The 144,179-nt window shown below is 43.4% G+C and overlaps 3 protein-coding genes, 1 long non-coding RNA gene and 1 other non-coding gene across 5 annotated transcripts; 2 read left to right on the plus strand and 3 right to left on the minus strand.

Annotated features, from left to right (window-relative positions):
• Nucleotides 1–21,129: 21,129 nt before the first annotated feature.
• LOC106603982 (protein phosphatase Slingshot homolog 2) lies at nt 21,130–86,573 on the minus strand. Its single transcript, XM_045713871.1, is given in 19 exon segments — nt 21,130–21,364; nt 21,498–21,573; nt 21,663–21,770; nt 26,643–26,711; nt 31,771–31,922; nt 31,924–31,971; nt 32,643–32,793; nt 32,925–32,971; nt 33,691–33,819; nt 34,206–34,299; nt 37,329–37,523; nt 38,126–38,191; nt 60,048–60,113; nt 60,413–60,534; nt 60,976–61,040; nt 62,516–62,578; nt 62,581–62,627; nt 68,271–68,314; nt 86,336–86,573. Coding segments are annotated over 19 exon segments (1,755 nt in total). The 5' UTR covers nt 86,393–86,573; the 3' UTR covers nt 21,130–21,208.
• On the plus strand, nt 84,959–85,032 carry trnat-ugu (transfer RNA threonine (anticodon UGU)). Its single transcript has one exon. It is a non-coding gene; the product is annotated as a tRNA-Thr (tRNA).
• An 8,859-nt stretch (nt 86,574–95,432) lies between the features above and the next one.
• LOC106603986 (uncharacterized) lies at nt 95,433–101,480 on the minus strand. Its single transcript, XM_014198302.2, has 2 exons — nt 101,177–101,480; nt 95,433–100,192 (listed from the first exon to the last, which is right to left on the minus strand). Exon 2 carries the CDS (start codon nt 100,187–100,189, stop codon nt 98,597–98,599), a length of 1,593 nt encoding a protein of 530 aa, XP_014053777.2. The 5' UTR covers nt 100,190–100,192; nt 101,177–101,480; the 3' UTR covers nt 95,433–98,596.
• Nucleotides 101,481–102,586: 1,106 nt separating this feature from the next.
• Nucleotides 102,587–104,028, plus strand: LOC123739538 (uncharacterized). The gene is made up of 2 exons (XR_006767742.1): nt 102,587–102,777; nt 103,016–104,028. It is a non-coding gene; the product is annotated as an uncharacterized lncRNA (long non-coding RNA).
• Nucleotides 104,029–114,071: 10,043 nt separating this feature from the next.
• Nucleotides 114,072–126,623, minus strand: LOC106603984 (uncharacterized). The gene is made up of 3 exons (XM_014198300.2): nt 126,478–126,623; nt 119,491–119,595; nt 114,072–118,225 (listed from the first exon to the last, which is right to left on the minus strand). The coding sequence occupies exons 2-3, from the start codon at nt 119,582–119,584 to the stop codon at nt 114,504–114,506; spliced, it is 3,816 nt and encodes a 1,271-aa protein (XP_014053775.2). The 5' UTR covers nt 119,585–119,595; nt 126,478–126,623; the 3' UTR covers nt 114,072–114,503.
• Nucleotides 126,624–144,179: the final 17,556 nt, after the last annotated feature.

Genomic DNA, 144,179 nt, shown 5'->3' on the forward strand with positions numbered 1-144,179 from the left:
TAGGGCGGGGAAACAAACCAGTAATGGGAGTGGAAACTGACAGATAGTGGCGAAATGCGAAAAAGGTGTTGGTCATTTGCATAAAGAGAAGTACTTTGTGTGACAAGTCTGAATGAAACTGTATAAAAAGACGATGCCGAGGCTGAGAGTCAAGCAGTTGTTCCGCGGACCAGCTCGGCTTTGTTACTTTGTAATAAAGTCTATTGAGATCACAAGCTCCTGAGAGGATACTTTGTTTAGTTAGCTGTTGTTGTAGAATTCTTGCTATGAGAACTGTTCCAAAACAATGATAAGAGTCTGAAGACGCTATTTAGAGACTACAAACCTTCTGCAATGAGGAGACATAAGAGGCACCAGCCTCCAGGTTCTTTTGGTGTATTTTTCCCTGGGTATGAAGTTGCATGTGCCCTAGACAAAATTTGAGATATCTCTAAACACGTAGAGAAAATTAGCAATGCTACTCTAAATGCCCTGGAACAATTGAATGGGGAAATAAAATAATAGCATAATTTTGCTCTGCAAAACAGAGGCTCTTGACTATCTTTTGGCAGGTCAAGGGGGGCATTTGTGCAATAATTGGAAATGAGTGTTGCACCTTTGTCCCAGATCAGTACTCTAAATGTTACTGATCTTTCAGAATACATTGCCACTGTGGCTAAGAACAATTCCCCAAAGCCAGAGTGGACACTTGCAACTTGGTTGAAATCCCTGTTTGGAAGTTGGGGATCCCAAATTGCCCAATGGGCTGCAGTGTTTTGTTGTTGTTGTTGTTGCTTAGTCTGCCTAATTGTATTACTAACATGCTGTAAGGCTATCTGTAGCTCCCTGGCTGATAAGGTCTCAGCAGCCATCATGTTTAATGCTCCTCCATAGGATTGTGAGACTGATGAGCTGCCGACGCTGGATGATAGTCCCTTCCCCCTGTAGATGAGTAATAATTGTATTCTACTGTATCTTAGCCTGTCGCTCTGACATTACTCGTCCATATATTTACAGTTGAAGTCGGAAGATTACATACACTTTAGCCAGATACATTTAAACTCAGCTTTTCACAATTTCTGACATTTAATCCTAATAACAATTCCCTGTTTTAGGTCAGTTAGGATCACCACTTTATTTTAAGAATGTGAAATGTCAGAATAATCGCAGAAAGAATGGTTTATTTCAGCTTTTATTTCTTTCATCACATTCCCAGTGGGTCAGAAGTTTACATACACTCAATTAGTATTTGGTAGCATTGCCTTTATATTGTTTAACTTGGGTCAAACGTTTTGGGTAGCCTTCCACAAGCTTCCCACAATAGGTTGGGTACATTTTGGCCCATTCCTCCTGACAGAGCTGGTGTAACTGAGTCAGGTTTGTAGGCCTCCTTGCTCGCACACGCTTTTTCAGTTCTGCCCACACATTTTCTATAGGATTGAGGTCAGGGCTTTGTGATGGCCACTCCAATACCTTGACTTTTTTGTCCTTAAGCCATTTTTCCACAAATTTGGAAGTATGCTTGGGGTTATGGTCATTATGGCCAAACAGTCCTATTTTTGTTTCATCAGACCAGAGGACATTTCTCCAAAAAGTACGACCTTGTCCCCATGTGCAGTTGCAAACCGGCTTTTTTGATGGCGGTTTTGGAGCAGTGGCTTCTTCCTTGCTGAGCGGCCTTTCAGGTTATGTTGATATAGGACTCGTTTTACTGTGGATATAGGTAGCTTCGTACCCATTTCCTCCAGCAGCTTCACAGGGTCCTTTGCTGTTGTTCTGGGATTGATTTGCACTTTTAGCACCAAAGTACGTTCATCTTTAGGAGGCAGAACGCGTCTCCTTCCTGAGCAGTATGATGGCTGCGTGGTCCCATGGTGTTTATACTTGCGTACTATTGTTTGTACAGATGAACGTGGTACATTCAGGTGTTTGGAAATTGCTCCCAAGGATGAACCAGACTTGTGGAGGTCTACAGTTTTTTTCTGAGGTCTTGGCTGATTTCTTTTGATTTTCCCATGATGTCAAGCAAAGATGCACTGAGTTTGAAGGTAGGCCTTGAAATACGTCCACAGGTACACCTCCTATTGACTCAAATTATGTCAATTAGCCTATCAGAAGCTTTAAAGCCATGACATAATTTTCTGGAATTTTCCAAGCTGCTTAAAGGCACAGTCAACTTAGTGTATGTAAACGTCTGACCCACTGGAATTGTGATACAGTGAATTATAAGTGAAATAATCTGTCTGTAAACAATTGTTGGAAAAATGACTTGTGTCATGCAAAGTAGATGTCCTAACCGACTTGCCAAAACTATAGTTTGTTAACAAGAAATGTGTGTAATGGTTGAAAAACAAGTTTTAATGACTCCAACCTAAGTGTATGTAAACTTCTGACTTCAACTGTATATATTCATAATTACATTCCTTTACTTAGATGTGTGTGTGTGTATTGTTAGATATTACTGCACTGTTGGAGCTAGAAACACAAGCATTTCACTACACCCGCAATAACATCTGCTAAACACGTTGTTTTTGTTTTACAAGTTTAGAAGGTAACCCTCTAAGTCAGCACCAGTATTTTCACGGCCGGATGAAAAACGTACCCAATTTAAACAGGTTACTACTCTGGCCCAGAAAATGTAATATGCATATTATTAGTATTTGAATTTTCTAAACCTGTTTGAATGGTGTCTGTGAGTATAACAGAACTCATATGGCAGGCAAAAAAAACGGAGAAAAATTGAATCAGGAAGTGGGAGAATTTAGAAATGTAGTTTTTGTTAGGAATCCCTTGGAAAACTACAGTGACATAGGATTTACGTTACACCTCCTAACTCTTCCATTGGCTGTCAACAATCTTTATGAACAGGTTTCAATCGTCATCTGTTACCGGGCAGATCATTTTGGCTCAGTCAATCACAGGCCAGTCTGAGGAGAGGTGTCTTATGATGCGCGTGACGTCATCGTCTTTTATATTTTTCCTCTGGGATGAATAGCTATTGCCCGGTTGTAAAATTATCGCAATTTTACGTTAAAAAATACCCTAAAGGATTGATTGTAAACATCGTTTGACGTGTTTCTACAAATGGTAATGGAACTTTGAACATTTCGTCTATGGATTTGCGTCCACGCCACATGGCATTGTAAGGTGTTCTGGATGGGTCAACAAAACGGACGTATTTGGACATAAATGATGGACTTTGCAGAACAAATTAACATTTCTTGTGGAAGTGGGTGCCCATCCGAGTGCATCCCGCCGAAGATCAGCAAAGGTAAGTAAATATTTCGAACATATTGTTAGAGATTTGTCGACGCCGTGGTTGTAGGCTAACTGTATAGCTTAGCATTGAAGGCTAACTGTATAGCTTAGCATTGAAGGCTAACTGTATAGCTTAGCATTGTAGGCTAACTGTATAGCTTAGCATTGAAGGCTAAGTTCTGTACTCAGAATATTGAACAATGTTGCTTTTTCCGTAACGTTATTTTTTAAATCTGACAAAGTGGTTGCATAAAGGAGTAGACTATCTCTAATTCTTTAAATAATTGTTGTAACATTTTTCAACGTTTATGAGTTCTTCCGTAAATTAAATGTGCCTATTCACCGGGTGTTATGGGGAGAAAACATTTTCTGAATGCCACGCGCCAATGTAAAAATTGGGTTTTTGGATATAAATAAAAACTTGATCGAAGAAAAAATGCATGTATTGTCTAACATGATGTTCTAGGAGTGTCATCTGATGAAGATTGTCAAAGGTTAGTGCTTAATTTTAGCTGTATATCTGGTTTTGTGATGGCTATCGTGCTTGGAAAATTGCTTTTTTTTTTTCTTTGCTGAGGTGCTATGCTAAAACAATCTCATGTTTTTCTTTTACCGTAAAGCCTTTTTGAAATAAGACAATGTGATTGGATTAACGAGTTGAGTATCTTTAAAATGCCGTATAATACTTGAATTTTAATTTTGAGATTATTTTGTTTTGAATATCCGTGCTATCTCACTGGTTGTTGTCCAACCAATCCCATTAGCGGGATTGTAGCCTCAAGACGTTTAAACAACAGGTTTTATATTTTGACTAGTTGATGTCCCAGGGACAGTTAGCCTCTATGGGCTAGGTGGGACGCTTGCGTCCCACCTACGTAACAGCCACTTGCAGCCTGTGGCGCGATTTTCAAAACCTTAAAAATCCTATTACTTCAATTTCTCAAACATATGACTATTTTACAGCTATTTAACCTGTCTGGGCTAGGTGGGACGATTTCGTCACTTGGCCTAACATCCGGTGAAAATGCATAGCTTCACAATTCTAAATCCACTATCGTTATATTAAACATTTATGTAAATACATGTAGGTTACAGTTTTTAAAAGCTTAACATCTTGTTAATCCAGCCAGTATGTCAGATATCAAAAATGTTTTAGCGAAAGCATACATTATAATAATCCGAGGACAGCTCCGCACACACAAGCATTACTGGCATTTTCCAACAAGCATTAGTGTCACTAAAGTCAGAAATGGCAATAAAATAATCAATTACCTTTGAAGATCTTCTTCTGGTGGCAATGCCAAGTGTCCTAACTACTTAGTGAATGTCAATTATGTTTGATCAAATCCATTTTATAGCCTAACACGAAACATTTGTAAAACGCTTGCGTCGTGATTTCCGTCTCCTTCAACTTTGGACGTGACATTCGTGGTAATTACACTCACAAAACAAACGTGTATCTAGTCAAGGTTGGCTTCAATGCAATCCTCTGATTGTTAGTGACACATCAACCTTGATGGTTTTTTTTCCTGGGACGTATTGACCGAAAGAAGCCGATTTGAAGACAGCGATCAATGACAGCTTTACGCACCAGTGGAAGGAGCGGTCTATCGTTGATTGACTGTATTTTGGCCCAATGACCACTGATCATCTTGAAATCTAGCTTGGAAGATAGCCAATGAGCTAAGGTAAATGACGGTGTATAATGGTTATAGGTTTGAAGACCAGCCTTCGTCGTAAACTCTGGCGTAAAAGAGGTTCTCCAGTCATTGCGAATTCTACTTGACGGAGCCACGAGTGTTACGCATAGCGGTACATAATCAATAGCGTTTTCAGCAAGTTTATTTTGTGAAATTATGGCGAATAAATCAGGAAAGTCTAAAACAAAGTCTAGGTATCAGATTTGACCGAGATTTTAGACGAAATTGATAGGAGAAAGCGAGACAGAATTTCTAGAGGAAGATGATTCTTTCAGTGAAGATAGCTTTGACTCCAGGACTGAAGATATGTTTCACATGGCGAAGACGCCGTGCTGGATAAGTAAGTGGTCATGTTATTGTTTGAAATGAATAATATGAAAATATATATTTTTTTTTATTGAGATTTTTTTTATTTTATTTGCAATATATAAAAATTCCATCAGTAACGCAATGTCTTCCTGTGGCTCAGTCGTAGCGCATGGTGTGTATAATGCCATGGCTATGGGTTCAATTCTCACGGGGGACCAATACAAAAAAATAATAATGCGTGAAATGTATACATTCGCTACTGTACGTCGCTCTGGATAAGCGCATCTGCTAAATGACTAAAATGTAAATGTATAAAGTACACCTTGGCTGTATCTGTGTGTTTATATATATATTTTTTTTAATTGAATTTACATAAACGTGGAATGGAACAGCAATTCACCATAATGTTCCCTGTACTTTATAATACACATATGTTTATTTTACATGTTGATACAGGGCTCATAGTGAAAGTATTCTTACTGAGTTTTGCCTTTCATTCACAGTGGGAGTGATTCTGATTATGAGCCACCAGTGGCTAGGTGCCCATCCCCTCTGAAGCTGGTTCATCAGACGGACCCCTGCTGTCTCTGGCTCCATCACCTACCGGCCATCTAGAGGTGTGGGAAGTCAGTAACAAAGAAACGGAGGTGGGGCAGAGAGAACCCTTCAAACAAAGGGACTCTGTGTCAGAAGAAGATGTGGAACCAATTCCACCAGTTTTCAGACCCAAAAGGCAGCCAGGCCCTCAACTTGACATGACTGCAAAGTAGCAGCCCCCCTTCAACTTTTTCCAACTGTTTTTCACCTCGTCAGTTGTAGATTCCTGGTGTCAAACACCAATAAGTATGGGGCTAAGAAGCAGTCAGGAAAGAAAGAGGCATGGAAGCCCATTTCCATTCAGACCTTTCTGCTTTCTTTCACTGGTCATTTACATGGGGCTGGTGAAGTTTGAAAACTCTGAAGGACTACTGGAAGACGTCAGCCCTCTACCAACTGCCTTTCCCCTCGACTGTGATGTCTTGCAAACGGTTTCTGTCTATCTCCACGGGCACTTCCATCAGTGACCCAGAAGTTGATGGGGAGAATGACAAAGCAGAGAGGCACACCAAGGTTTGATAGACTATGTAAGATCAAACCCTCTACCCCAACATCGTTGAGGCCTGCAAGACCTATTTTCAGCCTGCCCAGAACCTGTCCATTGATGAGAGGATGGAAGCCTCAAAGGCCAGAATCAGCCTAAAACAATACATGCGTAACAAACCGACCAAGTGGGGATACAAACTGTTTGTTTTGGCTGATTCTGTGTGTGCCTACACCTGTAATTTTTTGTTTATGAGGGAAGAGCAGTTTTGCAACCGGTAATGGACTGAGTTATGATTCCGTATGGAATTACTGGATTTTCAACTGCTGGGGAAGGGCTACAAACTATTTGTAGACAACTTCTACACAAGCCCTACCCTGTTCAGAGACCTGAGGCAGCGTGATGTGTGGGCTTGTGGGACCATTCGGACCAACAGGGTGGGCTTTCCGAAAACCAAGGAAAACGACATGCCTAAGCGGGCTGAGCGGGGGTAGCATGCGATGGATCCGTGAAGATGGCCTGCTGTTTGAGCGGATGGATACCAGGGAGGTGGTCATGTGCTCCACTATCCACAAGTCCTTCAGTGGAGATCAGGTCATCAGGCGTGTCAAGGACGGTAGCGGGGCATGGAACACCAAAAATGTCCCCATTCCAGTAGCTGTCAAAGACTACAACAAGAGCATGGGGGTGTGGACCTGTCAGATGCACTGATAGGGTACTACAATGTGCTACACAAGACCATGAAATGGTACAAACATTTTTTATCATTTTATTGATATTGGTGTGGTTAATTCTTTCATTCTACAGAAGGAAATGGCCAAGAGCTGTGGACAGCCCCATCTCTCAGCTTGCATTCAGAGAGGTGCTCATCCAGGAGCTTGCTGCCTATAGCAAGTCCACTGAAGCACCTTCTGTCCCCTCTACCTCTGTCTCTTCTGCTCCCAAACTGTGGTGTTCACCGCCCAGATACATCTCTGCAGGCATGGATGTGCCTCCGGGCAAAAAGGCCACAGTGGGGAGACGTCGCTGTGCCCTTTGTCACAGAAAATGTGCCATCACCTACACCACCTGCGCAGTAAGCCTCTGCTTTACTGCAGAAAGAAACTACTATGTGCCATGGACCATCAGACAATATTGTGGACTGAGGGTCTTCACGGTATTGTAAATATAAAGTGTAAATAGTTCCCAATGTTAATTTTTTACTTTTTGTGGGGGGAGTGTTAGAATGACATTTGTATTTTGTATATAGTTGTTTCTTTCAATATGTATCACTGTACCAATTTGGCCACTTGGGTACATTTGGGTACATTGGTGTGGGACCCTCATGATCAATGGCATGTGGCTCGCTCATTTTTGGAGTTAATTTTCCAAAACTTTGCTCAGCTATTGTTGCCATCTTATTTTCTGCAATCAAACCATCCCCAGCATCCCATCTGTATGTTTGTCTGTTTCTTCTTTATTTGAAAGATGATACAGCAACATAAAAACAGAAAACATATGTTTGTTTCCTTGTATTTTCTTCTACCAGATCTATTGTGTTATATTCTCCTACATTCAATTCACATTTCCACAAACTTCAGAGTCTTTCCTTTCAAATGAAACCAAGAACATGCATATCCTTGCTACTGGGCCTGAGCTACAGACAGTTAGATTTGGGTATGTCTTTAGGCGGAAATTAAGAGAAGTGGGGGGCCCTAACAGGCTAACCTGTTAGGGCTAGGGGCAGTATTGACACGGCTGGATAAAAAACATACCCGATTTAATCTGGTTACCACTCCTACCCAGCAACTAGAATATGCATATACTTATTACATATGAATAGAAAACACCCTAAAGTTTCTAAAACTGTTTGAATGGTGTCTGTGGTATAACAGAACTCAAATGGCAGGTCAAAACCTGAGAGATTTTTACAGGAAGTGGCCTGTCTGACCATTTCTTGAACTTCTTTTCCATCTCTATCTTTTACTAAGGATCTCTGCTCTAACGTGACACTTCCTACGTCTTCCACAGGCTCTCAGAGCCCGGGAAAACAGAATGTCGTCATTCCAGCCCCAGGCTGAAACACATTATCGCCTTTCTCAAGTGGCCGATCAAGGGACTCTGGGCTTATGCCGTGACCCGACCGCCCCGCTTGTGATTTTTTCCTCTGTTTGAAAAGGAGATTCCCTGTCAGAATATTATCGCTTTTCTACGCCGAAAAATGGCGTTAAAAATTGATTTTAAACAGCGGTTGACATGCTTAAGTACGGGTAATGGAATATTTAGAATTTTATTGTCATCGCGAATTGCGCCATGCGCGCGACACTTCTTTACCATTTCGGATAGTGTCTGGAACGCATTACGAACAAACGCCGTATTCGGATATAACGATGGATTATTTTGGACCAAACCAACATTTGTTATTGAAGTAGCAGTCCTGGGAGTGCATTCTGACGAAGACAACAAAAGGTAATCAAACTTTTATAATAGTAAGTATGATTATGGTGAGTGCTAAACTTGCCGGGTGTCTAAATAGCGAGCCCGTGATGCCTGGGCTATGTACTTAGAATATTGCAAAATGTGCTTTCACCAAAAGCTATTTTAAAATCGGACATACTCGAGTGCATAGAGGGGAGGTCTGTATCTATAATTCTTAAAATAATTGTTATGCTTTTTGTGAACGTTTATCGTGAGTAATTTAGTAAAATGTTAGCGAATCCCCGGACAGTATGCTAGTTCTGAACGTCACATGCTAATGTAAAAAGCTGTTTTTTGATATAAATAGAACTTGATTGAACAAAACATGCATGTATTGTATAACATAATGTCTCTAGGGTTGTCATCTGATGAAGATCATCAAAGGTGAGTGCTGCATTTAGCTGTCTTCTGGGTTTTGGTGACATTATATGCTGGCTTGAAAAATGGGTGTCTGATTATTTCTGGCTTGGTACTCTGCTGACATAATCTAATGTTTTGCTTTCGTTGTAAAGCCTTTTTGAAATCGGACAGTGTGGTTAGATTAACGAGAGTCTTGTCTTTAGTACAGAACATGTCAATGCAACCCGATTATAGTAAGAGCTATGGAAACAATGATTAAACATTGGAGAGATTTATTTACCTCTGAGTCTCAGATCCTTTGTGTGTATTTGTTTGATAGATTCACTCCGGTTGACGAAGTATTACCTTGCCTGTAGATTTAGCTATATTATGATGATAGTATTTCCATAAATTAAATTGTGTAATGAAGCATGTGTGCAAATGTATGAAGCTAAGGTTTTAAGTACACTTGTAAAACCGTTGCGTAGAATGGTTAAGGGCTATGAAATAAGGATCCGAACTAGTCAGATTGAACAACCCAGAACAAAGGGTTTGAAAGTGTGTGGTTTTATGAGTTGATTTCACCTACTTTTAATATAAGCATTTTGATAGAACCTCCTTCGATAGTTTAAGCCATAATCTAATGATTATCTTAACCTCTCTAGGGTCGGAGGGATGAAATCGTCCCACCTACGTAACAGCCAGTGGAATCCGTGGCGGCGTTATTCAAATACCTTAGAAATGCTATTACTTCAATTTCTCAAACATATGACTATTTTACACCATTTTAAAGACAAGACTCTCGTTAATCTAACCACACTGTCCGATTTCAAAAGGCTTTACAACGAAAGCAAAACATTAGATTATGTCAGCAGAGTACCCAGCCAGGAAATAATCAGACACCCATTTTTCAAGCTAGCATATAATGTCACATAAACCCAAACCACAGCTAAATGCAGCACTAACCTTTGATGATCTTCATCAGATTGACACACCTAGGACATTATGTTATACAATACATGCATGTTTTATATTTATATCAAAAACCAGCTTTTACATTAGCATGTGACGTTCAGAACTAGCATACCCCGCAAACTTCTGGTGAATTTACTAAACATTTACTAAATTACTCACGATAAACGTTCACAAAAAGCATAACAATTATTTTAAGAATTATAGATACAGAACTCCTCTATGCACTCGATATGTCCGATTTAAAATAGCTTTTCGGTGAAAGCACATTTTGCAATATTCTGAGTAGATAGCCCGGCATCACAGGGCTAGCTATTTAGACACCCGCAAGTTTAGCACTCACCAAAGTCAGATTTACTATAAGAAAATGTTATTACCTTTGCTGTTCTTCGTCAGAATGCACTCCCAGGACTTCTACTTCAATAACAAATGTTGGTTTGGTCCCAAATAATCCATAGTTATATCCAAATAGCGGCGTTTTGTTTGTGCGTTCAAGACACTATCCGAAAGGGTAAAAGGTGTTACGCAGACGCATTTCGTGACAAAAAATTCTAAATATTCCATTACAGTACTTCAAGCATGTCAACCGCTGTTTAAAATCAATTTTTATGCCATTTTTTTCGTAAAGCGATAATATTCCTGACCGGGAATCTGTGTTTAGGTTCAGAGACGGGAGAAAATAAAAACATGGGGTCGACTGCACCGCCTAAGCCCATTATCCTCTGATAGAGCACTTGCCAAAAGCGCTAATGTGTTTCAGCCTGGGGCTGGAATTACATCATTCAGCTTTTTCCCCGCCTCTGAGCCTATGGGAGCCGTGAGGAAGTGTCACGTTACAGCAAAGATCCTCAGTCTTCAATAAACAGAGTCAAGAAGCTCAAGGAATGGTCAGACAGGCCACTTCCTGTAAGGAATCTTCTCAGGTTTTTGCCTGCCATATGAGTTCTGTTATACTCACAGACACCATTCAAACAGTTTTAGAAACTTTAGGGTGTTTTCTATCCAAAGCCAATAATTATATGCATATTCTAGTTACTGGGCAGGAGTAGTAACCAGATTAAATCGGGTACGTTTTTTATCCGGCCGTGCAAATACTGCCCCTATCCCCAACAGGTTAAATTGAAATCAGGTGTCCCTGGTGTTGAATTTCTACCACACCTCCACCTCCACTCCAAATAATATACTTTGAATTATGGTTGAAAATGAGTCACATCAACAAAACGTATTAGACATCATTTGTTGCAAAATCTAGTTTTAGAAACAGAGGACTGTATCAAAATGGCATCTCCCATTGCATGCCAACGACTTCCACATAGGATACATTACATATGGTTTCCTCTACAATTAATAATGCCTGTTAGTTCATGACCATATTTGTTCAAACAAGTCCTCAATTCAGACACATTTCTATTAGAAATATCCAAAACATAAAAAATCCATAACATTCTAAATGATCATAGAGAACTTACCAGGCTGAGGTGACTCATACACTTCCTCTTTCAGAACTCCGAGACAGTCAACACAGAAGACCAATAAAAGAACATGAAAACCTGTGGCTTCCATGAAACAAACACAATGCACTTATACCCAGGGGGCGGTTCTTTGGGGGGCCCTGTGTCAACAATTTTGGACCCCCTTGTGGCCCCCCCTAAATGTGGAGTGTGAAATCATTTTTAGATAACACATTTTTGCTATCATTCTTTTACATCCGTTATTAGACAGTGGCAACACGGAACACTAATGACACTATGAACATGGTCTTTTGCCTGCAATGCAGTGAAGAAAACGATATGACAACAATAACGTCTAATGTAACTGGCCCCTCTAACAGTACAACTGGCCCCAGCTTGGCCCCCGGTTGAAATGGTACAGAACTGCCAAAAATGGGGTTTGGGGGGTCGGAAGTGCTGTGACATCTTTTTGGCGCGATCAGCTCCTACAGTCAAAGATGAACCACAGATAGAACAATGAGACAGATATTCCACTGGATGTATAAAATGTGAAGCATCCGCTTGGCGTTTCCACTCACTACCAAATAAATACCAAATATCTCATCAATGAAACATTTGATCTTAATACAGTTTTCTGTACCCAAAACTAGAATCTGTGCTGAACAGAGTGGAAGAAGTTTTGTAGACTTTACCATTTGCCAAAGTAAAATGTTAAGTATACACACGCAATTTACAGAGTAGGCTTTCCTCCTAGGGAAATATGCAACATCTCACTAGATCACGCTAATCGAAACATGCAGGCTAGTTTGTGCTTGGCTCTGCCCACTTACTTGCTTGTTCTGCCCGCTCTTTGTTCCCATTGGAAATTAATACCTAGAATAAATGCTGTGCCGATTTTATCTTGAACCCCCGAAGGAACGGGGAAACCAGACTAGCCTCTCTAGCTCGAACCGAAGATATCGCAGCCTATATATTTCGGGGTAAGTACTACTTTATATATTTTGCAGGGTACGTACTACTTCCTACCTAATACGTTTCTTTGACTAGCTAGCTAACGTTACCTAGCATGCAACAACAATGAGAAACTGGGGTGTAATCATTAGTCCGAAACAGTTGCGTTTTTGCAATGAAAACGAGTTTCTATTGGACAAATTCAGGTAGGTCCCTCTCCGTTTCGTTCCGTTTGCGAAACGTTTTGCAACAGAATCAGCGTAATGAATACGCCCCTGCTATGCGGTAAATGTGTGCTAATCGAGGTGATCAGGTTTGGAGATTATTCTCTATACCAAGCGGATGTATATTATACCAAAACGGATATCATCCCTTCCAAAAGAATCAAAGACAATTGTGGCTGCAAGATATTAAGAAAGAGTGGACTGGGGGCACCGATGGTCTGAATGGTTATTATAGTTTATGTGGAGTAGAGCACATTTAATCTCGGGTAAATTTACTTGGGCTAGCTAACTAGATATTGTAATGACCTTTAACACCTATAGCGACCTCGTCAAGGGGTTCGGACCTCTTGGCATAACCACTAAAGGAAAGGCTCAGCCATTTTGAATGTTATATTGTTTTTGTGCATCTGAGTGATGTTCTATCGATTCCCTGGGTAATTTCATGTTTTCACCTTTAGAACAAAGTTCTACAGCATTAGTAAAAATATAATCAATACACGTGAATAATAAAGTTTTATTGTTTGTACACTTTTTTGGTAGGTTGACTGATAACATGAACCAGATTACAGGCACTGGTTACAGTGAGCAGGTTCATATTGAGTGGTGAAAACTTGATGAAAACCAGTGTATATTCAGGTCACCCAGATATCTCTCTTAACGTCACACACTATCAAGCCATTTAACACATATTATCCAGATACTGACTGCTAGCACTCGGTAGATAGCAGTACCCCAAAATAATAGGCTTTAGATGTGGCAGGTGAACCTGCAACCACAACACTTCAACAACCTTTTTGGCACGAGATCCTCTCTCAGCTTCACAGGAATTTGTCTGGGAAACATGTTCAGCAACACCTCCCCCCATATTTTTATGGGTGTTGAACAGTCAAACTAAATCTCTGAAAACAACCTCTAACCCTTTACACAGTCAGCACATCTGGGCCTACAACCACAAAGCATCTCAGAGTAGGAGTACTGATCTAGGATCTGTCCATATAATATTATTCATTATGATCTAAAATAAGGCAAAACTGATCCTAGATCTTACTCAGACGGTAACGGACTGACCACCGGGAGAATTCCCTGTGGGCTGGTCAACCTCTGGGCCGGTGGGCCGCCTGCGTATACATTAGAGGACACCAGTATCGATCACGGTCATTTCTTTTGGATGATAATACTACTGGGAATGTATGACGTCTGGTTGAAAGAACATCTCACCGAATGCATTGAGAAAAGCAAGAACCTACATCAGTCCTGGGGCAAGAGGCAGAGGTTCTCTAATCACACTCCTCTCAAAAAATACTGTCAACACCGTCATTCACACAATTCAGAGCATTATCCAAGAGAACATGTCAAGTGAAATTGAACAAGCTGGAATGTTCTCTGTCCAGATCGACACAACTCAGGACATAACTTCTCAAGACCAGTGCTCTGTCATTATGAGATATGTGACAGACGTCGTACAAGAGAGGCTCGTGGCTGTTGTGAAGTGTCAGGGATCTACTGGACAGTACTTTGTCCAGCTGTTGACAGATATTGTGGATAAACACAAATTAGACAAGTGCATTGGCAAAGCTACGGATGGAGCATCCAAAATGCAGGGCAAATATAAGGGCTTCTCTACTCTGTTATCCTCAAAGTCCCCCAATCAAGTGCATGTATGGCGCTATGCACGTGTCCTTAATCTGGTTTGGTCTGACAACAACTGAAATTGTCTTAGCGAGTGGGTCACTGTTTGCTCTCCTTAACGACATTGCTGTGTTACTCCGTGAATCCGACCAAAGGATGGATGTGTGGGAGAAGAAGAGCCAGGACACTTGACACAGACCCCTATCTCCAATCGGAGAAACACGCTGGTGGGCTTAAGGATAGAGCTTTGAAGAAGGTCTTTGGATCCTTTGAAAAACCAGACCAGGGTCTCTATGTTGAAGTACTCCTCATACTGTCAGCCATACAAGGACAGGCCAACACGAAGACAACTGTTTGGGTGAAGGCAAGAGGATTTACTGAGGTTCTTCTCCGGTATGAGACGATACTGACCGCTCAAATATTTCTTTGGATATTTGAGAACACGTCACCACTGTCCAAATACCTGCAGACAAGTGGGATGGACATCCTGTCTGCCCATCGAATGGTTGTGGCTACACAGGAAACCCTGAAAGGCATGGCAAGAGACCTTGACCCCATTAAGGCAGCTACAGACACATTTGTTCAGTTTACAAATAAGAAGATCAAAGAACAGGATGAGGACACAGAGCTGGAGGAGGTGGAAGCCACTCTGCCACAGAAAAAGGCAAGAAAGAAGAAAATCATGTCTGGAGAGACGGCTCAAGATGAAGCTTTGACAGAGGCAGAGAGTGCCTCTAAAGTTCCAAGTCCACAATCAAATTATGGATACAGTCACAGATAGTATCCACAGGTGATTTCTGTCTCGTGGCTCGCTCTATATGCTGACCTAGACCTTCTGGATCCTAGAAACTTCTCCCAGATAACATCCAATGGTCTTCCACAGACAACCCTTCAAAAGCTCAGCAAAATGTTTGCTTCAATTTGATAGCCGAGCAACTGTTGACAATTTGCAGTGTGAGCTGAGGAGCCTCGCTGTAACAGTGGAAAATACTGAAAAGTTCAGGATTGGAGGAATACATGACCAGGACAGTGGAGGACGGCCCTGATGGAAATGAAGAATACATGACCAGGACAGTGGAGGACGGCCCTGATGGAAATGAAGAATACATGACCAGGACAGTGGAGGACGGCCCTGATGGAAATGAAGAATACATGACCAGGACAGTGGAGGACGGCCCTGATGGAAATGAAGAATACATGACCAGGACAGTGGAGGACGGCCCTGATGGAAATGAAGAATACATGACCAGGACAGTGGAGGACTGCCCTGATGGAAATGAAGAATACATGACCAGGACAGTGGAGGACGGCCCTGATGGAAATGAAGAATACATGACCAGGACAGTGGAGGACTGCCCTGATGGAAATGAAGAATACACGACCAGGACAGTGGAGGACGGCCCTGATGGAAATGAAGAATGCATGACCAGGGACAGTGGAGGATGGCCCTGATGGAAATGAAGAATACATGACCAGGACAGTGGAGGACGGCCCTGACGGGAAATGGAAGATGTGGTGGAAATGAAGAATAAATGCTGCTCCATCCTACAAAGAATGTCCACTGTGTTGTTACCAGATGCTGAGACGGTACAACCTGCTGACTGATGCATACCATATCATCAGCCTTGGATACAAGTTCCTACTCACCCTCTCAGTTACCCAGGTAGATCCTACTCACCCTCTCAGTTACCCAGGTAGTTCCTACTCACCCTCAGTTACCCAGGTAGATCCTACTCACCCTCTCAGTTACCCAGGTAGATCCTACTCAGCCTCTCAGTTACCCAGGTAGATCCTACTCACCCTCTCTGTTACCCAGGTAGATCCTACTCACCCTCTCAGTTACCCAGGTAGATCCTACTCACCCTCTCAGTTACCCAGGTAGTTCCTACTCACCTTCTGTTACCCAGGTAGATCCTACTCACCCTCAGTTACCCAGGTAGTTCCTACTCACCCTCAGTTACCCAGGTAGTTCCTACTCACCCTCAGTTACCCAGGTAGATCCTACTCACCCTCTCTGTTACCCAGGTAGTTCCTACTCACCCTCTCAGTTACCCAGGTAGATCCTACTCACCCTCTCAGTTACCCAGGTAGATCCTGCTCACCCTCTGTTACCCAGGTAGTTCCTACTCACCCTCTCAGTTACCCAGCTAGATCCTACTCACCCTCTGTTACCCAAGTAGTTCCTACTCACCCTCTCAGTTACCCAGGTAGTTCCCACTCACCCTCTCAGTTACCCAGGTAGATCCTACTCACCCTCTCAGTTACCCAGGTAGCTTGTGAATGAAGTTTCTCTACCTTAAAGTATATCAAGAGCAGGGGCTGGTAGTGATGTAGCTAGGTGGTTGTATTAGGGTAGTGATGTAGCTAGGTGGTTATATTAGGGGTTGTGGTGTAGCTAGGTGGTTTTATTAGGGGCTGATAGTGATGTAGCTAGGTGGTTGTATTAGGGGTTGTGGTGTAGCTAGGTGGTTGTATTAGGGGTTGTGATGTAGCTAGGTGGTTATATTAGGGGTTGTGGTGTAGCTAGGTGGTTATATTAGGGGTTGTGGTGTAGATAGGTGGTTATATTAGGGGTTGTGGTGTAGCTAGGTGGTTGTATTAGGGGTTGTGGTGTAGCTAGGTGGTTGTATTAGGGGCTGGTTGTGATGTAGCTAGGTGGTTGTATTAGGGGTTGTGATGTAGCTAGGTGGTTATATTAGGGGTTGTGATGTAGCTAGGTGGTTGTATTAGGGGTTGTGGTGTAGCTAGGTGGTTGTATTAGGGTTGTGATGTAGCTAGGTGGTTGTATTAGGGGTTATGATGTAGCTAGGTGGTTGTATTAGGGGTTGTGGTGTAGCTAGGTGGTTGTATTAGGGGTTGTGGTGTAGCTAGGTGGTTGTATTAGGGGTTGTGATGTAGCTAGGTGGTTGTATTAGGGGTTGTGATGTAGCTAGGTGGTTGTATTAGGGGTTGTGGTGTAGCTAGGTGGTTTGTATTAGGGGTTGTGATGTAGCTAGGTGGTTGTATTAGGGGTTGTGGTGTAGCTAGGTGGTTGTATTAGGGGTTGTGATGTAGCTAGGTGGTTGTATTAGGGGGTTGTGATGTAGCTAGGTGGTTGTATTAGGGGTAGTGATGTAGCTAGGTGGTTGTATTAGGGGTAGTGATGTAGCTAGGTGGTTGTATTAGGGGCTGGTAGTGATGTAGCTAGGTGGTTGTATTAGGGGCTGGTAGTGATGTAGCTAGGTGGTTGTATTAGGGGCTGGTAGTGATGTAGCTAGGTGGTTGTATTAGGGGTTGTGATGTAGCTAGGTGGTTGTATTTGGGGTAGTGATGTAGCTAGGTGGTTTATATTAGGGGTTGTGATGTAGCTAGGTGGATGTATTAGGGGTTGTGATGTAGCTAGGTGGTTATATTAGGGGTTGTGATGTAGCTAGGTGGTTATATTAGGGGTTGTGGTGTAGCTAGGTGGTTATATTAGGGGTTGTGGTGTAGCTAGGTGGTTATATTAGGGGTTGTGGTGTAGCTAGGTAGTTGTATTAGGGGCTGGTTGTGATGTAGCTAGGTGGTTGTATTAGGGGTTGTGATGTAGCTAGGTGGTTGTATTAGGGGTTGTGATGTAGCTAGGTGGTTGTATTAGGGGTTGTGGTGTAGCTAGGTGGTTGTATTAGGGGGTTGTGATGTAGCTAGGTGGTTGTATTAGGGGTTGTGATGTAGCTAGGTGGTTGTATTAGGGGTTGTGATGTAGCTGGGTGGTTGTATTAGGGGTTGTGATGTAGCTAGGTGGTTGTATTAGGGGTAGTGATGTAGCTAGGTGGTTGTATTAGGGGCTGGTAGTGATGTAGCTAGGTGGTTGTATTAGGGGCTGGTAGTGATGTAGCTAGGTGGTTGTATTAGGGGTTGTGATGTAGCTAGGTGGTTGTATTTGGGGTAGTGATGTAGCTAGGTGGTTATATTAGGGTTGTGATGTAGCTAGGTGGATGTATTAGGGGTTGTGATGTAGCTAGGTGGTTATATTAGGGTTGTGATGTAGCTAGGTGGTTATATTAGGGTTGTGGTGTAGCTAGGTGGTTATATTAGGGGTTGTGGTGTAGCTAGGTGGTTATTATAGGGGTTGTGGTGTAGCTAGGTAGTTGTATTAGGGCTGGTTGTGATGTAGCTAGGTGGTTGTATTAGGGGTTGTGATGTAGCTAGGTGGTTGTATTAGGGGTTGTGGTGTAGCTAGGTGGTTGTATTAGGGGTAGTGATGTAGCTAGGTGGTTGTATTAGGGGTTGTGGTGTAGCTAGGTGGTTGTATTAGGGGTTGTGATGTAGCTAGGTGGTTGTATTAGGGGTTGTGATGTAGCTAGGTGGTTGTATTAGGGGTTGTGATGTAGCTAGGTGGTTGTATTAGGGGTTGTGATGTAGCTAGGTGGTTGTATTAGGGGTTGTGATGTAGCTAGGTGGTTGTATTAGGGGTTGTGATGTAGCTAGTGGTTGTATTAGGGTAGTGATGTATAGGTGGTTGTATTAGGGGCTGGTAGTGATGTAGCTAGGTGGTTGTATTAGGGCGCTGGTAGTGATGTAGCTAGGTGGTTGTATTAGGGGTTGTGATGTGCTAGGTGGTTGTATTAGGGGATGGATTTAGCTAGGTGGTTGTATTAGGGGTTGTGATGTAGCTAGGTGGTTGTATTAGGGGTTGTGATGTAGCTAGGTGGTTGTATTAGGGGTTGTGATGTAGCTAGGTGGTTGTATTAGGGTTGTGATGTAGCTAGGTGGTTGAATTAGGGGTTGTGATGTAGCTAGGTGGTTGTATTAGGGGTTGTGGTGTAGCTAGGTGGTTGTATTAGGGGTTGTGATGTAGCTAGGTGGTTGTATTAGGGGTTGTGATGTAGCTAGGTGGTTGTATTAGGGGTTGTGATGTAGCTAGGTGGTTGTATTAGGGGTTGTGATGTAGCTGGGTGGTTGTCTTAGGGGTTGTGATGTAGCTAGGTGGTTGTATTAGGGGCTGGTAGTGATGTAGCTGGAGGTTGTATTAGGGCTGGTGTGATGTAGCTAGGTGGTTGTATTAGGGGCTGGTGTGATGTAGCTAGGTGGTTGTATTAGGGGCTGGTAGTGATGTAGCTAGGTGGTTGTATTAGGGGTTGTGATGTAGCTAGGTGGTTGTATTAGGGGTTGTGATGTAGCTAGGTGGTTATATTAGGGGTTGTGGTGATGTAGCTAGGTGGTTGTATTAGGGGTTGTGGTGATGTAGCTAGGGGTTGTATTGAGGGTTGTGATGTAGCTAAGTGGTTGTATTAGGGGTTGTGATGATGTAGCTAGGGGTTGTATTAGGGGTTGTGATTGTAGCTAGGGGTTGTATTAGGGGTTGTAATGTAGCTAGGTGGTTGTATTAGGGGTTGTAATGTAGCTATGTGGTTGTATTAGGGTTGTGGTGGTGTAGCTAGGTGGTTGTATTAGGGGTTGTGGTGTAGCTAGGTGGTTGTATTAGGGGTTGTGGTGTAGCTAGGTGGTTGTATTAAGGGTTGTGGTGTAGCTAGGTGGTTGTATTAGGGGTAGTGATGTAGCTAGGTGGTTGTATTAGGGGCTGGTAGTGATGTAGCTAGGTGGTTGTATTAGGGGTTGTGGTGTAGCTAGGTGGTTGTATTAGGGGTTGTGATGTAGCTAGGTGGTTGTATTAGGGGTTGTGATGTAGCTAGGTGGTTGCATTAGGGGTTGTGATGTAGCTAGGTGGTTACATTAGGGGTTGTGATGTAGCTAGGTGGTTGTATTAGGGGTTGTGATGTAGCTAGGCTGGTTGTATTAGGGGTTGTGTGTAGCTAGGTGGTTGTATTAGGGGTGTGATGTAGCTAGGTGGTTGTATTAGGGGGTTGTGGTGTAGCTAGGTGGTTGTATTAAGGGTTGTGGTGTAGCTAGGTGGTTGTATTAGGGGTTGTGATGTAGCTAAGTGGTTATATTAGGGGTTGTGATGTAGCTAGGTGGTTGTATTAGGGGTTGTGGTGTAGCTAGGTGGTTGTATTAGGGGTTGTGGTGTAGCTAGGTGGTTGTATTAGGGGCTGGTAGTGATGTAGCTAGGTGGTTGTATTAGGGGTTGTGATGTAGCTAGGTGGTTGTATTAGGGGTTGTGGTGTAGCTAGGTGGTTGTATTAGGGGTTGTGATGCAGCTAGGTGGTTGTATTAGGGGGTTGTGATGTAGCTAGGGGGTTTGTATTAGGGGTTGTGATGTAGCTAGGTAGGTTGTATTAGGGGTTGTGATGTAGCTAGGTGGTTGTATTAGGGGTTGTGGTGTAGCTAGGTGGTTGTATTAGGGGTTGTGATGTAGCTAGGTGGTTGTATTAGGGGTTGTGATGTAGCTGGGGGGTTGTATTAGGGGTTTTGATGTAGCTAGGTGGTTGTATTAGGGGTTGTGATGTGGCTAGGTGGTTGTATTAGGGGTTGTGATGTAGCTAGGTGGTTGTATTAGGGGTTGTGGTGTAGCTAGGTGGTTATATTAGGGGCAGGTCATGTGTGTACATGCGAGCATTATCAGTCCGGCGTGGTGGAGGATACGGGGCCGGTTCTGGTGGGGCGGTCTGGATCAAAGTCCAGGGCCATTCCGCCCCTGCTCTGAGACACTTTGTGGATACGGGCCCTGAAGAGATAAGCTTTGTGTTAGCATTAAGCACAATAGTGATGGATCCACCTATTCATCCTATGTTCTTAGGGAAGGCAGCCATATTGTAGACCTATCAGAGTTTTGAATTAAAAAGGCAAGAAGGGAGGTAGAGGCTCAGGAAAGTGGCTGGGCTTGTTTTCACATAGATCCAGATAGAAATACGTAGAAATTAAACAGTTATGGCATACACACATTCATCACTTTCTGTGTCTCACGCTCACACACACATACAAAGAACAGTGTGAGGGTCACATAGTGTGGTAGAGGGTGCTGACAGTCCATTTTTTCAGCCTACGTGTGGGGGGGGGTGTCCTTCCATACTGCTGTCGTGTTGCCACGGACATCAGATAGGGGCATTGGCGAAGGGCGTGACTAGCGTCAGGAACTTTCCCCCTCTGCCAGCCCTGATTAGACGGAGGAGAATGCAAGTGTTCTGAGGGGTGTGTCCACACTTACAAGGCCCCTCCACTCCGGTCCTGAGGGACTCGGCCCTGCTGGTTGAGACAGAAGTAGTCAGACAGGGGGCAGGGATAGCACCCTCCGTTTCTTGGAGGACTCGTCAGCTGCTACCAAAGGAGGGGTTCCACGGTGGGCATCGCGGGAGCGGTAGGGGCTAAGATCCCAGCCACTCAGGTCATTGGCCGGCAACTCTAGACAGCCCAGTTTAGCCAATGAGGCAGAGCGCTTCATCCCAGGGAGGGCAGGGTCAGTCCAGCCTGGCGAATCCGGGCCTCTACCTCTTTGGCTCTCTGCCGGTCGCTGCCCTTCTGCCTCGCCTCCACACCTTCCCCCCACAGATGGCCCAGCACACTTGGGCACCATGGGTCCACTTTTCCTCGCTCTACTGGCGAAGGAACACCCCCATCTCCCGCGTCTCCTTCATGATGTCACCCGTCTGTCCCGGGAGGCTACCCCAGTCTGTGCCCGACTCGAACTCAGTCATCCCCTCCAGACAAAGGAGTCCATGGAGGACAGGGGGGCATAGCAGAGGGAAGTGTGGTGAGGGGTGATAGGGGTAGGGTGGTGGGAGGGGGGGTGAGTGGGTGAGTGGGAGGGACAGGGGAGTTGGGAGGGGAGTCATGCTCCTGCCTCATTCGCTGCTCAGGTGTCTGGTTACGTGGCGCACAGAGCCCATTGCCCAATCACCAGAGAGAGGGACGGGAGGAGAGTGGGAGACAGCTTCCATCTCTTTGCTTTGTCCTTCACTTCCTATTTGACAGCCTTCACTTCCTGCTGTGACTTTGCAACTTTCTCCTCTACTTCCTGGTTTGACTGACGCATGTCCTGGTCCTGGGGAGGCTTGTAGACTCTGGTTGGCTGGAGGACCCGGGAAGCTGGCCACAGTGTGCCTCAAGGACCCAGTTCTGTGACTATGAGGTGAACAGAGACAATGCTCTCCTGAGAAAAGAGAAGAAAAACAAAATAAGAATAAAATATAGAAGTAGTCTTCACATTGCAAAGTTGGTAACTAAAGTTAATTTACAAAGATCATTTTATTTTCAAAGTTCGCAAGTTAATTTTCTGTAAGCTGCAATATGTATCTTTTTGGGGCGACCTGACCAAATTCACATAGAAATGTGTGTTGTAGATCTGTCACTCATTGAAAGCAAGTCTAAGTGGTAGATCTGTTCTGTGCTCAATTTCTATGCTTCCCGTTCTTAAAGGTTAGTTTTTGCATCTTTTACTTTCAGTTTTGTACACTAGCTTCAAACAGCTGAAAATACAATATTTTACAACAGTTTAGATGGTACAATGACTCTACACTCCTGCTTGTTTTTGTCAAATATAATGCGAATTTTGAATTTTATCAACCATGGAAATGGCAGAGCGAATTCTGCATTTTGCAACTTTAAAAAGGTCCAATGCAGCCACTTTTATCTCAATATCAAATCATTTATGGGTAACAATTAGACATCCTCTGGTACTTTGGCGACCTAAGAAAGTATTTTTTCAAACTCACACTTTGGGCTGATGTGTAGGTCTGCTGCATAATCTATGAGCAGAATTACTGTCTTACCTCAATTAGCCACGAAATCCCTAGTTTGAAAGCGACTGTTTTCTCTTGAAGCTGTGCTCGCCATTTTCCTACATTTCTCCCCACGTAGGCCACCCCCAGCAATTAAAGTTCTAGCCATGAGCTCCAGCCCCTCCTTTTTTGATTGACAGCTTGCAAGAGGCCTGCTAGAGTTATCCAATGAGGTTGCAGGGTGGTTTAACGGCTCGTGTACACCACAGCGAGAGCGCATGGATGACATGGTGCACATACTGTATGTGACGTAGTATGCAATTGTCGGGGACCACTTTTGACTCGTGAGCGCTACTTTCAGAACAACTGGCTAAAAAGTATACAAAAATACCGGAAAAACCTTACTGTGATCATTTTCAATTAAATTATTAAAAATAAACAATTTGTTTCTTATCAAAGGGAAATGATCAGACTGTCTGGGAGTGGAGGGGAAACCCTGAAAATGTGCTGTTATTGGTCTATTAACTGATGGACTGCCTGGTGATGTCGGAATGAAACCACGGCAAGATGACCGGGAATATGAGCTGCAGTGTAGCTATTCCCTCCGTAAGGCAATCAAACAGGCAAAACGTCAGTACAGAGACAAAGTGGAGTCGCAATTCAACGGCTCAGACACGAGACGTATGTGCCTCTTGGGTAATTCAGACAGCTGATTGAGGACCTTATTACTGATGAATATGTTCATTTTTTTATGACCGTGTTTTTCTTTCTGCTTGACTTTTGGATTTATATTTTTGATGTTTGTATTTTTAATTTCTGTAATTCAGGGCTGATCTGTAAAAAAAGAGACCTGGTTTCAGAATGACTCCATGATAAAATAAAGGTTACATGAAATTAAAATAATTTCCCGAAGAACTGGGTAAAAAGCGTTCCAGTTCCCCTCCGCTCAACAAACTATAAAAAGGGGACATGGAATTGCAGGAGCTTGTCTCCTTGAATGAGTTCAAAGCTAAAGTCTAAACTATGGTGGACAAAGTGGGGTGCTGTTTTCACCCCAGAATGCATCACACCTCCCCAAATAATTATTGCCTGTTCAATGTGTAAATGGATGTTTTTAAACTGCTTTGATTTTAATGTTGTCTGAAACTTGGTGTGCTGCTATTTTGGCCAGGTCTCTCTTGGAAAATAGATTGTTAATCTCTTTGAGACTAACCTTGTAAAATAAATACAAATAGTGTCACCCTCTTCCTCTTCTCGACCTCCTCCTCCGTCGCTCAGCAGAGGGTCCTCCTCCTCCTGTCCTGGAGCCCTTGGAATGGGCTGAGGAGTCTGCTGCAGTGCCTGATCAGAAAAGCAGAGGGTCCTCCCATCCTGGAGTCAGGCCCTGGAACTTCTCTCTGGCGCTGAAGAAGTTGATGTGGTCTGTGCTGAGAGCCAGGGACCCCTCTGCGACAGAGTCCTGAGGGCACTGGGCTGGCTGATGAGCACCTCACTACTGGAGGTTGTTGGGGTCCTGAACTGTCCACGGTCTAGTTTCTCATAAGGCACTGGTCGCGTACTGCTCTTGGGATCCTGCTGTTTGTGTGCTTATTACCGGGGTCCTCAACAACAACTCAGGCACCTGTGACTGCGGGACTTTGGCATCAGGAGTTGGAGCGGCTCCTTGGCTTTTGGAGTCTCATCTGCGCTGGAGGGGGTAGGGGAAGGAGGTGGTGAGGGAAGGGGGCAGGTCAGGCGCCCGACCGCCACATCTCTGCCACGGTGGAAACACTAGGCACTGGTGGCTGCCGCAGCCAGGGTAGAGACTGGGTCAGGGGTCTCAGAGTCGCACAGGCGTTGGAGAGGGGACGGAAGACACACAGACCCAGCCAGGGAGCACTGTCTCCGGGGATCCAACCCTCGGGACTCCCCCTGAGAACCAGTGGAGGGACTAGTACTAGCTGTTGCTGAAGGCTTCTGGTCAACAGTATGGGAGGACTGGACCCACTGCCTACTGACTGGACCCTACTGACTGGACCCCACTGACTGGACCCTACTGACTGGACCCTACTGACTGGACCCTACTGACTGAGCCCACTGACTGGACCCCACTGCCTACTGACTGGACCCTACAGACTGGACCCTACGGATGACCCCACTCTGGGACCCTACTGCAGACCACCGACTGACCCACTGCTTACTGACTGGACCCTACTGACTGGACCCCACTGCCTACTGACTGGACCTACTGACTGGACCCTACTGACTGGACCCACTGCCTACGACTGGACCCCTACTGACTGACCCCCTGCCTCTGACTGGACCCTACGGACCGGACCACTGACTAGACCCTACTGACTGGACCCCACTGCCTACTGACTGGACTACTGACTGGACTCACTGCCTACTGACTAGACCCTACTGACTGGACCCCACCGACTGGACCCACTGACTGGACCCTACTGACTGGACCCCACTGCTTACTGAGCTGGACCCACAGACTGGACCCCACTGACTGGACCCTACGACTGGACCCCACTGCCTACTGACTGGACCCTACTGACTGGACCCTACCGACTGGACCCACTGCCACGACTGGACCCTACTGACTGACCCCACTGCTACTGACTGACCCTACTGACTGGACCCCACTGGCTGACCCCACTGACGACCCCACTGCTTACTGACTGGACCCTACTGACTGGACCCACGACTGGACCCTACCGACTGGACCCTACTGACTGGACACTGACTGGACCCCACGACTGGACCCCACTGCCCTACTTGCTGGACCCTACTGACTGGACCCCACGACTGGACCCCACTGACTGGACCCCACTGCCTACAGACTGGACCCTACTGACTGGACCCTACTGCCTACCTGACTGGACCCTACTGACTGGACCCCACTGCATACTGACTGGACCCCACTGCCTACTGACTGGACCCACTGACTGGACCCTACTGACTGGACCCTACTACTGGACCTACTGACTGGACCCTACTGCCTACTGACTGACCCTACTGAGCTGGACCCCACTGCCTACAGACTGGACCCCACTGCCTACTGACGACCCTACCGACTGGACCCTACTGCTACTGACTGGACCTACTGACTGGACCCTACTGACTAGACCCCACTGCCTACTGACTGGACCCTACTGCCTACTGACTAGACCCTACTGACTGGACCCTACTGACTGGACCCTACTGCCACTGACTGGACCCCACTGCCTACTGACTGGACCCTACTGACTGGACCCTACTGACTGGACCCTACTGCCACTGACTGGACCCTACTGACTGGACCCCACTGCCTACTGACTGGACCCCACTGACTGGACCCCACTGACTGGACCCCCACTGCGTACTGACTAGACCCCACTGCCTACTGACTGATACTGACTGAACCCTACTGACTGGACCCTACTGACTGGTCCCCAGTAGCAGCTGACTGGTCCCTAGTTGTGGAGGTCAACTGAGCTTCAGTCCTAGTCTCCTGGTTAGTGTTCAGTTTATTTTCCTGGTTAACTGTGGTATTGGGCTGGCTACTGACCATACCACCTTCCCTGCCTAGAGGGGTTCCCACACTCAGAGACGGACCGCACCACCTGCTCTGTGTCGGAGGGAGTTTCCAGCGGCTGCAACCCCAGCTCCTGCAGGGTAGGTCGGCGGGACTGTTGCCCTGGTTACAGGGGTCGACGGCCCACGTGTGTGGGGTTGACGGGCGGGCTTACACACGGCTCGTGGTGCTCTGATAGGTCGCTGTCCGGTGGGAACGCCACAGCTTGTTGTGCCTCTGCTTACTGTGGGTGAAAGAAAAAGGTAGAAGTGGCAGAACAAGAGGAAGAAGAGATATGTTAGTCAATGCTAGTAGGTTCCTCTATCCAGCTACATAGCAGACTACATAGTAGGCTACATAGCAGGCTACATAGCAGGCTTCATAGCAGGCTACATAGCAGACATTCCTGAGGACAGGAGACTGGCTGCTCATTGGCTAGGAGATGTAGTGTGCTACCTATATCGCCCCACTAGAATCCCCATACTTTAATAAAGACAGCTTCAAATCAATCATTTCTACGCCCAGGGACATGTACTAGTCTGTGGCGATCTAAATGCCAGAACCGGTCAAGAACCTGACAGCCTCAGCACACAGGGGGACAAACACCTACCTGGAGGTGACAGCATTCCCTCCCCATGTGCCCCCCTAGGCACAACTATGACAACATAACCAACAAAAACGGGTCACAACTTCCTGCAGCTCTGTCACACGCTGGGTATGTACATAATCAATGGTAGGCTTCGAGGGAACTCCTATGGTAGGTACACCTATTGCTCATCTCTTGGCAGTAGTACTGTAGACTACTTTATCACTGACCTCAACCCAGAGTTTCTCAGAGCGTTCACAGTCAGTCCACTGACATCCCTATCAGACCACAGCAAAATCACGGTCTACTTGAACAGAGCAATACTCAGTCATGAGGCATCAAAGCCAAAGGAACTGGTAATATTAAGAAATGCTATAGATGGAAGGAATGTAGTGTGGAAACGTCCCCAAAAAACAATTAGGCAACAACAAATTCAATCCCTTTTAGACAACTTCCTGGACAAAACGTTCCACTGTAATAGTGAAGGTGTAAACTTGGCAGTAGAAAATCTAAACAGTATATTTGACCTCTCAGCTTCCCTAAATCAAAATCTCAAATAAAAAATTAACAACAAAGACAAATGGTTTGATGAAGAATGCAAAAACCTTAAGGAAATTGAGAAACCTGTCCAACCAAAAACATCGAGACCCCCAAAAACCTGAGTCACACCTTCACTATGGTGAATCACTAAAACAATACAGAAATACAGTACGGAAAAAGAAGGAACAGCACGTCAGAAATCAGCTCAATGTAACTGAAGAATCCATAGAATCTGACCACTTCTGGGAACATTGGAAAACTCTAAACAAACATGAAGAGTTATCTATCCAAAATGGAGATGTCTGGATAAACCACTTCTCAATCTTTTTGACTCTATAACAAAGAACAAACAGCAAAAACATATACATGATCAAATACAAATCTTAGAATCAACTATTAAAGTCTACCAGAACCCACTGGATTCTCCAATTACCTTGAATGAACTACAGGACAAAATACAAACCCTCCAACCCAAAAAGGCCTGTGGTGTTGATGGTATCCTCAATGAAATTATAAAATATACAGACAACAAATTCCAATTGGCTATACTTAAACTCTAACATCCTTAACTCTGGCATCTTCCCCAATATTTGGAACCAAACACTGATCACCGCAATCCACAATCCGCGAAAACAAATTTGACCCCAATAACTACCGTGGGATATGTGTTGGTTGTTGTTAGATGAGTGTCCTGTGTTGGTTTTGTGAAGTATTTTTGTAGCCGCTGATCTGAGGTATGCGTGTGTGCCCTTACAACGCAGTGTGTCTGATTATTGATATTGTGTACTTACGTTTCTATTCTGTTTTGTTCCCAGGGGAAGGGAAGGCACCTTGGGAACGCTTAGGCAAGAGGCCTGCGGGCATACATATACCCGTAGTATATACTCTGTCTATGCACTAGGTAAGACCTGGGCATACATATACCCGTAGTGATATACTCTGTCTATGTACACTAGGTAAGACCTGGGCATACATATACCCGTAGTATATACTCTGTCTATGTACACTAGGTAAGACCTGGGCATACATATACCCGTAATATATACTCTGTCTATGTACACTAGGTAAGACCTGGGCATACATATACCCGTAGTATATACTCTGTCTATGTACACTAGGTAAGACCTGGGCATACAATACCCGTAGTTATACTCTGTCTATGTACACTAGGTAAGACCTGGGCATACATATACCCGTAGTATATACTCTGTCTATGTACACTAGGTAAGACCTGGGCATACATATACCCGTAGTATATACTCTGTCTATGTACACTAGGTAAGACCTGGGCATACATATACCCGTGAGTATATACTCTGTCTATGTACACTAGGTAAGACCTGGGCATACATATACCCGTAGTATATACTCTGTCTATGTACACTAGGTAAGACCTGGCATACAATACCCGTAGTATATACTCAGTCTATGCACACTAGGTAAGACCTGGGCATACATATACCCGTAGTATATACTCTGTCTATGTACACTAGGTAAGACCTGGGCATACATATACCCGTAGTATATACTCTGTCTATGTACACTAGGTAAGACCTGGGCATACATATACCCGTAGTTATACTCTGTCTATGTACACTAGGTAAGACCTGGGCATACATATACCCGTAGTATATACTCTGTCTATGTACACTAGGTAAGACCTGGGCATACATATACCCGTAGTATATACTCTGTCTATGTACACTAGGTAAGACCTGGGCATACATATACCGTAGTATATACTCTGTCTATGTACACTAGGTAAGACCTGGGCATACATATACCCGTAGTATATACTCTGTCTATGCACACTAGGTAAGACCTGGGCATACATATACCCGTAGTATATACTCTGTCTATGCACACTAGGTAAGACCTGGGACATATACCCGTAGTATATACTCTGTCTATGCACACTAGGTAAGACCTGGGCATACATATACCCGTAGTTATACTCTGTCTATGTACACTAGGTAAGACCTGGGCATACATATACCCGTAGTATATACTCTGTCTATGTACACTAGGTAAGACCTGGGCATACATATACCCGTAGTATATACTCTGTCTATGTACACTAGGTAAGACCTGGGCATACATATACCCGTAGTATATACTCTGTCTATGTACACTAGGTAAGACCTGGGCATACATATACCCGTAGTATATACTCTGTCTATGTACACTAGGTAAGACCTGGGCATACATATACCCGTAGTATATACTCTGTCTATGTACACTAGGTAAGACCTGGGCATACATATACCCGTAGTATATACTCTGTCTATGTACACTAGGTAAGACCTGGGCAACATATACCCGTAGTATATACTCTGTCTATGCACACTAGGTAAGACCTGGGCGGACCATCCCTCTATTTTGGTTAGTGCACCAGGTGGTGCTAGTTAGGTAAGTAGTGGGTAGGGCAGGTAAGGTAGGAGAAGGGGCTTTGACATTTACTTTCTTTGCTTTGGTTCCGTTCAGCCCCTTTTCCCCAAAAATACCGTGTGATGGAATAAATTCCTTGTAAACGGTACCACTCTCTGCCTTTGTCATCCTTACTCGCACCTACAGTCCCATACCTCTTTCACACCACGGGGAGTTGAGTTGTAGGGTGTTGCATTCCCTCTTCCTAGACCAAAATAATGGTGTTCCAAAAAAGGTCCAGTCGCCCAGGACCCCAAATACAAATTCCATCCAGACACCGATGCCCTAGAGCACACAAACTATACATACCTCGGCCTAAACATCAGCGCCACAGGTAACTTCCCACAAAGCTGTGAACGATCTGAGAGACAAAGCAAGAAGGGCCTTCTACGCCATCAAAAGGAACATAAAATTCAACATACCAATTAGGATCTGGCTAAAAATACTTGAATCAGTTATAGAACCCATTGCCCTTTATAGTTGTGAGGTCTGGGGTCCGCTCACCAACCAAGAATTCACAAAATGGGACAAACAACAAATTGAGACTCTGCATGCAGAATTCTGAAAAAATATCCCCAGTGTACAACGTAAAACACCAAATACTCCATGCAGAGTAGAATTAGGCCGATACCCGCTAATTATCAAAATCCAGAAAAGAGCCGTTAAATTCTACAACCACCTAAAAGGAAGCGATTCCCAAACCTTCCATAACAAAGACATCACCTACAGAGAGATGAACCTGGAGAAGAGCCCCTAAGCAAAGCTGGTTCTGGGGCTCTGTTCACAAACACAAACAGACCCCACATAGCCCCAGGACAGCAACACAATTAGACCCAACCAAATAATGAGAAAACAAAAGATAATTATTTGACAAATTGGACAGAATTCCCAAAAACCAGAGCAAACTAGAATGCTATTTGGCCCTAAACAGAGAGTACACAGCGGCAGAATACCTGACCACTGTGACTGACCCAAAATTAAGGAAAGCTTTGACTATGTACTAGACTCAGTGAGCATAGCCTTGCTATTGAGAAAGGCCGCCGTAGGCAGACATGGCTCTCAAGAGAAGACAGGCTATGTGCACACTGCCCACAAAATGAGGTGGAAACTGAGCTGCACTTCCTAACCTCCTGCCAAATGTATGACCATATTAGAGAACACATATTTCCCTCAGATTACACAGATCCACAAAGAATTCGAAAATAAACCCAATTTTGATAAACTCCCATATCTACTGGGTGAAGATACCACAGTGTGCAATCACAGCAGCAATATTTGTGACCTGTTGCCACGAGAAAAGGGCAACCAGTGAAGAACAAACACCATTGTAAATACAACCCATATTTATGTTTATTTATTTTCCCTTTTGTACTTTAAACAGTTACAACACTGTATATATAGATAATATGACATTTCAAATGGTCTTTATTCTTTTGGAATGTCATGTTTATGGTTCATTTTTATTCTTTATTTCACTTGTGTTTATTATCTACTTCACTTGCTTTGGCAATGTTAACATATGTTTCCCATGCCAGTAAAGCCCTTAAATTGAATTGACTCCACTAATTCCCACCAGAGTTTGTGTGTGTGTGTGTTTGCGTGTGTGTGTGTGGCACAAACACAAATCTATTTCTCACGGCACGACTAACGTATCGACATAGAATGTCTTTACTGTGGTGTAGGTTATTGTGTTGTAACTGTGAGAGCAGTCTAATGAAGAGTGTGTGTGTGTGTGTGTGTATGTATGTACCTGGCCAGCAGTATGCCCTGGTACTCCTCTAGCTGTCTCATGAAGGAGGGGTTAGGTTTGGTGACGGCACGTTGCTCCTTAACATGGTCAAATGCCCTCTCCAGGTCCCAGCCATACTCCTTCATAGCGTAGGCTATCACTGTGGACGCAGATGCGACTCACACCCATCTTACAGTGCACCAGACACTTAGCTCCGCTTTCCTACAGAGGCACAGACGGATGTTCTTTAACACACCCTACAACTGGTTAAGGGACTGACGTAGGAGAACAGAGACCGAGAGAGAGTAGCGAGAGAGGGAGAGAGTAGAGGGAGAGGAGTGTAGAGCGAGAGAGGAGCGTGAGAGCGAGAGACAGAGAGGAATGTAGAGCGGCGAGAGAGAGGAGTGTAGAGCGAGAGAGGAGCGTAGAGCGAGAGACAGAGAGGAATGTAGAGCGAGCGAGAGAGAGGAGGTGTAGAGCGAGAGAGAGGAATGTAGAGCGAGAGAGAGAGAGGAGTGTAGAGCGAGAGAGAGGAGTGTAGAGCGAGAGACAGAGAGGAGTGAGAGCGAGAGAGGAGTGTAGAGCGAGAGACAGGAATGTAGAGCGAGCGAGAGAGAGGAGTGTACAGCGAGAGAGGAGCGTAGAGCGAGAGACAGAGAGGAGTGTAGAGCGAGAGAGGAGTAGAGCGAGAGAGGAGTGTAGAGCGAGCGAGAGAGGAGTGTAGAGCGAGCGAGAGAGGGAGTGTGAGAGCGAGAGGGAAAGGAGTGTAGAGCGAGAGGGAAAGGAATGTAGAGCGAGAGGGAAAGGAGGTGTAGAGAGAGAGAACGTGTAGAGAGAGAGAAAGTGTAGAGAGTCCACACAGACCAGAGTCAGTCGGCCAGTCCGGTAGTGACTCACTTGGCTCTGGAGATGAACTTGTAGGTGTCGTTCCAGTAGGCTAGCAGGTCTGTAGCCTCCTCATCATACACACGGATGTTATGGTATTCAAACACACCTGGGAAGAAGTTGTCGATCTCCCTTGTCACGTTCAGAATATACATCACACTGGGGGAGGAGGGGGGTGGAGAGAAAGGTGGACAGGTTGTCAGTATAGATGTGTAGGCAAAGTAGAGCTAAATAGAATTTATGTTGAGCAGTGCAGTATGGGAGTAGTAGTTCTCCAGAGCATGCCTTACCCACTGTCCTGCAACTCCTCCAGATTGGATGCGTTCCACTCAGAGCCCTGGAGGGAAACCAAAAATATATGAGAGCCAGACAGACAGACGAGCCAGAGAGCCAGAGAGACGAGCCAGAGAGCCAGACAGACGAGCCAGACAGACGAGCCAGAGAGCCAGACAGACGTGCCAGAGAGACGTGCCAGAGAGCCAGACAGACAGACAGAGAGCCAGACAGACGAGACAGAGAGCCAGACAGACGAGCCAGAGAGCCAGACAGACGAGCCAGACAGACGAGCCAGAGAGCCAGACAGACGAGCCAGAGAGCCAGACAGACGAGCCAGACAGACGAGCCAGAGAGCCAGACAGACGAGCCAGACAGACGAGCCAGAGAGCCAGAGAGACGAGCCAGACAGACGAGCCAGAGAGCCAGACAGACGGACAGAGAGCCAGACAGACGAGCCAGACAGACGAGCCAGACAGACGAGCCAGACAGACGAGCCAGAGAGCCAGACAGACGAGCCAGACAGACGAGCCAGAGAGCCAGACAGACGTGCCAGAGAGCCAGACAGACGAGCCAGAGAGACGTGCCAGAGAGCCAGACAGACGGACAGAGAGCCAGACAGACGAGCCAGAGAGCCAGACAGACGAGCCAGACAGACGAGCCAGAGAGCCAGACAGACGGACAGAGAGCCAGACAGACGAGCCAGAGAGCCAGACAGACGAGCCAGACAGACGAGCCAGAGAGCCAGACAGACGAGCCAGAGAGCCAGACAGACGGACCTACCAGGTAAACATGGTTGAATATCTCAGTGGGACTGTCCATCTGACCCAGGATCAGGATCATCTCATTGTCTATGTACTCCTTAAACTCACACAGGTTACACACCATGTGCACCTCCAGCTCTGTGCGGATCTAGAACAGAACACACAGGTTAAACACACACACACACACACACACACACACACACACACACACACACACACACACACACACACACACACACACACACACACACACACACGACAGAACACACAGGTTAAACACACACACAGACAGACAGACAGACAGACAGACAGACAGACAGACAGACAGACAGACAGACAGACAGACAGACAGACAGACAGACAGACAGACAGACACACACACACACGACAGAGCACACAGGTTAAACACACACACACACGACAGAGCACACAGGTTAAACACACACACACAAGACATGCATTTCCAACACGCTACTACCAGAATACGACAACTAAGAGAGTATGTTATGCACACACACACACACACACACACACCTCTTTGCAGGTGACATTCTCCAGGTCTTTCTGCATCATAATCTCTCTCAGACGAGTGTTGATCAGACGCTCCATCCTCTCTCTTTCAGTCGGCCTGGAAACACGCGGCGCCAGTCAAAGTTTTTCTTTTCTCAAGGTTTTACTGCTAACCTACAAAGCATTAAATGGGCTTGCTCCTACCTATCTCTCCGATTAGGTCCTGCCGTACATACCTACACGTACGCTACGGTCACAAAACGCAGTCCTCCTTACTGTCGCTAGAAAATCAACCTAAAAACAGCTGGAGGCAGGGCTTTCTCCTATAGAGATCTATTTTTATGGAATGGTCTGCCTATCCATGTGAGAGACGCAGACTCGGTCTCAACCTTTAAGTCTATATTGAAGACTCATCTCTTCAGTAGGTGCTATGATGTAATGTAGTCTGGCCCAGGAGTGTGAAGCTGAACGGCAAGGCACTGGAGCAACGAACCGCCCTTGCTGTCTCTTCCTAGCCGGTTCCCCTCTCTCCACTGGGATTCTCTGCCTCTGAACTTATTATGGGGGCTGAGTCACTGGCTTACTGGTGCTCTTCAATGCAGTGCCTAGGAGGGCTGAGTCACTGGCTTACTGGTGCTCTTCAATGCAGTGCCTAGGAGGGGTCCACCCATCGTGCCAGGCTTTTTTCACGATACTTGACTTGAGTGGGTTGAGTCACTGACGTGATTTTCCGGTCCGTTTTTGCGTCCCGTCGGGCTCGTGCGGTGGACGAGATATTCGTGGGCTATACTCAGCCTTGTCTCAAGGTAGTAAGTTGGTGGTCTGTTGATATCCCTCTAGTGGTGTGGGGGCTGTGCTTTGGCAAAGTGAGTGAAGTTATATCCTGCCTGGTTGGCCCTGTCAGGGGTATTGTCGGACAGGGCCACAGTGTCCCCTGACCCTCCTGTCTCAGCCTCCAGTATCTATGCTGTAATAGTCTATGTGCCAGGGGCTAGGGTCAGTATGTCCTATCTGAACTTAAGTATTCTCTCTCCCTCTCTCCCCTAGGACCATACCTACCTGGCCTGATGACTCCTGGCTTTCCCCAGTCCACCTTGTCGTGCTGCTGATCCAGTTTCTGCTGTTTTGCCTGTGGCTATGGAACCCTGACCTCTTACCTTGTCCCGGATCCTCTCCTGACATTTACTCCTGAGTTGCTGACCTGTTGCACCCTCTAAAAACATTGTGATTATTATTTGACCCTGCTGGTCATCTATGAACATCTTGAAGAACAACCTGGCCTTAAATGTCCATGTACTGTTATCTTCACCCGGCACAGCCAGAAGAGGACTGGCCACCCCTCAGTGCCTGGTTCCTCTAGGTTTCTTCCTAGGTTCCTGCCTTTCTAGGGAGTTTTTCCTAGCCACTGTGCTTCTACATCTTTATTGCTTGCTGTCTGGGGTTTTAGGCTGGGTTTCTGTTCAGCACTTTGTGACATCTGATGTAAAAAGGGCTTCATAAATACATTTGATAAGTGTTTGTGTGAGATCACCCTCCTCCTTGACTTCAAAACAAGACGCTGACCCTTTCATTCCTCCTTCCATCCATCCATCTTTCATAACCCCTCCCCCTCCCCTCTACCCCTTCCCCTCCAGTTCTACCTGTTCTCCAATTTCCAGCACCACTATGTGAGATTTTAACTATAACAAATATTGTCTATTATATTGACAAGATAGTCGAGTGACTGGCTCTAACAATGGAAATATATGTCCACAAAGATGGAAGGCAGGAGGAAGGAGGCAAGATCAGGTGGGACCATTCTAGCCAATGAGAGGGCAGATAGGCGTGTGAACAACAGGCCATAGAGATAGATAGAGGACTCATCTTTGTATGTGTGCCATTATAGTGTTTGTGGCAGCATTGAGGCCATCTCCATTTTAAAGTAGTACATTTCCTTCTTCATTGGCTGATTACTCCCAACTCATAGGAATCCCCCAGCCAGTTGTCTACTTTTAAATGGTAGAAGCCCTTAATGGCAATGGCCAAGTTAAAACGGGTTATATCCATGATGAGTCCTCCATCTATCTCTCTGACTATTTCTAGAAGGTTCTCTTTTGGTCCATAGAAACAGAACTGATGATGTTAAAACACTCCCTCTAATCTTGATTCATTCAAATGAGACTATAATCACAAGCCCAGCAGACTGGGCTCATGACAGAGTTAGTCCTTAGGTCCCAAGCTTAAAGATGAGCTCTGTGCAAAGCATTCTGGGAAGACTCCTGGTGCTGTGAAGCTCAATAAACATGTAAACATACATGTCACTACACACTGGGTGTTTCTCAAAACGCATACTACCGTGCTCCGAGCACGTAAATTGGAGAACGGGAGGGTCGGAGTATGAGTCCAAATGAAAGTATGCGAAACGGAGCACGGAGTGGACTTCTCGGATGCCTACTCCGTTTGTACATATTTTGAAGCATGCATCAATGCAAGCTTCAACGGAATGCACAGAAATATGACCAAAACATGCCCATTCACATCTCATGTTTTCTGACTACAATATGTTATCGTGATACACTAATAAATAAATACATTCTGTGTTAATTTTGGCATGTTTGCGTAGATCGCAAGCCCATAGTAAGTCAATAGGGCTAACTGGCTAGCTAAAACTGTTAGCTAGCTAGCTACAACTGTTAGCTAGCTAGCTACAACTGTTAGCTAGCTAGCTACTACTGTTAGCTAGCTAGCTACCCACAAAGAATTTACATCTACCTTGCGTAACATTATTTTTAGGTCATTTTTGTCTGTTTAACTAGCTGACTAGCTACATTAATATGAGTCACATATTGCTAGCGGATTATTATGAAGTAAAACATTTGCTTTGAGTATATCTTGTTTCATCTCTATTGTTGCCATTGTCCTGGCTGGAAGATGCTTCTCAAATGTTTTCTGCATTTTCCACACTCTCGTCCTCCCAAGAGTGTCCAGTAATTAAGAGAACGTCCTGGGAGAATGCACTCTGGGCACGGTAATCTGCATATTGAGAAACACCCACTCTTTATTTTACTGGGCATCTGTGATTCAGATATCCAATTTATTAATAACACATGTTGGAAAATAAACTTGAACCAGTCCAACACGTTATGGGAGGCTGTCTGTGACACTCACACGTCAGAGAAGAGCACGGGACCGTCGGCATGATGTGATTGAACGTCCTGCATGGCGTTCCACTCGTTGATGCGTGATTGGTCAGAGGAGACCCGACTCTGGTAGTAGCTGACCCAGGTCAGGAACAGGCTGCCGGGGAAGTAGTTATGACAACGAGCCACCTCACACGCCTTGTGGAGCGACTGCAGAGCAGACCTGGTAGGGGAGAGAGAGTGGGTGGAGGAGAGAATATAAAGAGAGAGGGGTGGTGGGAGAAGAGAGGGAGAAAGAAAGAAAGGGGAGAGAGAGGGGTGGAGGGAAGAGAGAGGGGGTGGAGGGAAGAGAGAGGGGGTGGAGGGAGAGAGAGAGAGAGCGAGAGAGAGGGGTGGAGGGAGGAGAGAGAGGGGTGGAGGGAGGAGAGAGAAGAGAGCGAAGGGGTGGAGGGAAAGAGAGAGGGGTGGAGGGAGGAGAGAAGGGGGGCGGAGGGAGAGAGGGGGAGGGAGGAGAGAGAGGGGTGGAGGGAGGAGAGCGAGAGGAGTGGAGGGAGGAGAGAGAAGGGTGGAGGGAGGAGAGAGAGGGCGGAGGGAGGAGAGAGAAGGGGGTGGAGGGAGGAGAGAGAGAGGGGTGGAGGGAGGAGAAGAGAGAGAAGAGAGCGAGGGGTGGAGGGAAGAGAGAGAAGAGGGGTGGAGACATTGGTGGGACATTTAGATGGTAAATGGTAAACTAATCAAGATATATCAGAAAACACTAGCTAACACGGTGCAAACATACCAATAAACAGCATATTGAAAGGTGAAGACCTAAAACGGTGTACTCACCACATGGCCTGCACTGATACAGGCTTGAATACATGGACCCTGTTATCAGTGGACACACTGAAACCCCTGACAGAGAGGAAAGGAGGGAGAAACAGAGGGACAGAGGAAAGGAGAGGGACAGAGGAAAGGAGAGGGACAGAGGAAAGGAGAGGGACAGAGGAAAGGAGAGGGACAGAGGAAAGGAGGAACAGAGGGAGAGAGAAACAGTAGAACAGAGGAAAGGAGAAAGAAGAAAAAGAGGAAAAAAAGGGAGGGACAGAGGAAAGGAGGAGGAGGGACAGAGGAAAGGAGGGAGAGAGAAAATGAGGGAGAGAGAAACAGAGGGAGAGAGAAACAGTAGAACAGAGGAAAGGAGGGAGAGAGAAAATGAGGGAGAGAGAAATGGAGGGAGAGAGAAACAGAGGGAGAGAGGAAAGGAGGAAGAGAGGAACAGTAGAACAGAGGAAAGGAGGGAGAGAGAAACGGAGGGACGGAAAGAGGGAGAGAAAAAGGAGGGACAGAGGAAAGGAGGGAGAGAGAAAAGGAGGGACAGAGGATCAAACAAGCAGTCAAACTCCTCTGAACCATACGTCAGTATAGTGTGTTGGTGCTGTCAGTATAGTGTGTTGGTCTGCTGTCAGTATAGTGAGTTGGTCTGTCCTGTCAGTATAGTGTGTTGGTCTGTCAGTATAGTGTGTTGGTCTGTCAGTATAGTGTGTTGGTCTGTCCTGTCAGTATAGTGTGTTGGTCTGTCAGTATAGTGTGTTGGTCTGTCAGTATAGTGTGTTGGTCTGTCAGTATAGTGTGTTGGTCTGTCCTGTCAGTATAGTGTGTTGGTCTGTCCTGTCAGTATAGTGTGTTGGTCTGTCAGTATAGTGTGTTGGTCTGTCAGTATAGTGTGTTGGTCTGTCCTGTCAGTATAGTGTGTTGGTCTGTCAGTATAGTGTGTTGGTCTGTCAGTATAGTGTGTTGGTCTGTCAGTATAGTGTGTTGGTCTGTCAGTATAGTGTGTTGGTCTGTCCTGTCAGTATAGTGTGTTGGTCTGTCCTGTCAGTATAGTGTGTTGGTCTGTCAGTATAGTGTGTTGGTCTGTCAGTATAGTGTGTTGGTCTGTCAGTATAGTGTGTTGGTCTGTCCTGTCAGTATAGTGTGTTGGTCTGTCAGTATAGTGTGTTGGTCTGTCAGTATAGTGTGTTGGTCTGTCAGTATAGTGTGTTGGTCTGTCCTGTCAGTATAGTGTGTTGGTCTGTCAGTATAGTGTGTTGGTCTGTCAGTATAGTGTGTTGGTCTGTCAGTATAGTGTGTTGGTCTGTCCTGTCAGTATAGTGTGTTGGTCTGTCAGTATAGTGTGTTGGTCTGTCCTGTCAGTATAGTGTGTTGGTCTGTCAGTATAGTGTGTTGGTCTGTCAGTATAGTGTGTTGGTCTGTCAGTATAGTGTGTTGGTCTGTCAGTATAGTGTGTTGGTCTGTCAGTATAGTGTGTTGGTCTGTCAGTATAGTGTGTTGGTCTGTCCTGTCAGTATAGTGTGTTGGTCTGTCAGTATAGTGTGTTGGTCTGTCAGTATAGTGTGTTGGTCTGTCCTGTCAGTATAGTGTGTTGGTCTGTCAGTATAGTGTGTTGGTCTGTCCTGTCAGTATAGTGTGTTGGTCTGTCAGTATAGTGTGTTGGTCTGTCAGTATAGTGTGTTGGTCTGTCCTGTCAGTATAGTGTGTTGGTCTGTCAGTATAGTGTGTTGGTCTGTCAGTATAGTGTGTTGGTCTGTCCTGTCAGTATAGTGTGTTGGTCTGTCAGTATAGTGTGTTGGTCTGTCAGTATAGTGTGTTGGTCTGTCAGTATAGTGTGTTGGTCTGTCCTGTCAGTATAGTGTGTTGGTCTGTCAGTATAGTGTGTTGGTCTGTCCTGTCAGTATAGTGTGTTGGTCTGTCAGTATAGTGTGTTGGTCTGTCAGTATAGTGTGTTGGTCTGTCAGTATAGTGTGTTGGTCTGTCAGTATAGTGTGTTGGTCTGTCAGTATAGTGTGTTGGTCTGTCAGTATAGTGTGTTGGTCTGTCCTGTCAGTATAGTGTGTTGGTCTGTCCTGTCAGTATAGTGTGTTGGTCTGTCAGTATAGTGTGTTGGTCTGTCAGTATAGTGTGTTGGTCTGTCCTGTCAGTATAGTGTGTTGGTCTGTCAGTATAGTGTGTTGGTCTGTCCTGTCAGTATAGTGTGTTGGTCTGTCAGTATAGTGTGTTGGTCTGTCAGTATAGTGTGTTGGTCTGTCCTGTCAGTATAGTGTGTTGGTCTGTCAGTATAGTGTGTTGGTCTGTCCTGTCAGTATAGTGTGTTGGTCTGTCAGTATAGTGTGTTGGTCTGTCCTGTCAGTATAGTGTGTTGGTCTGTCAGTATAGTGTGTTGACGTCTGTCAGTATAGTGTGTTGGTCTGTCAGTATAGTGTGTTGGTCCTGTCAGTATAGTGTGTTGGTCTGTCAGTATAGTGTGTTGGTCTGTCAGTATAGTGTGTTGGTCTGTCCTGTCAGTATAGTGTGTTGGTCCTGTCAGTATAGTGTGTTGGTCTGTCCTGTCAGTATAGTGTGTTGGTCTGTCCTGTCAGTATAGTGTGTTGGTCTGTCAGTATAGTGTGTTGGTCTGTCAGTATAGTGTGTTGGTCTGTCCTGTCAGTATAGTGTGTTGGTCTGTCAGTATAGTGTGTTGTCCTGTCAGTATAGTGTGTTGGTCTGTCAGTATAGTGTGTTGGTCTGTCAGTATAGTGTGTTGGTCTGTCCTGTCAGTATAGTGTGTTGGTCTGTCAGTATAGTGTGTTGGTCTGTCTGTCAGTATAGTGTGTTGGTCTGTCCTGTCAGTATAGTGTGTTGGTCTGTCCTGTCAGTATAGTGTGTTGGTCTGTCCTGTCAGTATAGTGTGTTGGTCTGTCAGTATAGTGTGTTGGTCTGTCAGTATAGTGTGTTGGTCTGTCAGTATAGTGTGTTGGTCTGTCCTGTCAGTATAGTGTGTTGGTCTGTCAGTATAGTGTGTTGGTCTGTCAGTATAGTGTGTTGGTCTGTCAGTATAGTGTGTTGGTCTGTCCTGTCAGTATAGTGTGTTGGTCTGTCCTGTCAGTATAGTGTGTTGGTCTGTCAGTATAGTGTGTTGGTCTGTCAGTATAGTGTGTTGGTCTGTCCTGTCAGTATAGTGTGTTGGTCTGTCAGTATAGTGTGTTGGTCTGTCAGTATAGTGTGTTGGTCTGTCCTGTCAGTATAGTGTGTTGGTCTGTCCTGTCAGTATAGTGTGTTGGTCTGTCCTGTCAGTATAGTGTGTTGGTCTGTCAGTATAGTGTGTTGGTCTGTCAGTATAGTGTGTTGGTCTGTCAGTATAGTGTGTTGGTCTGTCCTGTCAGTATAGTGTGTTGGTCTGTCAGTATAGTGTGTTGGTCTGTCAGTATAGTGTGTTGGTCTGTCAGTATAGTGTGTTGGTCTGTCCTGTCAGTATAGTGTGTTGGTCTGTCCTGTCAGTATAGTGTGTTGGTCTGTCAGTATAGTGTGTTGGTCTGTCAGTATAGTGTGTTGGTCTGTCTGTCAGTATAGTGTGTTGGTCTGTCAGTATAGTGTGTTGGTCTGTCAGTATAGTGTGTTGGTCTGTCAGTATAGTGTGTTGGTCTGTCAGTATAGTGTGTTGGTCTGTCCTGTCAGTATAGTGTGTTGGTCTGTCCTGTCAGTATAGTGTGTTGGTCTGTCAGTATAGTGTGTTGGTCTGTCAGTATAGTGTGTTGGTCTGTCCTGTCAGTATAGTGTGTTGGTCTGTCAGTATAGTGTGTTGGTCTGTCCTGTCAGTATAGTGTGTTGGTCTGTCAGTATAGTGTGTTGGTCTGTCAGTATAGTGTGTTGGTCTGTCCTGTCAGTATAGTGTGTTGGTCTGTCAGTATAGGTGTTGGTCTGTCCTGTCAGTATAGTGTGTTGGTCTGTCAGTATAGTGTGTTGGTCTGTCCTGTCAGTATAGGGTGTTGGTCTGTCAGTATAGTGTGTTGATCTGTCCTGTCAGTATAGTGTGTTGGTCTGTCAGTATAGTGTGTTGGTCTGTCAGTATAGTGTGTTGGTCTGTCAGTAGAGTGTGTTGTCCTGTCAGTATAGTGTGTTGGTCTGTCAGTATAGTGTGTTGGTCTGTCAGTATAGTGTGTTGGTCTGTCCTGTCAGTATATTGTGTTGGTCTGTCAGTATAGTGTGTTGGTCTGTCCTGTCAGTGTAGTGTGTTGGTCTGTCCTGTCAGTATAGTGTGTTGGTCTGTCCTGTCAGTATAGTGTGTTGGTCTGTCAGTATAGTGTGTTGGTCTGTCAGTATAGTGTGTTGGTCTGTCCTGTCAGTATAGTGTGTTGGTCTGTCAGTATAGTGTGTCTGTCCTGTCAGTATAGTGTGTTGGCCTGTCAGTATAGTGTGTTGGTCTGTCAGTATAGTGTGTTGGTCTGTCCTGTCAGTATATTGTGTTGGTCTGTCAGTATAGTGTGTTGGTCTGTCCTGTCAGTGTAGTGTGTTGGTCTGTCCTGTCAGTATAGTGTGTTGGTCTGTCCTGTCAGTATAGTGTGTTGGTCTGTCCTGTCAGTATAGTGTGTTGGTCTGTCAGTATAGTGTGTTGGTCTGTCAGTATAGTGTGTTGGTCTGTCAGTATAGTGTGTTGGTCTGTCCTGTCAGTATAGTGTGTTGGTCTGTCAGTATAGTGTGTTGGTCTGTCAGTATAGTGTGTTGGTCTGTCAGTATAGTGTGTTGGTCTGTCCTGTCAGTATAGTGTGTTGGTCTGTCCTGTCAGTATAGTGTGTTGGTCTGTCAGTATAGTGTGTTGGTCTGTCAGTATAGTGTGTTGGTCTGTCCTGTCAGTATAGTGTGTTGGTCTGTCAGTATAGTGTGTTGGTCTGTCAGTATAGTGTGTTGGTCTGTCCTGTCAGTATAGTGTGTTGGTCTGTCAGTATAGTGTGTTGGTCTGTCAGTATAGTGTGTTGGTCTGTCAGTATAGTGTGTTGGTCTGTCCTGTCAGTATAGTGTGTTGGTCTGTCAGTATAGTGTGTTGGTCTGTCAGTATAGTGTGTTGGTCTGTCCTGTCAGTATAGTGTGTTGGTCTGTCAGTATAGTGTGTTGGTCTGTCCTGTCAGTATAGTGTGTTGGTCTGTCAGTATAGTGTGTTGGTCTGTCAGTATAGTGTGTTGGTCTGTCAGTATAGTGTGTTGGTCTGTCAGTATAGTGTGTTGGTCTGTCAGTATAGTGTGTTGGTCTGTCAGTATAGTGTGTTGGTCTGTCCTGTCAGTATAGTGTGTTGGTCTGTCCTGTCAGTATAGTGTGTTGGTCTGTCAGTATAGTGTGTTGGTCTGTCAGTATAGTGTGTTGGTCTGTCCTGTCAGTATAGTGTGTTGGTCTGTCAGTATAGTGTGTTGGTCTGTCCTGTCAGTATAGTGTGTTGGTCTGTCAGTATAGTGTGTTGGTCTGTCAGTATAGTGTGTTGGTCTGTCCTGTCAGTATAGTGTGTTGGTCTGTCAGTATAGTGTGTTGGTCTGTCCTGTCAGTATAGTGTGTTGGTCTGTCAGTATAGTGTGTTGGTCTGTCCTGTCAGTATAGGGTGTTGGTCTGTCAGTATAGTGTGTTGATCTGTCCTGTCAGTATAGTGTGTTGGTCTGTCAGTATAGTGTGTTGGTCTGTCAGTATAGTGTGTTGGTCTGTCAGTATAGTGTGTTGTCCTGTCAGTATAGTGTGTTGGTCTGTCAGTATAGTGTGTTGGTCTGTCAGTATAGTGTGTTGGTCTGTCCTGTCAGTATATTGTGTTGGTCTGTCAGTATAGTGTGTTGGTCTGTCCTGTCAGTGTAGTGTGTTGGTCTGTCCTGTCAGTATAGTGTGTTGGTCTGTCCTGTCAGTATAGTGTGTTGGTCTGTCAGTATAGTGTGTTGGTCTGTCAGTATAGTGTGTTGGTCTGTCCTGTCAGTATAGTGTGTTGGTCTGTCAGTATAGTGTGTTGTCCTGTCAGTATAGTGTGTTGGCCTGTCAGTATAGTGTGTTGGTCTGTCAGTATAGTGTGTTGGTCTGTCCTGTCAGTATATTGTGTTGGTCTGTCAGTATAGTGTGTTGGTCTGTCCTGTCAGTGTAGTGTGTTGGTCTGTCCTGTCAGTATAGTGTGTTGGTCTGTCCTGTCAGTATAGTGTGTTGGTCTGTCCTGTCAGTATAGTGTGTTGGTCTGTCAGTATAGTGTGTTGGTCTGTCAGTATAGTGTGTTGGTCTGTCAGTATAGTGTGTTGGTCTGTCCTGTCAGTATAGTGTGTTGGTCTGTCAGTATAGTGTGTTGGTCTGTCAGTATAGTGTGTTGGTCTGTCAGTATAGTGTGTTGGTCTGTCCTGTCAGTATAGTGTGTTGGTCTGTCCTGTCAGTATAGTGTGTTGGTCTGTCAGTATAGTGTGTTGGTCTGTCAGTATAGTGTGTTGGTCTGTCCTGTCAGTATAGTGTGTTGGTCTGTCAGTATAGTGTGTTGGTCTGTCAGTATAGTGTGTTGGTCTGTCCTGTCAGTATAGTGTGTTGGTCTGTCCTGTCAGTATAGTGTGTTGGTCTGTCAGTATAGTGTGTTGGTCTGTCAGTATAGTGTGTTGGTCTGTCCTGTCAGTATAGTGTGTTGGTCTGTCAGTATAGTGTGTTGGTCTGTCAGTATAGTGTGTTGGTCTGTCAGTATAGTGTGTTGGTCTGTCCTGTCAGTATAGTGTGTTGGTCTGTCAGTATAGTGTGTTGGTCTGTCAGTATAGTGTGTTGGTCTGTCAGTATAGTGTGTTGGTCTGTCCTGTCAGTATAGTGTGTTGGTCTGTCAGTATAGTGTGTTGGTCTGTCCTGTCAGTATAGTGTGTTGGTCTGTCAGTATAGTGTGTTGGTCTGTCAGTATAGTGTGTTGGTCTGTCAGTATAGTGTGTTGGTCTGTCAGTATAGTGTGTTGGTCTGTCAGTATAGGTGTTGGTCTGTCAGTATAGTGTGTTGGTCTGTCCTGTCAGTATAGTGTGTTGGTCTGTCCTGTCAGTATAGTGTGTTGGTCTGTCAGTATAGTGTGTTGGTCTGTCAGTATAGTGTGTTGGTCTGTCCTGTCAGTATAGTGTGTTGGTCTGTCAGTATAGTGTGTTGGTCTGTCCTGTCAGTATAGTGTGTTGGTCTGTCAGTATAGTGTGTTGGTCTGTCAGTATAGTGTGTTGGTCTGTCCTGTCAGTATAGTGTGTTGGTCTGTCAGTATAGTGTGTTGGTCTGTCCTGTCAGTATAGTGTGTTGGTCTGTCAGTATAGTGTGTTGGTCTGTCCTGTCAGTATAGGGTGTTGGTCTGTCAGTATAGTGTGTTGATCTGTCCTGTCAGTATAGTGTGTTGGTCTGTCAGTATAGTGTGTTGGTCTGTCAGTATAGTGTGTTGGTCTGTCAGTATAGTGTGTTGGTCCTGTCAGTATAGTGTGTTGGTCTGTCAGTATAGTGTGTTGGTCTGTCAGTATAGTGTGTTGGTCTGTCCTGTCAGTATAGTGTGTTGGTCTGTCAGTATAGTGTGTTGGTCTGTCCTGTCAGTATAGTGTGTTGGTCTGTCCTGTCAGTATAGTGTGTTGGTCTGTCCTGTCAGTATAGTGTGTTGGTCTGTCAGTATAGTGTGTTGGTCTGTCAGTATAGTGTGTTGGTCTGTCCTGTCAGTATAGTGTGTTGGTCTGTCAGTATAGTGTGTTGGTCCTGTCAGTATAGTGTGTTGGTCTGTCAGTATAGTGTGTTGGTCTGTCAGTATAGTGTGTTGGTCTGTCCTGTCAGTATAGTGTGTTGGTCTGTCAGTATAGTGTGTTGGTCTGTCCTGTCAGTATAGTGTGTTGGTCTGTCCTGTCAGTATAGTGTGTTGGTCTGTCCTGTCAGTATAGTGTGTTGGTCTGTCAGTATAGTGTGTTGGTCTGTCAGTATAGTGTGTTGGTCTGTCCTGTCAGTATAGTGTGTTGGTCTGTCCTGTCAGTATAGTGTGTTGGTCTGTCCTGTCAGTATAGTGTGTTGGTCTGTCAGTATAGTGTGTTGGTCTGTCAGTATAGTGTGTTGGTCTGTCCTGTCAGTATAGTGTGTTGGTCTGTCAGTATAGTGTGTTGGTCTGTCCTGTCAGTATAGTGTGTTGGTCTGTCCTGTCAGTATAGTGTGTTGGTCTGTCAGTATAGTGTGTTGTCCTGTCAGTATAGTGTGTTGGTCTGTCAGTATAGTGTGTTGGTCTGTCAGTATAGTGTGTTGGTCTGTCCTGTCAGTATATTGTGTTGGTCTGTCAGTATAGTGTGTTGGTCTGTCCTGTCAGTGTAGTGTGTTGGTCTGTCCTGTCAGTATAGTGTGTTGGTCTGTCCTGTCAGTATAGTGTGTTGGTCTGTCAGTATAGTGTGTTGGTCTGTCAGTATAGTGTGTTGGTCTGTCCTGTCAGTATAGTGTGTTGGACTGTCAGTATAGTGTGTTGTCCTGTCAGTATAGTGTGTTGGTCTGTCAGTATAGTGTGTTGGTCTGTCAGTATAGTGTGTTGGTCTGTCCTGTCAGTATATTGTGTTGGTCTGTCAGTATAGTGTGTTGGTCTGTCCTGTCAGTGTAGTGTGTTGGTCTGTCCTGTCAGTATAGTGTGTTGGTCTGTCCTGTCAGTATAGTGTGTTGGTCTGTCCTGTCAGTATAGTGTGTTGGTCTGTCAGTATAGTGTGTTGGTCTGTCAGTATAGTGTGTTGGTCTGTCAGTATAGTGTGTTGGTCTGTCCTGTCAGTATAGTGTGTTGGTCTGTCAGTATAGTGTGTTGGTCTGTCAGTATAGTGTGTTGGTCTGTCAGTATAGTGTGTTGGTCTGTCCTGTCAGTATAGTGTGTTGGTCTGTCCTGTCAGTATAGTGTGTTGGTCTGTCAGTATAGTGTGTTGGTCTGTCAGTATAGTGTGTTGGTCTGTCCTGTCAGTATAGTGTGTTGGTCTGTCAGTATAGTGTGTTGGTCTGTCAGTATAGTGTGTTGGTCTGTCAGTATAGTGTGTTGGTCTGTCCTGTCAGTATAGTGTGTTGGTCTGTCAGTATAGTGTGTTGGTGCTGTCAGTATAGTGTGTTGGTCTGTCAGTATAGTGTGTTGGTCTGTCCTGTCAGTATAGTGTGTTGGTCTGTCAGTATAGTGTGTTGGTCTGTCAGTATAGTGTGTTGGTCTGTCCTGTCAGTATAGTGTGTTGGTCTGTCAGTATAGTGTGTTGGTCTGTCCTGTCAGTATAGTGTGTTGGTCTGTCAGTATAGTGTGTTGGTCGCCTGTCAGTATAGTGTGTTGGTCTGTCAGTATAGTGTGTTGGTCTGTCAGTATAGTGTGTTGGTCTGTCAGTATAGTGTGTTGGTCCTGTCAGTATAGTGTGTTGGTCTGTCCTGTCAGTATAGTGTGTTGGTCTGTCCTGTCAGTATAGTGTGTTGGTCTGTCAGTATAGTGTGTTGGTCTGTCAGTATAGTGTGTTGGTCTGTCCTGTCAGTATAGTGTGTTGGTCTGTCAGTATAGTGTGTTGGTCTGTCCTGTCAGTATAGTGTGTTGGTCTGTCAGTATAGTGTGTTGGTCTGTCAGTATAGTGTGTTGGTCTGTCCTGTCAGTATAGTGTGTTGGTCTGTCAGTATAGTGTTGGTCTGTCCTGTCAGTATAGTGTGTTGGTCTGTCAGTATAGTGTGTTGGTCTGTCCTGTCAGTATAGGGTGTTGGTCTGTCAGTATAGTGTGTTGGTCTGTCCTGTCAGTATAGTGTGTTGGTCTGTCAGTATAGTGTGTTGGTCTGTCAGTATAGTGTGTTGGTCTGTCAGTATAGTGTGTTGTCCTGTCAGTATAGTGTGTTGGTCTGTCAGTATAGTGTGTTGGTCTGTCAGTATAGTGTGTTGGTCTGTCCTGTCAGTATATTGTGTTGGTCTGTCAGTATAGTGTGTTGGTCTGTCCTGTCAGTGTAGTGTGTTGGTCTGTCCTGTCAGTATAGTGTGTTGGTCTGTCCTGTCAGTATAGTGTGTTGGTCTGTCCTGTCAGTATAGTGTGTTGGTCTGTCAGTATAGTGTGTTGGTCTGTCAGTATAGTGTGTTGGTCTGTCCTGTCAGTATAGTGTGTTGGTCTGTCAGTATAGTGTGTTGTCCTGTCAGTATAGTGTGTTGGCCTGTCAGTATAGTGTGTTGGTCTGTCAGTATAGTGTGTTGGTCTGTCCTGTCAGTATATTGTGTTGGTCTGTCAGTATAGTGTGTTGGTCTGTCCTGTCAGTGTAGTGTGTTGGTCTGTCCTGTCAGTATAGTGTGTTGGTCTGTCCTGTCAGTATAGTGTGTTGGTCTGTCAGTATAGTGTGTTGGTCTGTCAGTATAGTGTGTTGGTCTGTCCTGTCAGTATAGTGTGTTGGTCTGTCCTGTCAGTATAGTGTGTTGGTCTGTCCTGTCAGTATAGTGTGTTGGTCTGTCAGTATAGTGTGTTGGTCTGTCAGTATAGTGTGTTGGTCTGTCCTGTCAGTATAGTGTGTTGGTCTGTCAGTATAGTGTGTTGGTCTGTCCTGTCAGTATAGTGTGTTGGTCTGTCCTGTCAGTATAGTGTGTTGGTCTGTCAATATAGTGTGTTGTCCTGTCAGTATAGTGTGTTGGTCTGTCAGTATAGTGTGTTGGTCTGTCAGTATAGTGTGTTGGTCTGTCCTGTCAGTATAGTGTGTTGGTCTGGTCTGTCAGTATAGTGTGTTGGTCTGTCAGTATAGTGTGTTGGTCTGTCAGTATAGTGTGTTGGTCTGTCAGTATAGTGTGTTGGTCTGTCCTGTCAGTATAGTGTGTTGATCTGTCAGTATAGTGTGTTGGTCTGTCCTGTCAGTATAGTGTGTTGGTCTGTCCTGTCAGTATAGTGTGTTGGTCTGTCAGTATAGTGTGTTGGTCTGTCAGTATAGTGTGTTGGTCTGTCCTGTCAGTGTAGTGTGTTGGTCTGTCCTGTCAGTATAGTGTGTTGGTCTGTCCTGTCAGTATAGTGTGTTGGTCTGTCAGTATAGTGTGTTGGTCTGTCAGTATATTGTGTTGGTCTGTCAGTATAGTGTGTTGGTCTGTCCTGTCAGTATAGTGTGTTGGTCTGTCAGTATAGTGTGTTGGTCTGTCAGTATAGTGTGTTGGTCTGTCAGTATAGTGTGTTGGTCTGTCCTGTCAGTATAGTGTGTTGGTCTGTCCTGTCAGTATAGTGTGTTGGTCTGTGCTGTCAGTGTAGTGTGTTGGTCTGTCAGTATAGTGTGTTGGTCTGTCAGTATAGTGTGTTGGTCTGTCAGTATAGTGTGTTGGTCTGTCAGTATAGTGTGTTGGTCTGTCCTGTCAGTATAGTGTGTTGGTCTGTCCTGTCAGTATAGTGTGTTGGTCTGTCCTGTCAGTGTAGTGTGTTGGTCTGTCAGTATAGTGTGTTGGTCTGTCCTGTCAGTATAGTGTGTTGGTCTGTCAGTATAGTGTGTTGGTCTGTCCTGTCAGTATAGTGTGTTGGTCTGTCAGTATAGTGTGTTGGTCTGTCAGTATAGTGTGTTGGTCTGTCAGTATAGTGTGTTGGTCTGTCCTGTCAATATAGTGTGTTGGTCTGTCAGTATAGTGTGTTGGTCTGTCCTGTCAGTATAGTGTGTTGGTCTGTCAGTATAGTGTGTTGGTCTGTCCTGTCAGTATAGGGTGTTGGTCTGTCAGTATAGTGTGTTGGTCTGTCAGTATAGTGTGTTGGTCTGTCCTGTCAGTATAGTGTGTTGGTCTGTCAGTATAGTGTGTTGGTCTGTCCTGTCAGTGTAGTGTGTTGGTCTGTCCTGTCAGTATAGTGTGTTGGTCTGTCCTGTCAGTATAGTGTGTTGGTCTGTCAGTATAGTGTGTTGGTCTGTCAGTATAGTGTGTTGGTCTGTCCTGTCAGTATAGTGTGTTGGTCTGTCCTGTCAGTATAGTGTGTTGGTCTGTCCTGTCAGTATAGTGTGTTGGTCTGTCAGTATAGTGTGTTGGTCTGTCAGTATAGTGTGTTGGTCTGTCCTGTCAGTATAGTGTGTTGGTCTGTCAGTATAGTGTGTTGGTCTGTCCTGTCAGTATAGTGTGTTGGTCTGTCAGTATAGTGTGTTGGTCTGTCCTGTCAGTATAGTGTGTTGGTCTGTCAGTATAGTGTGTTGGTCTGTCAGTATAGTGTGTTGGTCTGTCAGTATAGTGTGTTGTCGTCCTGTCAGTATAGTGTGTTGGTCTGTCAGTATAGTGTGTTGGTCTGTCCTGTCAGTATAGTGTGTTGGTCTGTCAGTATAGTGTGTTGGTCTGTCCTGTCAGTATAGTGTGTTGGTCTGTCCTGTCAGTATAGTGTGTTGGTCTGTCCTGTCAGTATAGTGTGTTGGTCTGTCAGTATAGTGTGTTGGTCTGTCAGTATAGTGTGTTGGTCTGTCCTGTCAGTATAGTGTGTTGGTCTGTCCTGTCAGTATAGTGTGTTGGTCTGTCCTGTCAGTATAGTGTGTTGGTCTGTCAATATAGTGTGTTGTCCTGTCAGTATAGTGTGTTGGTCTGTCAGTATAGTGTGTTGGTCTGTCCTGTCAGTATAGTGTGTTGGTCTGTCAGTATAGTGTGTTGGTCTGTCAGTATAGTGTGTTGGTCTGTCCTGTCAGTATAGTGTGTTGGTCTGTCCTGTCAGTATAGTGTGTTGGTCTGTCCTGTCAGTATAGTGTGTTGGTCTGTCCTGTCAGTATAGTGTGTTGGTCTGTCAGTATAGTGTGTTGGTCCTGTCAGTATAGTGTGTTGGTCTGTCAGTATAGTGTGTTGGTCTGTCCTGTCAGTATAGTGTGTTGGTCTGTCAGTATAGTGTGTTGGTCTGTCAGTATAGTGTGTTGGTCTGTCCTGTCAGTATAGAGTGTTGGTCTGTCCTGTCAGTATAGTGTGTTGGTCTGGTCTGTCAGTATAGTGTGTTGGTCTGTCAGTATAGTGTGTTGTCCTGTCAGTATAGTGTGTTGGTCTGTCAGTATAGTGTGTTGGTCTGTCCTGTCAGTATAGTGTGTTGGTCTGCCTGTCAGTATAGTGTGTTGGTCTGTCCTGTCAGTATAGTGTGTTGGTCTGTCAGTATAGTGTGTTGGTCTGTCCTGTCAATATAGTGTGTTGGTCTGTCAGTATAGTGTGTTGGTCTGTCCTGTCAGTATAGTGTGTTGGTCTGTCAGTATAGTGTGTTGGTCTGTCCTGTCAGTATAGGGTGTTGGTCTGTCAGTATAGTGTGTTGGTCTGTCAGTATAGTGTGTTGGTCTGTCAGTATAGTGTGTTGTCCTGTCAGTATAGTGTGTTGGTCTGTCAGTATAGTGTGTTGGTCTGTCCTGTCAGTATATTGTGTTGGTCTGTCAGTATAGTGTGTTGGTCTGTCCTGTCAGTGTAGTGTGTTGGTCTGTCCTGTCAGTATAGTGTGTTGGTCTGTCCTGTCAGTATAGTGTGTTGGTCTGTCAGTATAGTGTGTTGGTCTGTCAGTATAGTGTGTTGGTCTGTCCTGTCAGTATAGTGTGTTAGTCTGTCCTGTCAGTATAGTGTGTTGGTCTGTCCTGTCAGTATAGTGTGTTGGTCTGTCAATATAGTGTGTTGTCCTGTAAGTATAGTGTGTTGGTCTGTCAGTATAGTGTGTTGGTCTGTCCTGTCAGTATAGTGTGTTGGTCTGTCAGTATAGTGTGTTGGTCTGTCAGTATAGTGTGTTGGTCTGTCCTGTCAGTATAGAGTGTTGGTCTGTCCTGTCAGTATAGTGTGTTGGTCTGGTCTGTCAGTATAGTGTGTTGGTCTGTCAGTATAGTGTGTTGTCCTGTCAGTATAGTGTGTTGGTCTGTCAGTATAGTGTGTTGGTCTGTCAGTATAGTGTGTTGGTCTGTCAGTATAGTGTGTTGGTCTGTCAGTATAGTGTGTTGGTCTGTCAGTATAGTGTGTTGGTCTGTCCTGTCAGTATAGTGTGTTGGTCTGGTCTGTCAGTATAGTGTGTTGGTCTGTCAGTATAGTGTGTTGGTCTGTCAGTATAGTGTGTTGGTCTGTCAGTATAGTGTGTTGGTCTGTCATGTCAGTATAGTGTGTTGGTCTGTCCTGTCAGTATAGTGTGTTGGTCTGTCAGTATAGTGTGTTGGTCTGTCCTGTCAGTGTACTGTGTTGGTCTGTCCTGTCAGTATAGTGTGTTGGTCTGTCCTGTCAGTATAGTGTGTTGGTCTGTCAGTATAGTGTGTTGGTCTGTCCTGTCAGTATAGTGTGTTGGTCTGTCAGTATAGTGTGTTGGTCTGTCCTGTCAGTATAGTGTGTTGGTCTGTCCTGTCAGTATAGTGTGTTGGTCTGTCAGTATAGTGTGTTGGTCTGTCAGTATAGTGTGTTGGTCTGTCCTGTCAGTATAGTGTGCTGGTCTTTCCTGTCAGTATAGTGTGTTGGTCTGTCAGTATAGTGTGTTGGTCTGTCAGTATAGTGTGTTGGTCTGTCAGTATAGTGTGTTGGTCTGTCCTGTCAGTATAGTGTGTTGGTCTGTCCTGTCAGTATAGTGTGTTGGTCTGTGCTGTCAGTGTAGTGTGTTGGTCTGTCAGTATAGTGTGTTGGTCTGTCAGTATAGTGTGTTGGTCTGTCAGTATAGTGTGTTGGTCTGTCAGTATAGTGTGTTGGTCTGTCCTGTCAGTATAGTGTGTTGGTCTGTCCTGTCAGTATAGTGTGTTGGTCTGTCCTGTCAGTGTAGTGTGTTGGTCTGTCAGTATAGTGTGTTGGTCTGTCCTGTCAGTATAGTGTGTTGGTCTGTCCTGTCAGTATAGTGTGTTGGTCTGTCCTGTCAGTATAGTGTGTTGGTCTGTCAGTATAGTGTGTTGGTCTGTCAGTATAGTGTGTTGGTCTGTCAGTATAGTGTGTTGGTCTGTCCTGTCAATATAGTGTGTTGGTCTGTCAGTATAGTGTGTTGGTCTGTCCTGTCAGTATAGTGTGTTGGTCTGTCAGTATAGTGTGTTGGTCTGTCCTGTCAGTATAGGGTGTTGGTCTGTCAGTATAGTGTGTTGGTCTGTCAGTATAGTGTGTTGGTCTGTCCTGTCAGTATATTGTGTTGGTCTGTCCTGTCAGTATAGTGTGTTGGTCTGTCAGTATAGTGTGTTGGTCTGTCCTGTCAGTATAGTGTGTTGGTCTGTCAGTATAGTGTGTTGGTCTGTCAGTATAGTGTGTTGGTCTGTCAGTATAGTGTGTTGTCCTGTCAGTATAGTGTGTTGGTCTGTCAGTATAGTGTGTTGGTCTGTCCTGTCAGTATATTGTGTTGGTCTGTCAGTATAGTGTGTTGGTCTGTCCTGTCAGTGTAGTGTGTTGGTCTGTCCTGTCAGTATAGTGTGTTGGTCTGTCCTGTCAGTATAGTGTGTTGGTCTGTCAGTATAGTGTGTTGGTCTGTCAGTATAGTGTGTTGGTCTGTCCTGTCAGTATAGTGTGTTAGTCTGTCCTGTCAGTATAGTGTGTTGGTCTGTCCTGTCAGTATAGTGTGTTGGTCTGTCAGTATAGTGTGTTGTCCTGTCAGTATAGTGTGTTGGTCTGTCAGTATAGTGTGTTGGTCTGTCCTGTCAGTATAGTGTGTTGGTCTGTCAGTATAGTGTGTTGGTCTGTCAGTATAGTGTGTTGGTCTGTCCTGTCAGTATAGAGTGTTGGTCTGTCCTGTCAGTATAGTGTGTTGGTCTGGTCTGTCAGTATAGTGTGTTGGTCTGTCAGTATAGTGTGTTGTCCTGTCAGTATAGTGTGTTGGTCTGTCAGTATAGTGTGTTGGTCTGTCCTGTCAGTATAGTGTGTTGTTCTGTCCTGTCAGTATAGTGTGTTGGTCTGTCCTGTCAGTATAGTGTGTTGGTCTGTCAGTATAGTGTGTTGGTCTGTCCTGTCAATATAGTGTGTTGGTCTGTCAGTATAGTGTGTTGGTCTGTCCTGTCAGTATAGTGTGTTGGTCTGTCAGTATAGTGTGTTGGTCTGTCCTGTCAGTATAGGGTGTTGGTCTGTCAGTATAGTGTGTTGGTCTGTCAGTATAGTGTGTTGGTCTGTCAGTATAGTGTGTTGTCCTGTCAGTATAGTGTGTTGGTCTGTCAGTATAGTGTGTTGGTCTGTCCTGTCAGTATATTGTGTTGGTCTGTCAGTATAGTGTGTTGGTCTGTCCTGTCAGTGTAGTGTGTTGGTCTGTCCTGTCAGTATAGTGTGTTGGTCTGTCAGTATAGTGTGTTGGTCTGTCAGTATAGTGTGTTGGTCTGTCCTGTCAGTATAGTGTGTTGGTCTGTCCTGTCAGTATAGTGTGTTGGTCTGTCCTGTCAGTATAGTGTGTTGGTCTGTCAATATAGTGTGTTGTCCTGTCAGTATAGTGTGTTGGTCTGTCAGTATAGTGTGTTGGTCTGTCCTGTCAGTATAGTGTGTTGGTCTGTCAGTATAGTGTGTTGGTCTGTCAGTATAGTGTGTTGGTCTGTCCTGTCAGTATAGAGTGTTGGTCTGTCCTGTCAGTATAGTGTGTTGGTCTGGTCTGTCAGTATAGTGTGTTGGTCTGTCAGTATAGTGTGTTGTCCTGTCAGTATAGTGTGTTGGTCTGTCAGTATAGTGTGTTGGTCTGTCAGTATAGTGTGTTGGTCTGTCCTGTCAGTATAGTGTGTTAGTCTGTCCTGTCAGTATAGTGTGTTGGTATGTTCTGTCAGTATAGTGAGTCGGTCTGCCAATATAGTGTGTTGTCCTGTCAGTATAGTGTGTTGGTCTGTCAGTATAGTGTGTTGGTCTGTCCTGTCAGTATAGTGTGTTGGTCTGTCAATATAGTGTGTTGTCCTGTCAGTATAGTGTGTTGGTCTGTCAGTATAGTGTGTTGGTCTGTCCTGTCAGTATAGTGTGTTGGTCTGTCAGTATAGTGTGTTGGTCTGTCAGTATAGTGTGTTGGTCTGTCCTGTCAGTATAGTGTGTTGGTCTGTCCTGTCAGTATAGTGTGTTGGTCTGGTCTGTCAGTATAGTGTGTTGGTCTGTCAGTATAGTGTGTTGTCCTGTCAGTATAGTGTGTTGGTCTGTCAGTATAGTGTGTTGGTCTGTCCTGTCAGTATAGTGTGTTGTTCTGTCCTGTCAGTATAGTGTGTTGGTCTGTCCTGTCAGTATAGTGTGTTGGTCTGTCAGTATAGTGTGTTGGTCTGTCCTGTCAATATAGTGTGTTGGTCTGTCAGTATAGTGTGTTGGTCTGTCCTGTCAGTATAGTGTGTTGGTCTGTCAGTATAGTGTGTTGGTCTGTCCTGTCAGTATAGGGTGTTGGTCTGTCAGTATAGTGTGTTGGTCTGTCAGTATAGTGTGTTGGTCTGTCAGTATAGTGTGTTGTCCTGTCAGTATAGTGTGTTGGTCTGTCAGTATAGTGTGTTGGTCTGTCCTGTCAGTATATTGTGTTGGTCTGTCAGTATAGTGTGTTGGTCTGTCCTGTCAGTGTAGTGTGTTGGTCTGTCCTGTCAGTATAGTGTGTTGGTCTGTCAGTATAGTGTGTTGGTCTGTCAGTATAGTGTGTTGGTCTGTCCTGTCAGTATAGTGTGTTAGTCTGTCCTGTCAGTATAGTGTGTTGGTCTGTCCTGTCAGTATAGTGTGTTGGTCTGTCAATATAGTGTGTTGTCCTGTCAGTATAGTGTGTTGGTCTGTCAGTATAGTGTGTTGGTCTGTCCTGTCAGTATAGTGTGTTGGTCTGTCAGTATAGTGTGTTGGTCTGTCAGTATAGTGTGTTGGTCTGTCCTGTCAGTATAGAGTGTTGGTCTGTCCTGTCAGTATAGTGTGTTGGTCTGGTCTGTCAGTATAGTGTGTTGGTCTGTCAGTATAGTGTGTTGTCCTGTCAGTATAGTGTGTTGGTCTGTCAGTATAGTGTGTTGGTCTGTCAGTATAGTGTGTTGGTCTGTCCTGTCTGTATAGTGTGTTAGTCTGTCCTGTCAGTATAGTGTGTTGGTATGTTCTGTCAGTATAGTGAGTCGGTCTGCCAATATAGTGTGTTGTCCTGTCAGTATAGTGTGTTGGTCTGTCAGTATAGTGTGTTGGTCTGTCCTGTCAGTATAGTGTGTTGGTCTGTCAGTATAGTGTGTTGGTCTGTCAGTATAGTGTGTTGGTCTGTCCTGTCAGTATAGAGTGTTGGTCTGTCCTGTCAGTATAGTGTGTTGGTCTGGTCTGTCAGTATAGTGTGTTGGTCTGTCAGTATAGTGTGTTGTCCTGTCAGTATAGTGTGTTGGTCTGTCAGTATAGTGTGTTGGTCTGTCCTGTCAGTATAGTGTGTTGTTCTGTCCTGTCAGTATAGTGTGTTGGTCTGTCCTGTCAGTATAGTGTGTTGGTCTGTCAGTATAGTGTGTTGGTCTGTCCTGTCAATATAGTGTGTTGGTCTGTCAGTATAGTGTGTTGGTCTGTCCTGTCAGTATAGTGTGTTGGTCTGTCAGTATAGTGTGTTGGTCTGTCCTGTCAGTATAGGGTGTTGGTCTGTCAGTATAGTGTGTTGGTCTGTCAGTATAGTGTGTTGGTCTGTCAGTATAGTGTGTTGTCCTGTCAGTATAGTGTGTTGGTCTGTCAGTATAGTGTGTTGGTCTGTCCTGTCAGTATATTGTGTTGGTCTGTCAGTATAGTGTGTTGGTCTGTCCTGTCAGTGTAGTGTGTTGGTCTGTCCTGTCAGTATAGTGTGTTGGTCTGTCAGTATAGTGTGTTGGTCTGTCAGTATAGTGTGTTGGTCTGTCCTGTCAGTATAGTGTGTTAGTCTGTCCTGTCAGTATAGTGTGTTGGTCTGTCCTGTCAGTATAGTGTGTTGGTCTGTCAATATAGTGTGTTGTCCTGTCAGTATAGTGTGTTGGTCTGTCAGTATAGTGTGTTGGTCTGTCCTGTCAGTATAGTGTGTTGGTCTGTCAGTATAGTGTGTTGGTCTGTCAGTATAGTGTGTTGGTCTGTCCTGTCAGTATAGAGTGTTGGTCTGTCCTGTCAGTATAGTGTGTTGGTCTGGTCTGTCAGTATAGTGTGTTGGTCTGTCAGTATAGTGTGTTGTCCTGTCAGTATAGTGTGTTGGTCTGTCAGTATAGTGTGTTGGTCTGTCAGTATAGTGTGTTGGTCTGTCAGTATAGTGTGTTGGTCTGTCAGTATAGTGTGTTGGTCTGTCAGTATAGTGTGTTGGTCTGTCCTGTCAGTATAGTGTGTTGGTCTGGTCTGTCAGTATAGTGTGTTGGTCTGTCAGTATAGTGTGTTGGTCTGTCAGTATAGTGTGTTGGTCTGTCAGTATAGTGTGTTGGTCTGTCCTGTCAGTATAGTGTGTTGGTCTGTCCTGTCAGTATAGTGTGTTGGTCTGTCAGTATAGTGTGTTGGTCTGTCCTGTCAGTGTAGTGTGTTGGTCTGTCCTGTCAGTATAGTGTGTTGGTCTGTCCTGTCAGTATAGTGTGTTGGTCTGTCAGTATAGTGTGTTGGTCTGTCCTGTCAGTATAGTGTGTTGGTCTGTCAGTATAGTGTGTTGGTCTGTCCTGTCAGTATAGTGTGTTGGTCTGTCCTGTCAGTATAGTGTGTTGGTCTGTCAGTATAGTGTGTTGGTCTGTCAGTATAGTGTGTTGGTCTGTCCTGTCAGTATAGTGTGCTGGTCTTTCCTGTCAGTATAGTGTGTTGGTCTGTCAGTATAGTGTGTTGGTCTGTCAGTATAGTGTGTTGGTCTGTCAGTATTGTGTGTTGGTCTGTCCTGTCAGTATAGTGTGTTGGTCTGTCCTGTCAGTATAGTGTGTTGGTCTGTCAGTATAGTGTGTTGGTCTGTCAGTATAGTGTGTTGGTCTGTCAGTATAGTGTGTTGGTCTGTCCTGTCGTATAGTGTGTCGTCTGTCAGTATAGTGTGTTGGTCTGTCAGTATAGTGTGTTGGTCTGTCCTGTCAGTGTAGTGTGTTGGTCTGTCCTGTCAGTATAGTGTGTTGGTCTGTCCTGTCAGTATAGTGTGTTGGTCTGTCAGTATAGTGTGTTGGTCTGTCCTGTCAGTATAGTGTGTTGGTCTGTCAGTATAGTGTGTTGGTCTGTCAGTATAGTGTGTTGGTCTGTCAGTATAGTGTGTTGTCCTGTCAGTATAGTGTGTTGGTCTGTCAGTATAGTGTGTTGGTCTGTCCTGTCAGTATATTGTGTTGGTCTGTCAGTATAGTGTGTTGGTCTGTCCTGTCAGTGTAGTGTGTTGGTCTGTCCTGTCAGTATAGTGTGTTGGTCTGTCAGTATAGTGTGTTGGTCTGTCAGTATAGTGTGTTGGTCTGTCCTGTCAGTATAGTGTGTTAGTCTGTCCTGTCAGTATAGTGTGTTGGTCTGTCCTGTCAGTATAGTGTGTTGGTCTGTCAGTATAGTGTGTTGTCCTGTCAGTATAGTGTGTTGGTCTGTCAGTATAGTGTGTTGGTCTGTCCTGTCAGTATAGTGTGTTGGTCTGTCAGTATAGTGTGTTGGTCTGTCAGTATAGTGTGTTGGTCTGTCCTGTCAGTATAGAGTGTTGGTCTGTCCTGTCAGTATAGTGTGTTGGTCTGGTCTGTCAGTATAGTGTGTTGGTCTGTCAGTATAGTGTGTTGTCCTGTCAGTATAGTGTGTTGGTCTGTCAGTATAGTGTGTTGGTCTGTCAGTATAGTGTGTTGGTCTGTCAGTATAGTGTGTTGGTCTGTCAGTATAGTGTGTTGGTCTGTCAGTATAGTGTGTTGGTCTGTCCTGTCAGTATAGTGTGTTGGTCTGGTCTGTCAGTATAGTGTGTTGGTCTGTCAGTATAGTGTGTTGGTCTGTCAGTATAGTGTGTTGGTCTGTCAGTATAGTGTGTTGGTCTGTCCTGTCAGTATAGTGTGTTGGTCTGTCCTGTCAGTATAGTGTGTTGGTCTGTCAGTATAGTGTGTTGGTCTGTCCTGTCAGTGTAGTGTGTTGGTCTGTCCTGTCAGTATAGTGTGTTGGTCTGTCCTGTCAGTATAGTGTGTTGGTCTGTCAGTATAGTGTGTTGGTCTGTCCTGTCAGTATAGTGTGTTGGTCTGTCAGTATAGTGTGTTGGTCTGTCCTGTCAGTATAGTGTGTTGGTCTGTCCTGTCAGTATAGTGTGTTGGTCTGTCAGTATAGTGTGTTGGTCTGTCAGTATAGTGTGTTGGTCTGTCCTGTCAGTATAGTGTGCTGGTCTTTCCTGTCAGTATAGTGTGTTGGTCTGTCAGTATAGTGTGTTGGTCTGTCAGTATAGTGTGTTGGTCTGTCAGTATTGTGTGTTGGTCTGTCCTGTCAGTATAGTGTGTTGGTCTGTCCTGTCAGTATAGTGTGTTGGTCTGTCAGTATAGTGTGTTGGTCTGTCAGTATAGTTTGTTGGTCTGTCAGTATAGTGTGTTGGTCTGTCCTGTCAGTATAGTGTGTCAGTCTGTCAGTATAGTGTGTTGGTCTGTCAGTATAGTGTGTTGGTCTGTCCTGTCAGTATAGTGTGTTGGTCTGTCCTGTCAGTATAGTGTGTTGGTCTGTCCTCTCAGTATAGTGTGTTGGTCTGTCCTGTCAGTATAGTGTGTTGGTCTGTCCTGTCAGTATAGTGTGTTGGTCTGTCAGTATAGTGTGTTGGTCTGTCAGTATAGTGTGTTGGTCTGTCCTGTCAGTATAGTGTGCTGGTCTTTCCTGTCAGTATAGTGTGTTGGTCTGTCAGTATAGTGTGTTGGTCTGTCAGTATAGTGTGTTGGTCTGTCAGTATTGTGTGTTGGTCTGTCCTGTCAGTATAGTGTGTTGGTCTGTCCTGTCAGTATAGTGTGTTGGTCTGTCAGTATAGTGTGTTGGTCTGTCAGTATAGTTTGTTGGTCTGTCAGTATAGTGTGTTGGTCTGTCCTGTCAGTATAGTGTGTCAGTCTGTCAGTATAGTGTGTTGGTCTGTCAGTATAGTGTGTTGGTCTGTCCTGTCAGTATAGTGTGTTGGTCTGTCCTGTCAGTATAGTGTGTTGGTCTGTCCTGTCAGTATAGTGTGTTGGTCTGTCCTGTCAGTATAGTGTGTTGGTCTGTCCTGTCAGTATAGTGTGTTGGTCTGTCCTCTCAGTATAGTGTGTACGTACGTGTGAGAGACATTCTTACCCGTCTCCATCCAGGTGTATCACTGAGTCGCTCCATAGGGGTAGAACCAGCCCCACCAAGCACGAGCTGGAACACACACACACACACACACACACACACACACACACACACACACACACACACACACACACACACACACACACACACACACACACACACACACACACACACACACACACACACACACACACACACACACACACACACACACACACAATAAGTATGTGTTACTACACAACATCTAAACAGCACCATCTAAACAAACACCTGTCTGCAGGGCTACAGTCCATGCCCAGCACCATCTAAACACACACACCTGTCTGCAGGGCTACAGTCCATGCCCAGCACCATCTAAACACACACACCTGTCTGCAGGGCTACAGTCCATGCCCAGCACCAGGCTCTCCTCTGTGTCCTGACGGCCATTAGTGGAGATCACCACCATATAGTGAGTCCCCTGGTACGAGGTACTCTCCAACCTGACTGCCTAGAGGGAGGAGAGAGAGAGGAGGGAGAGAGGGAGGGAGGTAGAGAGAGAGAGAAAAGGGAGAGAGAAGAGGGAGAGAGAAGAGGCAGAGAGAGGAGGGAGAGAGGTAAAGGGAGAGGGAGGTAGAGGGAGGGAAAGGAGGGAAAGGAGAGGGAGGGAGGGAGGGAGGGAGGGAGGGAGGGAGGGAGGGAGGGAGGGAGGGAGGGAGGGAGGGAGGGAGGGAGGGAGGGAGGGAGGGAGGGAGGGAGGGAGGGAGGGAGGGAGGGAGGGTGGAGGGAGGATGGAGGGAGAGAGAGAGAGAGAGAGAGAGGGAGGGAGGAGAAAGGAGTTAGAGAGGGAGAGGGGGAGAGGGGGGAGGGATGAAGACCAGATATTGACTATTGAAGAGAACTAGGTATTTCTATTGATTGTGTGTGTGTGTGTGTATGTGCGTGACCTAACCAGTTTAATGTTGTCCTCTGGTCGGAGGAGAGTGAACATGGTCTGCAGGTGCTGCTGGATGTCACCTGGACACACACACACACACACACACACACACACACACACACACACACACACACACACACACACACACACACACACACACACACACACACACACACACACACACACACACACACACACACACACACACACACACACACACACAAATAGTTAACATTGCTGTGTGTACTCATAACAATAAGGATCCCCTGTTAGCATCCTTATGGCATTTAAAGTATAATTAGCATATCTGCTCAATAGTAAATGCTAATTTCCTCACGCTAATGTGTCATCACTGGCATGTTCCCATCTCCCCTTCAGCAGTTCTATCTCATTAAAAGCTGAACTAGGGAGATTCTACAGTTCTAACTCATTAATAGCTGAACTAGGGAGATTCTCCAGTTCTATCTCATTAAAAGCTGAACTAGGGAGATTCTCCAGTTCTAACTCATTAAAAGCTGAACTAGGGAGATTCTCCAGTTCTATCTCATTAAAAGCTGAACTAGGGAGATTCTCCAGTTCTATCTCATTAAAAGCTGAACTAGGGAGATTCTCCAGTTCTATCTCATTAATAGCTGAACTAGGGAGAGATTATCCAGTTCTATCTCATTAATAGCTGAACTAGGGAGATTCTCCAGTTCTATCTCATTAATAGCTGAACTAGGGAGATTCTACAGTTCTAACTCATTAATAGAAGAACTAGGGAGATTCTCCAGTTCTATCTCATTAAAAGCTGAACTAGGGAGATTCTCCAGTTCTAACTCATTAATAGCTGAACTAGGGAGATTCTACAGTTCTAACTCATTAATAGAAGAACTAGGGAGATTCTCCAGTTCTATCTCATTAAAAGCTGAACTAGGGAGATTCTCCAGTTCTATCTCATTAAAAGCTGAACTAGGGAGATTCTCCAGTTCTATCTCATTAAAAGCTGAACTAGGGAGATTCTCCAGTTCTAACTCATTAAAAGCTGAACTAGGGAGAGATTCTCCAGTTCTATCTCATTAATAGCTGAACTAGGGAGATTCTCCAGTTCTAACTCATTAAAAGCTGAACTAGGGAGAGATTATCCAGTTCTATCTCATTAATAGCTGAACTAGTGAGTTTCTCCTGGCCACTTTGCTTGCTCTTTGGGGTCTAGGGCAAGTAACTATACAATAGGACCGGGACGATGTCAGTATCGTGATACTCGTCAGTATCTCAGTATCGTGGCAAGGAAACAAGGATTTAACTTCATCAGGAAAACATCCCTAATGTTGAAAACAAACATCATTATGTTGTCATCAAGAGTCACATGTATTTATTTTCAAAGCTATAGCACACAATATGTTACACACAGCAAAGGAGTGATACTGGTATCGTCCCGGGCCTACAGTACAACACCTTGTGATAACTGCTAATGGCTAAAAGGGATTTATAAAATACATTTCATTGATTGAACATAAAGCTTCTGTGCTCCGTTTCCCATAATGCCCTATGATGCCTGTACTCTGTACTGTACCTGCATGTTTGCTGCGGAGGTGAGAGAAGCGGGAGGTAGAGCTAGGGGAGGAGCCATTTCCCGGGGCAGGAAGAGGGCGGCGCCTTTTACTGTCAGGAAGCTCTCACTGATACTGGAGAGAGGAAGGGAGAGGGGGAGAGAGAGAGGACAGGGTTTTGGTTAGCGGGCAATTGCCGGCTTTTGGAATAATAAAAAAAAAACTCATCATGCTTATTTAACCAACAGAACTATCACACACGCACTGCATTCAGAGCCTATTTTGAGCGGGATTTCTTCTGCAGCTCCTCAGCCCCTTGCTGCTGGAGTAAAACGTGACTTTTTATAAAGCCCGTTCATTGCCCAACAATTCTAAATGCGCAATCGGGTGTTAGAAATAGTTTAGGTGCACAGTTAAAAAATAGATACTATTTTTTATTTCTCCCATTCGCCATTTAAGTTATCAGAGCACATCACCCACCACTTTACAATATGAGCTGGAGGCAGTATGCATTTTGAAAACATACTTCATTGTTTGAAACCTGAAATGTTTTATTTCATATGTGGCTTACCTTGCTTCACAGTAGCCTGCAAGCAAAATCCCACCATGGAAACATGAAGGCAATTCTTTCTAATTACATAATATATAAATAATTATTAAATATATAATGATTTATGTCAAAAACACAGAACAACTTTGTCAATATGACTTGATCATGATCAATGTCACTCCTAGTTCAACTTGTTCAATGGTCACACCTTGTACAGTGCCTTCAGAAAGTATTCACACAGCTTGATTTATTCCACATTTTGTTGTGTTACACCCTGAATTCAAAATGGATTAAATAGATTTTATTTCTCTCACCCACCTCTCTCTCACACATACACAACCCCATAATGACAAAGTAAAAACATGTTTTTAGAAACTATTTAAAGAATATATATTTCTGGGTGTCTCTAAGAACATTCCACACCTGGATTGTGAAACATTTACCCATGATTCTTTTCAAAATTCTTCAAGCTCTGTGAAGTTGGTTGTTGATCTTTGTGAGGAACCACCATTTTCAGCTCTTGCCATAAATTTACGTCAAATCTGTAACTCGGCCACTCAGGAACATTCACTGTCTTCTTGGTAAACAACTCCAGTGTAGATTTGGCCTTGTGTTTTAGGTTATTGTCCTGCTGAAAGGTGAATTCCCAGTCTTCCCTGAGGCTCAGTTGGTAGAGCATGGTGTTTGCAACGCCAGCATGGTGTGTGCAACGCCAGGGTTGTGGGTTAGATTCCCACGGGGGGCCAGTACAAAAAATAAATACATGTATGAAATGTATGCATTCACTACTGTAAGTCGCTCTAGATAAGAGCGTCTGCTAAATGACTAAAATGTCAAATGTAATTCATCTCAGTGTATGGTGGAAAGCAGACTGAACCAGGTTTTCCTCTAGGATTTTGTCTGTGCTTAGCTTCTTTACGTTTCTTTTTTATCCTGAAAAACATCACAGTCCTTAACAATTACAAGCATACCCATAACATGATGCAGCCCCTACTATGCTTGAAAATATGGAGAATGGTACCCAGTAATGTGTTTTATTGGATTTGCCCAAACATAACACTTTGTTTTCAGGACAAAAAGTGAATTGCTTTGCCTCATTCTTTGCAATATTACTTTAATGCCATGTTGCAAAGAGGATGCATGTTTTGGAATATTTTTATTCCTTACAGGCTTCCTTCTTTTCACTCTGTCAAATATGTTAGTATTGTGGAGTAACTACAATGTTCTTGATCCATCCTCAGTTCACATATCACAGCAATTAAACTCATTGGCCTCATGGTGAAATCCCTGAGCGGTTTCCTTCCTCTCCAGCAACTGAGTTAGGAAGGACACCTGTATCTTTGTAGTGACTGGGTGTATTGATCCACCATCTAAAGTGTAATTAATAACTTCACTATGCTCAAAGGGATATTCAATGTCTGCTTTTTTTTTACCCATCTACCAATAGGAGGCATTGGAAAACCTCCCTGGTCTTTGTGGTTGAATCTGTAGTTGAAATGCACTGATCGACTGAGGGACCTTAGAGATAATTGTGTGTTTGGGGTACAGAGATGAGGAAGTCATTCAAAAATCATGTTAAACACTATTATTACACAGAGGGAGTCCCCATCTAAGTTATTATGTGACTTGTTAAGCCCATTTTTACTCCTGGACTTTAGATTTACCATATCAAAAGGAGTTGAACACTTTTTGACTCAAGACATCTCAGCTAATTATTGATTTTTAAAAATCTCAAAAAACATCATTCCGCTTTCACATTTTGGGTTATTGTGTGTAGGCCAGTGACAACAAATGTTCATTTAAATTTAGGCTGTAACAACAAAATTGTGGAAAAAGTCAAGGGGTGTGAATACTTTCTGAAGGCAGTGTATTTAAGACCCATGTATTGTTAATTACCCATTCTGACACTGACTGTAACTCCTTGCTAAGAGTCTCAGTGAGCTCACTGGCTGTAGGTGCTGATGTGTAGAGTGTGGAATCATCAGAATACATTTTAGCTTCTTGTAAGTCAAGTGGCAAATCATTAGTAAAAATAGAGAAGAGCAATGGCCCAAGGCAACTGCCCTGAGGGACACCACACTGTACATACAGTTGAAGTTGGAAGTTTACATACACTTTAGCCAAATACATTTAAACTCAGTTTTTCACAATTCCTGACATTTAATCCTAGTAAAAATGATCTTTCTTACGTCAGTTAGGATCACCACATTATTTTAAGAATGTGAAATGTAAGAATAATAGTAGAGAGAATGATTTATTTCAGCTTTCATTTATTTCATCACATTCCCAGTGGGTCAGAAATTTACATACACTCAATTAGTATTTGGTAGCATTGCCTTTAAATTGTTTAACGTTTTCGGGTAGCCTTTCACAAGCTTCCCACAATAAGTTGCGTGAATTTTGGCCCATTCCTCCTGACAGAGCTGGTGTAACTGAGTCAGGTTTGTAGGCCTCCTTGCTCACACACGCTTTACCAGTTCTGCCCACAAATTTTCTATAGGATTGAGGTCAGGGCTTTGTGATGGCCATTCTAATACCTTGACTTTGTTGTCCTTAAATCATAACTTTGGAAGTATGCTTGGGGTCATTGTCCATTTGGAAGACCCATTTGCGACCAAGACCCATTTGCGACCGGTGAAATCGCAGAGCGCGAAATTCAAACTACAGTATTATAAATATTTTACTTTCATAAAATCACAAGTGTAATGCATCAAAATAAACCTTAACTTCTTATTAATCCAGCCGCTGTGTCAGATTTCAAAGGCTTTACGGCAAAACGAAACCATGCGATTATCTGAGGACAGTGCCCCGCATACAAACACATGAAAAACATATTTCAACCAGGCAGGTGCGACACAAAAGTCAGAAATAGCGATATAAAAAATGCCTTACCTTTGATGATCTTCTTCTGTTGGCACTCCAAAAGGTCCCAGTTACATCACAAATGGTCTTTTTGTTCGATAATGTCCTTCTTTATATCCATAAAAACTCAGTTTAGTTGGCGCTTCAGTCAATAATCCACCCAGTTTCCCTTCATCAAAATGCATACAAAATGAATCCCAAACGTTACTAATAAACTTTTCCAAACAAGTCAAACAACGTTTATAATCAAACCTTAGGTACCCTCACACATAAATAAACGATAAAATTTAAGACGGAGAATCGGTATTGTCTTTACCGAAGAAAAATACCAAAGAACGCGCTCTCTTCCACGTGCTTGGAAACACTACTTGCCAAAATGGGAGCCACCTAGAAAAACTACAATTTCTGGCTCATTTTTCCAAAAACCAGCCTGAAACTCTTTCTAAAGACTGTTGACATCTAGTGGAAGCTCTAGGAACTGCAATCTGGGAGGACTTGGCCTTATAATAAAAGTGATAGCCATTGCAAATAGTGGTAGGCTGAATTCTTTTTTTGGGTGATGGTTTGTCCTTGGGGTTTCGCCTGCCACATCAGTTCTACTATACTCACAGACATAATTTTAACAGTTTTAGAAACTTTAGAGTGCTTTCTATCCAAATCTACCAACTATATGCATATCCTAGCTTCTGGGCCTGAGTAACAGGCCAGAGCCAGAACAACCTTGTCGACTGCTGTTGAATAATTAAAATCAGATACATTCCCACCTTTTTTTTTTAAAATAACGATTTATTTATTTACAAGCAATCTGCCTTGTAAAAAAGAAAAGTCCACACATCAAACGATTTCTTTACTCTAGTGCCATAGCGCTCTCCACCGTGTGCAGATAACTGCTGGAGCATAAAAAGGACAGTTGGAAAGAGGAGGAGATGCAGAACGTTTAATAGAAAGACTAAGTTAACAAAACAATTACATATAATCATTAGTGAACACTCCCATAGCTAGCGCTGAAAATTACTGTCACAGCCCTGTATACAACCTTATGTTATACTAGGGACATGTTGTTTCCATAGCTAGGGCTGACAATTACTGTCACAGCCCTGTATACAACCTTATGTTATACTAGGGACATGTTGTTTCCATAGCTAGGGCTGACAATTACTGTCACAGCCCTGTATACAACCTTATGTTATACTAGGGACATGTTGTTTCCATAGCTAGGGCTGACAATTACTGTCACAGCCCTGTATACAACCTTATGTTATACTAGGGACATGGTGTTTCCATAGCTAGGGCTGACAATGAGGATTTGTGAAGAGCAGACTCAACAACCTCTGCATCATCAAAACAGTTGCTTTGTGAGGTGTCAAAATAAACACACAAATGTTGTGTGTTTTTGCTACTATAAGTAGCATTAGCTAGTGCTAGTCGGCTGTGCTTGCTACTATAAGTAGCATTAGCTAGTGCTAGTCGGCTGTGCTTGCTACTATAAGTAGCATTAGCTAGTGCTAGTCGGCTGTGCTGGCGCCAACACGTCTTTTCATCCTATAGCTTGTTCCCCATCTTCTCCTTAAATAATGAGCCAATATGTTTTCAGCACTTTTATTTCCATTACTGATCAAAAATAATTGATCATGCTCTCTCTTGTTTCTCTGCAGCAGACATATAGTGAGCAATAGGTTTGGAACGTCAAATCGCAAAATCGAATCGCAATACATATAGAATTATGAGAACTTCAATACAGATCGTATCAGCACCTAAGTATCGTGATACTATCGTATGGTAAGGAAATTCCAAGCCCTACACACACACACACACACACACACACACACACACACACACACACACACACACACACACACACGCAGTGTTATGTGAGAGCTGTTCAGTTGGGAGTCTGTGGTGAACAGAGACAGGACAAACCTGATCTACAACAACTCCACAGCTCAGACACTCACTGCCCTCGGCAACAAAAAGAAGAATACTGCATTGAGACGCCACAATCGCACTGGACAGAACTCTCACACAGGAGTTCATTACGACGTCTCACTGCCGATGGAGTTCTTTATGTCACAATGCGGGTTGCAAAATAACCAAAACTTTAAATAAATTCACTGGATTTCCAGAAATCCTGGTTACAGGTTTCCGTATTTCCTGCTTATTACCTCTTGATTCCGGGAATCCTCCAAATGGGATTTTGTGAAAACCCTAGTCACAGGTGCTGTTCGTGTTGTCACTGCGACACAGGACATTTCTCTGATGCCACAATAGCACAGGTGAGAAAATCACAGACTGAGAAATCAGTCAGAGTGACATTTGCAGTGTTACAAACAAAGGTGATGATGTCACACGGGGCGTGTCTGTCTTACCTCCTAGGCTGAGAGCGCCGGTCCTCCTCCCCACTGCCGGACTCCTGAGGAGAGAAACACGCAGCCAGTTAAGCCAACACGCAGCCAGTTAAGCCAACACGCAGCCTGTTAAGCCAACACGCAGCCTGTTAAGCCAACACGCAGCCTGTTAAGCCAACACATAGTATCAGTGTCGTCAGCTAGTCTAGCGAATGACCAACTCTCTCACACCCTGAAACACACACTAAACAGAGAATGACTACAACAGGCTGCACTCTAACTACCCCTATTAGAGCAGAGAGACAGGCTGCAGTCTAACTACCCCTATTAGAGCAGAGAGACAGGATGCAGTCTAACTACCCCAATTAGAGCAGAGAGACAGGCTGCTGTCTAACTACCCCTATTAGAGCAGAGAGACAGGCTGCAGTCTAACTACCCCAATTAGAGCAGAGAGACAGGCTGCTGTCTAACTACCCCTATTAGAGCAGAGAGACAGGCTGCAGTCTAACTACCCCTATTAGAGCAGAGAGAGAGGCTGCAGTCTAACTACCCCTATTAGAGCAGAGAGACAGGCTGCAGTCTAACTACCCCTATTAGAGCAGAGAGACAGGCTGCAGTCTAACTACCCCTATTAGAGCAGAGAGACAGGCTGCAGTCTAACTACCCCTATTAGAGCAGAGAGACAGGCTGCAGTCTAACTACCCCTATTAGAGCAGAGAGACAGGCTGCAGTCTAACTACCCCTATTAGAGCAGAGACAGGCTGCAGTCTAACTACCCCTTTTAGAGCAGAGACAGACTACAGCCTAACTACTCCTATTAGAGAAGAGATCGAGAGACAAGCCGTTCAGACTGGATTTAATTTCTCTCTCTAGGAAAATGGCCTCAGTCTGTTTATAAAGGCGCGGTCCGAGAGAGATGACAACCAAAACACACAGAGACACACCCACCACTACTTCCTTCAGTGGGTTTCTGACAAGACAATAAGATCCTCTGGGTCCAATTTTAGTGTTCTTCCTGACTGTCACTGACCTGGTACACATCTAAGCTGATCTCCATAGTACCAACACAGCTATAAACAAGTTAAATCTACCGGCATAAAAAAATACATTAAATAAATAGCACATAAAAAAAAGAGAACCATTCATGTTTAGACTGACTGAAAGAAATTATGACCAGAGCCTTCAAAACAGAACTTCATGAAGAGTAGGGAGAAGTTGTGTTGTCAGGGTTACTATTGTGTTCACAGACAGCCAATTCAAATGCAGTGTGTGTTGGCCAGTGTGGTCAGATACCTAGGAAGTGGCCAGGCTGTTGTGTTTGTCTGGACAGGAAGTGAGAGGAGCAGCATAGATTCCCTGCTCGGGACATTTACATATATGCAAAACACTGAGGGTTTGTTTTACAGCGTGTGTGTGTGTGTGTGTGTCAGTCATAATGTGTGTATGTATGTTGTAAGGCATCTGTAGGATAGGACAGGTAGGAAAACAGAGCATGCAGCAGAGAGATGAGGTGAATCCCCCTCAGCCAGAGAGATGAGGTGAATCCCCCACCACCAGAGAGATGAGGTAAATCCCCCACCACCCTCAGCCAGAGAGATGAGGTGAATCCCCCTCATCCAGAGAGATGAGGTGAATCCCCCACCACCCTCAACCAGAGAGATGAGGTGAATCCCCCACCACCCTCAACCAGAGAGATGAGGTGAATCCCCCACCACCCTCAACCAGAGAGATGAGGTGAATCCCCACCACCAGTCAGAGATGAAGTGAATCCCCACCGCCCTCAACCAGAGAGATGAGGTGAATCCCCACCACCAGAGAGATGAGGTGAATCCCCCACCACCAGAGAGATGAGGTGAATCCCCCACCACCATCAGCCAGAGAGATGAGGTGAATCCCCCACCACCCTCAGCCAGAGAGATGAAGAGAATCCCCCCACCCTCAGCCAGAGAGATGAGGTGAATCCCCCCACCACCCTGAGCCAGAGAGATGAGGTGAATCCCCACCACCCTCAGCCAGAGAGATGAGGTGAATCCCCACCACCCTCAACCAGAGAGATGAGGTGAATCCCCACCACCCTCAACCAGAGAGATGAGGTGAATCCCCACCACCAGAGAGATGAGGTGAATCCCCCACCACCCTCAACCAGAGAGATGAGGTGAATCCCCCACCACCCTCAACCAGAGAGATGAGGTGAATCCCCCCACCACCAGAGAGATGAGGTGAATCCCCACCACCCTCAGCCAGAGAGATGAAGTGAATCCCCCTCAACCAGAGAGATGAGGTGAATCCCCCACCACCAGAGAGATGAGGTGAATCCCCCACCACCAGAGAGATGAGGTGAATCCCCCACCACCCTCAGCCAGAGAGATGAGGTGAATCCCCCTCAGCCAGAGAGATGAGGTGAATCCCCCACCACCAGAGAGATGAGGTGAATCCCCCACCACCAGAGAGATGAGGTGAATCCCCCACCACCCTTAACCAGAGAGATGAGGTGAATCCCCCTCAGCCAGAGAGATGAGGTGAATCCCCCACCACCAGAGAGATGAGGTGAATCCCCCACCACCCTCAGCCAGAGAGATGAGGTGAATCCCCCACCACCAGAGAGATGAGGTGAATCCCCCACCACCAGAGAGATGAGGTGAATCCCCCACCACCCTCAGCCAGAGAGATGAGGTGAATCCCCCACCACCAGAGAGATGAGGTGAATCCCCCACCACCATCAACCAGAGAGATGAGGTGAATCCCCCACCACCAGAGAGATGAGGTGAATCCCCCACCACCATCAACCAGAGAGATGAGGTGAATCCCCCACCACCAGAGAGATGAGGTGAATCCCCCACCACCATCAACCAGAGAGATGAGGTGAATCCCCCACCACCCTCAGCCAGAGAGATGAGGTGAATCCCCCACCACCCTCAGCCAGAGAGATGAGGTGAATCCCCCTCAGCCAGAGAGATGAGGTGAATCCCCCACCGCCAGAGAGATGGACCACTTAGCCCATCAGTCAGAGAAGAAAGGCTGTAGTGATCTACTGAGTGCTGGATTCCCTTGACTCCATGGACTCTTACAGCAGCAGTGTGTGGCTCTCAAAGGCCCTCGTTGTTATGGCAACACAGCAGTGGAGCTGGCCAGGTTCACCACAGGCTTCCAGAGAGAGAGAGAGAGAGAGAGAGAGAGAGAGAGAGAGAGAGAGAGAGACACCCAGCGGGCATCTTTATAGACATCTCACAGTCAGAATGTCACAAACACACACACATCGAGTCATGGGACACAGTGTGTGTGTGGGGGGGGTGCAAGATCCACACATTCTGGCGAGGAAAGTTCTCCCCCCTGACCTCTAACTCAGCACTGTCGTTGACTCCAAACTGGCTCAACTGGTCACGAGACAGTTCAAGGATAAGCACTGACAACAACGAGAAACATGGTGGTGGTTATTAGGTTGAGGGGGTGAGGGTAGCAGTGTGTATGAGTGGGTGAGGGTAGATGTGTGTATGAGTGGGTGAGTGTAAACTCAGCAACAAAAATAAACGTTACTCTAAGTTAATATTTCTAAAGACACTTTTTACATTTTATACTTTTAAAACCTTTTAAGTGTTTTGTTTTTGGGGACCACGTTGTCGGTGCTGCTTTTAACATGCCGTGTTCGGCTGGATTTTTTTGCCGGACCCCGGACCCATTAGCATGCTAGCTCCGATTAGCTAGGTTAGCTGGCTGTAACCGGCAAAGCTTGTCTCACGTCGCGGTTGGCTCTTGTAGCCGGGACCTCCATTTCTGACCTGGGCATGTCAGACTCATCTGGGGTAAGTGTGTGTGTCAGAGCTGTGTGTAAGTTGACTATGCAAATAATTTGGAATTTTTAATGCATTAATGTTTCTTATAAAAAGAAGAAGCGATGCAGTCAGTCTCGACCTCAACTCAACTCTGCCAAGAGAGACTGGCATGCATAGTATGTATATTAGCCCTTTGATTACAATGAAGAGCAGCTTAACTAGGTCTTTCCTTGCAGCACTCGACCACACGACTGGACAATAATCAAAATAAGACAAGACTAGAGGCTGCAGGACTTGCTTTTTGGAGTGCGGTGTCATAAAAGCAGAGCATCTCTGTTTTACGGACAGACCTCTCCCGATCTGTACAACCATTGAATCTATATGTTTTGCTCATGACAGTTTACAATCTAAGGTAACGCCAAGTAATTTAGTCTCCTCAGCTTGTTCAACAGCCACACCATTCCTTACCAGATTCAGCTGAGGTCTAGAACTTAGGGAATGATTTATACCAAATGCAATGCTCTTAGTTTTAGAGATGTTCAGGACCAGTTTATTACTCGCTACCCATTCCAAAACAGAAAAGAGTAGAGGGCCTAGAGAGCTGCCGAGCGGTACACCACACTTTACATGTTTGACATTAGAGAAGCTTCCATTAAAGAAAACCCTCAGTTTTATTAGATAGATAGCTATGAATCCACGATATGGCAGAGGTTGAAAAGCCATAACACAGAAGTTCTCTCAACAACAGGTTATGGTAAATAATGTCAAAGTCTGCACTGAAATCGAACAGTACAGCTCCCACAGTCTTCTTATCAATTTCTTTCAACCAATCATCAGAAATGTTTGTCAGTACAGTACATGTTGAGTGCCATTCTCTATAAAGCATGCTGGAAAGTCTGTTGTTAATTTGTTTACAGAGAAGCATTGTATTTGGTCAAACAGATGATTGGTCTGCTGTTAGAATCAGGAAAAGGTCGCTATACCACTCTTTTGGTAGCGGAATGACTTTGGCTTCCGTCCAGGCCTGAGGACAAAGACTTTCCTCTAGACTTAGATTAAAGATATGACAGATAGGAGTGGGTATAGAGTCAGCTACCATCCTCAGTAGCTTTCCATCTAAGTTATCAATGCCAGGACGTTTGTCATTATTGATCAATAACAAAAAATAAATAATCCACATCTCCTACACTAACTTTACAAAATATAAACTTGCAATGCTTTTCTTTCATTATTTTATATACGAGTACGACGGCTCACTATTCGTTGTTGGCATTTCCTGCCTAAGTTTGCCCACTTTTCCAATGAAGTAATCATTAAAATAATTGGCAACATCAAATGGTTGTGATGAATAAGCAATCTGATTTAATGGAAAATGGATTTGAATTTGTCTTTCTGCCCATAATTTAATTTAAAGTACTGCAACTTTTTTTTTTCCATTATTCTTTATATCATTGATCTTGGCTTCATAATACAGTTTATTCTTCTTTTTGTTGAGTTTAGTCACATACATTCTTAAATTTGCAGTAAGCCAGATGTGCAGCCACTCCTTTTGTCCCATCTCTTTTAACCATACCATTTTCAATTCCTCCTCAATCCATGAAGCCTTAACAGTTCCAACAGTCAGTTTATCAATAATAGGAAAAAACTATTTCATAAATTCATCAAGTGCAGCGTCTGGATGCACCTTATTAATCACATCAGACCAACAAATATTTATAACATCATCCACATAAGTCACAAAAAAATATTTTTATGAGCTCTTATACACTATTTTGGGCCCAGCTTTCAGAACTTTGTCTTTCCTGGATTTAGCCACTATATTGTGATCACTGGGTACAGATACAGCTTTAGAACAAAGTACAAATGTGATCAATACAAGTGTCTGAAGTTGTTCCTGTAGTGTTTGTAAACACCACGGTAGGTTGATTAATAACCTGAACCAGATTACAGGCACTGGTTACAGTGAGAAGCTTCCTCTTGAGCAGACAGCTTGATGAAAACCAGTTAATATTCAGGTCCCCAAGAAAGCAGACCTCTCTGTTAACATCATACATTTCACACATGTTATTTAGATACTGACTATTAGCACTTGGTGGCCTATAGCAACACTCCAAAAGAAAAGGCTTTAGATGTGCCAAGTGAACCTGCAACCACAACACTTCAATAACACTTTAATACCACTTGACATAAGATCTTCTCTAAGCATTACAGGGATATGGCTCTGAATATATACAGCAACTTCTCCCCCATAAGCATTTCTGTCTCTTCTATAAATGTTATATCCTTGTATTGCTACTGATGTATCATCAAATGAATTATCTAAGTAAGTGGCTAATATATGAATGTTATCTGACGTTAGCAAGTAATTGATTTCATGAACCTTATTTCTAAGGCTACATATATTAATATGGGCTATTTTCATCCCTTTCCTGGGTAGCTTATCAGATATAGACATACTACTGAAAAGAGCAGACAAAGCAAGAGAAAAAAATATACATTCAGCAGTCCATTAATCAGTTAGTGTGTGTGTGTGTGTGTGTGTGTGTGTGTGTGTGTGTGTGTGTGTGTGTGTGTGTGTGTGTGTGTGTGTGTGTGTGTGTGTGTGTGTGTGTGTGTGTGTGTGTGTGTGTGTGTGTGTTTGTGCTGAGGGGTTGAAGCTATGAACCCAAAGGCTTGGCTCTCTCATCCCTTCCAGGCTTCTGGGAGGGAGGGTGAACAATGAGCCTGTCATAGCAGATGTAAGCGATGTCGCCACGTGCTCTGGCAGCTTTCATGGCTGGGATCAGTTCTTTCCTCTTCTGGCGCACAGCTTCCGGATAGTCCTCGTTGAGGCAGATATACAGAGCATTCAGAAAGTATTCAGACCCCTTGACCTTTTCCACAATTTGTTGCATTACAGCATTATTCTAAAATGGATTATACTTTTTTTCCCCCTCATCAATTTACATACAATACCCCATAATGACAAAGCAAAAACAGGTTTTTAGGATTTTTTTTAGGAATTTTGTAATTATTTTATAACTAAACTGAAATATCACATTTACATAAGAAGTCAGACCCTTTACTCAGTACTTTGTTGAAGCACCTTAAGCAGCGATTACAGCCTTGAGTCTTCTTGGGTATGACGACACAAACTTGGCACACCTGTATTTGGGGAGTTTCTCCCATTCTTCTCTGCAGATCCTCTCAAGCTCTGTCAGGTTGGATGGGGAGTGTTGCTGCGTAGCTATTTTCAGGTCTCTTCAGAGATGTTTGATCGGTTTCAAGCCCGGGCTCTGGCTGGGCCCGTCAAGGACATTCAGAGACTTTTCCCAAAGTGTTGTCTTGGCTGTGTGCTTAGGGTTGTTGTCCTGTTGGAAGGTGAACGTCGCCGAAGTCTAAGGTCCTGAGCGCTCTGGAGCAGGTTTTCATCATGGATCTCTCTGTACTTTGCTTTGTTAATCTTTCCCTTGATCCTGACTAGTGTCCCAGTCCCTGCCGCTGAAAAACATCCCCACAGCATGATGCTGCCACCACCATACTTCACCGTTGGGATGGTGTGAGGTTTCCTCGAGACGTGACGCTTGGCATTCAGGCCAAAGAGTTCACTCTTGGTTTCATCAGACCAGAGACTCTCGTTTCTCATGGTGTGAGAGTCCTTTAGGTGCCTTTTGGCAAACTCCAACCTGTCATGTTCCTTTTACTGAGGAGTGGCTTCCATCTGGCCACTCTACCATAAAGGCCTGATTGGTGGAGTGCTGCAGAGATGGGAAAACCATCCAGAAGGACAACCATCTCCACAGAGGATCTTTGGAGCCCTATCAATGACCATTGGGTTCTTGGTCACCTCCCTGACCAAGGCCCTTCTCCCCGATTGCTCAGTTCGGCCGGGCGGCCAGCTCTAGGAAGATTCTTGGTGGTTCCAAACTTCTTCCATTTAAGAATGATGGAGGCCACTGTGTTCTTGAGGAACTTCAATGCTGCAGACATTTTTTGGTACCCTTCCCCAGATCTGTGCCTTAAGCTCTACAGACAATTCCATCGACCTCATGGCTTGGCTTTTACTCTGACATGCACTGTCAACTGTGTTACCTTATATAGACAGGTGCGTGCCTTTCCAAATCATGTCCAATCAATTGAATTTACCACAGGTGGACTCCAATCAAGTTGTAGAAACATCTCAAGGATGATCAACGGAAACAGGATGCACCTGAGCTCAATTTGGAGTCTCATAGCAAAGGGTCTGAATACTTATGTAAATAAGGTATTTCTGTTTTTTTTTTTTTTTTGTAATGCATTTGCTAAAATCCTGGTTTTCGCTTTGTCATTATGGGGTATTGTGATGTCATAATGGGGTATTGTGTATAGATTAATGAGGAAAAAAATAGTATTTAAATCGATTTTAGAATATGGCTGTAACGTAACAAAATGTGGAAAAAGTCAAGGGGTCTGAATATTTTCACTGTATATGCCATTGACCCAACTGTTGACAAGGCTGTTAGAACTGCAATGTGACTTTGTTTGCCTTACAGAAAGCCCTGGTAGGTTTAAAACTTGTTGTTTTGTTGTTCTCGAATTCTCGCCAAAAGAAAAATGTTTCAGATGAACTACATATTTATTTATTCATTGGATGGTTCTCCCATCGATTGGGTTCCAGCCTCGGTATTTGGATTGACAAAAACTTGATGTTTAAAAAAATAAATGAGGTTGAGCTAGTTAAAAAGCCTAGATTTAAATGGGGCTTATTTTTTTATATAGATCTTTCCTCTCCCTAAATAGCAGGAAGCAGATTGTACAGTCAACTTTTCTGCGAGTTCTTGACTATGGTGACACCGTTTACCAGATTGCTGCAGCAACTACTTTTAAACCTTTAGATGCCATCTACTATAGCACCCTTCGTTTTATCACAGGTGACAGTTTTAATACTCACAACTGCATCCTGTATCAAATGGTTGGTTGGTCCTCATTAAAACTGCCACACACCTCTCCAAAGTGTCCACCATTCCTAAGTAATTTAAATGAACTTTTTACTTTTTACTAATATGTGACTCACCACCTCGAGTCGGTCATATTAGCAAAATTTGAAATAGTTTTTTTTTATATTGGATAAAAGTAGAGACTCAGAGCTAAAAAATTGAATATCATACGTGGCATTTTTGAGGAACAATGGGAAAGTATTTCTACCGTAGATCACCTCATTATTACCTTTTTGTTTTACAAAGTCCTACTCCACAAGCTTCCAACTTACCTGACTTCGTTGCTGAAGTATAAAAACATGAAAGACCAAACCTGCTCGAGGCCCTTCAGGTATAGACCAAATAAGGTAAATACTCCTTTAGTTTCAGTGCTATTGTTCCAGACGAGGGGAGAAGTCCACCACTACTATTGTTCCAGACGAGGGGAGAAGTGAAACCACTACTATTGTTCCAGACGAGGGGAGAAGTGAAACCACTACTATTGTTCCAGACGAGGGGAGAAGTCAACCACTACTATTGTTCCAGACGAGGGGAGAAGTCCACCACTACTATTGTTCCAGACGAGGGGAGAAGTCCACCACTACTATTGTTCCAGACGAGGGGAGAAGTCCACCACTACTATTGTTCCAGACGAGGGGAGAAGTCCACCACTACTATTGTTCCAGACGAGGGGAGAAGTCCACCACTACTATTGTTCCAGACGAGGGGAGAAGTCCACCACTACTATTGTTCCAGAAGAGGGGAGAAGTCCACCACTACTATTGTTCCAGAAGTGTAACGTCCGTCGTTAGGAATGGACCAAGGCGCAGCGGGATTGTGGACACTCATGTTTATTTAAATAAAAAACACGTAAAGCATCCACTTGAAAAAACAATAAACAGAACTTACGACAGCAACAGTCTTGCAGGCTCCTACAACGCAGTGCAAGGACAACTACCCACGAAAACCAAACAAACACACACCTACTTATAGGACTCCCAATCAGAGGCAACTAGAAACACCTGCCTCCAATTGAGAGTCCAGCACCCAAAACTACACATAGAAAAACAAACCTAGAACCTATACCAAACTAACACACCCCACTACACCACACACAAAACCCCATAATACAAAACAAATATACCTCTGCCACGTCCTGACCAAATATAATAGAAATAATACCTAAATATTGGTCAGGACGTGACATTACCCCCCCTAAAGGTGCAGACCCCGGAATGCACCTTAAAAGAAAACACAAAAATCCCCATTACCCCAACAAAACCAAAAAGCAATACCCCCTAAACAATAAGGGAGGGAAGGGAGGGTGGCTGCCGTCAACGACGGCATTGTGCTACACCCTCCCTCCCCAACCCACCTATCCTGGAGGTGGCTCAGGTGCAGGACGTGGACCTCGCTCCACCTTTGGCGTCGCCCACTTTGGTGGCGCCGCTAGCTGCGCCGGGCAGACGGGCCACTCGGGCTGACCCTGGCAGACGGACCACTCGGGCTGGGCCGGAGGACAGGAGGACCACTCGGGCTGGGCCGGAGGACAGGAGGGCCACTCGGGCTGGGCCGGAGGACCGGAGGGCCACTCGGGCTGGGCCGGAGGACCAGAGGGCCACTCTGGCTGGGCCGGAGGACAGGAGGGCCACTCGGACTGGGCCGGAGGACCGGAGGGCCACTCGGGCTGGGCCGGAGAACAGGAGGGCCACTTGGGCTGGGCCGGAGGACTGGAGGGCCACTCGGGCTGGGCCGGAGGACCGGAGGGCCACTCGGGCTGGGCCGGAGAACAGGAGGGCCACTCGGGCTGGGCCGGAGGACAGGAGGGCCACTCGGGCTGGGCCGGAGGACAGGAGGGCCACTCGGGCTGGGCCGGAGGACAGGAGGGCCACTCGGGCTGGGCCGGAGGACAGGAGGGCCACTCGGGCTGGGCCGGAGGACAGGAGGGCCACTCGGGCTGGGCCGGAGGACCGGAGGGCCACTCGGGCTGGGCCGGAGAACAGGAGGGCCACTCGGGCTTATCCAGACAGGCAGGGCACTCTGGCAGCCCCGAACAGGCAGGCCACTCTGGCGGCTCCGGGCAGTCGGGCCACTTTGGCGGCTCCGGGCAGTCGGGCCACTCTGGCGGCTCCGGGCAGTCGGGCCACTCTGGCGGCTCCGGGCAGTCGGGCCACTCTGGCGGCTCCGGGCAGTCGGGCCACTCTGGCATCTCCGGTTAGACGGGCAACTCTGGCATCTCCTGACTAGCGGGCGGCTCTGGCGGCTCCTGACTAGCGGGCGGCTCTGGCGGCTCCTGACTGGCAGGCAGCTCTGGTGACTTACGACTGGCGGGCAGCTCTGGAGACTTACGACTGGCGGGCAGCTCTGGTGACTCTTGACTGGCGAGACTGGACTGACACACTAGACGCCTGATGCGTGGGGCTGGTACTGGACGTGCCAGCCTGGAGACACGCACCTCCATGCTAGTGCGTCTAGCGGGAAACACCGGACCGAAAGGGCGCACTGGCGGTCTTGAGTGCAGGGTTGGCATCACCCCTTCCGGCTCGATGCTCACCTTGCCCTGGCACCTGCGGGGCGCTGGTACCGGGCGGACTGGGCTGTGCGTCCGTATAGGCGAGATGGTGCGTACCTCAGCGTAACATGGCGCCCTCCACCTCATACGCACCTCCCTGTAGTCACGGGTAGCTGGCTTACGGCTCTTCCTTGGCCTGGCCAAACTACCCGTGTGCTCCCCCCAAAAAATGTATTGGGGGTGCCTCTCCGGCTTCCTCGCCAGCCGTGTTCCAGCATAACGTTCGCGTTGGTTCCTCTGTCCAGCTGCCTCCACTCTCCTGAGTGCCTCCACCTGTTCCCATTGGAGGCAATCCCTTCCGGCCAGGATCTCTTCCCAGGTGTAGGCTCCCTTGCCGTCTAGGACGTCCTCCCATGTCCATTCCTCCATTTTGTTCTCCTGTGGCTTCCTCCTCTTCCGCTGCTTGGTCCTTTGGTGGTGGGTAGTTCTGTAACGTCCGTCGTTAGGAATGGACCAAGGCGCAGTGGGATTGTGGACACTCATGTTTATTTAAATAAAAAACACGTAAAGCATCCACTTGAAAAAACAATAAACAGAACTTACGACAGCAACAGTCTTGCAGGCTCCTACAATGCAGTGCAAGGACAACTACCCACGAAAACCAAACAAACACACACCTACTTATAGGACTCCCAATCAGAGGCAACTAGAAACACCTGCCTCCAATTGAGAGTCCAGCACCCAAAACTACACATAGAAAAACAAACCTAGAACCTATACCAAACTAACACACCCCACTACACCACACACAAAACCCCATAATACAAAACAAATATACCTCTGCCACGTCCTGACCAAATATAATAGAAATAATACCTAAATATTGGTCAGGACGTGACAAGAAGAGGGGAGAAGTCCACCACTACTATTGTTCCACTTTTCAAATTCAAGAGCTGAAGAGAAAAACATTTTAGGAATTGGATTGACAGATATATAACTGCTAGCACACAGTGATGTAGTTATTTTTTTTACTTTGTTTTTATTATTAGAAATATAATAAATTATTATTAATAATATTACTTGGCCCTAAACAATCCTACATCAGCCTGGGAGGATGAAACCCCTTCTCTCAAAACTCTCCCTGTCGATCTTCTGCTCTAAAATCTCACACTCAAAATATTTCTCTGCTGCAACTACCTCATCTATCTTCTGTGATTTTCTCTGCGCCAGCTTCCTCTGGGAGGCGGATACACACAAAAAATCTAAACAATTCCACTTCTCGAAACTCACAGATCTAACCATTCCCAGTTTGTCATTTACCCAGCCGGACACAATGTATGGGTCGGACAAAAAAGCAGGAATCCACACTTTCCAAAAATCTCACTCCTCCCGGTCCAGAATCATCTCTGTTAGGATTCTCAGGGAAAACTTTGGAAGTTTCCACTACACCTGTCGTCGCAGGTAGGCACACTTCATCCTGGACTGGCTCAACAAGGTTCTCAAGAGAGCGTGAAGACATACAAGTCATATTACTTGCTTTGTAATCAGGAGCATCCCTTTGCTTCTCATTTGTACATAGCAGGCGGGAGGGGGGGGGGTTGACACAATGACCAGCTGGCTAAGCTAGCACACAGCGTCATTCGCTCCCGCCTGCCGAACACCTGCCCTCGCTGTCGTTAACAGAACTGCAGGAAAACAGTGCCCAAAAGACGGGGCGAAGGATACTCTGTGTACTAGCTATAGCTAGCTACCATTGTTTTCCCCGCCTCTTCTTCTTCTGTGGGGTTTATCAGTGATAAGGTAGAGTTCAGTACAGTAGCGTTCAGTACAGTACAATATACTGTACTGGACTTGTCTGTAGTGTACTGTGCTGTATTATACTGTACTACTGTATTGTACTGTAGTCTACTGTGCTCTACTCACTGTACTGTAGTGTATTGTACTGTACAAACTCAGTACTGTAGTTTACTGTACTCTACTCACTGTACTGTAGTGTATTGTACTGTACTGTATTGTACTCAGTACTGTAGTTTACTGTACTCTACTCACTATACAGTACTGTATTTTACTATCCAAACTTGAGAAACATACGTCTATCATAGGTTCAGTCCGGTCCGTCTGTGGACGTTAACATCAAGGCCAGGGTGGACTGTCAAATTTAAACTAGTTTTCAACGTCCATGGAGGTCCGGTGTCAGTCGGTGCTCAGTGGGTGAGGATACTGTTTACAGTAAATGGAAAGAGCAGGGGATCATGGGTAGGTGTCAGTAAGAGCTAGGAGAGGTTACATTAACTGGGGGGAGAAAGAGAGAGAGAGAGAGAGAGAGAGAGAGCGAGAGGTTGTCCAGACTCAGACTGTTTTAACACCAGATAACAGAAAGACATAGAAAACAGTTATGAGCTGAACATGACAGTATGCCAGTGGAAGCGAGGACAGTAGCAGATGACTATTATGATTTCCCATTGAAGCCAAACCAGTTGCAGTAATTCCATTACGGATTTCTGGTAATTCTGTTTACCAATTTGGTAACAGAATTCCGAGTTTTAAATGACTTAATAATTCCTAAACAAAAATTGTAATCAGTACAATGACTATTGTAGGTCTACCATTACTTGTTATTTCTGTGAAGTTTCATTATCCTGTTGGGGCTAGGGGGCAGTATTTGCACGGCTGGATAAAAAAAATATACCCGATTTAATCTGGTTACTAATCCTACCCAGTAACTAGAATATGCATATACTTATTATATATGGATAGAAAACACTCTAAAGTTTCTAAAACTGTTTGAATGGTGTCTGTGAGTATAACAGAACTCATTTGGCAGGCAAAACCCTGAGACATTTTCTGACAGGAAGTGGATACCTGATGTGTTGTATTACCTTTAAACCTATGCCATTGAAAAACACAGGGGCTGAGGAATATTTTGGCACTTCCTATTGCTTCCACTAGATGTCACCAGCCTTTACAAAGTGTTTTGAGTCTTCTGGAGGGAGATCTGACCGAACAAGAGCCATGGAACGATGATGGCCCATTAGACACCTGGCGCGCGAGTTCATGTTGGGTACCCTCGTTCCAATACGTTATAAAAGAGTATGCATTCGTCCACCTTGAATATTATTCATGTTCTGGTTAAAAAGGCCCTAATGATTTATGCTATACAACGTTTGACATGTTTGAACGAACGTAAATATATTTTTTCCCCTCGTTCATGAAGTGAAGTCCGGCGGGCTTAGATCATGTGCTAACAAGACGGAGATTTTTGGACATAAATGATGAGCTTTTTTGAACAAAACTACATTTGTTATGGACCTGTGATACCTGGAAGTGACATCTGATGAAGAGAATCAAAGGTAATGGATTATTTACATAGTATTTTCGATTTTAGATCTCCCCAACATGACGACTAGTCTGTATCGCAACGCGTATTTTTCTGGGCGCAGTGCTCAGATTATTGCAAAGTGTGATTTCCCAGTAAGGTTATTTTTAAATCTGGCAAGTTGATTGCGTTCAAGAGATGTAAATCTATAATTCTTTAAATGACAATATAATATTTTACCAATGTTTTCTAATTTTAATTATTTAATTTGTGATGCTGACTTGACTGCCGGTTATTGGAGGGAAACGATTTCCACAACATCAATGCCATAGTAAAACGCTGTTTTTGGATATAAATATGAACTTGATAGAACTAAAAATGCATGCATTGTCTAACATAATGTCCTAGGAGTGTCATCTGATGGAGATTGTAAAAGGTTAGTGCATCATTTTAGCTGGTTTTATGGTTTTGGTGACCCTGTCTTTGAATTGACAAAACATTACACACAACTCTTGTAAATGTACTGTCCTAACATACTCTAAATTTATGCTTTCGCCGTAAAACCTTTTTGAAATCGTAAAACGTGGTTAGATTAAGGAGATGTTTATCTTTCAAAGGGTGTAAAATAGTTGTATGTTTGAAAAATTTGAATTTTGACATTTATTTGGATTCAAATTTGCCGCTCTTGAAATGCACCTGCTGTTGATGGAGTGCACCACGGGTGGGACGCCTGCGTCCCACCTAGCCCATAGAGGTTAACCTCCCTCCTCATGAGGAGAGACATTCAAAAAGTATTTCTTAAACTTACAGAAGGTAAACAATTTCTCCAAAACGAAATATAAAAGTGTTGATATAAGTTGGCAGGGGTCTTTACGTCACCCTGAGGAAGGCACAGTGATGCCGAAACGTTGGTAAATACCCATTAAACTGCCGGGAGTTTTATAAATGGAGTGTGCAATCTTCTTTATTTTGATAGTTTAGCGGTCTTTACGTCAACATTATTGTGTTTTGATGTATTTCTGATACCTTTTAAGACTTTTTCTGGTCGATGTTTTCTAAAGACCCCTTTTCCCCTCAGTTTATCCAGAAATCAAAGCCATTACCTATGCCTACTTTTTAGAGATGGAAAATGGTTGAAAAATGTACACTATATATACACACACAAAAGTATGTGGACACCCCTTCAAGTGAGTGGATTCGGCTATTTCAGCCACACCCGTTGCTGACAGGTGTATAAAATCGAGTACACAGCAATGTACTGTCCATAGACAAATATCGGCAGTAGAATGGCCTTACTAAAGAGCTCAGTGACTTTCAACGTGGCACCGTCATAAGATGCCACCTTTCCAACAAGTCAGTTCTTCAAATTTCTGCCCTGCTAGAGCTGTCCCAGTAAGTGCTGTTGTTGTGAAGTGGAAATGCCTAGGAGCAACAATGGCTCAGCCACGAAGTGGTAGGCTACACAAGCTCACAGAACAGGAACGCCAAGCCCTGAAGCGTGTAAAAATCGCCTGTCCTCGGTTGCAACACCGAGTTCGAAACTGCCTCTGGAAGCAACGTCAGCACAAGAACTGTTCGTCGGGAGCTATATGAAATGAGTTTCCATGGCTGAGCAGCCGCACACAAGCCTAAGATAACCATGCACAATGCCAGCTGGAGTGGCGTAAAGCACGCCGCCAATGGACTCTTGAGCTGTGGAAATGCATTGTCTGGAGTGATGATTCACGCTTCACCATCTGGCAGTTCGACAGACGAATCTGGGTTTGGCGGATGCCGGGTGAAAGCTACTTGCTCCAATGCATAGTGCCAACTGTAAAGTTTGGTGGAGGAGGAATAATGGTCTAGGGCTGTTTTGAAGGGAAATTTAAACACTACAGCATACAATTAGATTCTAGACAATTCTATGCTTCCAACTTTGTGGCAACAGTTTGAGAAAGGCCCTTTCCTGTTTAACATGACAATGCCCCCATGCACAAAGTGAGGTCCATACAGAAATGGTTTGTCGAGATCAGTGTAGAAGAACTTGACTGGTCTGCACAGAGCCCTGACCTCAACCCCATCGAACACCTTTGGGATGAATTGGAACGCCGATTGCAAGCCAGGCCTAATCGCCCAACATCAGTGCCCGACCTCACTAATGCTCTTGTGGCTGAATGCAAGAAAGTCCCTGCAGCAATGTCCCGTGTGGCTCAGTTGGTAGAGCATGGTGTTTGTAATGCCAGGGTTGTGGGTTCGATTCCCACGGGAGACCAGTACAGAACAAAAAAATGCATGAAATGTATGCATTCACTACTGTAAGTCGCTCTGGATAAGAGCGTCTGCTAAATGACTAAAATGTAAATGTTCCAACATCTAGTGGAAAGCCTTCCCAGAAGAGTGGAGGCTGTTATAGCAGCAAAGGGGGGACCAGCTCCATATTAATACCCATGATGTTTGAAGAGCAGGTGTCCACATACTTTTGGTCATGTAGTGTATCTATGCCTTGGGGGCTAAATCGATCCACCAATACAAGACCATTAAAAGGTGCACTGGACTATTAAAAGGCACAGTACAATACTTCTGTGAGAAAATCAAAACTTAAAAAAAAATATTTTTTCATTCTGATTTTTAAGCACCCTCAGCACCCCTATGTCCCGCGGCTATGTTTACATGTTCTGTTTAGACAGAGACTAGAGGTGAATTGACTCTGGCAGCCAAAACAATCTATACATGAATCGATTCTCATTCATAGCACATCAAAAATAATTTCCCAAATGCTAAATATACACTTACTGTAGCCTACTTTTTTTTTTTTTAAACACAGTTGCAGCAAACAGTATTTTCCAGTGACAAGTTTGTGGTGTCCGTCTTCCGTTTACACACAGGGTGTACAGAGATGCTGTTAGCGAACGTTAATTCGCATTGGTATAACTCAGTCTTTCTACTATTTTCCTTAAACAAGCGCTGTAACATGGAAATACGACCGTGTGGGAACCAAGCATTATAAAAGGTGCAAAGTAATTTCACCTTTATTATTAGTAGTAGTATTTTTCGCTGATATGAAAGATATAATACGTAACTTATGATTCCAAAACCGTACCCCACAGAGGAGTTGAAGTAGTTAGCTAGTATGAAGCGGCATATTAGATGACTTGGGGAGGCCAGTGATTTTGGAGAAAATATGCCTATTTTACAGTAGACTACAGTCACTGGCTGATGTTTAGTCCGGCGTGTAGACTACAGACTAAACTAGCCTACACATAGGAAACACACCTGACAACATGTAGCCTATATTTTCTCCTCCTGAAACTATACTATGATACAATGTAACACTCTAGAATAAACACACGTTTCATTGCCTGTGCTTGGTAACCTAGTCGCAACAGTGACAGCTACAATGTATACATTTTGCGCTCCATAGATTCTACTGTATTCCAAAATTAATATAGTTTTTACGCATGCGCACAAATATAAAAGCTAGACACTTAAGAACAGTCGGCAAAAACAGAGGAAATCAACCCAAAGTTTCCAGCTAGGGATTCGGTGGTTGGGGGATCGAAACAACGATGGCTTACCGAAACACAGGGGCTGGTGCTGGGGGTCGGTGAGCGCTGCACGGTTACCAGTGCCATTCAGCGACCGGGAAACAGATGCCTGAGAGAAAGCGACAACGGCGATACGGTCATAATTGTTTCGGGAGAAATCCGCTATACCCGGGTTATTCGCTCGTTTACAGACAACCAGCTACTCCCCGGCTGTTTCCTCTGGACGGATGGTCAGCGCATGTGCATTAAGCTCCATCTATTGACTCTGATGTAACCTGTTACGTGCTGGAAACAGACAGTGCAGGACAAAGTTTAACAAGTGGCCCCACAAGTTTTCTGAGCAAGTGATTTTAATTTTGTAAATCTTGTTCCCAAGTATTCCCACGCATAATAGAGACACTTGATCATATATAAATGTAAGCATGGTTTGAATTTATTATGTTTTAGTCAAATATTACATCTGTTTGCATCTTCTTGCTGTCAATTTGCAGTCTAGAAATGATTAGTCATTATGTTCCAGGCCCTGCTCAAGAAACAAATTGTCCCGCAGCTGAATCTAGTTGGATGATCTCTGGTTTAGGCTATGAAGTGAATCCCCACCCTCTCAAAGAATAATAAACAAGTCTATCTGCTGTGACTTGTTTTCTGCTGATAATTCAGTCACACACTGTAATAGAGAGTTTTCTGTATTATTACGATGGAAATGTTGTGAAATGAATTGTGTGGGGTGTTGTATTGTGGTGAAATAGTTTGTTTGACCTCTGGACTGTAGTTATGGGCCCCATAGCCTACTCCAGGCAAGCTATACAGTCACTTTCACCTCTCACCATGACAGTAGATTAACTCTAAAAAATAAAAGGTTCATGGAGTATCATTTAGGGGTTCTTCAAATTGAAAATGTCGGAAAAACTCCTATAAATTCTTCAAAGAACCCCTTTTAATGGATCCTCGAAGAACCTTTTGGTGTAATTTTTTTTTTTACTATTATTACCCACTATTATTATCATTATTCATAATAATACTCATAACAATAACAACAATAACACAATATTTTAGTTGTCAGTGTTTATTAGGATTTTAGAGGCAAAGCAGAATAAAACAATCCAATTATGAGGTGAACTCCTAGCAGAGCCCCAGGTCTAATGGATATATCCTCTGGTGTGTTGATGTTAATGTGTTGATGTTAACTCCGTATCCATAGCCAGAATGATTTTGCAGTGCATGGTGATCGAACAGGTTATATTCATCAGGTGTAGGGAGGGTGAAGTCTGTGAATTCATTTTTTATTATACAGATGATTAACAAAACATGCACATGACAGTATTCATACCTTGGTTTTTGTGGTAAATGTGAATTAATTTTTTTGGGGGGATAATGTTTTTAATACACATACCTTGTCCATAATGTAGAGGCCTTTTGGATATTCATTGAAGAGGTAAGGGAGGAGGAGGATGGTACATGTGATCTGCATAACATACCAATACCTATTGACATACCTTTGCATGCCTCCTTGTCTGTATACCTGCAGACACAGACACAAAAGTGAGCAGTTCAGTCATCTGCACCCAATACAGCTAGCCTTCAACATATTCCTATAGCCTACATATTCTCACCTCTTTGTTGATTGATATCCACTGAAGTGTCCATTTTCTATTTTCAAAAGATCGGCACTAATATGAAAAGGTGCTAGATGCTATCATCATAAAGCAATATCAATTTAGGTCATACAAGGGACAAACCTTAAATAGAGGAGATATTTAAAATGTTCTAGTTAAGTTCCTGCACCTGCTGTCAAATCCAAATGTTTCAGTTGGGCAGTTAGGTTCCTGCAAGAACCCACATCAACTAGGAGGTTCCTCGATGAACCCCACCTTCTATGGGGTTCTTGGAAGAACCTTTTGGGGGCAATTTTCAGTTCCAAGAATCCTAAGGTTCTTCTAAGAACTTTGAGGATCTTAGAAGAACCCTTGTTGTACCCCTCATTTTTAGAGTATGGGTAACATTTGAAGAGGTTATTTCAATCAAATTCTACATGACCCTGGTAGGGCAGGCAGATTACCACATCATTCAGAGTTACACACACACACACACACACACACACACACACACACACACACACACACACACACACACACACACACACACACACACACACACACACACACACACACACAGCCCAGTTAAATAAAGGTTACATTATTTAAAAAAATGTTTTATTAAATGTTTCAGTAGCACTGGCCACACCTACTTCAGTTCAGAGAGCGCTATGGGGTTTATTCATCACTAGGAACCAAACTGAAGCACATGGAACGAAACGGGGAGGGAATCTATCCAGTAAGAAACACTTGTTTTCATTTTCTGTTGCAAAATGTTTTGCTGCGGTGTGTGCTAATTAATATACCCCTGCTCTAGCTATCCATCTATCATCCATCCATTCATCTTGACTGGCAGTCTCTCCATCACTGCAAGGGGATTAGCAACAGTGGCAGCAGAGAGTAGGAGAGATTAGATTGGGATTACAGCATATAAAAGGGTTTTTGAGGTTTAGAGTCACTCAGGAAAGACAACAGAAGAATCAGGAAGGAACCGATCTCACCAGAGATAATGACACTCAGCGAGAGTGAGAGGAAGACAGCCTGGGTATTAGTGGTATGGTATCATTAAAGAGAACTGGCATGGTGGGAAGAGAGCCATCAACCAATGAAATTGTTATGGTTTCAAGGTAATTCAATTACTAGCCTCTCAGTGCTGTCCTCATCTCATTGTGAGCATATCAGAATTTTCAGCTTGGCCTGAACTGTACAATGTCGCCATCTAGAGGCGGCATACTGTCGCTATCAACTTCAACCATCTTTGTTGATTCTCTCTAGACCTGCTGGAGTTGACTACATTTAACTACAGGCCTTTGCTGCTAGAGTTTTATTAGAGATTTTCATGTTAAAATAAACGGAGCTGACTTAAACGTAACCCTTGAAATTTCCATCTGAACGACTATTCTCCAATCCTCTGCAATTTTGAGTGCCTGATCTTAACCTGATTATTGGCATGAGGCACTTTTATATTTATTATGGATCCCCATTATACTATTCCTGGGGTTTATTATGGATCCTCATCAGCTGCTGCCAAGGCAGCTACTCTTCCTGGGGTCCAGCAAAATTAAGGCAGTTTATATCATTTTAAAAACATTACAATACATTCACAGATTTCACAACACACTGTGTGCCCTCAGGCCCCTATTCCACCGCTACCGCATATCTACTGTACAGTACAAAATCTGTGTGTACAGTGTGTATGTTATCGTGTGTGTGTATGCGTGTGTCTGTGCCCATGTTTGTGTTGCTTCACAGTCCCCGCTGTTCCATAAGGTGTTTTTAATCTGTTTTTTAAATCAAATTTTACTGCTTGCATGAGTTACTTGATGTGGTATAGAGTTCCATGTAGTCATGGCTCTATGTAGACCTGTGCGCCTCCCATAGTCGGTTCTGTCTCTTCTCTTGTGGCATGTGTTGTGGGCTATGCATGGGTGACCGAGCTGTGCGCCAGTAGATCAAACAGACAGCTTGGTGCATTCAACATGTCAATACCTCTCATAAATAAAAGTAGTGATGAATTCAATCTCTCACTTTGAGCCAGGAGAGATTGACATGCATATTACTAATATTAGCTCTCTGTGTACATCCAAGGGCCAGCCGTGCTGCCCTGTTCTGAACCAAATGGAGTTTTCCTTTCCTAAGTCCTTCTTTGTAGCACCTGACCCCACGACTGAACAGTAGTCCAGGTGTGACAAAACTTGGGCCTGTAGGACCTGCCTTGTTGATAGTGCTGTTAAGAAGGCACAGCAGCGCTTTATTATGGCCAGACTTCTCCCCATCTTAGCTACTGTTGTATCAACATGTTTTGACCATGACAGTTTACAATACAGGGTTACTCCAAGCTCTTTAGTCACATCAACTTCCTTTACACATTATTCATTACGAGGTTTAGTTGAAGTTTAGGGTTTAGTGAATGATTTGTTCCAAATACAATTATTTCGTTTTAGAAATATTTAGGACTACCTTATCCCTTGCCACCCACTCTGAAACTATCTGCAACTCTTTGTTAAGTGTTGCAGTCATTTCAGTCGCTGTAGTAGCTGACATGTATAGTGTTGAGTCATCCGCATACATAGACACTGGCATTACTCAAAGCCAGTGGCAATTCATTAGTAAAGATTATTATTTCAATGGGCCTAGACAGCTGCCTTGGGGAATTCCTGATTTTACTGGATTATGTTGGAGAGGCTTCCATTAAAGAACACCCTCTGTGAATTTCTATTTTACCCCGTGAGGTTTCCCATCAATCCATCTAGGCGATATATATCAAATTAATTTAATTAATTAGAATTTGTTTTTGCGCGATACTCCAAATGCCTGTATTGCAAGAATCAATTTTGTTTTGTTTTTCTCAGCGTTTGTCTGCTTGTTCTTATGTTGGTCTCGTCTCATTCACTCCTTCTGTACACCTTCCCATATACACCAGAGATCTGTATATAATGACAAGATGCTCATGTCTCCACCCTAACAATGTTCGTTATCCGAAAGGTGGGAAGGCAGGTGACAAACTTAGGTCCAAAATAAGCCCATAGAAACACTTTGGGCTTATTTTTGATAGATTTTGGCGAGAGTGAAGCCTCTCGCTTCACCTCTTCCTCTCTGTTTACACACACACACCAAGCCCCTCCTTCTGCCACTTACACCAACAAAGTTGAGAGATCACTTCTTCCTCTCTGACAACTAGCAGTTTCAACTCCTTATTTGGATTTGGTCCAAAAGGAATCAGTCATATGGACACCGAAACACATTGAGAAATGATTTTACTGTAACATAAGAAAAGTTAACCTTTAACGATAACCTTTGTATGTCTCAACTTCTCAAATTGCACGCAGAGCAAACACTACTAAAACAGGAGTATCAATGAACATTGATTCTGGATGTCACATTCTTCTTCGTCTGATAAAGAGAAATCATTGTCGGACCAATACGCAGCGGGGAAATGTGCACTCATCTTCATTTTATTTAAACGGAAAAGAAGGTAAACCAAAAATAAACACGTACACAACAAAACACAACGACTGATAACAGGCCGGTAAGGCAACAAAGCTATACCAAGCACAATCTCCCACAAAACACTCAAACAAACACATACCTATATATAGGACCCTCAATCAGAGGCAACTAGAAAACACCTGCCTCCAATTGAGAGTCCAATCCCCAATTAACTAAACATAGAAATACAAAGAACTACACTAAACAGAGAAATACATTAACATAGACCAGTGCCCAAAACCCGGAATAATAAATCAAATACACCACTAAACACACAACCACTCCAAACCACATAAAACAAATACCCTCTGCCATGTCCTGACCAACCTATAATAACAAAATAACTCCTATTACTGGTCAGGACGTGACACTGGAAAATTCATGCTCAGTTTGTTGTGCGCAGCATTGAGGTACCGCTAGCATCATTTTAGCCAAAGACCAATACTAGCTGTCTACGTAGTTATTTAAGGAATTGGCAACTCGTTCTCATTCTGAGAAAATAAGGTAGGCCACTTGATTTCAACATCTGATCAAAGTGGACAGGCTAACCATGGCGTTCAAGCAGTTGGAGACGGACATGATGGTGTGTTCCTAACAACTGTTCTACTGTACCTTGTTAGTTAGAAAATATACCCAATTTGGCTGAACGTATTAGCTGGCTACTCACTAGGATGTGGGCTTGTGCTTGAGAGATTGTTTATGAGACCTGTGTTAATGTTCTGTAATGCCTGCTACAAGACTTATTAGTAAATGTGCATTATTCATGTTTCTGGTTTAAAAAAAAAGAAGGGCATTTTCATAGACAGACGAAAGCCAGATCAGTGATTATTGCAACAAAAAAAAGGCAGGTTAAACAATTTTGATAAATAATTAAATTATTAGTGATTCTTTTATTTGTCTAATTTCACTTGATCTGAATTCATTTGATTATTGCTGACTCTTTTAAATGCATTTGACCTTTGATTATACAACAAAGTTAATTTAGCTGTATATTGTGAATCACCCCAAAAAAAATCTAGATATGATTTTTAGGCCATATTGCCCAGCCCTACATCCATCAATCCATTCATTCCTCCACTCACCAGTTTCATCATCCTCCTCTTCAGAGCCTCCTTCTGAAAACTCTCCCCAACCGAGGTCTGGAAGACAGGTACTCATAAAATATATTCTGATAGAGCTTCAGTAATTTTGCAGAGCTTGCAAGTCACCCACACTCATCCCCATCTCGCCTACTGTCCCAAAGGATGTCCAGAGTGGAAAAACTGTACCGACTTTAAGACAAACAAGAAGCCTTTAAATACATGCTCTGTAACCCAGTACGCTATGTAATCTGCTTAATACCGGTAGGCTATATGGTACTCACCTAGTTAGTTAACTAAAATAACTGATAACAGACCGCATGCTGTCTGGGGAAGAGTGACCATCAGGTGCTACAGACCTACCACAGATCTGACTTGCAGTGGTGGACTGATATTTTTTTAGGTGATGTCATCATTTCCTCAATCAAAATTTGTACGGGCAGATGTAGCCCGTATTGAATAGCCTATCACTACAGGGCTCTCCAACCCTGTTCCTGGAGCACTACCGTCCTGTAGGGTTTCACTCCAACCCCAGTTGTAACTCACCCAATTCATCTTATAAACCAGCTAATTATTACAATCAGGTACGTTAGATTTGTGCGGCAGGGTAGCCTAGTGGTTAGAGTGTTGGACTAGTAACCGAAAGGTTGCAAGATTGAATCCCCGAGCTGACAAGGTAAAAATCTGTCGTTCTGCCCCTGAACAAGGCAGTTAACCCACTGTTCCTAGGCCGTCATTGAAAATAAGAGTTAAATAAAGGTGAAAATGCCTAGTTAAATAAAGGTGAAAAGGATTAGGGTTGGAATAAACCTACAGGATGGTAGCTCTCCAGGAACAGAGTTGGAGAGCTCTGTTATAAAAATGTATCCTCCAATTGGAGAGCTCTGCTATGACCTATGACATATTGTCTCATATGTTCTATGTTTAATACCCTCAAATACCAAATTAGGAATACCTCTTTTCAAATCAGGCCATCAACAGTGCATCTGCATCTGCATGCCAATCATTTGATTGATCTCAATCAGTTTCATGCGAATAGCCTGTGCATGTTGATCTCCTTGAATGACTGTTTCCTGAGTGAATTGGAGCAGATGATGCTAACAAACTATTAGCCTTTCTTGTATTTTGTTTCAATCAAAGCATATATCCTGCCTAGTGGACTCTTGAGTTTTGATAGGCCTAATTTATTTTCTTTGCTTTTGGTCTTTAGCTAACCCTCCTTAAATGTCATTAGAAATGAGGAGGTATTTGTGGTGTAACAGTAACGTTATAGGCCTACTGTCCTATTATAGTCAGTTCTGTTATGGAAAATACCAATTAATCGCTATGTGATCTTGATTCAGCTTTGATCTAACTTTACTAAACGAGCCCCATTGTGAGAAGTGATAATCTTCTATTAGTAATAATAATAATAATAATAATAATAATATTCATAATAATAATATTCATAATAATAGTAATAACAATAATATTCATAATAATAAGCATAATAATGTTAATGTTAATATTAATAATAATAATAATATTCTTAATAATATTCATCATAATAATAATAATAATAATAATATTCATAATAACAATAATATTAATATTAATATTCGTAATAATATTTATAATATTCATAATATTTATAAGAATAATCATAATAATATCCATGATCATATTCATAATTATAATATTCATAATAATATTCACAATATTCATAATATTAATAATCATAATCATGATCATAATCGTTATAATATTCATCATAATAATAATAACAATATTAATAATGATAACAATAATATTAACAATAATGATGAGCAGGGCTATTAGGCAACAGGTCTTGATGAGCGTTATTTTAAGTGAGCGTCCTTCATGGTTCTAAAAGGCCAGCGCTAAATAAACTTTGATTTGATTCGCTTGAACACATGGTTACAATGTACCCCATTACAGAATAACACATGGTTACACTATACCCCATTACAGAATAACACATGGTTACAATGTACCCCATTACAGAATAAGACATGGTTACAATATACCCTATTACAATATACCCTATTACAGAATAACACATGGTTACAATATACCCTATTACAGAATAACACATGGTTACAATATACCCTATTACAATATACCCTATTACAATATACCCTATTACAGAATAACACATGGTTACAATGTACCACATTACAGAATAAATGAAAACAGAGGGGTGAACTATCAATTCATAGAATGTATTTGCATAGATTGAATCATCAAATCAATTGACCAAGTAGTGAACATAAATCATTACTATGTAGAATTGCAGGGAAAACAGACATAAAATCATTATTTTGGTGTGGTGTATTCATGACAGTAACGTTATATTCCTACTATGATATTGTTATAGTCAGTATATGTTGGTGTGGTGTGTTCATGCATCTCAATAAACTAGAACCTAAATTCATTATTACCTCCTACTTGGCCTCATTCACATTTCCAATTACCTGCCCCGACATACCAAGCTAGAATGGGCCCTGCGTCTCAACCAATAGCCAAATTAGGCTAAGTATCCCAAACAGGGCTACAGCAACTTCTATAGTAGGTCAGGCCCTTGGGTTTTGCGGTGGCCACTCTGGTTTGGGTGTCCTCGGCAGAACGGTGTTCCTGTAACCATAGTGGTCACATATCATTCTGGTTGTCAAACCTCCAACGGGCTTCCACATGTTATTTCATCAATAAAAACATTATTTTGGGGGGGAATTTTTTTGTCCCAAAAGTAGTGCACTAGGCCTTTACTAATCCTGTATCAGCATACCAATAAAGCCTTCTGTTGCACAGTCAAAACAAGATGCCTCCTGATTACCTGGATGGCGATCTGTGATTCTTCCTTAACCCGTAGGACAGGGTTCCCCAACTGGCAGCCCGGGGGTGGTTTTCTGAGTAATATATTTTTTCTTATTGTAGGACATAAAAGACTGTATAAACACCAGGAAATCAGCTCCACGTGATTTTAATGGAAGAAATTCCACACGTAATAGACAGACTTAAGTGAGAAAGGTTTGAAATGGTTGTTATGTTTTATGCAAACATTATACAGTATCTGTTCGGGCTTCTTACGTTTCATTTGCAGTCTACAAATTATTTGTAATCATGTTCCCCAACCATCCGCTCAAGAACAAATCGGCCCGCCGGTTGAATCTAGTTGATGATCCCTGCCGTAGGGAGTCCCACTCAGTTGACTATTTAAAAATTATTATCCTTCCATATATATATATATACACACATATATATATACACACACACACATATATACATACACATATACACATATATACACATATACCTAGGATAGGATAAAGTAATCCTGGATATCATAAAGGTGAATGCACCAATTTGTAAGTCGCTCTGGATAAGAGCGTCTGCTAAATGACTTAAATGTAAATATATACATATATATGCACATATATGCATATATATACATATATATATACACACACATACATATATATATACACACACATACATATATATATACACACACATACATATATATATATCCCTCTCTGTTCTCTTCTCATTCTCAATGTTGACACTTGTTCATTGTGTTTATGTTTATTAAGCTACCAATATATTTTTTTTACACTTTCTTCTAACAAGGGAGAGTTTACATCCATTATTAAATTACATACCAACATAGATCACTTAGATTTTGTACATTAGGAAATCTGTCGCGCTTACGTCAATCAAATGTATTCTGCCACCTCATGGTGAACCGGTGGTACTACACGTTATGGTAGTCAGGTGTTACACAAACGACTGAACATGTACTCGCCCCTGACATATTTATTTGGACAGTGAAGCTAAAACGTATCATTTGGGTCTATACGCAGCATTTTGGATTAGAGAATAAATGTTTTGCATGATATTTATGCATCTATAACTTTCTCAATCATGGCAGCGTGCACATTAATGTAGAAGTGTTCAGAAATATATTATATTCTTATTTGCAATAAAAAAGTGACTCCAAAATCACACAATACATTATTTACCATTAATTTCTATTGGGAACAAGATAATCCAAAACACAACAAAAACAAACTGCAAATGCATCCAGTTTGTAGAGTCACAAGCTTGATGTATTCATTACGTGCTAGAAATATGGGACCACATTTTTTACTTTTGACAAAATGTAATACAACATAAGTGAATTTGTCCAAATACTTATTACACCTTCAAATGGCGGGACAAGATACGTAAAGTGCTTTCATTTCTAAACGATGAAACAGAAATGTATGAAAATACCCTCAAATAAAAGGTGACATTCTGAACTGTCGCCTCATATAACATCTCAAAATGCTGGCGTAAAGAGCCAAATTAAAAGTATTAGCTTCACTGTCCAAATAAATATGTAGGGGACGTAATCCAAGCCTTCTTAGATAAACTACACTGCATGGCCAAATGTACGTAGACTATGGTTATACATCTTAACCAAACATGCAACTCCTGTAATGAAGCTGCCAAATAAAAAAAAAACGCATTTTCAAAAACATTTCTTTAAATGCAATTCGTGAGAGAACACCATTCTAAACAGTGTACCTGATGCTTGTGGTTCTATATATACACACTACATGACCAAAAGTATGTGGACACCTGCTTGTCGAACATCTCATTCCAAAATCATGGGCATTAATATGGAGTTGGTCCACCCTTTCCTGCTATAACAGCCTCCACTCTTCTGGGAAGGCTTTCCACTAGGTGTTGGAACATTGCTGCGGGGACTTGCTTCCATTCAGTCACAAGAGCATTAGTGAGGTCGGGCACTGATGTTGGGCGATGAGGCCTGGCTCGCAGTCAGTGTTCTAATTTATCCCAAAGGTGTTCAATGGGGTTGTGGTCAGGGCTCTGTGCAGGCCAGTCAAGTTCTTCCACACCAATCTTATTTCCTTATAGACCTTGCTTTGTGTACGGGGCATTGTCATGCTGAAACAGGAAAGGGCCTTCTCCAAACTGTTGCCACAAAGTATGCTGTAGGGTTAAGATTTCCCTTCACTGGAACTAAGGGGCCTAGCCTGAACCATGAAAAACAGCCGCAGACCATTATTCCTCCTCCACCAAATTTTACAGTTGGCACTATGCATTTGGGCAGGTAGCGTTCTCCTGGCATCCGCCAAACACGGATTCGTCCGTAGGACTGCCAGATGGTGAAGCGTGATTCATCACTCCAGAGAACGTGTTTCCAATGCTCCAGAGTTCAATGGTGGGGAGATTTACTCCACGCCAGCCGACGCTTGGCATTGCGCATGGTGATCTTAGGCTTGTGTGCGGCTGCTCGGCCATGTAAGCCCATTTCATGAAGCTCCCGACGAACAGTTATTGTGCTGATGTTGCTTCCAGAGGCAGTTTGGAACTCGGTAGTGAGTGTTTCAACCAAGGACAGACCATTTTTTCACGTTATGCGCTTCAGCAATCGGCGGCCCCGTTCTGTGAGCTTTTGTGTCTTCCCACTTTGCGGCTGAGCCGTTGTTGCTCCTAGACGTTTCCACTTCACAATAACAGCACTTACAGTTGACCAGGCCAGCTCTAGTAGGGCAGAAATTTAATGGAGTGACTTGTTGGAAAAGTGGCATCCTATGACGGTGCCACGTTGAAAGTCACGGAGCTCTTCAGTAAGGCCATTCTACTGCCAATGTTTGTCTATGGAGATTGCATGGCTGTGTGCTCGATTTTATACACCTGTCAGCAACGGGTGTGACTGAAATGGCCGAATCCACTAATTTGAAGGGGTGTACACATACTTTTGTATATATAGTTTATCTGTAGTGCTCAAGGCATTACAATATTTTTTCCAAACATGATTAAAGTCATACATAATTTGTTCATGTAATTTGTCATAACAAATAACAGAGAAATATCTTCAGTTTCTTTTTATCAATGAGCTGCTGGGAATTTTAGATTTCCATAATAAACAGAGGTTTGTTGATCTTTCACACTTTATGCCATAAAGTGAAGTAGCCGTTGCAGATGGAAATGCCACGAATAGAGCCGACTTGATTCCTTATTCTACATGTCGGAGAGGATGTTTGTTCTACATAGCACATTTCTATCTAAACGTTACCAAAATGTTGCATCCTGAAAAATGTACCCCTGTTCTTATGTCACTAGATTAGATTCTCCCCTCTTGCAATCTTGTCCAGAATCTCAAACTCCTGTTTCATTTTTTTCAACCCTATGATCCGATTGTCAAAGCCCGGCTTGTGTTCATCCTCCTCTGTTTTAATAAGCATGCTAATGTACTGCATAGTGGAGAGAGAACTTGACTTCAGCGCAATCTCGCTAAGCCTGCTGAGACAGTTGGAGCACAGGTTTGCCCAATGATTCAGCTTTTCCTGTTTCTTTCGTAATTCATCATCTAGTTTTTCCAGTATCTGCTTGTTGTCCATGAACTTGCCCTGTGCCTTCATGAAGTTGTCCTTCATTTCTTGCACGGTCCTTTTCTCTGTCTTTGTTTCATATGTCCATAAGGCCCTTTCCCTATCGTGGGCAAAGTAAGAGCAGTTTCCCGGACACATGACACAGTTGCCATCATCATCCATCACTGCGCACGTTTTGACATCGTCCTCATTAGGGAGAAAGCAGCTGGTGTGGCATGTGGACTTGCATGTGTTACAGTTTGTAACAAAGCAATTTAATTTGGTTCTCTTCTCTACTTGAACCTCTACCTCTGTCTCAAAGTCTTTGTTGTCTTCCATGTTTTTTTCCTCCTTCTCCAGACACTGTTTGAGGTGTTGATTCTCATCTCGCTTTGACAGAAGAACTGTGATTTGAGGGATCAGGTTTTTCAGGTGCTTCTCCAGACTCTCACGTTCTTCCAGCACTTTCTTGGTCAGGGTCAGATCTTTGCTCTCAATGTTTTCCAGGGCTTGGAAAAATTCCTTCATGTGCTTAAAACCTGACTCCCAGAAAATTTGCTGTACCCCATCAAGAACATCGGAGTCATCCGTTTTCTGAGTGTACAGAGATGAATTATTGAATTTGAAATGGATTGGTAGTCCCTCATTGTTTTTCCGACAGGGCAAATCTGCAGTTTTGATGGCCTCCAGCACAGGTATGGCTTTGCCATCAACAAATGTCACAAGCATCAAGATGTTTTCAGCAATGTCTTTTCCAAAGATGGACAGGATGGAGTCAAAAATGTATTTCTGGTGGGGAGTAAGACGTGGGTGGGATGAATTCACTATAAAGCCAACTGCATCAATGTGATCGATGCCTAAAGGGTTACACAAGAAATCCTTTAGCTGGCCTGTGATCAGTTTATCATGAGCCATTCCTCTGGTGTCTCCGAACCCTGGTGTGTCAATGATGGTCAGAGAATAAGGAATCTGAAAGCCTGGCTGGTTGTAGAGCTCGTATGACGTTACGACTGAAGTCTGACTCTCAGCCTGTGACTTGTTGGTCACCTCATGGATGAGCTTAAAGCGGTAACAGTCTTCCCACTTTACCCCAAGAATGTAGTTGATCATGACATTGACCAGAGTTGTTTTTCCTTCACCTGTGGCCCCCAGAAGCAATATCACCTTGTTATTCACTTGATCCGCTTTCTTCCCAAATGTGAATTGGTCAAAGCTCTCATTTTGTCCATATTTCCTTTGCAGATTAAGTCTATGGATTGAAGGGTTGCCTGTCTCCAACGGCTTTGATTGTTTAAGGAATCGGTTACTTTCTGCTCTTCTGGATTTGTTATTTAATGCCATTTTCTGAAAAAGAAATCAGAACAGGGGTTACTACAGTGGTGGGAAAGAGGAAGGAGGAGGATTTGACTTGGCCATGCCTCCTCAACCTATGGTGATGCTATGGTGATTCTATACTAAAGATTCCGTTACATTTATGTGGAGCACTCCGATGTTGATCCTAGATTATTGATGTGTGAATTTATTAATCTATTGCTGCTGAATAATATTGCTGCTGCAGAAAACAAAACAGATTACTACGTTTTTCTCGATAGAGTTGGGCACATATTATTTTACTTTTTTTTAATTGCAAAAATATTTGTAGGTGTAGCCTACATTGTCATTGTTTTCATAGAAATTGCTAAACCTGACAGTACAGAAAAGTTCAACTCCTGTGAGCTTTCTTGAATGTCACATTTACAAGTACAGCACATGTTCTCAAATGCCAAGATACATAGCTTGAGACAATCTGGAAATATGTTGGCCTGAAAAAAATTTCAAGGAATGTTAAATATTAAATATTTTGGTGAAAATTGTGATTTGATGAGGAATTTGAAAATCAGGGATCGAAACACCTGCGGCTCTTCATGTGGCTACTGAAAAGCTCCTAATTTTTTATTTGTTTAAAATTTTCATTCAGAAATATGTGAAAAGCTGTCAACGGGTGGCTACATTGAAGAATCTAAAATATAATTTTGAAATTATTTTGGTTACAACATGATTCCGTATGTGTTATTTCATAGTTTTGATGTCTTCACTATTATTCTACAATGTAGAAAAAGTGTAAAAAAATAAAGACAAACCCTGGAATGAGTAGGTGTGTCCAAAATGTTGACTGGTACTGTGTATATATATATATATATATACATATATTATATATATTATTAATTATACAAATATGTAAGAAATTATACAAAATGTTGTTGTAATAATTTCTTTCAATTGCAACCAATCTCTAGGCATATGAAATCAAGAAAACATTTTCATCAAATCATCTTAGAAGTTGTTTACCTCTTCTGTAGAAATAAAGAACTGCTGTGTTACTGCTTGCGGTCTTCTCTCGTAAACTGGTTGGATGTGAAGCTGTTTTGGTCAGTGGTGTAGATAATGCTGTCAGAAACACACCAAGAACCCAAGAGTTCCAAATTTGAGTGTGCATACAGAGACAATGGTTGCAAATACTGGCTCTCTCGTTCGAAACATACACAGGTTTATAATCTCAAAGACAATGAAAGATGTATATTGTTCTATGATATGAAAGTATATGATTAAACATGTTGTTCAATCAAAGTCATCACATTAGTCATCAACAGGAGGTTATATATATAGCCAATAAAGCCAGAAGGAAACGCAATACAGTACCGTACATGCTGAAGGACCTTACCCATTGTATCATAAATGTACCTTTTTTACAAGGTGATCATGTGTTCCTCTTGTGATCAAGCGGGAAAATATTACATTTTATTGTTTCATCCGCATAGTCAGCTGTTTTGTTTATTGCTTTGTATGCAGTGCCTGGAGAAAGGAATAGCAAAGTAGTGACCTATGATATTCATTTAGACCTACACTACCAGCGTGTAATCATGAACATAGTTATCACAGAGTTTCTGGCACGATTGGGTAATGTTAGGTTGCGTCAATCGAATCTGGTATTAGGATAAAAATCAGACCGTTTACTTTAGTTTCAGATCAATCGTTTAATTCTGCTCATATAATTGCATTGATAATATAAATGGTAAATATGATGTTCGTATATACGGGCTCACTGTGACACCACGCAGGGCACACAGAGAACTGAGTGTCACATCCTTTGTTCTTCTTTAAATACTCTGACAGAGATAGTTCCCGCTCACTGCTGGCCTGTCAGAGGGAGGATGAGCATGGTTTAAACTTACTCAATCTATCGTTGGCGTGCAGGCTGGTCCCAGCCTCGTGACGCACTTCCTGTACACTCTGAGCCCGTTATTGTATTTCAGTATCAAGTGGTTTCTCATGTGACTCTAGTTTGTGAAACTGCATGCCTCAACAGGTTTACCCCCTAATTAGCCACAGCTCAGCAGTTAGTCACATACACGGTCTCTTAGGACATAATATTCACACAAGCATGTAGCTTAACAAAACAATAGAACATGTTGATACATGTGCTGATGTAAAAGATAATTATACCTTACAGTAAGTTTTACATTATATTGTATTTCTGCATGTACATACAGTAGATGTCAATCAAAAGTGCTTACTCTGTGGTAAGGACAATGTCATAAAGTTTATAATCACTTCACCTACCAGTCCATGGGCATTGAAAGCAGCAATGCAATGAAAGTCTCATTAAAAATAGCTGACTATGCAATAAGGTTGATGTAATAAAGTGTTTGTTTTATTATGTGATATAAATGCAGACTTTTTTTTATTTTTTAGGAGGCAAGGTATCATAACCTCCCTCTGTACACATACTGTGCATGTGCAGTCATCATCTTCTCTGAGCGCTCTGTCAAAAACGGTAATATACATCACTGGGCAGCTCCCCTGGCTTCTTGGTGTCTTTCTAACCACATACCCACTGACTAACACAGCAGGGACCCACATCCAGACAGCTTATGAAAGAGGACAGTAAGGTAGGCTATATACAGTTATTTATTCCCTACAGAATATTTAACTTTTTTTGTTTCATTTGATGCATGCTATTTACTACATCTAAATTCAGATTTTTTTGTTGTTATTCAAAACAATAAAAATATGTCAAATGAACTGCCTTGTTAGTCAAAAAGGAAATTGATGTTCACAAGTATATAGTGTAATATTCTCTTTTTAAAACATAGTATTCGTTTTCTGTTTTTTTATCTCATCTCAAAGAATCTGTTGCAGTTAAGTCAAACTTTTAAAATCTTCAAGAAAAGAAAATGGGTCAACAAGATACAAAACATACCATTACATACGTAGGGGACCATGAATCACGACGACGGGCAGAGAAGGCAGAAGCAGAAAATACAAGAGTGGAAGAGATATGCAAACGTCTCCAAGACGAGAACTTGAGAATGGAAACAGAACAACGGATGGTCAAAGAACAAAATCAAGAGCTCGAGAGGCAGAAACAAATATTAATCGAATCCCAAAGAAATAAGGAAGAAGAAGAAAGGACCAGGATATATAAACACCTGAAAGCAGCAAAATAAGAAGATATAACTGTAGACAGCGTCTAAGGTTGAGCACTGAATAACACTGAACTTGTCATTTAACGAATGAGGTTGCAGCTACGGTACACTTTCAAAATCATACAATGTAGGAGTTCACTTGTTTTTTTTGCATACATACAATTGTTGCTGTTTTCTTTCCTTTCTGTATTTTCTATTAAACTTATTTTGCAATTGGCCTATAGGATTATTCAAGAAAGTATAATTAAATGTTATTTAGTAGGCTCATTGCATATGATTATGTACATCCCTAATACATTTAATATAGACATGATTGTAATAGCCTCTGGGGGTAAATTCCTACAACAGAAGACATAAGGAAAATATTTGAATTCATTACATTTTTTAAATTAAATAATAAAAAAGTCATTAAATTTTTTTTTAAGAGGAATATACATGTTAAATGTGTAAGTAAAGTATAACAAAGCCAGTCATCCAGTGACAAGTTACTAATTATTCGGTGAATTTTGATTAATTTCCATTACGATTATCTGCTTAAAAGTGTAGTTTATGTCAACCATGCACATTTTATACATTTCAAAATACCAAGGACTGTTAATGGCTAGCCGACTCAAATCCTTTTTCATCATGACACATCCCACACAACCCATGTCGCTCATGAACAAAAAATATAAACATGTTTCATGAGCTGAAATAAAAGATCCCAGAAATGTTCTATAGCTTATTTCTCAAATTGTGTTCACAAGTTTGTTTACATCCCTGTTGGTGAACATTTTTTATTTGCCAAGATAATCCATCCACCTCATAGGTGTGACATATCAAGAAGCTGATTACACAGGTGAACTTTGTGCTAAGGACAATAAAAGGCCACTAAAATGTGCAGTTTTGCCACACAACACAATGCCACAGATGCCTCAAGTTGAGGGAGCATGCAATTGGCATGATGACTGCAGGAATGTCTACCAAAATTGTTTCCAGAGAATTGTGTTAATTTCTCTACCATAAGCCACCTGTTTTCAGAGAATTTGTCAGTACGTCCAAACGCCCTCACAACCGCAGACCACGTGTATGGAGTCGTGTGGGTGAGCAGTTTGTTGACATCAACATTGTGAACAAAGTGCCCCATGGTGGGGTTATGGTATGGGCAGGCATAAGCTACAGACAACACAATTGCATTTTAGCGATGGCAATTTCAATGCACAGAGATACCGTGACGAGATCCTGAGGCCCAGTGTTGTGCCATTCATCCGCCGCCATCACCTCATGTTTCAACACAATGCACGGCCCCATGTTGCAAGGATCTGTACACAATTCCTGGAAGCTGAAAATGTCCCAGATCTTCCATGTCCTATATGTCACCCATTGAGCATGTTTGGGATGCTTTGGATAGACGTGTTACAGTTCCCATCAATATCCAGCAACTTCACACAGCCATTGAAGAGGAGTGGGACAACATTCCACAATCAACAGCCTGATCAACTCTATGCGAAGGAGATGTGTCGCACTGCATGAGGCAAATGGTGGTCACACCAGATACTGACTGGTTCTCTTATCCATGCCCCTACCTTTAAGTTATGTGACCAACAGATGCATATCTGTATTTCCAGTCACATAAAATCCATAGATTAAGGCCTAATTTATTTATTTTAATTAACTGATTTCCTTACATGAACTGTAACTGAGTAAATTCTAAATTGTTGCATTTATATTTTTGATCAGTATAACATCATAGTTGCTCATCTGACTATCTGCATCAAGAGTGTTCACCAGATTTATTCATGCACAACTGCCTATAAACATTTGGCACAACAGAAAGAGACCAATGTAAAAACAGGAAGATTTAATGAAGTTTGAAAAGGCCATTACTATCAAGTATGAAGGTAAGACTCAGATACAGACCATGTCGAATAAACAATAGTTTAATGATCCAATAGGGGCAGGCAATGGACAGGTCAAGGCAGGCAGGGGTTAGTAACCAGAGGTGAGGCAATGGTACCGGACGGCAGGCAGGCTCAGGATCAGGGTAAGCAGAGGTCAAAAAATCCAGCGGGGCAAAGGTACAGGTCCATAGGCACGGTCAGGGGCAGGCAGAGTGGTCAGGCAGGTGGGCTCGGAACCAGGACAGGCAAGGGTCAAAACCAGGAGGGGGAGAAAAGAGAGACTGGGAAAAAGCAAGAGCTGAGAAACAAAACGCTGGTTGACTTGACAAACAAGACGAACTGGCAACAGACAAACAGAGAACACAGGTATACAGTTGAAGTTTACATACACTTAGGTTGGAGTCATTAAAACTCGTTTTTCAACCACTACACACATTTCTTGTTAATGAAAGAAATAAAAGCTGAAATAAATAATTCTCTCTACTATTATTCTGACATTTCACATTCTTAAAATAAAGTGGTGATCCTAACTGATCTAAGACTGGGAATTTTTACTAGGATTAAATGTCAGGATTTGTGAAAAACTGAGTTTAAATGTATTTGGCTAAGGTGTATGTAAACTTCCGACTTCAACTGGATGTTTGTGGGTGTAGAGATGGTTTGTTTGATAGAGCAATTGGACGTCTTTCAGCTATATTCCGATTGGTGGTTTCATTGTCTCATGTCAGAATTAGAATTTCATCCATGTTTCGCCAATGTCAAATTTCAAACTTGTTGCAAACGTCAAAAAGTTAAGGTTACGTTTAAGTTTAGGCATTAACTCAGAATTTTATTTTAGGGTTTAGTTTAGGCATTAACTACAAAAGCTTAAGGTAAGGAATAAGGTTTGGCATAGGCTTAAAACAAAAATCTCAAAAACAACTTTCAATCACTGGATTTTAACTTGCAGCCATTGGATTCAGCGGCAGATGCCTACGCCATCTCTGTCCACATTGTCCTAGAAAAATCAAAACCTACTTGAAGGTAACAGCGCTCACTGTACTTTGCTCCATTCATCCTTTCCTCGATCCTGACTAATCTCCCAGTCCCTGCCGCTAAAAAACATCCCCACATCATGATGCCGCCTCCACCATGCTTCACCGTATGGATGGTGCCAGGTTTCCTCCAAACATGACGCTTGGAATTCAGGCCAAAGAGTTCAGGCCATCTGAGATTCCTTTAGCTGCCTTTTGGCAAACTCCAAACAGGCTGTCGTGTGCCTTTTTGCGGAGAAGTGGCTTCCGTCTGGCCCCTCTACTCCACTCTGATTGGTGGAGTGCTGCAGAGATGGTTGTCCCCTTGATTCATACCTCTTGACTTTTTCCACATTTTGTTAGGTTAATTTTAGAATAAGGTGTATAAAGTAACAAAATGTGAAAAAAGTGAAGGGGTATGAATACTTTCCGAATGCAATGTAGTGTCTTACAGGTGTTTTGCCACCACAAGCTGCCAGAACAGCTTCAATGCTCCTTGGCATAGATTCTACTTGTGGACCTAAACCATGCCAGGAAAATGCACCGTACACCATGACATTATTTGTAGCCCTCATTTACTCAAGTGTTTCCTTGAGTATATATATAGTTTGTTGCATTGTGGCGATAGACATATAATCCCTAGAAGGGATTTGGAAAATCTTACCCTGGCAATTTGACTGTTAAACTCAAGGGTACACTAGCAATGGACGCCATTCCTGACTTGGGAACGGCCATCTATGGATAGTACACTGAACAAAAATATTTGTCCCATGTTTTAAGAGCTGAAATAAAATATCCAATCAATTTTCCATATGCACAAAAAGCTAATTTCCCTCTAACTTTGTGCACAAATTTGTTTACATGCCTGTTAGTGAGCATTTCTCCTTTGCCAAGATAATCCATCCACCTGACAGGTGTGGCATATCAAAAAGCTGATTAAACAGTATAATGATTACACAGGTGCACCTTGTGCTGGGGGACAATAAAAGGCCAATTTAAAATGTGTAATTTTGTCACAACACAAACCACAGATGTCTCAAGTTGAGGGAATGTGCAATTGGAATGCTGACCTCAGGAATGTCCACCAGTGCTATTGCCAGAGAATTCAATGGCCATTTCTCTACCATAAGCTGCTTCCATTGTCATTTTAGAGAATTTGGCAGTACGTCTAACCGGCTTCACAACCGCAGACCACGTGTAACCAGTCTAGGACCACCACATCCATATTCTTCACCTGCGGGATCATCTGAGACCAGCCACCCAGACAGCTGATGAAACTGAGGCTGTGCACAACACAATAATTTCTGCACAAACTTTCAGAAACCGTCTCAGGGAAGCTCATCAGCGTGCTCGTCATCCTCATCAGGGTCTTAACCTGACTGCTGTTCGGCGTTGTAACTGACTTCAGTGGGAAAATGTTCACCTTCAATGGCCACTGGCACGCTAGAGAAGTATGCTCTTCACAGATTAATCCCAGTTTCAAATGTACCGGGCAGATGGCAAACAGTGAGAATGACGTAGTGTGGGCGAGTGGTTTGCTGATGTCAACATTGTGAGCAGAGCGCCCCATGGTGGTGGTGGGGTTATGGTACGGGCAGGCATAAGCTATGGAGAATGAACACAATTGCATTTTATCGATGGCAATTTGAATGCACAGAGATACCATGACGAAATTGTGAGGCCCATTATCATGCCATTCATCCACTGCCATCACCTCATGTTTCAGCATGATAATGCACAGCCCCATGTCGCAAGGATCTGGACACAATTCCTGGAAGCCGAAAATGTTCCAGTTCTTCCATAGCCTGCATTCTCACCAGACACATCAGACATTGAGCATGTTTGGGATGCTCTGGATCGATGTGTTCCAGGTCCCGTGTCACACCCTGATCTCTTTCACATGTCTTTGTGATTGTCTCCATCCCCTCCAGGTGTCACCCATCTTCCCCCATTATCCCATGTGTGTTTATACCTGTGTTCTCTGTTTGTCTGTTGCCAGTTCATCTTGTTTGTCAAAGTCAACCAGCATTTTTTGTCTCGGTTCCTGCTTTTCCCAGTCTCTCCTTTTCTCGCCCTCCTGGTTTTGACCCTTGCCTGTCCTGACTCTGACCCTGCCTGCCTGACCACTCTGCCTGCCCCTGACCCTGCCTGCCGACCTGTACCTTTGCCCCACCTCTGCACTATTGACCTCTGCCTACCCTGAGCCTGCCTGCCGTCCAGTACTTCTGCCCCACCTCTGGTTTACTGATACCCGCCTGCCTTGACCTGTCTATTGCCTGCCCCTGTTGGATTATTAAGCCATTGTTTATTCGATGTAGTCTGCATCTGTGTCTTACCTTCATATCTGATATCCAGCAACTTCGCACAGCCTTTGAAAAGGAGTGGTACCACGTTCCACAGGCCACAGTCAACAGCCTGATCCACTCTATGGGAAGGCGATGTGTCGCGCTGCAATGGTGCATATCTGTATTCCCAGTCATGTGAAATCCATAGATTAGAGCCTCATTTATCAATTTCAGTTGACTGACTTCCATATATGAACTGTAACTCAGTAAAGTCTGAAATTGTTGCATGTTGCGTTTATATTTTTGTTCAGTATATTTCTATGGCTGGATGCAACTGTCGGTTTGCCTTTTGCCGATTTCAAAATACAATCCTGGGAAAAATGTATAATTTGGAAAGCAAATTCCTATTGCTGAAAATAGATTACTAATCTGTATGTAGAAACAATATTAAAAAAAATCTCAACTCTCAATTTCTAGCAGTAGCACTGTTTTTCAAAGTCGCTCATCTTGAGATGGGCTATTGCCACAGCAAGCTCAATGGCCATCACGGTGGGTAGCCTATGGCTTTATCTCCATCATTATGTAAGTCAGTGTGCATTATTTAAAAAACAAAGCCCCGGGGTCTATGATTTCTAAATCCGGCCCTATTTTCACGGCTTGAACTAGAACCTACAATTATAAAAACACAATAATCAAATCATTACTTAATATTTCGACAAAAAACAAAAAGTTCATGAATTGTTTGATTTCAGATTAAAATCAAATAAACTGAGAACGACCCTTTACAAAAATGTTTTACTTGTCATGCAATAAAACATTAATTGGCCAAAAAAATACACAGACCTCTGTCCTCATCCGTAGTTAAGGCCATGCTTCCATACGCAATAGTCTATGCTACACAATTGTGCACAGTCGACTCTGTGTCCAATAAAACTTTAACTCATTACCTTGACTCGTTCTCTGTTCAATCTAATGTGACCCTGCTGTAAATCAAGCAGACAGATGATCAACATCAATTATCTGCTAGGGATGTTAGATCTAATATGGACCACGGCACAATGGTCTTCATCAGGTTAACGAAGGAGACAAAACATTATGGACATTCCTAACAATATTTTCCCTGCACTTTAGCTGTTGTTGCATCGAGTGCTGTATGACAATAGCTGTTTGTCACTTGACTGTCATTCAGTAAATAAATTTGATGTGTGAAAATATCACAGCGTAATTAAAACAGCTGGACAAATGCTCATCCAAGTATTATGCATAATTATTGAAGAAACATGTTAAGGACTGACGATTTTGGTTTTAAGAATCAAGTTAACCTGTTGGGGGTAGGGGGCAGTATTGACACGGCCGGATAAAAAACGTACCCGATTTAATCTGGTTACTACCCCTGCCCAGTAACTAGAATATGCATATAATTATTTGGCTTTGGATAGAAAACACCCTAAAGTTTCTAAAACTGTTTGAATGGTGTCTGTGAGTATAACAGAACTCATATGGCAGGCAAAAACCTGAGAAGATTCCTTACAGGAAGTGGCCTGTCTGACAAGTTGTTGTTCATCTTGGCTCTTTTTATTGAAGACTGAGGATCTTTGCTGTAACGTGACTCTTCCTACGGCTCCCATAGGCTCTCAGAGTCCGGGAAAAAGCTGAATGATATCGAGGCAGCCCCAGGCTGAAACACATTTACGCTTTTGGCAAGTGGCCGATCAGAGGACAATGGCCTTAGGCGCGTGCACAAGTCGACCCCGTGCTTTATTTTCTTTCCTCTTTTTACCTAAACGCAGATTTCCGGTCGGAATATTATCGCTTTCTTACGAGAAAAATTGCATAAAAATTGATTTTAAACAGCGGTTGACATGGTTCGAAGTACGGTAATGGAATATTTCTAAAAGAAATTGTCACGAAATGCGCCATGCTCGTCACCCTTATTTACCCTTTCGGATAGTGTCTTGAACGCACTAACAAAACGCCGCTGTTTGGATATAACAATGGATTATTTGGGACCAAACCAACATTTGTTATTGAAGTAGAAGTCCTGCGAGTGCATTCTGATGAAGAACACCAAAGGTAATAACATTTTTCTTATAGTAAATCTGACTTTAGTGAGTGCTAAACTTGCTGGGTGTCTAAATAGCTAGCCCTGTGATGCCGGGCTATCTACTGAGAATATTGCAAAATGTGCTTTCACCGAAAAGCTATTTTAAAATCGGACATATCGAGTGCATAGAGGAGTTCTGTATCTATAATTCTTAAAATAATTGTTATGCTTTTTGTGAACGTTTATCGTGAGTAATTTAGTACATTTTTAGTAAATTCACCGGAAGTTTGCTAGTTCTGAACGTCACATGCTAATGTAAAAAGCTGGTTTTTGATATAAATATGAACTTGATTGAACAAAACATGCATGTATTGTATAACATAATGTCCTAGGTGTGTCATCTGATGAAGATCATCAAAGGTTAGTGCTGCATTTAGCTGTCTTCTGGGTTTTTGTGACATTATATGCTAGCTTGAAAAATGGGTGTCTGATTATTTCTGGCTGGGTACTCTGCTGACATAATCTAATGTTTTGCTTTCGTTGTAAAGCCTTTTTGAAATCGGACAGTGTGGTTAGATTAACGAGAGTCTTGTCTTTAAAATGGTGTAAAATAGTCATATGTTTGAGAAATTGAAGTAATAGCATTTCTAAGGTATTTGAATAACGCGCCACAGGATTCCACTGGCTGTTACGTAGGTGGGACGATTTCGTCCCGCCGGCCCTAGAGAAGTTAAGACAATATCAGATAGCCTGTCTGGGCTAGGGGGCAGTATTTTCACGGCTGGATGAAAAACGTACCCAATTTAAACAGGTTACTACTCTGGCCCAGAAACTAGAATATGCATATTATTAGTAGATTTGGATAGAAAACACTCTGAAGTTTCTAAAACTGTTTGAATGGTGTCTGTGAGTATAACAGAACTCATATGGCAGGCAAAAACCTGAGAAACAGTCAACCAGGAAGTGGAGGATCTGAGAATGTTAGTTCTTCTTTCTAGTCCCTTTCGAAACTACAATATCTGTGGGGTTACGTTGCACTTCTTAAGGCTTCCATTGGCTGTCAAAAGCCTTCAGAAAGTGGTTTGAGCATTCTCCGGTCACTGGGCAGAGTATAGGAGCTCAGTTACTGAGTGGTCTGCCTGGCAACAAAGGGATTGGATATGCGCAGTCACACGAGTGCGCCGTTCCTTCTTTTTCTTCTTGAATGAATATGCTATTGTCCGGTTGGAATATTATCGCAATTTTACGTAAAAAATACCATAAAGATTGATTTTCAACAGCATTTGACATGCTTCTAAGTACGCTAATGGAACATTTTAACATTTCGTCTCTGGTCCGCGCTCAAGCGTTATGCCTTTGGATAAGTGATCTGTACGCACGAACAAAACGGGGGTATTAACACATAAATATGGATTATTTTGAACAAAAACAACATTTCTTGTGGAAGTAGCAGTCCTGGGAGTGCATTCTGACGAAGATCAGCAAAGGTAAGAGAATATTTCTAATACTAATTCTGAGTTTAGGTTGCCCCGAACTTGGCGGGTGTCTGTATAGCTCTCTGTGATGGCTGAGCTATGTACTCAGAATATTGAAAAATGTGCTTTCTCCGTAAAGCTATTTTAAAATCTGACAAAGCGGTTGCATCCAGGAGTAGTCTATCTATAATTCTTTAAATAATTGTTAGATATTTTGTCAACGTTTATGATGAGTATTTTTGTAAATTGATGTGCACATTCACCGGTCGTTTTGGTGGGAATACATTTTCTGAACATCACGCGCCAATGTAAAATGCTGTTTTTGGATATAAATATGAACTTTATCGAACAAAACATACATTTATTGTGTAACATAATGTCCTAGGAGTGTCATCTGATGAAGATCGTCAAAGGTTAGTGCTTCATTTAGCTGTGTTTTGGGTTTTATTGACACATCCTTGCTTGGAAAATGGCTGTGTGATTATTTTTGTCTATATATTCTCCTAACATAATCTAATGTTTGATTTCACTGTAAAGCCTTTTTGAAATCGGCCAATGTGGTTACATCAAGGAGAAGTGTATCTTTAAAATGGTGTAAAATAGTTGTATGTTTGAGAAAGTTGAATTATGACATTTTGTTGTTCTTGAATTTGCCGCCCTGATATTTCACTGGCTGTGTCCCGCAGGTGTAGCCCATAGAAGTTAGAAGCATTTGATTTTGTAATCCAATACATTTTAAGAATTGTAAGTAAGCCTAGTTACAGTGCATTTCCAAAATCGCCAAACAAAGAACTGTCCGAGCAAGATCCAGGATTCTTACTGGGTTCAAGTTCAATGTCTCATTTAACTGATAAATGCTTAATATATGATACAACAAAAACTGCCATGAATGCAAGGTAAGAAATGTAGTGTTTTATGTCACACGATTTTGCCCAAATGTGTCAAGACACCAACCATGAGAAAGGGTTAAACTGAGTTTGTTAAATTAACTCGTGAATTGTATTGAATGTTCCTTATATCAATTACTTATCAACAGCTCATTAGTAGAAATCTCATGCAGCCGTTTGGCAAGTTTGAACATAGTAATGTGTGTTGTAATACACAGTACACCTCCATTAGGATGATATCACCATTATTCTTTCATTTAATCATTTTCAATGTGTCATTATTTCTATATAGCCTACACTTTCTCCTTCTGAACTTCTAACACCGGTAGGATGGGTGTGGTTTTGTGACAATGACCACAAGAACAGCCACTCAGAGATTTGATGCAGTTACACCTCTGACATTGCCTGAACAAAGACAATGATTTTCTATGCAGTTCTGATTTAATCTAGGCCCTAATTTTTGTTCAGTTACCTTGGGGTGGACAAATTAACATACGGCTTTACACAATGCTAAGAGTTTTAATACAAATCCAATGAACCCCACATCTCAGTTGGCTCTACTCTACTCAGTAAACACAAACGTATAGGCCCCAATTGTACATGTAATTCTATGATTATGCCCATAAAAATGTTTGGCGCACCCGGGCACATATAGGAAGTCCCTTACCAGGCAGAAGGGAATTTCACTTTAACCCCTGCATCGGAGAGTTACAATGTTGCTATCACTATGCAGCCAACTACCTGTAGTAGGAAACCGAGTTTCTTATTAATAATATGCCACCTGTTATCACACATGGCACGACTACATAACTGTTACAATCACAATAACACTTAAATAAATAAATAAATATCTTATATATGTCATTCTCCACACAGGCTCCTGATAGTTGTCGTCTCTTAGACATGGTAGCAAATTGTTTCAAATCTCTATAGCTTACTTTTAGCTAAAATTAAATCCACTAGTAGTAGCTAGCTAAGGTTAACAGGCTAGGTTAGGCTACTGCCTTAATCGCCAATTGTCTTCGTCACTCACAAAATACAAAACAATGCAATTTAATTGGCAGATTCCTTTTTATTATTGTTTCACAATTGGATAATCCCACATAAAACACACACATCAACATAGCTACCAAGAATAGTGGGACTGCACTTCGGAGAGAAGCGGGTGGGGCGGGAACTGCAGCAACGCTATGAGCTGGTGGCTGGGGTGCCGCTGGCGATGTAGTAGCCGTTCAGGGGCGCTGGAGGGCAGCAGCCAATTGTCAAAATGCCACCCCAAATTCAAATGCCGCCTAATCTTGCCTAATGGGAGGGCCAGCCCTGCACCTCTGACATTACCTAAACAAAACCAATGATTTGCTATGCAGTTCTGATTTAATCTAGATCTAAATTAGGCCCTCATTTTTGTTCAGTTACTTTGAGGTGGACAAATTAACATAAGGCTTTACACAAGACTAAGAGTTTTATTTACAAATCCAATTAACCCCACATCTCAGTTGGATCTTCCCAGCAAACGCAAATGTTCCTACAATATCGGGAAGCTTAATGTTCAAATGGAGACCCAATTTTGTTTCCAGATAATGTTAGCAGGACAACATCCCTGACTTATGTTGGAACCTCCTGCGGTCTATCCTTTTTATCCTTCATGACTTTTCGCTCATTTGGGAGTAAATCTTCTCCTTTTGCAATCTTCTCCAGAATCTCAGACTCTTCCTTCATTTTCTTCAACCCAACGATCCGATCCTCGAAGCCTGGCTTCCGTTCGTCCTCCTCTGTGCGAATGAGTATGTCAATGTACTCCACAGTGGAGAGAGCGCTTGGTTTCAGGGCAACATCATTAAGTCTCTTGAGACAGTCAGAAGACTGCGTGATCAAATTCATCAGCGCGTCCTGGATCATGCGAAACTCATCCTCAAGCTTATCCAGCATCTCCTTGGTTTCCATAGACTTGCCCCACGCCTTCATGAAGTTGTCCTTCATTCCTTGAATAGTCTTTTTCTCAGTCTTTGTGTCATATGTCAACAAGACTTGTTCCCTGTCGTGGTCAGTGGAAGAGCATTTTCCTGGACATATGGTGCAGTTGCCATCATCATCCATCACGGCACAACTGTTGATGTCATCCTCATTTGGGAGGAAGCAGGAGGTGTGACATGTAAAATTGCATATCTTGCAGTTTGTCGCAAAGTCCTGGGCTAATTTGCTTCTCTTCACCTGCAGCACATTTACCTCAGTCTCAAAATTTTTGTTCTGTTTCATGTTCTCATCCTCGTTCTCCAGACACTGTTTGAAGCTTTTGATCTCACTTAGCTTTGACAGACCTGCTGTGATCTGAGGGGTCAGGCATGTCATGGTCTTCTCCAGAAGCTCACGTTCTTCCAGAACTTTCTTTGTCAGGGTCAGATCTTTACTCTCAATGCTTTCCAGTGCTTGGAAAAATTTCTTCATCTCCTTGAAAGTTGACTTCCATTGCTCTGGACACTGGGCCTTATGATCATCATCAGTATCATCCTCTTCAGAGCTGCTCTCCGTCTCCTTTGAGAACAGAATTGAACTGTTGAATTTGAAATGGGTTGGTAGCCCCTTCTTGTCTTTCTTACAGGGCAGATTTGCAGCTTTGATGGCCTCTAGCACCGGTATGTGCTTCCCATCAACAAATGTCACAAGCATCAAGATGTTTTCAGCAACATCCTTTCCAAAGATGGACAGGATGGAATCAAAGATGTATCTCTGGGAAGTACTGAGACGAACAAGTGTTGCCTGCAATACAAAGCAGACTGCATCAATTTGATTAATCCCTAAAGGGTTAAACAAGAAATCCTTCACCTTTTGGGTGAGCAATTTATCTTGAGCCATTCCTCTGGTGTCTCCAAACCCTGGTGTGTCAATGATGGTCAGCGAATAAGGAATCTGAAAGCCTGGCTGGTTGTAGAGCTCGTATGATGTCACAACCACAGTCTGGCTCTCAGCCTGTGACCTGTTGGTCACCTCATGGATGAGCTTAAAGCGGTAACATTCCTCCCACTTTACCCCAAGAATGTAGTTTATCATGGCATTGACCAGAGTTGTTTTTCCTGAACCTGTGGCCCCCAGAAGCAATATCACCTTGTTATTTCGTTGCTCAACTTTCCTCCCAAATCTGTACTGGTCAAAACTGTCATTTCCACCCAACTTCTGTTCCAGATTCAGCCAGTGGATTGAGGGGTTGCCCTTTTCCACCTTCTGGGATTTTGTGAGGAACTCCTCACTTTTTGCTCTGGTTGATTTGCTTGTCTTCGGTTGGGGATCAGAGACCCTAAGGGTAGTCATCACAGTCTCAGAACTGGGTAGACTATTCCCTGCTTTGCCACAGTTAGCAGAGACTCTGATGCTGTATGCAGTGTCAGCCTTTAGTCCATCCAGTGCACTCTCTCTAGTGGTGGCTTTGATGGCGTGCCACATCTGATTGTTTATAGCATTTACACTCTTTCTGTATTCAACCACATAACCAATGAGTTCAACATCATCTCCCACCATGATAGGAATGTCCCAGTTCACTCTGATACTTCCCGATTCTATCCTCTTCTCTGTGGGTGGTCCAGGGGGACTACATGGGAGGGTCCTGAAGTATTCTGTCCAGTCACTGGAGAGGCTCACACCAGGTCTACACACCGCCTTGCAGCTAAAGCGATACTTTTTGTAAGGGTCCAAATGACTGATGGAGACCTGGTTAGTTGTAGCATCCGATTTGACCTCTGTCCATTCAGAGTCAGCCTGCTCAGCCTGGTACAAAACCTGGTACGACTCCACAGAGGTAACACCAAGGTTGGGAGGGTTGACTTGCAAGTGGACACAGTCATGCTCCAGACTCTTGATGGTGGGAACACCTGGCTTTGATGGCAGCTCAAACTGTTGACTCAGAAGTGTCCCTCTTTCATAGACATGGATGGAGGATGCAGTGAGGACTTTGTTTGGAATTGATGCAATGCAGAATGCAAGATTTTCTCTGCCTTTGTTAGACTCTTTGAAGTCTAGGAACAGATTTATGGTTTGCCTAGTTAGGATGGTTACCTCCCCCGAGCGAAACCACTTTTCTGCTGTAGTCTTCCCGGCTGCGTTGGGATTGTAAGGTGTCATTGAAAAATCACTTTTTGATTCTTCCAGCAAGTAGTTCTCCAAGTCTACCACATACTCTTCTTTCTCCTTCAAATAGGAAAATGCAAAACACACTACAAAATCATTAGCTTTATCAAGCACTATTCCATCCAATTCACTGCTTGAGTACACAACTTGTACCTCTTTCATTATGTCAAGGTAAGAGCGGACAACATTCATCTCTCTCTCTCTGTCGTCCAGGTACGTGATCATGAGGTTATTCTGGAATGGAGAGCGTTCTTTGCTGTTGAGAATTTTTACCAGCTCTTCCTCCTCCATTCCTCCTCCTCTTATGTTGGGAAGAACCTTACAGAGACCTTTCTGGAACACCAGCTTAAACTCTGAGCACAAGTCCCTGAAAGTGTTGAGCTTGGCTTTGATTTCAGGGAACTTGATAGCCATGTCTTCCTTCATCATGTCCTGGCATTGTACATCAGTATTGTCCAGTCCGTCCATGATTCGCTGTGCGCGACGCACCAGGCTAACACTGATCTGCCTGACTAGCTGGGTAGCTGCAGAGTCCAGGTTCTTGAGAGGATAGAGCCAGACGGTCATGGGCACAGCATGTTCTCCGTTCTCCCCTAGTCGACTTGGCAGGCCAGCATACACCTTCATGGCATCTTCAAATGTGACAGTGTTGTTTTCTAGTGCAAAATCACCATGGAAAGTGCAGTTGAATTTATTGGCCTTTTTCTTCTCTTCCTCACTCATCTTCAAATTTCCCTGCCCTTCTATTGACATTTGAGGGATCTTTTTTATTGTGGCCTGCAGGGTTCCCTGGATGTCCTGGTGGTTTTCTCCTGAGGAAACCTCTTGGTCAAAAACGAAGAAGGCCTGCGCTCCATAGAGCAGGCCAGTCACCACATGGGTTGCAGAGCCCTCTTGTAAGACATTAGAGTGTTTCACATTTCCTGCCCCCAGGTGGTCCATGGTCAACTGCTCGAAGCGAGTGGTGGTACGGTACTGCAAAGAAACCCTAGACTGACGCTTTGAGGTCTTTTTGTCATGTAGGAATTCAGCAGAACCCTTCACACTGACTAAGCCACAAAGAAAACTGGCCTCAAGAGATGCAGACACATTCAAAGCTTCTGACTTGTCTTCACTTGAGTCTGAAATAATGATTTTGAAGTCAGTGATCGGTTGTGGACGAACATTGATGTGTTTCTGAAGCATCTCAGAATCCCAGAGAGTGATACCTGCAGTTTAAAGAGAATGACCAAAGAACGTTATTGTGAAAATAATACTCCAACATGTACATGTAAAATTATTTCTATATGTAAACATGGTTTCATTCAAATAACTAATTGAAGGTAAATATTTAACTCAAAGTAAATATTCTAGGTGTCAACCCATAGTTAGAAAACCTACACCTCCTATCCACTCAGAATTAAAGAATGCTCTGTAGCCCCATTTGAACCAGTCTAGAAATGGGTTCTATCTGGAGCTTCTTTCAGGTCAAATAGAATCTGGGTACAAAATAAAGGGTGCTATTTGGAATCAGAAAGAGTTCTAGCTAGAACATTTTTTCAGATGGTTCCCTACAGGGACAAATGGTGCCACATTACACTCTCAGAAGAAAAAAAAAAAAAAAGGGCCATCTTTGTCATTGACAGCATTACTACAATATGAACACTTCAAAAACAACCTGCATGACATCACTCTTTTGTCCCAAGTGTGTCCTCTAGCTTTTCTTACTCTGTGGTAACCATAGAGATGCACCAGAAAGCTCATCTCTCTCTGCAATGGCCGATTCTGTGACAGCATCACAGAGGACTTAAGTGCCCAAAAGCCTGTTTTAGCATGGGCAGCTCCATTCAGGACTTTCACCATTTTGAAGTATTCAACTGGGAGATACTTCCTTTGGGTTAAGGAAGGATTACATAATTCAATCTGGGTCCTCAGGAGGGATCAGACAGAATATAATCGCTGCCAACTGGTGAGGTTTGCATAGGGCTAACGTATGCCATGTTATTTGATGGGACAAGCTACAATTTAGCGTTCTGTCACATGCAAGTAAATCAACTATTTTAATTAGCTGAGACTCATTTTGAGCTGGAGAAACTGTTTAAATTTAAATGGTTGCTTATGTTCACAAGTATGTCCCCAATGTCTTCAACTTCTATGAGTGTATTAGCAGTTTGTAAATAAACTGAAAAGGTGCATACCACCACCTACTGTGTGAAGTGTGTACAGTCTGAACAGGTATAAAGCCAAGGTTGGTGATTTACTGACATCTGCAGTTATGGAATGTTTGCTGGGGAGTGCAATTCATTGGCTGACCCCTCCTGCTGATTATTGCTTAATCCATAGAAACTACTTTAAAATGGTGAAAGCCCTCAATGGTGTTCCCTGTGCTGGAACAGCGTGCCCTCTATCAAAGTCAATGGTGGAAACACTGTCAATGAATTCAAGATAATGCACACTGATAACCTCCAAACCAAAGAGGAATAGTTTCCTGTACCTGGAATGAGGACATCTCTACGACAGTCATACAGCATCCCCAGCTGGAAGGGTCGGCCCAGAGCGGCTAGCTCGATGGTCTCCAAGTCAGACATGACTCAGTGTTCTGAAAACATATCAGAACTGGGGTTACTTCAGCAGCCACAGTATTAGAACATTTCAACAGATAATTTGGCTGTTAACATAAATACTTTTTTTTTTGCTCATTGCCCAGGCAATGCAGCATGTGTAAAATATCACTGATACAGTATGTTATGCAAACATTTGAGTCACTCACATTTTTGGCCCCCAGTCTTCCGTTGGATTGTTTATTTTATTGACGGTAAAAAATTATAATAATACTGCATAGCGCAAGTGATGTGTGGTTATGGAAACTGAGACTGAAATGTAAAAAAAAAAGTTATAATACCATCAAAAGGGTCGGTACTGGACCAAATATATCCAGGGCTGAAGCCCCGGATGCCCAGGCCTAATGACGCCACTGGCCAACATACTTCCTCTGGTCAAGGCACATGTACATTTTACAAAAAACATGCCTTGCATTGAATGCTGGTGTTATAAATTGCATTGTGGCAACAAGGATAGTAGACAGAGAGGTGGGCATAATAAGCCTGTCATGAATATGTAACTGCAATGAGGAAATGTGTTAAAGAAAGACAGAAAGAAAGAAAGACAGAAAGAAAGACAGAAAGAAAGACAGAAAGAAAGACAGAAAGAAAGACAGAAAGAAAGAAAGAAAGATGGTTCGAAATAATAAAATAAAGACAGAGAATGACAGCACACCACCTGGCAAAATGTTAAAGGCAGTGAGGCAGGTGAAGTTGCAGAACAAATCAATCAGGAGTACAGCGAAGGATTTTTGACTTAAATTACCATACTCTGACTCAGTATTGTCAAAAGGTTACCAGAGAAGAAGTTGAAAGTCAGACAGCCACACCAACAACAGTGGTTGGCTATACAAAGCCACGGCAGGTTTCTTCCACCTGATTTGGAGATGCAGCTTGTTCAGTATGTTACTAGGCCAGCTGACATTTGTTTTGGTCTGTCGCCAAGTGAGGTCAGAAGACTTGCCTATCAGTTTGCTGTGGCACACCAGCTGAAGTTCGAGCCAATGTGGGCAGAAAGCAGGCCAGCTCGGAGTGGTTTACAGGCTTCTTAAAGCGGCACCCAACGCTGTCACTGAGAAAGCCAGAGGCAACTTGCCTTGCCAGGGCAAGTAGTTTCAACAGAGAAAATGTTAATCCTTTCTTCGACAATGTAGCAGAAGTGCTACAGAGATATCAATTTGGAGCAGGAGACATATGGAATGTTGATGAACCTGAGAACTGTCGTCACACTGGCCCCAGGCCCCAGAACCAACCTGCCAGGCCCCAGAACCATTTCAGCCCTGCCAGGCCCCAGAACCAACCTGCCAGGCCCCAGAACCAACCTGCCAGGCCCCAGAACCAGTGAAGCAGACACTAGAAATGGAAACGAATAAGGCACAATCTAGCAAAAGGCTGTTTCCGAAGAAAAGGAAGCAAGGTGGGTGAGTCACAATCTGGATCTGCAAAGAACAAGAAGGCAGCTAAAAAAAGAAATTGTAGAAGTGTCATCATCAGATGAAGAGGAGTGATTCTGCTTCATCTGTGTGAAGCCAATTTCAAACAACCTTCCAAAGGAGACTTGGGTGAAGTGTGTGAGATGCAACAAATGGGCCCATGATACTTGCACCTCAGGCCAGGCAATTTATGTGTGCCAGAACTGTGACTCTGAAGATGAGTCTGATTAGTCAGATACAGATGTAAGTCATATAGGCTGTTAGAAAACAGTGCATGAGTGTGTTTAAACACCACGTCTTTTGTTAAGACTTTAAACATTTAAGCAAGTTATCTGCAGCATTACATTCCATTCCAACAAATACCATGGATCTATGTGCATGCCAGAGAACGTTCGATTTCAAAGGTCGTAGTAAAGTGGTCGTGCCAATTAATGAATGTGTGCTCTGCCAGCATTATTGTTTTGATTGAAAGGCATGATTTGCCAGATTCTCTAGGCATGATTGTTTTTAATTGAGTTATTTCATGAAGTTGAATTTGGTTTTGAATTTGAAATTAAAATCAATATTCACAATTAATTAGTTGTGTTTTTATTTGTTGATAATCCAATGTGACAATTTACCAGACAGAGAGTGTGACAATTTACCCGCTGATGGCGCAAATTGTCACAAGTTCACTCTCTATTTAACGGTTTACAACTCCGTACTGAAATAAGATATGAAGATGTAATTAATACAAAATATGTGCCCAAGACTTCCGTCTTTCATTTGTTATGACATTTATACAATTGTGATGCATTGTGCCCAGTAAATGTTTGACAGCGTGAAAAGTGTGACAACATACAGTGAGGGAAAAAAGTATTTGATCCCCTGCTGATTTTGTACGTTTGCCCACTTACAAAGAAATGATCAGTCTATAATTTTAATGGTAGGTTTATTTGAACAGTGAGAGACAGAATAACAACAAAAAAATCCAGAAAAACGCATGTCAAAAATGTTATAAATTGATTTGCATTTTAATGAGGGAAATAAGTATTTGACCCCCTCTCAATCAGAAAGATTTCTGGCCTCCAGGTGTCTTTTATACAGGTAATGAGCTGAGATTAGGAGCACACTCTTAAAGGGAGTGCTCCTAACCACAGCTTGTTAACTGTAAAAAAGACATCTGTCCACAGAAGCAATGAATCAGATTCCAAACTCTCCACCATGGCCAAGACCAAAGAGCTCTCCAAGGATGTCAGGGACAAGATTGTAGACCTACAGAAGGCTGGAATGGGCTACAAGACCATCGCCAAGCAGCTTGGTGAGAAGGTGACAACAGTTGGAGCGATTATTCGCAAATGGAAGAAACACAAAAGAACTGTCAATCTCCCTCGGCCTGGGGCTCCATGCAAGATCTCACCTCGTGGAGTTGCAATGATCATGAGAACGGTGAGGAATCAGCCCAGAACTACACGGGAGGATCTTGTCAATGATCTCAAGGCAGCTGGGATCATAGTCACCAAGAAAATAATTGGTAACACACTACGCCGTGAAGGACTGAAATCATGCAGCGCCCGCAAGGTCCCCCTGCTCAAGAAAGCACATATACATGCCCGTCTGAAGTTTGCCAATGAACATCTGTATGATTCAGAGGACTACTGGGTGAAAGTGTTGTGGTCAACTCGCCGTGTTTAGAGGAGGAGGAATGCTGCCTATGACCCCAAGAACACCATCCCCACCGTCAAACATGGAGGTGGAAACATTATGCTTTGGGGTGTTTTTCTGCTAAGGGGACAGGACAACTTCACCGCATCAAAGGGATGATGGACGGGGCCATGTACCGTCAAATCTTGGGTGAGAACCTCCTTCCCTCAGCCAAGGCATTGAAAATGGGTCGTGGATGGTTATACCAGCATGACAATGACCCAAAACACAGGGCCAAGGCAACAAAGGAGTGGCTCAAGAAGAAGCACGTTAAGGTCCTCGAGTGGCCTAGCCAGTCTCCAGACCTTAATCCCATAGAAAATATGTGGAGGGAGCTGACGGTTCGAGTTGCCAAACATCAGCCTCAAAACCTTAATGAGAAGAGAAGATCTGCAAAGAGGAGTGGGACAAAATCCCTCCTGAGATGTGTGCAAACCTGATGGCCAACTACAAGAAACATCTGACCTCTGTGATTGCCAACAAGGGTTTTGCCACCAAGTACTAAGTCATGTTTTGCAGAGGGGTCAAATACTTATTTTCGTCATTAAAATGCAAATCAATTTATAAAATTTTTGACATGGGTTTTTCTGGATTTTTTGCTGTTATTCTGTCTCTCACTGTTCAAATAAACCTACCATTAAAATTATAGACTGATTATTTCTTTGTCAGTGGGCAAACATACAAAATCAGCAGGGGATCAAATACTTTTTTCCCCTCACTGTACCTCGCTCTCCCCTACAACGTTTGAACGTTTCCTTATGGTGCTACAAGAGGTACAAGATCTACAGGGGAATCATCCTTTTATGAATGTCTCTTTTCTCTCTCTGACCACATCTGATTGAACCAATATGTTTGATAGATTTATTGATCGTCTATAGGTGAATAAAGGTGGATTCTGGAAGGCAGAATTTAAAGAGGAGTCTGATAATAGTATGTGCCAATGTTGATTAACAACAGGCTTGATGCCATTATGGCTATCACTGAACGTGAGTATATAAGTTTACAGAAACCAGTTTCATATGTTCTTGTTGGATTTATTAGGTAACTGGCTTCTGTTCAAGCTTTTAACTTGTTTATGAGCTTTATCAAGCCAGGAATCGGGGTATCCTCTCAAGTGGAAACGTTCTAGGAGAGAATTTGATTGTCTATCATATTCTTCCTCTGTGTGACAAATCTTTCTGTCCAAAAACCTACAGTTTCGATCCGTTATGGTCTAAGGTTCACAAATGAACCACAAACCCTCCATAAAGACTTTAGGTATTGGCTCCGTAACAGAAAGTCTCGTTACGTGGACTTTGACGTTTATCTATTAGTCAAACAGTTGCCATCTTATTTAAAAAGACACCACTGATTTTCTAATGAAACTACAAAGTATACCAGTTATTAGTGAAGGATATTGGCTCGTCACTCTTGTTGTCTCATGTCTATATACCAGTATTCCGAATGATGGCGGTATGGTGGCTCTCAAATTCTTCCTCTCAAACCGCTTTAGCGGTGTGTCTAAAAATGATATTATTGAGCTTGCACAACTAGGGCGCTAAACTATTTTCTATTTGATAAATTGGAACAGGAACGGGAACTCCGTTAGTTTAGCATAGTTGGGACCTATCTCTTCATGGGGAAATTCTAATTGGATTTTTATTTATGAAAATAATCTTCACAAAGATCATGTGAAAGATTGGACCCGCTAAATAAATGATTGCTTTATGATCTGGACGGGTTCCCGAAATTAAATGAATTTCTTAATAACTCTAGAGTCCAATCGATTTCCTGAAACTATGGAAAATAACATTAACTCTATACATTTCTTAGATGTACTTGCTACAAAGAAGGGACTATCAAGTACTACAGTTTACAGGAAACCTACAGATAACTATCAGCTGCCAATATGGTATTTTTTATCACCCTCTCCCACTAAGAGGTTTTACCAGTAAGCCAACTTAATAGACTGTATCGCATCTGTGACACAGAGGAAGAATATGATGGACAATCAAATTCTCTCCTAGAGCGTTTCCACTTGAGAGGATACCCCGATACCTGGCTTGATAAAGCTCATAAACAAGTTAAAAGCTTGAACAGAAGCCAGTTACCTAATAAATCCAACAAGAACATATGAAACTGTTTTCTGTAAACTTATATACTCACGTTCAGTGATAGCCATAATGGCATCAAGCCTGTTGTTAATCAACATTGGCACATACCATTATCAGACTCCTCTTTAAATTCTGCCTTCCAGAATCCACCTTTATTCACCTATAAACGATCAATAAATCTATCAAACATATTGGTTCAATCAGATGTGGTCAGAGAGAGAAAAGAGACATTCATAAAAGGATGATTCCCCAGTAGATCTTGTAGCACCATAAGGAAATGTTCTAACGTTGTATGCCCTCAGACTTCTAGGACCTATGAGATAAAGTAATGTATAACTTTCACTACTAAAGGATTTATTTATATGTTAGTGTTCTTGTAATGAGAAATATTTTGGCTAAACATGTCGCGCCTTGAAAGTACGTCTTGGAGAACATAAATCCACGATTAAACGTCAAGACATCGCCTCGACATGAAAGATACTTTATAGAACACAATCATTATATTAATGAATTGCGTTGCGTTGGGATCAAAAACGTTCATCCACCAAGTAGAGGTGACTGACGACAAATGACTACAAAGAGAAGCCACGCGGATATATAAATTTAATTCTGTATCTCCACACGGTTTAAACGAATAATTAGATTCTCTCCTTCCTATAAGCCACATTTGAACTGTTATACAGGAACACTGTCCATATCAGATTTTGCATATCGTTTATGAGTTGGCGCCACATATTTATTATATACAGGTACACGACAAATGCCACACCTCTGATTGGCAGATGAGCGCCAACCCTGATTACAAGCACCTGTTGCTCATCTGTTCTTTACAAATGTTGTTTTGAATTCAAATAAAATTGTACATAAACACGAAAGAAGACTGTAAAGCCGAAACGTATGTCTACGCTATCCCTGACGCAGTGAAAATAACTAAAAACATCGAATAATGAAGTCAGCTTTATGCACAACTTTGAGTGCAAACCCATAAGAACATTTGTTTGTCTGAACTCGGTGGATTTACGCACCAGCCAAGCATCAGGGAGAGCGCGATGGTTCACTTTCGTTCAGTAAATTATCCACATTATTAAAGCTACAGTCTGGGATTGGTTTTTGGGAAATGTTAATTTATGACAGTATAACCATCCATTTTTGAAGAATACAATTTATAAATACGCCATGAGCTTATTACCATTGTCTTACCCCATTAGAACCCGAAATAAACGGTTATTTGTTTGTAAATGTAAAAAAACAATGTATAGATTCAAAACATGGTTAAAACTATAATGCAGATGTCATGGACTGTCAGTCCTGGCTTTCCCTAGCCCCATCCCTCAGTTGTAGACCACAATAAGTGGAGGGACGGACAATGTTATTTCTCAAAGATCAATTAAAGTTAGAATCTACATTTGGTGAAACAGCACCAGCGCCTTTGATATTGTTTCAGTGATGAAACGGAGGAGAGGAGCGTCCAGCAGTAGGATTTTCTTTGCAATGATGTCCGATGGAGAAAAAAACGGTGTTCTTTGTTTGAAGTAATTTCTTCGTTGTTGTAATATCACAATCAGACGTGCCAGTTTCACCAAATACAGATTATAGCTTTAATGATTTCCCAGTAAAGGTTTTGCTAAGCAACCATTTAGGTCTACAGTTGAAATAAGTGTTAGTAGCCTACCTTAAGTCAACGAAGTTAGCCAATGAATGTTCATCAGAAGAAAAAAAAAAGTAAAAAGTAGATGTTTAAAATAGAAAAGCCAAGAATACAAAATAAGTATAATGTGTGTCTCTGCCAAGATGTAGACCGGGGTGTGACACCCTGTTTTATAGACCAAATCACAGAGTTTCTAAACCCAGAGGCGCAACATCGCGAGACTTCCAGGAACGCTTCTGAAACAGACTGAACAGAACATGCCGGGATTTGGTGCTTGAGAAGTCAATGAGAGAAGTGAAAAACATCTTCATTAGTTGGTAATTTTCTCGAAATCAAAAGGCACAACCTAGATTCGATTCAATTTCTTAAGTAGCTGAACATGTTATTACAACAACCTCGTGAAAGTGATGAACTGACACGTTTTATTTTTCGTCAAAAAACAAGTTTATATCGAAGGACTGCCTTTGAGTTGACGGCCTGCACATGCGCAGTTCGGCGTGAGACGACCATTAGACCCGATGACTTGTTTCTCTCTACGCCTGAGCTTTACTAGCCAACAAGTGTTATTCGGGATTTCTATTGAAGAAGCAGTTTTACCCTATCTTCATACTGTCTTTGACAAAATCTCTATTCCTTGTAAAACAACCCCTACACTCAACTTGTAAATTACATGACTACAAGTCAGTCTCTGTGGCTGTTAAACTGTAATATTGGAGACAGAGCTCATCCTAGTGGATACAGACTGCTACAGTAACCTACTGGTGGTCATGGAGTTGATCTGATCTGTATGCTGCTTTGAGTACAGTACAACTCCAGTACAATGCCCGTTCACTGGTGGGTGAAGGTGAATATAAACTTTATTACATTGTCCTTACTGCATAGTAAGTTTTGATTGACATTCATGTTGGTACAGAATAAGAATGTTTGTTGTTTTATTAAACGTTTCACCTGCACCTGCTTCTCGACTCACAGCGTCATCGTTACAGCATCACTGGCAGGAATCAGCTAATTTGTCTGTGGTATTGAGTTGTCACGCAGAGAGTGAATGGAAGAGATTGAGGTTAGGTGTAGACAACGAAGATGACAATAACAAGTAGTAATTCAAACACAAACTGTATAGCGCCAGGCGGTATGAATTGGCTCCAACAACAATTCCTCGGTAAGCTAACGTCGGCCTACCCAAGGACCCACAACTTTTGAAGAAATGGCTCCATGTCCTGAAGAGAAGGACATTTTCTGCTGTTTTCACCCAATTTGTCCAACTTATCACCTCTAAAATGTCAATAAACCACTCTAAAGAGGATAAATATAATGTCTCATTACACACAGTGCATTCAGAAAGTATTCAGACCCCTTGACTTTTTTCACATTTTGTTACGTTACAGCCTTATTCTAAAATGGATGAAATGAAATACAAATCCTCATCAATTTAAACACAGTAACCCCATACTGACAAAACTAAAACCGAGTTTTAGACATTTTTGCAAATGTGTTCAAAATAAATAACAGAAATATAATATTTACATAAATATTCAGACACTGCTATGAGACTCGAAATTGAACTCAGGTGAATCCTGTTTTCATTGATCATCCTTGAGATGTTTCTACAACTTGATTGGAGTCCACCTGTGGTAAATACAATTGATTGGACATGATTTGGAAAGGCACACACCTGTCTATATAAGGTCCCACAGTTGACAGTGCATGTCAGAGCAAAAACCAAACCATGGTCGAAGGAATTGTCCGTAGTGGTCCAAGACAGGATTGTATCGAGTCACAAATCTGGGGAAGGGTAACAAAACATTTTCTGCAGCTTTGAAGGTCCCCAAGAACACAGTGGCCTCCATCATTCTTAAGTGGAAGAAGTTTGGAACCACCAAGACTCTTCCTAGAGCTGGCCGCCCGGCCAAACTGAGCAATCAGGGGAGAGAAGCCTTGGTCAGGGATGTGACCAAGAACCCGACGGTCACTCTGACAGAGCTCCAGAGTTCTTCTGTGGAGATGGGAGAAACTTCCAGAAGGACAAACATCTCTGCAGCACTCCACCAATCAGACCTTTATGGTAGAGTGGCCACTCCTCAGTAAAAGGCACTTGACAGCCTGCTTGGAGTTTGACAAAAGACTCTCAGACCATGAGAAACAAGATTTTCTGGTCTGATGAATCCAAGATTGAACTCTTTGGCCTTAATTCCCCACTTCATTAAATAGTACCCGCAAAACACCAGTCAACTCCGGGATGCTGGCCTTCTAGGCAGAGTTGTAAAGAAAAAGCCATATCTCAGACTGGCCAACAAAAATAAAAGATTAAGATGGGCAAAAGAACACAGACACTGGACAGAGCAACTCTGCCTAGAAGGCTAGCATCCCGGAGTCGCCTCTTCACTGTTGACGTTGAGAATGGTGTTTTGTGGGTACTATTTAATGAAGCTGCCAGTTGAGGACTTGTGAGGCCTCTGTTTCTCAAACTAGACACTCTAATGTACTTGTCCTCTTGATAAGTTGTGCACGGGGCCTCCCACTCCTCATTCTATTCTGGTTATAGCCAGTTTGTGAAGGGAGTAGTACGCAGCGTTGTACGAGATCTTCAGTTTCTTGGCAATTTCTTGCATGGAATAGCCTTCATTTCTCAGAACAAGAATAGACTGACGAGTTTCAGAAGAAAGTCCTTTGTTTCTGGCCAATTTGAGCCTGTAATCGAACCCACAAATGCTGACGCACCAGATACTCAACTAGTCTAAAGAAGGCCGGTTTTATTGCTTCTTTAATCAGGACAACAGTTTTCAGCTGTGCTAACATAATTGCAAAAGGGTTTTCTAATGATCAATTAGCCTTCTAAAATGATAAACTTGGATTAGCTAACACAACGTGCCATTGGAACACAGGAGTGATGGTTGCTGATAATGGGCCTCTGTATGCCTATGTAGATATTCCACTAAAAAAATTAGCCGTTTCCAGCTACAATAGTCATTTACAACGTCTACATTGTTACAATTTGATGTTATTGTCATGAACAAAAAATGCGCTTTTATAAAAAAAAACAAGGATATTTCTAAATGACCCCAAACTTTTAAACGGTAGTGTGTGTATATAGGGATGTGACCAATATATATATATATACACACACACACACATACATATACATATATATATATATATATATATATATATATGTGTGTGTGTGTGTTTTATTAATTAGCAACATTTACTAAAAAACGGTTTTTTCATTGTCATCATGGGGTATTGTTTGTAGATTGATGAGGAAAAAATGTAAGGCTGTAACGTAACAAAATGTGGAAAAAGTCAAGGGGTCTGAATACTTTACGAATGCACTGTACCTATTTGAAGGTTCATGTCGAATTTGAAGAGGGGTTTTATGGTGGCGCTAGTGTTAGCTTCACAAGATAAGTTGAAGTTGGAAGTTTTAATACACCTTAGCCAAATACATTTAAAAATACAGTTTTTCACAATTCCTGACATTTAATCCGAATAAAAATTCCCTGTCTTAGGTCAGCTAGGATCACCACCTTATTTTAAGAATGTGAAATGTCAGAATAATAGTGGAGAGCATGATTTATTTCAGCTTTTATTTCTTTCATCACAGTCCCATCACAGTGGGTCAGAAGTTTACATACACTCAATTAGTACTTGGTAGCATTGCCTTAAAATTGTTTAACTTGGGTCAAATGTTTTGGGTAGCCTTCCACAAGCTTACCACAATAAATTCCTGGCAAAGCTGGTGTAACTGAGTCAGGTTTGTAGGCCTCCTTGCTCGCACACACTTTTTCAGTTCTGCCCACAACTTTTCTACAGGATTGAGGTCAGGGCTTTGTGATGGCCAGTCCAAAACGTTGACTTTGTTGTCCTTAAGCCATTTTGCCAAAACTTTGGAAGTATGCTTGGGGTCATTGTCCATTTGGAAGACCCATTTGCAACCAAGCTTTAACTTCCTGACTGATGTCTTGAGATGTTGCATCAATATATCCACATCTTTTTCCCCCCTCATGATGCCATCTATTTTGTGAAGTGCACCAGTCCCTCCTGCAGCAAAGCACCCCCACAACATGATGCTGCCACCCCCGTGAAGCACGGGGTGCTCTGGATAAGAGCGTCTGCTAAATGACTTAAATGTAAATGTAAATGTGTTCTTTGGCTTGCAAGCACCCCCCTTTTTCCTCCAAACATAATGATGGTCATTATGGCCAAACAGTTCTATTTTTGTTTCATCAGACCAGAGGACATTTCTCCAAAAAGTACGATCTTCGTCCCCATGTGCAGTTGCAAACCGTAGTCTGTTTTTTTATTGGCGGTTTTGGAGCAGTGGCTTCTTCCTTGCTGAGCGGCCTTTCAGGTTATGTCGATATAGGACTCGTTTTACATTTACGTTTACATTTACGTCATTTAGCAGAAGCTCTTATCCAGAGCGACTTACAAATTGGTGCATTCACCTTATGATATCCAGTGGAACAACCACTTTACAATAGTACATCTATATCTTTTTTTGGGGGGAGGGGGGGTTAGAGGGATTACTATATCCTATCCCAGGTATTCCTTAAAGAGGTGGGGTTTCAGGTGTCTACGGAAGGTGGTGATTGACTCCGCTGTCCTGGTGTCGTGAGGGCGCTTGTTCCACCATTGGGGTGCCAGAGCAGCGAACAGTTTTGACTGGGCTGAGCGGGAACTGTGCTGCCTCAGAGGTAGGGGGGCCAGCAGGCCAGAGGTGGATGAGCGCAGTGCCCTTGTTTGGGTGTAGGGCCTGATCAGAGCCTGAAGGTACGGAGGTGCCGTTCCCCTCACAGCTCCGTAGGCAAGCAACATGGTCTTGTAGCAGATGCGAGCTTCAACTGGAAGCCAGTGGAGTGTGCAGAGGAGCGGGGTGACGTGAGAGAACTTGGGAAGGTTGAACACCAGACGGGCTGCGGCATTATGGATGAGTTTTAGGGGTTTAATGGCACAGGCAGGGAGCCCCGCCAACAGGGGAGTTGCAGAAGTCCAGACGGGAGATGACAAGTGCCTGGATTAGGACCTGCGCCGCTTCCTGTGTAAGGCAGGGTCGTACTCGGCGAATGTTGTATAGCATGAATCTACAGGATCAGGTCACCGACCTTATGTTAGCGGAGAACGACAGGGTGTTGTCCAGGGTCACGCCGAGGCTCTTAGCACTCTGGGAGGAGGACACAATGGAGTTGTCCACCGTGATGGCGAGATCATGGAAAGGGCAGTCCTTCCCGGGAGGAAGAGCAGCTCCGTCTTGCCGAGGTTCAGCTTGAGGTGGTGATCCGTCATCCACACTGATATGTCTGCCAGACATGCAGAGATGCGATTCGCCACCTGGTTATCAGAAGGGGGAAAGGAGAAGATTAATTGTGTGTCGTCTGCGTAGCAATGATAGGAGAGACCATGTGAGGATATGACAGAGCCAAGTGACTTGGTGTATAGCGAGAATAGGAGAGGGCCTAGAACTGAGCCCTGGGGGACACCAGTGGTGAGAGCACGTGGTGCGGAGACGGATTCTCGCCACGCCACCTGGTAGGAGCGACCTGTCAGGTTGGACGCAATCCAAGAGTGAGCCGCGTCGGAGATACCCAACTCGGAGAGGGTGGAGAGGAGGATCTGATGGTTCACAGTATCAAAGGCAGCAGATAGGTCTAGAAGGATGAGAGCAGAGGAGAGAGAGTTAGCTTTAGCAATGCGGAGAGCCTCCGTGACACAGAGAAGAGCAGTCTCAGTTGAATGACCAGCCTTGAAACCTGACTGATTTGGATCGAGAAGGTCATTCTGAGAGAGATAGCAGGACAGCTGGCCAAGGACGGCACGTTCAAGAGTTTTGGAGAGAAAAGAAAGAAGGGATACTGGTCTGTAGTTGTTGACATCGGAGGGATCGAGTGTAGGTTTTTTGAGAAGGGGTGCAACTCTCATTCTCTTGAAGATGGAAGGGACGTAGCCAGCGGTCAAGGATGAGTTGATGAGCGAGGTGAGGTAAGGGAGAAGGTCTCCGGGAAATGGTCTGGAGAAGAGAGGAGGGGATAGGGTCAAGCGGGCAGGTTGTTGGGCGGCCGGCCATCACAAGACGCAAGATTTCATCTGGAGAGAGAGGGGAGAAAGAGGTCAAAGCATAGGGTAGGGCAATGTGAGCAGGACCAGCGGTGTCGTTTGACTTAACAAACGAGGATCGGATGTCGTCGACCTTCTTTTCAAAATGGTTGACGAAGTCATCCGCAGAGAGGGAGGAGGGGGGGAAGGGGAGGAGGATTCAGGAGGGAGGAGAAGGTGGCAAAGAGCTTCCTAGGGTTAGAGGCAGATGCTTGGAAGTTAGAGTGGTAGAAAGTGGCTTTAGCCGCAGAAACAGAGGAGGAAAATGTAGAGAGGAGGGAGTGAAAAGATGCCAGGTCCGCAGGGAGGCTAGTTTTCCTCCATTTCCGCTCGGCTGCCCGAGCCCTGTTCTGTGAGCTCGCAATGAGTCGTCAAGACACGGAGCAGGAGGGGAGGACCGAGCCGGTCGGGAGGATAGGGGACATAGAGAGTCAAAGGATGCAGAAAGGGAGGAGAGGAGGGTTGAGAAGGCAGAATCAGGAGATTGGTTGGAGAAGGATTGAGCAGAGGGAAGAGATGATAGGATGGAAGAGGAGAGAGTAGGAGGAGAGAGAGAGCGAAGGTTGCGACGGCGCAATACCATCTGAGTAGGGGCAGAGTGAGTAGTGTTGGAGGAGAGCGAGAGGGAAAAGGATACAAGGTAGTGATCGGAGACTTGGAGGGGAGTTGCAGTGAGATTAGTAGAAGAACAACATCTAGTGAAGATGAGGTCAAGCGTATTGCCTGCCTTGTGAGTAGGGGGGGACGGTGAGAGCGTGAGGTCAAAAGAGGAGAGGAGTGGAAAGAAGGAGGCAGAGAGAAATGAGTCAAAGGTAGACGTAGGGAGGTTAAAGTCACCCAGAACTGTGAGGGGTGAGCCATCCTCAGGAAAGGAACTTATCAAGGCGTCAAGCTCATTGATGAACTCTCCAAGGGAACCTGGAGGGCGATAAATGGTAAGGATGTTAAGCTTGAATGGGCTAGTGATTGTGACAGCATGGAATTCAAATGAGGAGATAGACAGATGGGTCAGGGGAGAAAGAGAGAATGTCCACTTGGGAGAGATGAGGATTCCAGTGCCACCACCCCGCTGACCAGATGCTCTCGGGGTATGTGAGAACACGTGGTCAGACGAGGAGAGAGCAGTAGAAGTAGCAGTGTTTTGTTTGGTAATCCATGTTTCCGTCAGCGCCAAGAAGTCGAGGGACTGGAGGGTAGCATAGGCTGAGATGAACTCTGCCTGTTGGCCACAGACCGGCAGTTCCAGAGGCTGCCAGAGACCTGGAACTCCACGTGGGTCGTGCGCGCTGGGACCACCAGGTTAGAGTGGCAGCGGCCACGCGATGTGAAGCGTTTGTATGGCCTGTGCAGAGAGGAGAGAACAGGGATAGACCGACACATAGTTGATAGGCTACAGGAGAGGCTACGCTAATGCAAAGGAGATTGGCATGAAAAATTAACTAAACAACTGGGGAAGCGAGAGAGCAGGCCATCCCTCACTAACAATTCACTGAAACACTAAAACGCTAAAATATAACTTTTCTAGCTACCACTAGAAATTAAAATTGATGTAACCTACAGTGGTTCAATGTTTACAGAAATAGGCTCAAACTTAGTTTATTCCGCTAGATAACTTAGTACAGTATTCTTCCGTGAAAACCCACCTAGTGCACCGTGTCCTATGACGCCGTAGCTAACTAGCTAACTAGCATGCTAGCATCCTATAAACACACGGTTAGCACCAATACTTGGTAACAACAAGCTATCAATGGATCATTCGTGTCCGTGTCTAGTTCATAACGCAGAAGTAATTAAACGTTGGCTAGCTAACACAAAGTCAGTGCTGCTAGCTACACAAGTGGCCTACACATCTCGAATGTTCAGAAAGTTAAGCTTACGTTGCAAAAATCTTATTGACTAAAAATTATACAGCTAGCTGGTAGGGTTAGCTAGCTAGCAGTGGGCGTGTTGTAGACTATGTTAGAAAATGTAGCTGGCTAGCTAACCTCGATAGTTACTCTGTACTACGCCTTTATCTTGATACAAAGACAACTATGTAGCTAGCTAACATTACACTAGTGAAATCGTTCCGTTGTAATGTATATAGTTTCTACAGTACTGCTAATTGGTAAAGTTGGCTAGCTAGCAGTGGCTGTGGTGTTATGGTGTTGACGCCGTTTCGAAAACGGCGCGAACGAACGAATACAGCTGGCTAGCTAACCTTGTTAGTTCCTCAGAGCTACACCTTTATCCTTGATACAAAGACAGCAGATACAACTATGTAGCTAGCTAACAATACACTAATAAAATCGTTCCAATGTAATGCTCCAATGTAATGTAATGTAATGAAATGTAATATTACCCAGCGGAGCGAGGTGCAGCACGACCACTCACTCCAGCATCCGGAAGTTTTACTGTGGATATAGATACTTTTGTACCGGTTTCCTCCAGCATCTTCACAAGGTCCTTTGCTGTTGATCTGGGATTGATTTGCACTTTTCGCACCAACGTACGTTCATCTCTAGGAGACAGAACGCGTCTCCTTCCTGAGCGGTACGACGGCTGCGTGGTCCCATGGTGTTTATACTTGCGTACTATTGTTTGTACAGATGAACGTGGTACCTTCAGGCATTTGGAAATTGCTCCCAAGGATGAACCAGACTTGTGGAGGTCTACAAATCTTTTTCTGAGGTCTTGGCTTATTTCTTTTGATTTTCCCATGATGTCAAGCAAAGAGGCACTGAGTTTAAAGGTCGGCCTTGAAATATATCCAAAAGGTACACCTCCAATTGACTCAAATGATGTCAATTAGCTTACCAGAAGCTTCTAAAGCCATGACATCATTTTCGGGAATTTTCCAAGCTGTTTAAAGGCACAGTCAACTTAGTGTATGTACACTTCTGACCCACTGGAATTGTGATACAGTGAATTATGAGTGAAATAATCTGTCTGTAAACAATTGTTGGAAAAATTACTTGTGTCATGCACAAAGTAGATGTCCTAACTGACTTGCCAAAACTATAGTTTGTTAACAAGACATTTGTGGAGTGGTTGAAAAACGGGTTTTAATGACTCCAACCTAAGTGTACGTAAACCTCCGACTTCAAGCCTGTCACGGCTTTTGAGAGTCATGATAGCTCGCAGTGATGATGCAAAAAATATATTATTGATTGAATTAACTACTGTAATGATGAACTCACGAATAATTAACGTTACACTCACTGCTGATAATGTCTTGATAAATAAATAAATACAGTTTAAATTGATGAATTACACAAAGTAGGGAACTTTGAATTTTCAGAGAGGAAGGATGTGATTCTGTTCAATGAGAGATGAATGAACATAATGTTGCTTTATATAATGTTAATGGACAAAGCATGAGAATGATTAGGGTTAATATTATAAATTCCAATAGCACGAGATAAACTATGTAACATTAAATACATTAATGTATAAAACATCAATATTAACATATAAATATAACAACTAACAACAGTTGTATCACCAACTGACCTCTGACCTCTCCCTCCATCATATATACTGAGTACTAACAGTTATGAACACCTGCTCTTACCATGACATATGCTATAAAGTTATGTTGGATTACATGGAAATGATGTCCATTTCCTTGGAACTATCTTTAAAAATGAGGTTGCATGAACACAAAAGAAATAACGAAACTAATTTGATTTTGAGAGGAAATGTCGGTCTTCACTACCAACGCGGCACCCCTGGGCCTGGTGCTGGGGGATGTTGTCATAGGCGTGAAACACTTCTCTGCCATGCCGCACCAGCCCTACCCCAGGGTGGTGAGCAGTAAATACATCAAGGGTGGGTTCAGGAAGGCTTGGATTTCCCCCTGAACCGGACAGTCTATGACCACACCCAGGTGGTGAGGATCACAGCAGCGGCCCCCATCGCTGCCCCCATAGCAGCGACCCCGGCGGCTCCTACAGCAGCTCCCTGTGCAGTGAACACCACCACTGCCCCCATAGCAGAGACCACCGCAATTCCAGCAGCAGCAACCCCATCCCCTGTGTGCTGTCCTACCTACAAGCAGGTCACCACAACCTGCCCTCTGGTGACCACAGGCATTGTCTCAGTGAGGCTGGAAAACATCCTGATGCCTCCCATCTTGGCAAACAAGTTTGGTCAGCAGAAGCAACCGACCGTGAGGCATAGACTTCTTCTGCTAGCTTAGGTCATCACCGCTGACGACTTCAATGAAATGCTCATCCGGCAGGACCAGGAGAAGAAGGACAAGGAAGAGGCAAAGCAGAGGAGGCAGGAGGAACTGCACAGAAAGAGGGAGGAACTGCACAGGAAGAGGGAGGACTTGCAAAGGAAGAGAGAGAACAGGAAACGCAAGGCTGAGGCACCAGGTAGCAGACCTCGCCGGAGGGGCACTGTGCCATCTGCCGCAACATCAAGCCACCGATTGATGAGGATGACATTGACGAGTGGGTGCAGTGTGAGTTCTGCCAGCTCTGGTTCCATCTCCAGTGCCTGGAGTTGGTGGCGGTGCCAGAGGGTAACTGGTTCTGTCCCAAGTACAGCCTCAGCCAGGAGCTGTAGAGAGAAGACACACACACACAGAACATTTTGTAAATATTTTTGTAAATATTTTTTGGCTACAACCCAATATGTTTTGATTCACCCTGATGATTTTAGTCCAATCAGTTTTTTCATTCCAATCAGTTTTTTTGGATCAGCGTTCTTGTTGTGCCTCTTGTCAGTACCTGTTTACAGAGAGGCCAATGGTCCAAAAACATTCCATAGTTCATAACTATGGCAGTTTGGTGACGTGCTGTAAAAGATCACCGAACTGGCTGTGCATTTTAGTCTTTTAGGGTGTCCCCGTTCATTTTCTTCATCTGAGCAGAAAGAGAGGCACGCAGGAATGTTGCATCTAAATGTGGGTTAGAGCATGTCATTTGATACCACATGTGAGAATTTAGGACATGCATTATTGGACACATGAGATTTCACACTTAAATAATTTAACACACAGCACTCGTGAATAGGTTGGCACAGTGGAGATATTTCAAAACGTGAACACAGCAAACGTGAGAGAGAAAAAAAAAAAAAGGAAAGCTCTTTGTTCGCAGGTGACAGGGTTGCTTGTGTAAATGCAGATCAGAGATTGGCACAGTGGTATTCTTTGTAAGATTCTGCACATCAAAGTGCCATGCAATTCAATATCGATTGATTCAGTGCTTGTTATTGATGACCACATTTCTATTAGCACCCTACTCATGAAAAATGTGTTTAATATTAATACTAATTTAAATGAAGAATGAAGTTTTCTTTCAAGCGTTTTTGGTTAAGCATGTTCTTGATCTGAGAGAGAAGCGCTAACCCTGTTGGAAAGACGGCACACAATGAGTTGCATAATTTTTTTATTTCTCCTTTATTTCACTAGGCAAGTCAGATAAGAACAAATTCTTATTTTCAATGACATCCTAGGAACAGTGGGTTAACTGCCTTGTTCAGGGGCAGAACGACAGATTTTTACCTTGTCAGCTCGGTGATTCAATCTAGCAACCTTTCGGTTACAGGCCCAACGCTCTAACCACTAGGCTGCCTACCCCCCTACACTCTAACCATTAGACTACCTACCCCCCTACACTCTAACCACTAGACTACCTACCCCCCCTACACTCTAACCACTAGGCTACCTGCCCCCCCTACACTCTAACCACTAGACTACCTACCCCCCTACACTCTAACCACTAGACTACCTACCCCCCTACACTCTAACCACTGGACTACCTACCCCCCTCTACACTCTAACCACTGGACTACCTACCCCCCTCTACACTCTAACCGCTAGCCTACCTACCCCCCTACACGCTAACCGCTAGGCTGCCTACCACCCCTACACTCTAACCACTAGACTACCTACCCCCTACACTCTAACCACTAGACTACCTACCCCCCCTACACGCTAACCCCTAGACTACCTACCCCCTACACTCTAACCACTAGACTACCTACCCCCCTACACGCTAACCCCTAGACTACCTACCCCCCTACACTCTAACCACTAGACCACCTACCCCCTACACTCTAACCACTAGGCTACCTACCCCCCTACACTCTAACCGCTAGGCTACCTACCCCCTACACTCTAACCGCTAGACTACCTACCCCCCCTACACGCTAACCACTAGACTACCTACCCCCTACACTCTAACCACTAGGCTACCTACCCCCCCCTACACTCTAACCACCAGGCTACCTACACTCTAACCACTAGGCTACCTACCGCCCCTACACTCTAACCACTAGGCTACCTACCGCCCCTACACTCTAACCACTAGACTACCTACCCCCTACACTCGAACCACTAGACTACCTACCCCCCCAACACTCTAACCACTAGGCTACCTACCACCCCTACACTCTAACCACTAGACTACCTACCCCCCTACACTCTAACCGCTAGGCTGCCTACCACCCCTACACTCTAACCACTAGGCTACCTACCCCCTACACTCTAACCACTAGGCTACCTACCCCCCCTACACTCTAACCACTAGGCTACATGCCCCCCCTACACTCTAACCACTAGGCTACATGCCCCCTCTACACTCTAACCGCTAGGCTGCCTACCACCCCTACACTCTAACCGCTAGGCTGCCTACCACCCCTACACTCTAACCACTAGGCTACCTGCCCCCCTACACTCTAACCACTAGGCTACCTGCCCCCCCACACTCTAACCACTAGGCTACCCCCTACACTCTAACCACTAGACTACCCCCCTACACTCTAACCACTAGGCTACCTACCCCCTACACTCTAACCACTAGGCTACCTACCGCCCCTACACTCTAACCACTAGGCTACCTACCCCCCCTACACTCTAACCACTAGACTACCTACCACCCTACACTCTAACCACTAGGCTACCTACCACCCCTACACTCGAACCACTAGACTACCTACCACCCTACACTCTAACCACTAGGCTACCTACCCCCTACACTCTAACCACTAGACTACCTACCACCCTACACTCTAACCACTAGACTACCTACCACCCTACACTCTAACCACTAGACTACTTACCGCCCCTACACTCTAACCACTAGGCTACCTACCCCCCCTACACTCTAACCACTAGACTACCTACCAGCCTACACTCTAACCACTAGACTATCTACCACCATACACTCTAACCACTAGGCTACCTACCACCCCTACACTCTAACCACTAGACTACCTACCACCCTACACTCTAACCACTAGACTACTTACCGCCCCTACACTCTAACCACTAGGCTACCTACCCCCCTACACTCGAACCACTAGGTTACCTGCTGTTCGTTACGTCGTGACACAACACGATGTAACGTACAGCATCAGAGGGGTCCATTTTTTTCAGATTTTCTCTAATACTTTTATTTATTAACCTTTATTTAAACAGGGAGTCACATTGAGATAAAACTATTTTTAACAAGAGGGCCCTGTATATGTTTACAAATAAAACACAAAACATAAATAAAACACAACAGCCCTACAAAACACACTATAATAAAACACATACACAATCCTAAACATATTTAAGAAAAGCAATCGCATTGTGTAACATAAGTCTCCAATCAATAATTCAAAATGCTTTTGTATTGTTCCACACATAAAGGGCAAAAAAAAACTAAAAGGAGATTTTCCCAATTCTGTGGAGACCAAATGGATCTGTGAGAGAGTTATCCATCCCTGAGAACGGTTTGGTAATTTCTACGTCTAATATTTAAGTCAATTAATTAATGTACTGTAACGTAGACGCAGGAAGCAGGTGTAGTTTGTGAGTTTAATAACAACGAACATTGACCGCCACAAAAACAAGAGCCGTGTCTGACATGGAAACACAAACAATACTAAAAAGTGCTATATAAAGGGTAAGTAATCCTGGAGTAATGAAGTCCAGGTGTGACTGATGATGAGACGCAGGTAAAGATGGGTTGCCAGGACCGGTAGTTAATAGACTGGTGACGTCGAGCGCCGGAGCGGGAGTGGACGTGAAATGTACAGAGGAAGTTTCTGCAAGACTGCTTTGTAAATAAATAAATAAAAGAGAATGCAGCTCTCTTCTTACAGACAGAGAGGTCCATCCCACATGTTTGTAAAGAATACAATTGACAAGAGTAGTGGGCTAAAGGTCAGTTGTCTGTGACATTTTAGAGACACACTTGCATACAGCCATACATGCACTCATGAAGAAGTTTCACTTACACACGGAACATTGAGAGAGAACTGACATTGAAAGAAAATAAGAAAAATAAGACATTTATTGGGACTGACATTTTTAAGATAATAATCAAAAGGTTACATATGTTGAAAGCATGGTTAAACATACAGTGGGTATATTAAAGGGTGATGGGGTAATGCAGTAAAATGGTTAACAATGCTCTAATGTTGTTTGCTTTAAGGTATGATGCATATAGACTGTTTGTTAAGCTTAGAGGAACAAGGCCTTAGGGCCTGTAGGAGGTTGATAATGAAATGTTTAAGTTGGTGGATGTTTTAAGATGTAATGGAAGTGATAAATTAGGTTAGAGTGGGATTATAACTGAGTGGAGTAGGGAATGTTAATGATTAAAAGTGAATGATAATGTAATGTACTAAGCTTGCGTTGGAAATCCCCTGGTCATAGCGGCCCGGAGGAGACATTCTGTGAAAAGCAAGCGGCCTGCCTAGGCGAGGAAAGGTTGGGGTTAGTGGGTAGCTTTTTAGCATAAAATGCATTTATTTTTTATTATACTTGTTTTTAAAAAGTAAAATTCTAGGAGGAACCCTTATGGTTACCTCATTGATAGAAGTGTGTTAAAGTAGTTGTTAAGAGTTTTTAGACGCTGTCTGAGTGACTGGTCATCCTGAGGGGGAGACAAAAAACTGTTTATAGAGTTGTAGAAGGTAAGAAAACAATTTTTCTTGCTAACGTAACAGTATAACTTCCATCCCTCTCCTCGCCCCAACCTGGGCTTGAACCAGGGACCCTCTGCACACATTAACACCTGACACCCACGAAGCATCGTTACCCATCGCGCCACAAATGCCACGGCCCTTGCAGAGCAAGGGGAACAACTACTTCAGGTCTCAGAGCGAGTGATGTCTCCGATTGAAACGGTATTAGCGCGCACCACCGCTAAGACAACAGCAGGTAAGACAACAACAGCGGGTAACCAGCTAAGGCAACAACAACGGGTAAAAGGCGATGAATGCGCAGAGAGCTAGGTAGGTTAGGTACACACAGGACCTGAGTTCGAGGCTGGGGCCGATAGATAAACAAAATGAATTACCGTCTTAGTGAACAGTCCCGGAGGAATCAGCTGTGTAGCCGAGTGATCATAAGGTCCAATGAGCAGCAATAGGTGAGACGGAGCCGTTCGGTAGTCACTACTACGCTAGCAGGCCGGGAGACACGGCGTTCAGAAAGCTAGCGGGCCGGGAGACACGGCGTTCAGAAAGCTAGCGGGCCGGGGATAGCAGATGGGTCTTCTGCGTCATCGCAACGAAAAAGCCTGCTCCTGCTCCAAAAAAACTGTTAGACCCCCTGAATTAGCCATGATAAATTGAACTACAATATGTAGGTAGCCAGTCATTTATGGGAGAGAATTATGTGGGAATAGCTGGTTGACTGTTCTAAAATTCAGAAGGCCTTAAACCAAAGTTTAGACTGACCCCTTGGAAAATTGTGAGAAAAATGGGTAAAAACAAAATGTGAAAATAAGTATAGCGCCAGGACAGGATAAATGGATTTTGTACATTTGGCAAAATGAAACAGAGGAACCATGAACAATCAGTATTGTTTGCAGTGGAATCACACTGGGCCTATGGTAACACCACAAAAGGGGCTTAGATCCCATTGAGGGTTCTGGTGACAGGGTGAATGGCTACTGTGAGGATAATATAAGATTAGGCAGTGAGTATGGGATGAAGAAAGATAAATAAAGGTTAATCGCAGTGGTGGAAAAAGTACCCAATTGTCATAGTTGAGTAAAAGTAAATATACCTTAACAGAAAATGACTCAAGTAGAAGGGAAAGTCGCCCAGTGAAATATTACTTGAGTAAGTCAAAAAGTATTTAGTTTGAAATATACTTAAGAATCAAAGTCAATGTAATTGCAAAAATATACTAAAGTATCAAAAGTAAAAGTATAAATAATTTTAAATTCATTATATTAAGCAAACCAGGCGGCACCATTTTCTTTATTTTCAAATGTATGAATAGCCAGGGGCACACTCCCAACACTCTGACATGATTTACAAATGAAGTTTGGTGAGTCTGACAGATCAGAGGCAGTACCCAGCTGATTTGTACGGGTCCAGGTTTTGCAGCTCTTTCAGAACATCTGCTATCTGGATGAAGGAGAAGCTGGGGAGGCTCGGGAAAGTAGCTGCGGAGCTGGGTTAGCCAGGAGGAAAGCACGGCCAGCTGTAGAGAACTGCTTATTGAGATTTTCGATTATCATGGGATGTTTACATTTTTACATTTTCGTCATTTAGCAGACACTCTTATCCAGAGTGACTTACAGTAGTGAATGCATACATTTCATACATTTTTTTCCCCCCGTACTGGTCCCCCATGGGAATCGAACCCACAAACCTGGCGTTGCAAACACCATGCTCTACCAACTGAGCCACACGGGACCATATGTTCTCTTGATAAGTGTGTGAATTGGTCCATTTTCCCATCCTGCTAAGCATTGAAAATGTAATGAGTACTTTTGGGTGTCAGGGAAAATGTATGGAGTAAAAAGTACAATATTTTCTTGTAGTGAAGTACAAGTTGTTAAAAATATAAATAGTAAACTACAGATACCCCCCAAAAAACAGTTAAGTAAAACATACTTTAAAATACTACTTAAGTACTTTACAGCACTGGTTAATCGAGAACTCTCCTGAAAATTGCACTAAAGAGCACTTTATGTTATCTAGGGTGCAGAAGCTGGTTTGAGCCACTCATAAACCACGGGTTTAGGTGCGATATATTGCGCTAAATAAAAAGCTAGAGAAACATGTGCTAGACGAAAAAGATAAACTGAAATAGCAGTTGTGGTTAACGCTGGGGGCACCCAATCTATGACGTAGAATATGAAGACACCAGAGGCTCTAAAGCAAAAACATAAAATACTAAGAAAAACCCCCATAAAATACCAAGAAAGAAAACCGGGGCCTCGAATCTGATATAAAGATTAGCCGCTTGTGACGTAGGCCTAAAGAAAATAATGGGCCAATCATATCGAGTGTGTTGCCATGACGAATTTGACGCTATCCACTTCAAAACAGTCTGAATGGCATTAATGAAGCCTATGGATGGAGTAGAATATAGTATAACTTTATTGTGCTAAGGATGGAAGTCATATATACATGTAGTTATTACCAAACATGAGATCCCCACATTGTAGCCTGTACATTGAATATATTCACTGATCATGTACTCTACCTTGGCAAATAAAGGTGTGGTTCAGGTATGAATGTCTGACATTCTTTTTGAGTCATATCCAATACCAAGAGTAAACTCCAGTCTTTGAATGATGCTGTGTCTGCATGTATGTATTACAATTATATACTTCAACAGTGTTTAGCAATCCTGGTCCATCTATGGTTACACATTGTAACTATGCAATAGACTAGAAACATGATTTAAC

The sequence above is a fragment of the Salmo salar genome, unplaced genomic scaffold (genome assembly GCF_905237065.1).
Source record: "Salmo salar unplaced genomic scaffold, Ssal_v3.1, whole genome shotgun sequence".
Taxonomy (NCBI): Eukaryota; Metazoa; Chordata; class Actinopteri; order Salmoniformes; family Salmonidae; genus Salmo; species Salmo salar.

Coding starts and splice junctions, on each gene's coding strand:
- LOC106603986 (XM_014198302.2), bottom strand. CDS start 100,189: ATGGCATTAAATAACAAATCCAGAAGAGCAGAAAGTAACCGATTCCTT.
- LOC106603984 (XM_014198300.2), bottom strand. CDS start 119,584: ATGTCTGACTTGGAGACCATCGAGCTAGCCGCTCTGGGCCGACCCTTC. Junction 118,226..119,490: donor TAGAGATGTCCTCATTCCAG/GTACAGGAAACT, acceptor TTTAAACTGCAG/GTATCACTCTCTGGGATTCT.